Consider the following 102,455-nt stretch of genomic DNA (forward strand, 5'->3'; position numbering starts at 1 on the left):
TGATCTGCTGACACTATTGCTTTTACTGAAGTCTAAATAGTCACTCTGTTTTGTTAGCATTGTACAGAGCATTAGGGAAAATACTACTTGCCTTTTTTTACCACTGGTCAATTTTCTTTTTCTTTGCAGGCTATTATGATAACTTTGTTACACCACCCCATTACCAATCAGTGTTAAAAAATTACATAGCAGCATGTTAGAGTACATAAAATATAAGCAATATTAATGGAATAGCTAGAAAGAAAACACTGAAATTCTCCTTCTACATTGGTTAATTATTCACATTGGGGCTTATAATAGACTTTCAATGTATAAAAATGATATTAGGTACATTATCCAGGTTGTTGCTCGTATTACTTTCTAGAGAAACTGATTTGAAGAGCAAACTTCTATCAACTCAAACTGCAAAAGCATGCAGCCCAAACACTAGGGGTACTCTTCTCAAAGTTAGTTCTATATTATTCACTCACTGGTATAACTCCACTGATGAAAATTCCAAGTATAGAGAAAAAAACATAAGATTATTGCTCCTCATTAGAATTTATAAGAAGAGAAAACACTTCCACACACTTTCCATGTGCAGCTACAGTGATTAACTGCATATATTAGATATTTGCAAGCATAATTAGTTAGCTGTCTGCACAACTCAAATTACCCAGGAAACACTTTATTCTCCATGCTAATTGCAACCTGATGTGCCACAACTGCCCACAACATTTTCAGTAAAACAAGACACATAAATAAATAGAAAAAAATAGTTTAGAAATTTTAGTATCTTAAAAATTGATTCCATCTTTATTAATAGTAAAATTTCTAACAAACTTGTATTCAAATAACAAAATTAAAATCCAAACAAAAAAAAAAAAAAAAATGAAGAAAGCTGTACATTCAGGAGTGATCCAGAACTTAGCTCTGCCCATGCAGAAAATGATGCCACACAGTAAGGTCTCCAGATCCCCAAAGACATGAAAGACTGGCACAGTGTCATGATTTTTTTTAATACACCAGTTTTTGTAAGCTGCTCAATTTTAATAAGGGAATTCACTTTGACCTGTTGGGCTTTGAATGCTCATGCACATATTCTCCCATATGTGACAAGAATATGTGGGGCAGTGTGCTCCTCCCAGTATCTTTGGTATTTGGAAAGTTATAGAAACTTTACTCTGTATACTTTACTCTGCAAAGTTTTCTTCACAGGAGAGAACCCTGAATATATAGTTCCCACCAGCTGAGGCATGGAGACCTTTCCCTCATGCAGTCACATTCTCCATTGTCCTTTCTGGAAGCATTAAGGTAAGATCTCACCAGGCACTGTTCGGGAGTTGAATATATTCATGTAGAAATCTATCAGTAGTTCAGTGAAGAGATTCAGAGGTACCAGAGCACTCAGAGAGGCTGTTCCTTTCGATGGCCAGATCAAATTCAAACCAAAGACACAGGCCAGGCTGGATGCTGTCATTCTGTTATATATGCTCTCCTGTGAAACCTGGGAAAATATAAACATAAACAGGTGTATGCAGACACATGCCCAAGAGAGTGAGAGATAAGACACCATCCTGAACTGAGAATAAACCAATGATGGGAGTAGACCCTGGCCACAGTATATCGCTGGCTTATTAACAGCCTCAGGGCTGACTATGTAGCCTTGAGCTATGGGGCTACTGGAGTCTGTGTTCCTCAAGTACAACATAAGATGTCAGTAAGCCAGGCAAAAAAGCTGAACTGTTTCCTTATGCTATGAAAACTGTTTCCAATCCTTCTATATGGAATCTATTGTTTTCTGCTGAGGGGAGGGGAAGGACAGCATAAACAGCTACCCCATCTGCTTCAGTACTAAGTCCCCTAAAGAATAAGCCTTGAGGAATTCTGGAGCTGTTTGCAAGGGTTTAGAAGGATTTTTTTTTCTCCCACGGATGCATGACTTCACTTCCTAAGTACCTCAACATCCATCCAATTCCTCTGAAGCAATGGAGGCGATAATGAGCTATAGGTAAAATACACAGCACTGAAACCTGTTCTGCACCTGGATGATGTTTTCTACTTCTATCTGTGAATGTGAGCTCACAATTGGGTAGCAGTATATATGATTTTTTTCTCTGTGTGAACTTGGCAGAGAATCTGCCTGTGTTTTGCTCTCCTGCACAGCATGACGGGTATCCTAAACCCCATATGGCCTGGGCGTCCTGTCTGAGAAGTTCTCTGCTACTGTAAGGAGCCAGCAAACCAAAGGTGCTCTTGATTCTTCCTGACGGAGGTAATTCAGTTCTCAGGCTGATGCCTGCAGTTGTTGATTAGTAATCTTTCATGGAAGACTATGCAGTCACAAACTGTTACTCTGAAGCTGTCGTCTTAGAACAGGGAATTATTGAACAAAATCTCTCATGTATTCTTTCAGCTACAATGTCAAGTGGAATAGGAAAGCAAAAATTCTCCTTCTGAGTGCCTCCTGAAAAAGCAGTTCTGTAGTACTATGAAAAGCCTGAGGACACTAGAGGAAAATCTCTAAAAACTTTGTGATTATGTGAACACTTCTTAGCATATGCACAAACTCCAGTTGCCCTCTGCTTGGTAACTCAGGTTTCATTCCCCATCATCTGAAGCAGAGCTACACTAAATCTTATCTGTGAGTCATGACTGCAGTTGACGCTTAGGAATTCAAGAGAGACACAGGCACCTTGTTCCACTCCAAAATGCACAGCAATGCCTTCCGCAGCAGATGCAAGAAAAAGTGTGTAACTGATTCCAGCTCTCTCCACAATAATCTTTGCTGACTTGCCAAGAGCTGCAAGCAGGAAAACCTTGTCACAACAGTGGTAATGGCTTTATCCCTCCCTGAGGGGATTGGGCTACACATCATTTCACCCCCCTCACTACTCCAATGCCAGATTTCTTTCTTGAATGACACAAACGCATCTACTTCATCTACTTCATCTACAACACCATGATGAGCAGCTGATTTTTTCTTCCAAAACTAGACCATGTAAAGGCAGCATGCAGTCAGCCAACCTCTTCATGGGCTATTCTTCTAAATAACTGCACCCCAAAGCTACTTTCTATCCAAGAGATACAAATCACATTTAGCATTTGGACTAATCCCCTTGACTCCTTTGATTCCCTCACAAAGTTAGTAACCCTTGTCTCAGTTTCAGTTGAAAATATACTTGATCTGTCACTTTGACAAGCTAATAAAAGAAAATTCTCCAAGGACCTAAATCATATCTTTGAAGGGATCATCTGAACATGACCGAAAAATATTACAACAAAGAACTACACAGCTCCACTCTGTTGGCTTTCCCCCTTCATTGGAACATGTATAGAAAAAACAGTTAACTAATGACAGCCTATATTGAAAGACAGTCCTCTAGAAAAATAATACATGTACATTGTAAAACTCATCACTGGGAAGAAATGCATGTTGCCACATCAACAAATGCAAAATATACATCCTCACTATGCCAAAATAAATACCAAGTTCATCCCAGAAAAATTGTGATGATTTTGGATTCCACAAATTTGCATCCCTGCACTCTCACGGATACTGCAGGAGACAGCCACTATAATATCAGACAGACACTATACTACCTAATGAACTTAGTGAAATGCAGAGGGTAGAAACAGCCAATTACTATCACACTTTAAAAATGGTAAGGACATCACCATCTCTTGCCTTTCTCAGTCTCAATGCTGAAAGGAACTCCACAAATCGTTTTCAAAAGAAAATTACTAGATATTAAAACACCCCCACAAACTGACTGGAAATATAAGTTTCTATCCCCCACTCTCAGCTACCTTGCAGACATGCCAACTGCTTGTGTCTGCTCCATGAGGCTTAGTCATCTAATCCTTCCCAACATGCCCTGTCATCTCCAGCCACCCCCAAGCTTTGCTGGTGCTTAATTACACTTTTCAATTGGACAAGCAATTGAGACAAAACAGTAATTCAGAGCATTTTTTTTGTTTCCCAGTGTGCATTTGCCTTTAACTTTGCTGCTTCAGTTACAGATCTGAAGCATAGCTTGTGGGCCTCAAAACCCTGTCTATTTCTTCTAGATGGTCCAAGACTAACATTTTGAATTTGGCAGGTTTTTGCAGTGGTTCTTTCAGCCAACTCAGCCTCCCTTCCCCTGCATCAGGCGTGACTGCAGGGACAGAAATAAGCAGCAAAGAGGGAAAGTGTGCAAGTGTAGAGAGGGGGCTGTATCAGCTGGTACCAAAACCAAAGACACGGCTATAAAACCACAATCTAAATTATATTATTGTCTCTACAAACATTCCTGATTATTTAGTCTTAGAGTGTTGTGGAAAGTACAATTACAGTTTTCTATTAAATGGTTTCTGGATTCAGAACTGGATAACTGTAGCTCTCTGACTGCTTTGCCAAACGATTTGCAAGAAGGCTTCTTGCCTTTGAGCCCTTAAAGTTTGCATGTGCATTCATAAATCCACTTCACTGCATGTGCAACACAGGGCTTGTGGAACACAAACACTTGTTATCACACCCACCTTTTGAGAAATTGGCTTAGCAAGCACTGATGTTTTGTACAGATATAATTCAGGGACTAACTTGTGAAAATGGCCTTTGTTTTCCCTCTTGCTCCTGGTTGCCCAATTCTGCCTAAAGACCCCAGTCAACTGCAGCTCCAAGAGTCCACTGCAAATCCCTCTCTAGCGATCAGGTGCACTGCAAAGTGGAGATGGGCAGCTTATTACAGAGCACTTTCACAGTGCTCTGGGCTAATAGCTGGCAAAATCACTGCTAATCTAAGGTTAAAGGATTTGGACCTATTTCTGAAATTCAAGTCTGTTACTTCTGTAGGAGTAGCACTGTCCCTAGCACTACTTCAGCTCCAAGTTCCTTGGACTAGAAGGAGCTGTTTCATTAAGGGGGTTGAGACTCCAGAGAAAATAGGGATTTAATTTCCCCTGTCTCCCACAAGCCTGTATCAAACTTCGAGTGTTCAAAACCTGCATCTAGTGATTACAATTCATCCCACTTCATGAAATTATCACAAGTACCTCTTGCACTACTCAAGGATGAGCTCATGGAAGAATTAAATTGCCTCTTATACGTGAAAAGGTTGAAGCTTGCAGGTAAAAACTAGGATTATTGGTAGAGTGGTCTGTTAAAGTTTGAATTGTGGCAGCTTGTGCAGCACACCAATCTGCAATGAATAGAAGTCTCTAGCTCCTAGATTGTTTCATGTTCCCTTGACCTTTCCAAATGCAAATATTCCCTGAGATATTAAGGATGAAAAACCATGGATCAGCAAAAAATTGCAGATCTGAGCACTAGTATCAACTTGATGCTGTGCTTTACCTAACAAGGCATACTCAAAAATAATGCTATGTTCTGTTGCCCAATTACAGAAAACACTATGTAGTGCTTTTGCACACCTCATTAACACCTCAAGTGCTCAGCTGTTAAAAAGTGCATTGAGATGGTGCATCTATTATTGGAATAAAGTCACTTACACAATTCATAACACTGAGGACAGATATAGTTGCTAAAATAATAGCAAATGACATGAGTGTTTCCTTCATAGCATTAGAGTTCAGCTAAGCAACAGTAACTGAACATGCGGGTATTACAGGAACCTTGCAAGTGCTGTCTGAGTGAGGGTGTATCAATGCGTTTCCTTTAATCTTGCTTTTCGCTAGCATTTCGATAGAAAAAGGGATTAAATGTACTTGTTTCTGAAATATGCTATTGACTAGAATATGGAAAACATGACTGTAACTTAAAACAGTTACTGACGGCTAATTTCTTCACTGGTGAAAATCAGTGTCATTCCACATACACTGCTTTGGTGGGTGATTAAGACTTCTGAAGGCCAGATCACTTTATTTAGGTGTCAGCTGTACCATGATCCTCAGTTTTAGGCATCTGAATTTGGAAAACGCAATCTAGAGGAGGCAATGCATTGGATAAGGCAGAAGGAAGGGAAATGACTATCTTTTCCTGCACATAAACTGGCAACAAAAGGATGTCACTAAGCTAACCCTAGAACTCTCTGTAATGGGTTTTCCCCAAACCCTTACACTTGCAGGGATTCCAAAAACTGGGATAAAAAAGAAAATTAACAAATCAAAATGTAGGACAAAAGATATATAATTTTATTAATCTGAATCATACCAAAAATCCTTGCAAAATGGCATGTTTCAAGTTTTTCATTTAACACTCTATTAAATTACAGAATGAAAGGCTATTTTAAATAGCAAAATGTTATTTTTAAGGTTTAATACAAAATATTTTGCTGACTGTTTCTCTAAAGCTTATCAATATTTTTGTCATTTTCTAAAATGACACTAATTTATTTGTTGTTTTAATTGCCCAAGATTTATACTTTGGAGAAAAAGGTGATTTCACCTAATTTTTCTCTGGCATCAAAAATTATACAACCATTTTTCCAGACTTTTTTTTTTTTTCACTCCAAAATAGGAAAAAAACCCAAACCTAAATCAATAAAAACATACATTCACAGAGTGGAGAGGACAGAACTTTACATATTCCAGTGCAGGCAGAGTTCTACTAAAATTTACCCATTTTCATTATTCATGATTTTCATTACATGTAAAGAATTTCATGGGGAAGGGATGGCCAGATCATTGTTTAGCACTAACTTTGACTAGAACTGGAGGGCTCTGCATCTGGAGTTCATTCCATAGGCAAGTACTGCACAACAATCTCACCGTCCTTTCTAAACTACTCAGTGGAGATGTCACATGTTACATTAACAAGAACAGGTTTGGAAATGAAAGACCAGTGCTATTTTGGAAATGTTGCTTACACTCACCAGATGAAGGAAGCATATCAGATACTTCAGAACAACGTAATTGTGCTCAGGAAGTCCTTGAATGATTTGTTTACATCTGGTGACTCGTAAACTGCTCTCCACACCTGCAATGTCAAAGTCAGTTCGGTCTTAACTCCAAAACATCAAAATATTACCAGAAATAATACCTTATGTGTATCTGTTGGAATTACTTTAGATAGCTGTCTGTAAAACTGACCAAAAATTCAGCTCTACTGACATCCACAATCACAGTAGCAGTTAGAGTTATCCCTTTGAATGTCCCTATCTTATTTTGTATTATCACGTATCTGGCTAAGACTAACTTCCAGAGTACTGATTCAGTGAAATAGCCAAAATAATGTATTTGCTAGAGAGAACTTTCAAAGGTCTTGATTTGAATCCTATTATCTCTCTACACATTGAATCCAGACATCTACTCTTTATGCTTTGATTTTATTCTTGCTGAGACATAGCCCTGCCCAAAACACATTTCTGGCACTTTACTAACTTTACAAACACTTTTGTGATTCTGAAGGAAAAATATTTGTCTTGGCAAATATTTATTAGAAAGTCACTTGAGTGGGTAAGAATTTTCTAGAGATTAACCTAAACAAGTTCATTAACCCATTTCTACAAGTGGACAAAACCAGATCTGGACCCCAAACTCTTTGCACCATGTAGACAGTATGGGTGAGCATTATACTAACTCTGGACTTTATTTCAAATGCTGTACCAAGTGTCTTTTTCTTTTTTTTTTTTTTTTCTGAACAATATTGTAATTATTTTAGTACTGAAAGTTTAACACCAATTTGGAAAAAGGTCTGATCATCCCTGACCTAACCAGCCCATCTGTTCTGATGGTTTTTCTACATTTGTTGCATTTCTTTCTCCCTGACACAGCTAGAGGCATGCATAAGAAAGTGTGCATGCACAAACTTCCAGCATGTTAAATGTTCCCTTATGCTCTGAATTAAATACATGAAACTATACTATGGTGAGCGGTGTTGACATTTTTCCTACTGCAAAGCTACCAGTTCCCATAAACCACAATAATCTGAGCCAAATACTTTTGTCAGCCTTCCACAGAGTAAATAATGCAGGAAGTTTAGCATACTGGCTGAAGGAATTCTTGTTAGCAGTTTTCATGACCAAAGAAGTTATTTGACAATTAGAAGCTTCAGGATTTTATTAATTTTTCAATCACTCAGCTAATTTATTTCACAGGTCCCATCAATAACTCTTTAAAAACATGTTTCATAGAAGACACTAAAGAAAAAAGCGCACCATGATTTCAAAGTACTGGAAAGCAGAGATACTCTATTCCTGGGTTTGCAGGTTAAGAGTTGTAATAGATACATCATAACACTGCTCTCGTGTCTTCCGCAAGACAGAATGAGAATTTTCAAATCACCATGACAGCTGTCTGCAATCACACATCTTCAAAGCTCCCTTCTGCACTGTATTCAAACTTAGGATATTTTACAGGATATCACTACAGCATCAAGAAAAGATAGTGGACATCACACTTCATAGCAAGTCCAATCACAGAACAGTTCAGGTTGGAAGGGACCTTAAAAATCATTCAGTTCCAGCCCCCTGCCATGGGCAGGGACACCTTCCGCTAGACCAGGTTGCTCAAAACCTTGTTCAACCTGGCCTTTAACACTGCCGGGGATGGGGCAGCCACAGCTTCTCTGGGCAACCTGTGCCAGTGTCTCACCACCCTCATAGTGAAGAATTTCTTCCTTCTATCTTTGTATTTATTTTGGCACAGGATAAGAAATTTTCCTAGAATACAGTATACCTAGCTACAGCATACTTGCTGTACTTCCACACTTTACAAACATGTAGCAATTGAGATATATCCCCAGTCTGAATTATTTTAGTGCCCTGCCCCAACAGCAGCAGTCATTATAAGTGATGATTACCTACACTTCGAACAGCACCAGTCCGTGGTTACCAGAGGTATGCTAACAGACTCAGTTGGAAGCCATACTCCATTTAGACACAGTTTCCTCAAAAAGCAGGTTTGGGGAAAATGCATGCTTGTGAGTTGTGACTGGGAGCCCTATGGGTTCCCTGCTAGCTTGTCTATTGCCTGGATGGCAAAAAACAGTCTCTACAAGTGCTAGGTACTAACTCCCAGATACTCTGGGATCTCAGATATTCAAGCCCCCTGTGTTAGGGGGTTACCCTGCCAGCATTATAAACTCTAGTCCCTTACAAAGGCCACATAACTGAAGCTTTATAATTCATAGTTTCATGTGGTGTCAGATCTCTAGTTAATCAATGTCTTCTCCCGGCTTTAGATTCTTTCTTCCCCAATATGTTATCTCATGGGAATAGTTGCAATGAAAACAATCTCCTCCGAAAAATTTTGTTTCCACAATTCTGCCAATCCTGCTACTAAAACTAAAGCTGCTTTGACATAATCTGAATCACTGAGACTGACTCAGTGCTGTGCCATGACATAAAAATGGAGCCCTCACAGTGAGAAGTCTGATCCGATTCTTAATAATACAGCATGATATGCAGATAAACCACTAAACCTTGTAAAAGGCAGAAAGTGTCTTTGTAAACCTGACCGCTTTGCTCTGGCACAGATTATGAGGTTGTCCATCCATGGCAGCAATGAAGCACTGATAACATTATATACCCACAACTATGTCATGCTTACCAAACAGCAGTGATTGTGCGTTAGCCTGGTCCACTTGAACTTGCTACGTAAATTTTTCTGAAACTTATTTATACTTACTTGTTATTCCAATGATATGATCATAACACTCAAATGTTAGCAATGGCTGAGGAAGTTCCCTAAGGAAAGTCTTTAGGATAACAGCAGGAATATGGATATCTTGATAATCATCGAAATTCACCGACTTGCCTTAAAGGAGAAAAAGAAGAAAAAATGGTGCTCAATCATACGTTTTACTTTTTCTTTAAACTACTGCTTTAAAACTGTTTCACTGTTAAAAACTGTACATTTTGAACAGAAAACCTCTTGGCTGTCTGCTAAACTCCTGGGATTTTATTTTGTATTTTTCATAGAGTTTTATTAATCTTTTTATAAGAGATTTTCCCCATAAAGGCATTTCATAAAATGACTTCATAGGGAAGTCAGTGACTTTCAAAATTACTTCACTGTATTTCATAAATTAGGTAAAAATATATTTCCTTGCCATAACCATGGAAAAAAACACAAGAGGCAAAATGACAGAGATATTGTACTTCGTAATGACAGTATAGTGAAAAAAAGGCAATATTAATGTTCTGGAGAAAAAAAAGACCATTTCTGACTTTTACCTTATCATTCATTAGCTGCTACAAATGTTGTAAGCTCTGGCCTGACATCAACTGATGTCATCAAACTTGCTATTCAGTAAGCATTAGGTGTCTGTTGCTGCCTTTCAGGTTTCTGTACTAGTGCTCTTATTCTATGTTACAAAGGTTTTTGTGATTAATTGTAAGAAAAGTAGCATTTATGCTTCACCAACAAAACTAAGATCAACAAAGTCCTCATGCTATTACTAGTGATGGTATGATGATAGCTTACCCTGATTGTAGAGTTTCTGAACATCTTTAATAGTCTGGATGCTGGCTGACCTTCTGAAGAGGCCCTCTACTTGTAGTCCTGAAAAACAATTAATGCAGGCCTTGTCTGTAGAAGCTGTTACTCTCTTGTTTATCTCTAGAGGCTCATTTGAAAGCAGAACAGAGTGATACACTCATTTTTTAGAAATAAGGTCCTTGAGAATAGAAGGTTGGATCAAATCATGTTTCAGCACTGCCTACGGCACTTTATAATGTGTCACATAGAAATAATATGAACATTCCTTAAATGTTTTAGAGTGTCTTGCCAAATACAATTTTTCATCAAAAGTAGCTTTCAATTGCACCTAATGACATGGAAGCAAGAGATTTAGATTTATACGTTTTTTTTCTTTTACACATACACACCCACTCCAACTCAGTGTTATCTGAAAAACTGAGCACCAAACCACACCTGTGAATCATGTATTATTCTTGCTTTAAACTTTTAGCAAGCTAAAAAGGGAATTTGCAAAGATTCTCTAGGCTCCCTCTTCTGCCAGTGGGCAAAACAAGATCCTTTAGGCTAGGGAATATTTCATAGGATCTTTGGATACTATGAAGAGCATACTTCTTACCATGGGAGGTGTACTGGCTTCCCCATTGTAAAGGTAGTTTGGGGCAGACCATTGCTCCTTCCACCTCTCTCTGGAAGCCAGTGGGAGTCAGCACTCTGCCTGCCGATGGTATTTTGAAATACCTGATTCTAGTCTTGAAGCACTTATGAAATATTTATCATACATCTCCTGTTGTGGACTAACTGAAATCTGACTTCAGCAACAGAGGAAAAATGTTAATAAATTGCACCCAATCAAGGATCTAATTTGGACAACAACTTTCAAGGCAAGTTATTTATCTGAATGATTATGCAGAACAGAACTGGGACAAGAAGTGTTACCTTTTCTTGAGACCTGGGGTACACTTCTTGCCTTTTAGTTTGGTAAAATCCCCATTTCCCTCTCTCTCTCCTTCTCACCAGTTTGTGCTGTTCCTGCCACCCAGCAGGTAATGCAGTTTGGCTCACATGTAGGCTGAATTGGAGATTCTTACTGGAAGCAGAGTAATGTAAAATACTAGCCTATGTGTGTCTGACAAAACATAAAATTGTTGACATTTTAAGAAGCGTGGCAGACAACCCACTGACTTAGAAGGACTGCTATATGTTTCTTTATATGAATGTAGAAGATCAGATTGTCTTTTTTAGTTTTTCATGCTTATCTTTCAGCAGGTAAGTAGCCAGACTGACATCAGCATTTACGTATTTCAACTAAAGTACACATACATCTATTTGCATGATGAAGAATACTCATGGTGCTCTAGAAAAATTTTGAGTCATACATTAATGAAAGATATTCAGTCATTCTTGTAAATTCAACCAAGTTGCATTTGTTTTTTATATATGAAAAAAGTAAATAAATACAAAATTCCTTAATGAAACCATTCCTTACAGAATAGCACTTAGTACTGTTGATATGAATTTAGATAAATATACTAAAAGAATTGATAATGTACTACTGATGTAAATTTTCATATACTTCTTTGGAAGACTTTTGCAAAGGACCCCAAGCTCTACTTGAAAGTGCTCTGCTGACCAGATTTAGTGGCTTAGCTGGAGTTTAGCTCCTAGTTACTTTCTAAGCATTCACACCCTTGCCTGTTAAATTCCAGGTTGAATACTAAAACTTCAGCCCATGCATTCAGTACTACAAGGAGTACAACTTCTCAAACTACAACATCTAAGAAGGACATGTGTGGTGACCAACTGGAAAATAATTTTGATCTATTTCACCACTTGCTTTATTCCAGATCAGATCATGTTTCAGGTGAATAAAGTTACGGCAAAACAACATCACCATAGTAAAATTGTTCCATTAGATTTATAGTGCCACCAGTCTAAAGACATGGCTTTGGAAGAGGCAGTGTGAACAGCTAGCTCATCAAGGCATTGCCCTCAGCAAACAAGAACCACAACAATTTCCTGAGAATTTGCAGAATTTTATGCTGGCTGTCAGTGGACTAGGACTAAAGGTTTCTGTAGAAACAAGTTTTTCAGAAAAAAGACATCATAAATGCTTGCAATTTGGTTTGGAGGAATTAGGTTAATAGCTAATGTTGTAATCTGAAGTGACTCTCACTGTATAAACTACAATGTAATAAATATCAATTTTTAACATGTTTATGCCTTTATTGGCTAAGCTTTCAAGAGTCTAATTAAAGACATTAATCTGTAGCACATACAGCAGCTGTACTTGTCTGGCCCTGCATCCCATCAATGTTATTGTAATGGCACATAACACTAAGCTCTTCATGGGTATGTTTTTGAGAGAAGGGAAAAGCAACTTTTACCCTCATCTGCAGAAATCTGGGATACAGGCAATATCTGTGCTTCTTCCAGAATTCATTTACCATGTCAGCTGAAATGAATCAATACAGAGCAATTTATTTGATCACAGGTGGCAACAAGCCAACTACCAAAGCAGATATCTCCAATCCTTCTTAGATTTGTGGGCAACCTACCCAAATGATATGCCACTAATTAAAGAAAAGTTACTGCAATTCTTTGGGAAAAAGAAAAAGCTATATTCTTCTTCTAAAGTAAAAGAACCACGAAATAGCCATATCTTTTTTTTTTTGCATAAAAGATACTCAGGCCAGAAAATAATATAGCAATTTTTAAATAACATATGGGTCATAACTTCAGCCTACTCATAGAGAAAAATATGAGTCAACAGCAGTTATGCTATTGAAGGGAGAAAACAATGAGCCTGGGTCCAGAGACAGTCCTTTAGCAATATATTTTCCTGGATTCTGTGATGTGCACAAACTGAGAAGGATACTTTTTTTTCTTGGAAGTCTGTAAGCACATTAACTGCTTTCAGTGCTTTCTGTGTTTTTATGTAGGGCAGGGAAAAGCTACTTGAAAACACGATGGCATTTCCCATGTCACATAACCTTAACAGCATTAGCATATGCCCCCAACATAATAAGGGATGGGAAGGAGGAAAGAGACCTGAAGACTCTCATAGGTTATTCCATTGTGATGGATAAATACACAGCTTTATACACAGTCAGGAAATATTTTCTTCAATCTTGTCTCTTCTTTCTCAGACACGAGAGGAAAAAAAGCTACTTCTTGGAACTACCATAATTAAGCTAACACAAGGTGCCCACACTAAAACAAAATTAATCCCTTTGTCTTCTTTTTTCAGACAAAATTCATGCTAGAACTACCAGAGTTATGGGATGAGAAAACAGAAAAGGCTAAGGATAATCTTGGTCATTACAGCTCAAAGCATTCAGTTTTGTCCTCCTAAAAACATCATTTTGAAGTAGCCTATTTAATTTTTGTTAGGAGTGTTTTTCAATCAAATCCCGTTTACAGCATGACTCATGTCAGCTGTCTCTTTCAAGTGAATTTGTGTGCGTATGAGTTGAACTATTTTGCCATTTATAGCATGGGTAACACTGTCCATACAGAATACCAACCCTGGAGCAGCAGTGCTTGCCAGAACACTGCTAGAGGATGACTGACATGGGCTTTCCAATTCTGATAAACATGCAGCTGTGTGTCACTCACATACTCTACCAATGCTGCAGAGCCTCACACAAATCAGCACAAACTGCTCCCCGCCCTCACCAAAAAAAGATTTATAGCTAGCTAGCTAGCTAGACAGACAGACAGATAGATAGATAGCATGGACTTCTGCTACCCTTCACTAAACTCACCAGACCAAAAAGAGTGAAATTTTATTTTAAATATTAAGTGTGGGGAAAACACAGTGTGTGACTAGAGAAGGAGCCATCTGTATTCAATGAAAAACGATTCTGCAATTGAGAACTTAACTGAGTAATTATTTCAGTGTCAGTAATCATAAATGAAAACAGGCAGGCACTTCATTCCACATTGAAATAAGATGGTTTTTACCACAGCAGACAAAATTTCACAGTACAATGACACAACTTTGTCACATTCTGAGTTAATAAACTGTTGCTAAAAATACTTAACCCCCTTATGCCCCCCCAATCAGTTGTCCCCAAGGAAAGACACAGAAAATCAAAACTGATAAAGATAAATTAAAGCAACACATGCTGTCACATTGCTGCAAACTTGTCAGAGAAAGGGAGACGAGAAAATTACATTCTTTTTCTTTCAATCATCCCTGATTTGAGGGTTGCTGGCACCAAAACCCTTTGATAATTTGTCTGCTTTCAGAAGAGAAAAAGCAGAACGAGCATCTAAATTCCTTCTGTCCTAAACTGAGTTTGGAAATGTTTCATTTCACTAGGGTCCTGCCAAGTCTCAGGAAGCGTCCATCCTGACTTTAAAGAGATTATCATTCTCATTAATACAACTGATTTAGACATCTTCTTGCAGATTACCTAATTCTAGTAAGATTCCTTTTTAATAATTAGAAATGATTTATTTCTGATATGAGAGCTCATGAGTTTATATCATATTTTAACTGTGAATTTTTATGTTTAGGTCAAATTTGAGGTTTTTTTTTTGTTGTTTTTTTTTTTAGGGGGGCGTGTGGTTGTTTTGTTTTGGGTTTTTTTTTTGTTTGTTTTTTTTTAAGCTAGAATACAGTACAAGTTTGAGATGGCATAGCCTTTCTTTCCCTTTGTGCAATGAATACAGAACGAGTGTGATGTCTGTACTCTGTAAAGATGATTTGCAGTGCAAAAAGGAACACGGAAGATCGAGGGCAGAGAGAAAGAGAAGGGACAGTTCCAGCTCTACTGAAAAGCTGAGCGGCAGCAAGAATGTAGAACTCTGCATCCTCCAAAGAATCCAAAATGTATTTGTGTCCTTGCAGTTTTGAATGGCATAGATTCCAGCCTTTGGATTTATGAATGAATATTCCCACTTTACACTTGGCACCTCTGAACATAAATTTATTTACAATGCCTGAGCACCAAAAACACAAACTGTGCTTATTACAAGGTTCATTTTTATTTGATGGCACAAGAACCAGTCTTTGGATTTATCTCATTTCCATGAACCCTAGGTAAAACATTCATATGAAAACAAAGGAGCCAAGAACTCAGACTTGTTTATATGGCCCATGTCAGGTTTTCCCAGTGTTGCATTTTTAAAAGGTATTTGATTGATCACAAGATGTGGAGACCAGGAGGAAAACTCGCTAAGCTGCAGCAATCCAAACCTATTCAGAATGCATAACCATCCATCTCTACCTGTTCTGACTATCACCACCAGAATGTATTCATTCACATTAAAAAATGGAACCAAAACTTTCTACATCAGCAAGATTTGTTGTGCTTCATGGAGGGGATGAGGAGGAAAAATTAATCATGTTTACCACTGTTTCTGCTATTGAACAGATAAAGGACAACTTTAGTTGTTACTATAATCATACCATAGGATATTTTTTATTGATCATTAAACTTCTATAGCACGGTTATTACCATTCCATTTTGAAGTCTTAGCCATTGCTGAGGACTTTCCTGTGGTACCACGAGACAATGTTGAACAAAAATTGTTCTGCAAAGCATTCCCAGTCAACAAAAGATATGAAGTAAGAGAGAAAGACTTGGCAATGGGGGGTACTGCAAGATAATTTCCCTATAGGGGATAGTTATCTTCCCTGTTTTATAATTCTGCAGTGTGATTCCTTCACCATGAGTTTATTGTTCCGTTACCTCTGAGCTGCTGCTGATCTCACACAGTCTCTTTAGTAATCAGTTCTCTATGCAAATTTTTTGTAGCTGTTTCCTTATACAGCCATTCCGTAGAATGCAAATGTTATCAGGTTTTGGAAATTTTAGTAATTTAGAAATTTAACTTTTGTTTTAAATTGTTTAAACCACAGACAAGCATTTCATTTATACCTTTGGCCATACTCTCGAAAACATATATTAACAATAATAACCCTACTTCTATATTTCAAATTGGCATTTTGCATGACCAATACAAATTACAGTGTATTACTATTTAAGATAGACTTGAGCACATGTAAGTAAAAGACACAAATGGGAACTTCTGCTCTGACATCTTACTTGAGTTTAGAAGTGCATTTCTGAATCCTAAATGCTATGACAGATACAACTGCCTCAGAGGCCCTTCTCTGCCCTGATGGGTTGGTGTAGGCAGTGCCAGCAGCTTCAGCCACTCACACAAACCTGTCCCCTAAGCATTACGGAAGCCATACAAAGAAAGATACATCCTCCAGAGCACGGCCTTACAGAAAAGTCGGTTTGAAGCGAGAGCCCACATTAAGAGTCTCATTTCCACACAAAGGAAGGACTGAGGACATGTGAGAACATATTAACCAGAGGAAGAAAATTACTACCCTGTGGCGTAAGTTTGGCCTCCTGGAGAAAAGGGCCTCCTGGAGAAAAGCATCAAGATCATTACTGCCAAAGGAATGACACCAGATTAGAAACACTTATGAATTGTTCTGACAAGAGAGTGAATATTTAATTAAGCAAGGTAATTTCTTGTGGCATGGCAGACATAAGGTAGTACACAAAAAATACCTTATTTAGTGTAAGTCAAGCCTTGCATTTATAAACTAGACAGAGGAACTGGTTGTGGTTTTGAGGCTCAGTGTAGAAAAAAACGTCCTCTGGTTTGCCAGTTACTATGATGAACTAGCCACAAATGTGCTATGTTAAATCTGACCTTCCTCTTTGAACTGACTAAATAATCAATTGGGTTCAGGATGATACCAACACCTTACTTCTGAATTAAGGTGACTTCTCTGGTTTGGTCCAGAAGATGGACTCTGAGGTTTAGTCCTAATGAGCTGATGATTTTCTCAGATACTCAGAACCCATTTTAGGAAACCAAATCCTCTCTGTGAAGGTTAGCATGAACTGAAATTAAGCATTTTTAAAATTTTGTATCAAAAACTTTAAAAATACTTTTTCACTCTAAAGTGGAGTTAGAGTGACAGTGGTGAAATGGCTACTTTCTCTTCCTTTCTTGAAAAAATAACCTGAAAGTTATTATAGAAATTAAGAAACTTAATTTGTTGTGTTTATTGTAATAGTGTCTGAAGCATCAGCCATAATAGAGCTCATCTGCATAATACAAACAGATGTAATATCTGCTTACAGTGGATTCTTTAGTCTCTGTTAAGGTACCGAGTGACTTACTGGATACAGTGAGAGTTACCTTGCTCAGATAAATATATGAGGAAGAAACCCACACTTACTGTCATAACGTTGATTTGGCTGTTGGGAATGAGGACATGTTTGCTACTGTCAGAACCCACTCAATAACTCAGTACAAAAAGGGGAGTTTTGGCTCATTTGTGCAGATAAGGATGCCTCCACACAGGGGAGAACACTTCTGTAAACAGTGTTGTCTGAAACTAAGGCAGAAAATTTAAACCTCAAGAAGGAAAATTATCATATGAAGCAATCTGTCAAAGGGATTGGAGTCATTAAGATGGAGACGGCTGGGTGAACTTTAGAGACTGAGTTTCCTTAGCCTGATAGCATACTTATTGCAGGCTGGTGCCTAGTTTGAATGTCACCACAGATCCTTCATCAGATCTGTTCAAGAAATAAGAGCTTGAGCTGTAGAGAATGGACTTAACAGATGTCAGAGGGTCTCTGATGTTTCAAGGAATATTAACCCTGCTGATGAAGCATGACTTTGCAGAAGCTTTTGTGATCCAAGTCAGTTTCAGAAACTGATTTCAGGTACATAGATGTGAAAATGTAGCAACGGGAAGAAGTGGAAATACTGCACCTAGGGTGAAAAAAAACCAAATTCTGTGAGGCTGCAAAGTATGCCAAAATCAAATGGAATAGGGTAATGACAGTGAATTTTTGTCACTTCCGGAAGATGATCCGAAGCTTTCACTGTGCTCATGGCTGCGTCTGGAGTGCAAAGAATGCTGCCAGTCAGACTCCCGGGGCTGTCAGCACAGGAACCGACACTCGCTGCAGCTGATGGCAGAATTGAGATATTCCAGATTTAGAGAAAGAGTTAAAATCATAGCAGACAGCAGGTACAACAGATACCTGCACACTTATAATCAAGTGCAAAAAAATGCATGTCTATCACCTACTGCTTAACAGCCTTGGCGTGGCAGGTACTTGGCTTTCAAGCATCAGCTGGCTGAGAATGTCAGAAAACACTCTACCTGACAAGCCATCTCCTTAGAAATCTGGTTTGTGAAGATCTCTTTATGATAGGGAATATGACAGCTCTGAGCAAACCTGGGCTTGGCTGGAAAATGCCCTTACTTCCTGGGGACACAGGACAGACAGCTAGGGGAAAAAAAAAAGAGACAATCCAGCTAGCAAGTGCATGGACTGGACTAGGTATCACTGGCCATACCAACTGAATTGCATAGACACATAAAGTAGGACAAGGGCTTTGTTCAGAAGTATTATCAGGTTTCCTCAGAGACTACCCTTTACAAACTGTGCTGATACTGCACTGAACAGATGAAATTTTACCCAAAAAAAGAGATGAAGTTTGGAGAAAACCCAAGTATGATTACTGCTTTCAGAATAACAAACATTTCATCTAGAAGAAATTTTGCAATGACAAAGTCAAGCCAACCCTTTTTTACCAGAACCGTGAGAGCTAAAACTTGCTATTTTCCCCCTGTACTGTGCAATTGGTGTTGCTGCTTCAGAAAACTGTGGGTACCTGAGCTGGACTCAGCAATTGTTAACAGAGAAAAGTATGGGATTGGTTCAATACTGATGAAACAAAACACCAAGATAAGAACAAAAGCAAGACATGGAGGTTTTGTGTCAGATCAGTGCAAGAACTATCAGTTACTGGTCACTAACACAATATAATGATGGCCATAAACCTTCTGTTTCCTTAAAATCTTTAAATAGGTCCAAGAAAGTGCTAGATATGCATAGCCCTCCTCCCAAGTACAGCCAAAAATTTAAATCAATTAACATTTTAGTGACTGTATTTTTGTTCAATTTCTAAACAATAACAGCTGTGAGAAATAATGATGTTAGTATAAGATCCATCCTCATTTTAGCTCTCTTGACTCCTGTGATTAGTGAGGAAGAGGTATTTACCTATTAAGATAAGTTAAATATGTGTAAGGATGATTGTTTCATAACAATTTAAAACACAAAAAAGTCTGGCTTTCATCTGCAGATGGGGCCTGCACTGATACACTACACAAGCTCTAATTATCCACTTACAATTATAATTACAAGGATTGTCTCAAGCTGCCTGTCACTTGCCTTCAACATTCTTAGTAGTGAACTATTTACATTCCCTGTATCCAGCCATAGTATTTGACACAAGCTACACCTGCAAAGTTTTCAGCATTAGCAACAGTCTGGAAATAGCACATCCAACAGCTTTATGGGCTTGAGTGGAAATCATGTATTAGGACCAAGAGGCCTTCAAAAAAGTCTATTAGAAACCCTTCATCTACTGCAGATCAGTATATACCTTTAAAAGCAGAACTAGCCCCACTCCAGTACTTGGCCTTGGCTGCTGCACGTATTTTGAAGATATTTCAAGAGGTGAGGAGCTAGCTGTTCTGTATACAAGTATCCCTATAGATGCTATGCTCCACTGCCTGCAAGCTGTAAGCAGGTGTCCACTGCAGTGGATGTCTCTCTTGTTCTGCTATCCATGTAATTAATGAACTTCACTCAGCGTATGAAATCAAACAAAAATAAAAAGGGCAGTTATTTAATGTCCTTATTTACCATGGTTTAAAGCTAAAATACAAAAGGGCATAGCCCAGTGATGACGGCAAGACACCATCTAGTCTGTCCTCATTTAAATCAGTATGATCTTGCACTGATTTAAATGAAGCCAGGATATCCCTTGAAAATCAGCAATAAAGCTGAGAAGCAGCATTTTGCTTGCCCTCCCCTTTGTGTTCACAAATGTGAAGCATATGCAATGCATGCTTTTAAAAAGTTTGAAATTTCTCACTTCAGGTTCAAATAAACTCAAACCCAGACCAAACCCTAGTGGCAATAGCTAAAGTGAATAGAAGTCATTGATGCATACTATTTGAATACTGAAAGCAAAATTTATGCTGTTGAGAATGATAGATGAGGGATGTAAATTAAGAATTGGGAATGTTGTGAGATAAAGATTTTGGCTGTCTATAGAAGAATATAATTTACTCAAAATTTACTTTAAAATAGCTCTCTAAATGAGGAAAATCTCAGATGAAACTCATTTAACAGAAATACAGAGATCTACATCTGGATTTTGTCTTCACAAAAATCATGCTGATGCTCAAAATTTGTTCAAATATTAAGCAAACTTAATGGCATATTAAATGCCGGTGAAGTTTCTTTTTCTATTTTTTTTCCCTCCAAATAACTGAACTAAACACATTTTTATTTTCTTTGCTTGACATACCTATTAAAAATTCACACCCTTCTTTCAGAGATCTTACTAATCAGTTCTACCACTGTGTAACGTTGTGCCAGACACATAACTGTGTTATGTTCTGTTTCTGTTCTATCACCTGTAAGATAAATGTACCCAGGCTAGAGGTATATATACTGTAAGATGTAGCAACAAATTGTGAAACTCTGGAGCCTTGGAGCACAAAGAGCTATGGAAATGTTGCTGTGACTGCCTTAAAAATCAGGAATCAAAACACACAATCACATTACCCTGGGAAAAGCAATTTCAAGACTGTATCCTTACCTCTGAGTTTCTCCCTGCATGTGCCTTTGCCCCTATGTAGGGAACACAGTGCACTTACCCTACAGATAGCACCTGATATTTGGTCCTTTTAGGTTGGTCTGGTATGCACTGGGGAGCTCACTGGTATAGCCAGTGGCTGAGTCTACTCTCTTTGCCCTGTGCACAAAGGTGGTAAAGGGAACTCAGATTTGGACACTCCCATTTTAAATATGGGTCTTTGTAATCTGCATTTTTATACTATAGTTATGAACTGCAGACAAAGGGTCTGTAAATGCCAGTAAAAATACTTTGGGAAGGGAGGACTTTGGGCTTATTCCTGCAAAACATGTTTTTTTCAGTGAATTTTTATGGCCTATAAAACCCAGAAACTTTTCATTGATTTTTACTAGGTGCTCTACTTATAACTAACAATATGACATGGGTTGATGATAGGTATTCAAGATATCTCTCATTTTCTATTCCCTAATTAATCCAAAGGGCAAGAAGTTTTTGGCTTTTTTTTCATAATGGGACAATAATCTGATGATAAGTATTCCCAACCCATGAATGCTCTCAAGGCTATGCCCAATTGCCACTCAAGTTTTCAAGATATAAACATATCCTGTGTAGATGTAAACTTTCTGAATCAGGCACTGTTATGTAGTTTCATACTACTGTCCTTGTTCCAAAAGATACGTCCTCTTTTGACAAAACTCACCTTTTCTTTTTAGGTAGGACACAGTTTCCTTCATTACTGGGGGGATTAGTTCACCTTTATTTTTGTCCTTGATACTGTTAGGAAAAAAAAAGAAAAAAAAAAGGTAACAGCCTTTAAATAGCATTTATAGATAAAGAATCAAACCAAGACAGAGCAGTCTCAATGAAAACATGAGAGATACCTGAGAGCACACATGGCAGAGGGATTGGACTAGATGATCTCCAGAGGTGCCTTCCAACCATAATGATTCTGTGATTAAATTTCACAAGTTAAGGAGCCTGCACCAAATATGAGTCCTCCACAACTCTAACAGGCCCTGAACAAGCCATTGAAACAAGAGGCTTGGACTTATATTCAAAGAGCTGTTCCTAAACATTTTCTTCTTGCTAGAAAAGCTGTATAACTGCAACAGCGCTGAATCATAGCATGGTTTGGGTTGGAAAGGACCTCAAGATCATCTAGTTCCAACCCCCCTGCCATAGCCAAGGGCAATTCATACTAGACCAGGTTGCTCAAGGTCCTGTCCAACCTGACCTTGAACAGTGCCAGTGATAGAACATCCATATTTCCTTGGGCAACCTGTTCCAGTGCCTCACCACCCTCACAGTAAAGAACTTCTTCCTTGTACCTAGCCTAAATCTCCCCTGTTTAAGTTTGAAGCCATTACCCTTTCTTCTATCACTACAGTCTCTGATGAAGAGTTCCTCTTCAGCATCCTTGTAAGCCCCCTTCAGATATTGGGGGCCTACAATATCTATTTATCTGTAAAATAAACAAGTGCTGTTTACTGGCCTGAAGGGGAATCAAGGAAAGAGCATACGAATGATGTTCCAGGCTAACTTTGCATCTACTTGAGATTGGTTTTGCTCTAGTTCTGTTCCCCTCATTCGGCATGCCCCAGTAGGGCTGCTTTTAACCATGATGCAGTGACAGAACTGGTGGTGGCTCTGACTAGATATAGTTGGACACTGTTCATGGAACAGGGTTTCAAGACAGCTTAGAGGCAGGCAAGGAAGGAGTGTGCAGTAAATGCTTCATAATAAGTCTTGATCAGGGGATGCTGCAAATTTAGGGACCTTTTATCATGCAGATTTTTCTTTGTCACTTGTCTCTTTTTAAGCCACAGTGTATGTATAATTAAAAGGATATTGTGCTATTTATTTTGAAGTGATGCGGCAAGATTATTAATGCTTTGAATAACTTCCATGAAATGGGATTTCTTTCTTGTATGAGTGAACAGTTGAGGAAAAAATTGAACATAGAATTTTCTTGATCTAGACAGTGTAAAAAAAATCTGCAATCATATTTCTTATTTAAAAAAGAAAAAATCTTTAACAGTTTAAGAAGTATAACAAAAGAGATGGTCAGATTTGCTGAGTATTCTGCCACATTTTAAGAGTAATCAACAGCAAAATAAAGGACCAATCTCAGATTTTAAAGCAGACTTAATATGTATTTATGTGTACAATTTCATATTTGATACTTAAAAGGTGACCAACTTTACAAAGAAACTGTAAAGCAACAGCACGAAACAGCACAGAGATCTGTGACTGTATCATGAGCAGCTACAAATCCTGCAGCTCATCCACAGAAAATGCAGTATGCTTATACAACATGTAAACATAGCCTTAACCTAGTCCTACTAGTTGAGGTTGCACCTCCAGAGGACTTTGGGTCTTGTTCTTTTCCATGTATTGTGATTTTCACTATTTCTGCCTAGGCTTGCTTATTGCTTTATTAACATGAACCAACTAATAATAACTGGAGTATATTTAATAAAATTCTGTAACACTGTTGCATGGAAGTAGCAATCCACTATTATATTTTGTTTACACTACACATAAAACCTACTTTAAGATAAATGTTACAGCAACATAAGTCAGCATGGATGGGTAGGGAAACTGTCAAATTGTCCCACCTCCTCCCATTTGCTTTTCCTATGCCTATAGTAGGGAGTTACGAGAAGATATGTGGACTGCTTAAGTTTGGATCTCCAAGCTTTGGAGGTTGGTCACCACCAGCTTCACATATAGGGTTAGTGGGGGTATTTCTCCAATGGAAAGACACGGAGCAGGATCATGACTTAGGTACTGAATCACTCTGTGGTTTTGCCCCTCTTACTCATAAACTGACAGGAGAATATACTTCATGCTATTCAGTTATTCAGCCATCAAATATTTTGACTTCATTCATCACTCCAGGGAAACAATGCTGAGCCACCAGTGACATTTCTTCCAGTTACATTTTCATTGCCTTCCCAGTCCTACTCCTCCTCTTCTCTATTTTCACCATCCAATTTCATCCCTAGCACTAATATCTGTGCATCTGTATGTTACCCAGATTCTCCTAGACCATATGTTTTTCTTCCTCTACTCTGTGTCACTTCCCCAGTGCTACATAAAACAATGCAACTTGTTATGTAATTATAATAAACTTGTTAATCCAGCTCCCAGAGCTTGTTGTTCTACTATTTCAAATACTTAGTCCAACCTACTGTTTGAAAGGAAATAAATTGTTCTCTCAGCTATAGAACTAATGAAGTTGATCTGCTATGGATTTGTATCTTATGTTCTACCTCTTTCCTCATCATAGCAATCTGAGTTAATTTCCTTATGTCTCTATAACCTCACTTCCTTTACAGAGTATTTTAATTTCCTACCCTCACCTCTTCATCTCATATTTCCTCATAAGGTAAGGAGTAGCTCATAAATAATGACCATTTAAACACTAACTAATGCACCAGCACACCAGACAACTGAAACTGGAGTTCCTGCTATAGCTTCTCTCCTTCCAGCCAATGATTTTTAAGAGCTTGTAGTATTTGTGAAAACTCTACTCCTTTGTCAAATTTGGTTGATGCGAGCCCGTAGCTCTCCTGTGAGCCTTACTAAAAATCAATTAATTGAACAATATTTTCCTGCTCTTCACAACAAAGTACCCATACCAGAATCCAAAGTGTATAAAATTCAATACTGTTCTATATGTGGGCTAATACTACTTTGCGGACACTGCTGTATCTCCTCTAACAGGAACTGTTTGGCAAAGGGGAATTTTCCTTGATGTGAACAGACAAATTTTGATGAAAAAAATTTAGCCAAGTTTCACAAAACTATGTTCATAGCATGATAATTTTAGACATTTGACCACATAAATTCTACAATTTATGCTAAGCGCTTGCAGGAAGAAACAGATTAACAGCAAGGAATGAGTTTAATTCAGATAATCCTAAAGTATGATTTTTAAAACATTAGTAATTCTCATTATTTTCTACTGCTTGCATGAAATGATCTTTACATGAAACTGTACAATTTCTTGTCCTTACACATTAGGAAGGCACCATTAATTTTAGTATGAAACAGTACTGGACTTGCTGGAGTAATCATTCTCTGTAGTATCATAACAAAATGATAATGGCCAGAAGAAAGATTTATAACCTGACTTGTGAGACCAAGTCCAACCTCAGACTTCCCCCTTATCACAGACATCTTATTAGAGCTAAACCAGAGCCCATAAGTGCTTCATGAGAAAAAAATCACTCATTAGGAAAGGCCATGGACTGAAATGCTACCAGGACCAAGTTTATGACCCAGTCCTCAGAGCAGCGTCCTCTTCTTGTCCACAGTGACAATCAGGTGCCTATGCAAAATATCTCTCCTAGCAGCAAAATCCTCTCAGCCCCTTTCAGGATATGTACCCCATCACTCCTAGTCTCTCCTGCTCCTTCCAGCTTCAACAATCTTACAGCATTTTCACACACGCTGGTGATACTGTAGAGTGGAAGGTCAGCGTTAGTGTTACAACCAAGCAGGAATTGAGCAGCGCTCTCAGACCCAGGTTGTTCTCCCCTTCCTCCTGCTTTCCACCAAGACCCTGAGGAGGAAAAATTAACAAGCAACTTTGCTTCAGTACCATGAGTTCTCTTACCATCCCCTGCAGAAGTTGGTCACAGCAAAGGAGACAGAGCCACACAAATGCAGAACAAATGAACACCCTACCCCACTCTGAAAGACAGTTTCTGTATGTGAATTACTTTCTCTCACAGCAGATCAGTTGTATAACAACCCTGCTGCAACAACATAGAACAAAACAGGCAGTGACTGTGCAGCTCCATTAATAAATTAGCCTTGCTAATAAACCATACAAGTAAGGAAGTTTTAGTGCTTGTTTGCACATCATGCAAAGTTGAAATTCCCAATAAAATTGTAACTCTGGGTGCTGGACTAAACAAGAAAAGAAGCTGGGAGATGAGGTCCATACCGAGGTCAATGTTTAGGATACCAGCGAGGAAAAGCCTGCAGCAAATCAAGTTAAGGGAAAAAAACAAAAAATCCCACCACATTTATTTTAGCCTTTCTAACAGGGGAGTTATAACACAGTCTTTATGTGTCAAATAATTTTGTTCCATGTATTCAAATCAGTACTCTAAACATTTAGGGCAACTTTTATTAAAATTAGTCGAAAGCCTAATTCACTTAAATGGGAACATCATCAAGACTTTAATTTGCTTGGAAGCTGTTACATCTTTATTATTGACAATTTAAGCTCATGGAACCCATTCTCAGCCTCTCTGAAGTTGCTCTGATTGTTTTTGCTTTCTTACAGCTGCTCACTCCAGAGGCACCAAATAACAACCCAGCAGCTTTTTATAAATGTTTTCTAATTATTATTGTTAGCCATAAATGTGTTTCCCATTTCAGTGTATAAATAGCAAACTGATTATTTACAGCACTCGCTCCTGCTGAGCACTAGTTTATCTGTCAGAGAGGCGAGACAAATAACTGGGCTGTAATTTGTAATAATAAAACCTACACATCATTTTTCTTTTTTCTAGGAAAAAAAGATACCTTTTCTGCACTTCTACCATTTTCTATAGAATTCCTGTTTCCTTTGCAGGAAAGGTTCCATTCCCGGCACAATGAAAGAGGTCCTCAGGATAAATGGCATTTTAAAATAAGAGTAGGATATTCACTGAAAGTCACATGCAAAGGATTGTTCTGCTTTTGCAACACTGAGAAAAGCTGGGATGTAAGTTTTCATAGCATTTCACAATGTGGGACACAGCATTTGGTTTACTGGACCTAAGGTGACAGAAAATAATAAGGATGTTACTTCAGCTAATGTAAATCAGACCAGCTCAGAGGTCAATGAAATTACACCTCTATCCTCTCTTTGTGGATCCTGTCAAGTAATCTGCATTTTTCTTGCCTTGTTCAGGATGGTGTGATGAGCAGCTGTGCTTTATGATGGACAATGTGAACTGACATTGGAGATCAGGCACTACAACGGGCAATTTGAAACGAGCGATCTCTTTCTGCTTAAGAAGCAAGCATAACAGAGCATTTCAGTGCACAGTATAGTTTTCTGTAACTGATTCACAGATCTGAATTGTATTGCAGCAACATGTCAGATTCAAGAAGGATCTATTCTAGTAAACACAGTAGCCAGAGAAAATGAGTACTTCTCACTAAAGGATATATGATTAGTTACTGCAACACGTTATATATGCAATGACTCGTTTCTAGACTCGTTTCTATCACGAAAGGCCTTTATATGTTGTTCTGAAGTGTCATTAAGTATTCTTGGCTGTTAATCTTTGTCTCTCTTTGCTTTTCCTCTCCTTTTCATTTTTTCCCTGCTGAGACATGCTGAGATTTGGTTTAGAATGCATTCTTCCTTGCTGGTCACGCATGTACAGCATGCACAAGCGGAAAGATTATGACCAAAAGGAAAGCACCCTGAAATGTTTATGATAACAATTCAACAAACAAAAGCTGTATAGTTGTAGCAATTCTGTGCATTTTCTCTGCCTCCCTCTCCCCATCTATATCAATAGATAGAAAACCAAAACATTTCCTGTCTTCCCAAAAAAGATATTTAATTTTAGATTTCAAAACCAATTGGAGAAAACAGAACAATGTCAATAACTGGTGAAGGTCAAATCTGTGTTCTGTGGTAGAGCTCAGCTGTAACCCCCCTTGATTACAGAGGCAATTGGGTGCAGCAACAGAGGTTTATAGGAGCACGCTGAACATACAGCAGAGGACAATGATGCTGCTTAGCTCATATAGTCAATTATTAATTCCTTTAAAGTGTTGCAAATTTAGAAAGCTTCATTCACAAATTTTAACTGTGTTTATCTATCAGTATAGGCGGAGGGTTCTCCAGTTTTTTCCTTACCTTTTTAAACATAAAATCTTTTTAAATTTACTTTTAGAATCAAAATCCTGTTTTCACCATGACATGCAGTGCAAACTAGTGAGGATATATTCTCAATAGCTAACTCCTGATAGTCTACATTTTGTGTGTGACAGTAGCACTGCTGAAAGAACAGAAAAATAGTCTTGCTATATCAACAAAATCCATGAATATTCTTTGAAATGTCTGAATTAATAAAAGTGATAGCTACTGGTGAGTAACAGAAAGTAATTTTCATAGTACTGTTGTACTCTCCTCTGTAAGTCTCTGACAGCTACAGGCTGGGACATTATGCCTGAGGAAGTATTATTATACACTTGCCCTGTTCTAACACTGTTCCCTGCTGCCATCTGCTACTGCCCCTTATTAGAGACATGACATGAGGCCTGATAAACCTTTCAACTAGCTGTCGTGGTTTAAACCCTGTTGGCAAGTCAGCCACGCAGTCCACTCCCTCACTCCCCCCACCTTCTCCTCCTCCTGCCCCCGCTCCCAGAGGGACCAGGAGGAGAATCGAAAGAATGTAACTCCCATGGGTTGAGATAAGACCAGTCCAGTAACTAAGGTATAACACAAACCACTGCTGCTACCACCAATAATAATAATGATAAGGGAAATAACAAGGGGAGAGAATACAATACCACCCGTTGATACCAAGCCCGACCAAGCAGTGAGCCAGCCCTTCCGAGTAACTCTCAGTTACATCCTGGGCATGATGTGCTGTGGTATGGAATACCTCTTTGGCTAATTTGGGTCAGGTGTCCTGTCTCTGCTTCCTCATGGCTTCCCCTCCTCCCTGACAGAGCATGAGACTCATAAAGTCCTTGGTCAGACTAAACGTTTGAGCAGTAACTAAAGACATTGGTGTTATCTGAGCTGTTCCCAGGCTGAAAGTCAAAAACACAGTGCAGCACCAGCTACTAAGAAGGAGAAAAAAGACTGCTACTGCTAAACCCAGGACACTAGCTCATTATGGTTGTTATTCTCCTCACTCTAACTGCATGTAAGAAGCTCAAATTAGCAAGTTAGAGAGGGACATCATAAACCCTAAACATGCAAGCTGTCCTACCCAATCTGTACTACACATTCTTAAGTACCTGTCAAATCTGAATATGGATTCCCATTACATTAAAAAAGAAAAAATTAGTCACTTTGCTCTTCTAGTTTTTAATTATATATCTGAAAAGCAAATGTATTAACCCATATAAACTGAGAAAAGGGTTACATGAGGATGTGTTACCAGAGAGAGCATTGCCTGCTGCTTTTATGGAGGCAAATTCAAAGGGCTATAGCTTTACCACTTTCCACAGCCAGAAGACTCGGGTGCCATTACCAACCATCTTAGCAAACTCAGGCCACCTATAATGGCCTTAGATACATCTTATTCACCAGTGTTTTACTGACTGAATAGAAATCATTATCCCATAGATACTGAATCTGATGAAACCTCAGGCCTATGGACCTTACTATTTCTTTTCTTAAACTGAAGAAAAAGACTCCAGAGAAACAATTCTTTAACAACAGCAGCTTTATCTCAGCAGTACCTCTGACAGTACCATTTTTACTAACTGTAATGAAATATACAGTACACATATTCCCATAAGCCTATACAAAATAAAATAATTCTCCCTGTAGCTCTCTTCAGGAAAGGAAACAGCCTCACCCAGAACATGACTTCAAGCCTGCCTCTTTGCTAGACAGGTGGGAGGTCACTGCCATTTTGTCATTATAGTCTATAGAGATCATAACGGGAGAGGGAATTAGAAAATGCAATTCATTTATCAGATGAAAGTTGATACATTTTTTGTTCAGATTTTAGAAGCTCCCAACACATACCATTCCCTCTCCACTAGCTTTACCTTTCTTTGCAAACACAGTCAAAATTAACACCTTTAGTTCTCATTTATGAGTTCTAGGGGACTTCTTTATTTGTAATTTTTTACTGGTGATGGGTCACTCTCTCTTCTGCAAGAGGAAATTCAGACAAGGGTGGACAAAGACAAGGAACAAATATTCTTATGTACATCCACTTTGGACACGTGAGTGCTGTGAACTGCACCCACATATGGAGGGCAGCTGTCTGTCAGCGCCTCCATCACTAGCACTGGAACTCTCTGGGTCAAAAATGACAGTAATACCTCTCTCGGTGTTTCTCCACCCACAGATATTCCACAGAAAAACTCTTTAGGAAATATCCACCTTTTTTATACTCAGGGAAAGTTAAGGCATGCAGCAAGGATGTGATTTGCTGATGGTAATTCACCTGGAAAGTGATAGAGCTAGGAAGGGTGGTCACCACAGCCTCAACATGTGCAGCCCAATGAAAGACACTGTTCACTCTTCAGGCATAGTCAGAGAAGTAAAATATGGCTAGCCTGTAGTACGAGTGGCATATAACACACTGTCTGACTGCATAAGCCTGCGAGAAGTTTGACAGAGCTGCTTGACAGCCAGGCTAAGCTGGAGGCAAGTGACAATATGCCCTGACGCCGGCAAACAGTCCTGGGTTTACTATTGCAGCAGCAGCATAAAACATTGCCCGTCTTAATGACCTGGTGGAACCCACCTAAAAGATATTCTCTGAATTAGGGAAGTGAGTTAGCCATGTTCCAAGTGTTAGGTTGAACTCTAAAGAGGTATCATAAAAGTTAATGTCATAGTAGCTCTTACACAATAGATATTGATTGTGCTAATTTCAGGCTTTCCAGAAAGGATTAATGCTTAACATTTAACCAGGGGAAAATTGTATTTTATGTCTCATTTACAACTGAATCATTAGAACCAGAAAAGTAGATGGGGCGTGGGAGGTGGGAGGATATTCGACAAATGCCCAAGTGTCAGACTAAACTGCCTTTGCTGAATGTGAACAATATTCTTCAGCTGGTTTTGAGAAGGATGCAATAGAAAGAGGACAGAAATGACTGTGGGTAGGAAGCTAGAAGGTTTTGTGTGTTTGTCATTTTTTACCAAAATTGAAACTTGCAAGTACTATTGTAATCCCATTCCTTGTGTAAAGTAAAACATTTTTTATACCACATACAGTGCTGTAATCTATGTAAACAGCTGTGAGGGCATTTATGGAAGAGAGTGATCGTATTCATTTCATAAAATTCTGATCAGAACAATATGTGAGCAACAAAACAATATATAAAGGCTAAAGGATCCATTTTAGCTTTATGAAGCCATTTTTTTGGAGCCTGAGAATTTGTTCTGGTTTTCCTATCCAAAAAATATCTCCAAAACACTTTCATACTGCCAGCATCCAACAACAACAGATTAGCTCAGGACTCTGTCATGTACAGGTAAATTTCTGTCCACTGAGAGAAAAGTTGTGCAGTCATGCTAGCAGTAAGTACCAAAAAGATATTGTAAATGTGAAGATCACACAGGTCACTGGGACTATGAGACCTATCCTGAATGCATAAAACCTATTGTCTAGCAGCATAGTTTTGTGGCTTTCAAAGAAAATGAGAAACTAAGCATATAATAAATAGAATATTTGCAGGCTTTCTGTCTGGTAAATCTGCACATCACAGAAGGCTGCACTGTATAGAAATATGATATTTTAGAAATCTCATGGCTTACTATTGCAAGCTGACTCCAAATTGCTGGGTAGGTAGAGGTGGCCGCGGAGGAGGCACCTTAACCACAGGTGACAGTTTACCCTTCTGTTTCCTCCGAAGATTTTCATCATGTCTGCAAAAATCAAGAAATCATTGATTTTCTGTGCACCACAGCTGACAGACTATATGTATGAACAACTACCAGTATTGTTCTTGACGCTGATCTCCTGACAATAGTGTATATTACTCTTACAAAACTTGCATTTAATTTAAGCATTAGGAACATTTTTAAGTAGTACTTGTGGTAGAATACTGAAATAAGACAGAGAAAAGCTCTTTTGCTTCAGCAAATGGAGCATAGTAATAAATGCGTCCAAAAAAATAGAATGTATTATAATTCAACAGCAAAATCCAAACCTATCTGCTACTCGAAATACAACTCCCCTTTCTTTGGCAAGCATGCAATCCAATCTATAGCCTTAGAGCTGTAACATATTTTCTGTTATTCCATATTTACACAAAAGGTGTGTAAAAACCCACCAGGCATCAATAACAGTCATAATCAAAGCTTCCAGTTACTTTCATTCAGCAGTGACATAAAATCACTTCCTGTCAGTACATCAAAGCATTTCCATGTAAAGCACTGTGTCGAAAAGACTGCTATTGATACTAACACTGGCACTCAACAATTCCAGCCCTATGCATTTCTTTTTCTCTCCTGCTCCCTCTTTAATACTTCTCCGTAATGCACATACATGCACAAAATAAAAGTAATGGATCCACTGACAGTAGATGTATCCATGTAGTTTGAAGTCAATTAACACTTTGCTGACTGGGAATGCTTTTAGCAAAAGGAAGTCACTTAATCTGTTACAATATGCAAGCAAAAGGGTCAGGATTACACTTTTGCCCGTGAACATCACATGATACTCTTAAGCAGTACTGACACATGGATTGGTTTCACGAACACTCACACAGCTGCAATTATACTAAGAAAATGCTCCACAGCTGAGATGGAGATATCCCAAATCTGTAGAAAACTATATAACATTTCTTCTCTAAACACCTGACACACTTCAGCAGATCTCTGATGGCAATGCAGCTTTTAGAATTAAATCCAACCAAGCACAAACAGGTAAATTAGGCTTTTAATCACTGAAGAACTAGGATTAGATTCTTATTGAAATACAGTGAACAAGATGAGACTGTACTTGAGAGAAGGTGAAACAATGTATTTTAAACTTGTCACGTACCGGATGACTTCTGGAGGGATATTTAGCTGGTCATATTTGAGATGCTCCCTGAGGTCACTTAGATAGTTCAAGTAGGTGATTTTCTTCCCAAACTTATGGCTAAAAACCCCCCCCAAAATCACAAAGAAGTATAAAAATCAGCATGGAAGGAACATTTATGAAGGGTTTAGTTTCTATTACAAAAATGTAAGTGCTGATGCAACTCAAAAATTAGACTGTAATTGAAGCAGCAGGAGATGTAAGATGTATTTCATTTCATATGATCAAACATATACAGTGCACGGCTGAGGGTCTGATTTGAAGAAAAATAACTGACTTCCATCTGAATGTTTTTTGTTTTGCATAGATATGAAAAACAGTACTCTAAAAGCCACTAAAACCCAGGTTTCACACAGCATTAGAAAGCTCACTAAAAACCCATTAACTTTAGAGAAAATGTTACACGGCCAACAGAGCAAAATGTGTTATTTAGGCATACCTCCCACCAAAAGACAAAGTAATTGGGCTGTAGACACAAACTATAAAGTAGGAAGTGACAGAAAAGATTTCCACAGCCTGGATAATGTATATCCTTGAGCAGCTTTATCCATTTTGAGAAGGACTAGATAGCTTCTAGGAAACATCCTGAATAATAAGGTTTTTCTATGACTTGTTCAAAACAGACTTCCAAACTTGAAGCACCAAGTATCACTAGTTAGGTCTTGACTTTCGACAGAATATACTACTTTACTGGATGAGGTGTTCAAACAAGGCTTAGTGACACATTTATACAGATGGCCTGAAAGAATTTCGTATTTTTCCACAACACAAAATATCTGCCCTGTAATGAACTGTCAAGCAAAATAACAGGTATTTATGATAAAAAGTATACTTTGCTCAACGTATTTTGACAGTAAAATTGGAACAAATTTCTCTCGCATTAATGGATTTATCCCAGGCTTGTCAAATACGCATACACACACTCCCTCTAGTGGGAGATAGTACAAGTGTTATGTCACTTTTAGCATTTTAGCTTTTATTTCAAATGAGCTAAATTTTGCTGCCAGGCAAGTGATTTTGGGACTGATGGGCATCAGTCTGTGGGTGTACAACTTCAGAGCTCTTCTGTATTTCTTTTATTCAAAAATAGAGGGCAATTTCAATATCCTACCTAAGCCACAGGCTAACACTCTCAGCTAGCTCTCAGCTGGTAGGGCATGCTACAGATACACATAATTTGTAACCAAATTGTGGGCATTTAGGAATTACTGCTGTGTCTTGAAAAGGCCACATCACCACCACATTGACCTAAATGTATATTATATTCCTTTTATAACAGGTGGGTGTGTTCTTTTAGCTCACACATAGGAAAAAAAACAACCAAACAAAAAAAAAAAAACAACTTGAAAAAAAAAAAACCTTGGAAAAACAATATCCAATAGATTTTTTTTTCCCCTTTTTTTTGTGAACTTTAATATTGACACTTAAATAAAAGCATGATCTACTAGAATAAGATTATTCTAGGCTGGAAAGAAAAGGTACTGTGAGCAAATTTTAAATTGAAGCATTCTAGTAAATTAACACTGTTCATAAGTTTTAGTTTTCAATGAGTATAATTTAGGCAAATTGTACATGGACAGTTTCACACTTCAGTTTTAAAATGATAACCTTCCATTTTCCCTTATTTGACAAACCCACACTTAAATCAACCCAAAGCACTTCTTTATAAGTGAGCATTTGACAATTAAACTATTTTAAGGAGTAAAGAGGAGGTTTTTTTCCTAGCTTCAGCTAATTCCTGCCTTCTGGCTTATGGACCTTTTCAGAATTTGTTCAGACTTTCAATTATTTTGTCAGCTCCAGTGGTCACATATTTTAACAACAGTGTTACTAAATTAGACTCAGAGCAAGTGTCCAGGTAGACACTGGTAAAACAGGAAAAACAGGAGCAGCCATCCCAATGAAAGCAGGGTGTTCAGAAGGTCAAGATGCTGCCCTTTTTGGTGATGCCCTAAGATGATAAGCCTAATTTTCTATACTAGATATAAATGCTTAAGCTTATCACGTTCATCCATTTTCACATTCCATGTAAACAAGGATTTAATGGCCAGTGTATCATGCTGTTCTGAGAAAAAAAGTATTCATCTTATTTACAGAGACATAGTAAGAGCCAAGGAAAATAAGTATTTGGAACAGGAACCTCTAAAGTTTTCTTTTGTAAGAGTTAGCAGCCAATTACTACTCCAAGTCAAATAGCACAGCTGTTGTCCAACTATGACTCCACCTAGTGCAGTAATAGGGTCAGATTGAAAACTGTTAAGTGTCCTAGAACTTCTTGCCTGGAGCTCTCAGCTGCCTCTTGAGAATAAGTTGGTTTCACCTGAGTGTTTTAAACTCTGTCAAAAGATTTTCTGGTCTTTGTTTTTTGTATTTTTTTTCCTAGAAAGCTCCCCATACCCATCACAAATCAGTAACAAAAAAATATCTATCCCCATTCCTGAGGCACCATCACCTAGTGGACATCCTGCCTCTGTCACACTTTTCTAACTACTGCTTTATGTCCTGGATCTCTGGCATTTATTTTAGTGCCAGTTAAAATAAACATCTATCGTTAGTCTTCCCATTTCAAGAGCAGCATGTTCTGCATGATTTTTAGCTGTAATTACTTTTTTCTTTTCACACACTTTTTACATGCTCTGATCAGTCTAGAAATTAAACTTTCCCTTTCTAATTAACTAGCTTTCTACCAGTCAGAAACTGAATTATTTGCAAGCTACTGTAATGGGCATTATTAGTTGGTTCATTATGGCTTCTCAGAAAAAGTTGGTTTTGTCCTCCAGCCCTGAGGACGTTCATCTGCAAAATAGAACTACTTTTGAAATTACAGAAGTTCAGGAGCAGAAACTAGGAAAGCCCAACCACCTTAGCTCTTAGAAATATCTGCCCATTGTTGCCAGTTCCTTGTAGGTATCATCAACTTTTAGAATGCAAAGGAACAAATGCACCAGTAAAATACATTCACCTTCACTATTATACCTTCCATTTCAAATCCCTATGGGCACTTCAGGACTTATCCATTAACTTTGAACACAAAAGTAGTAACATTCCTATTCGTCTCAGCAGTTGAGATCAGCCTGAGTCTGATTTATTATCTGCTTTACCATACTACCTTGTAATCTGTCACGGACCTGGTTCTATTGTGCTAAGTGCTGTCAAACAGGACAAAAAAAGTCATTCATGGTCCACAGAATAACTACATTTTAAAGTAATATTTACTTTAACACACCAGTAATACTACTGTGAATTGAGCCTCCCTTTTCTTAGAATTAAAGAACTCTACCCTATTATTCACACCCAAACTTAAGCTCACCTTACTCATTAATTTTAGACAGTTTAAATGGGTATTGTGCTGTTATGTGACATATTTTACTTCAAGGCTTTTTAAAAGCAACTTAGAGAACAAACCACCTTAAACTAAACTGAAAAATGTGTTGAATAAACTGCCAAGTACCTTATAAGAGGTTTAAAGATATTCCACAGAATTTTTATGAAGTTGGTTGGATGTACAACATAGAGTGCTTTAAGGTTTTTCTTATACCTAGGAAAAGAAAATGAAATTGTTAGAAGACTGTTGAGCATCATAGATGGTAGAAATGAATAGCTGCAACTGAATGGGAGGTATTATCACATTATACAGCATTCTTTTCAAACACATTAAAAAGACCTAATTTAGAAGAAATTGAACGTAAAATGAAGCCCCCCTCCCTAAGTTAAAAAAAAATGGTCAGTATTGGTGACACAATAGTAGGCCAAGGTAACACTACTACATTCCTAATCAATGTCTGCTGTCTCACAGATTTAATACCAAGGGTGCAGAAGTGGGGAAAAAGAAAGTATTAAGAAGAGAATGAAAAATCTACAAACAATTACTTCATCTCCTTTTATTTCCTACTTACAGGAGTTTCAGGTTGGAGAAGATTTCTAAACTTTCAGATGTAAAATTTACACCTAATCTTCTATTTTTACCACTACCTTTGTCTTGTTTTGTTTATAATTACTAGAGGTGAAGCCAACTCCATGCTGTATTGTACTGAACAGTCCCCTTTGTATGAAACAAAACCCTTTCCTCACTGTATCTTTGCTTGATTCTACACTGTCATATCATGACACATAAACAACAGATTCTAGTAGGCTGAAATTGAAATGGAAACCAGGCTGCACAAAAAGACTTTGCTCTTATTCAACATTATTGCAAAATGAAATTAAGAAAGACACATAATGAAATATCCTGCTTTTATATATAAATTGTTGGTTCTTACTTTGCTAAGTTTGCTCCCCAAAGTATTCACCACTTGCTGTTACGAAACAATGATCGTGAGCTCCAGAGAAAAACCCTCTTCTAACAGGTTATGATGAGAGAAGGAAAAGGAACTAAGACAGCAATTGTAACAGTTCTTTGCTTTGGGTTTTAATTGGGCCCATACATCTTTGAATGACAAAAGCAACTTTTTCACAAAGCCACTATCATACACAAGCAAATAATTATCCCTGTGCATTTGGCACCACTGTGGACAAGAACCCAGAATCAACAATAAAAACTAACAGGGAAAACTCCTGAATAGTTTTACTGACGTTTCCGTTTTGTTTTGTATGTTGAAGCAACGGGCATAAGTCATTGCTATTTCCTGGATTACAACTGAACGTCCAAAAGACTTTACTAAGCCTCTGCTATAAACCTTCAAAACAAGATCTATTCTTTTGAAACTGTTCCCACTGAACATCTGCTTTCACGATGCTAGCGAATCACTATCATCCTCTGTACTCTTCTCTGTCATCTTTTTCCTTTGACTCCAAAACATACACAGGGAAGAAGTCTGAAAGGTGCTACTTTTGGGCTTTTTTTTCCTCTGGCTAGTATAGTTAACACACATGCTGGATTGTGAATGTTGCTTTGAGCTTCTCAATGACAGTATACTAAGACACTCCAACTGTGAACAAAATGATGGGTGCATGGTTTTGCCTGGCTACCTGAGCTTCTCTGTTCCTCTTTGGTCCTCCTGCTACCTGGGCCGTGGTGGGGGAATGAAGAGAACAGATGTCTGGCATAAATGACAGTCATACTGTCCACCTGTAGGCATTGCCAAAGGCAACAAAGAAGATACTGCCCATGTACTACCTCTCCCCATACAGCAACTGTAAATTTGACCTGGGATTCTCTCAGAAGGCAAATGGTACAATGTTTTATTTTCAGAAATTGTCAATGCATGGTAAAAAAAAAAAAGTATTGTAGTCCAAATCTCTTGTCAAAGACAAAATGTAAGGAAACTTTTGCCTTTCTTCTCCCTTACCCAGTCCCAAAAAGAACAGATAGATGGTACTAACAATATTCAGAAACCTGCTAGCAAAAATAAGCTTTTTTGGTCTGTTGCTGAGTGGAGAGCAGTATCTCTTGAAAGCAGTTAGAGGCTTCAGATGACAGCTTTCCACTGCTGTTCTGGGAGCTGCTAAGCACAACCTCATCTTCTTGCTTACTGAGTTTGAGAGTATTAGGAGGTTATTGGGTGACATTCACGAAAGTCTGAGCTCTGTCACTAAACTAACCTGAGGTGGTGTGTACATCTCAACTTCAATTTCCAAAGTAAGGTTTGGTATTTCACTGGCCCTATTCCCAGTCTAGTCTAGAAATACCCAATAATCTTTTTCACAGTTTTTTTTGAGATCTGCTTCTTGTTTCAGCTCCCAGATTGGAAAAATCAGACACGATCCATCTCACCCAACATACACATGCACACACACATACACTCTTACTATCAGGAAAGAACTATATTTTTACTTTCAGTCATGTTGCCTTCTTGAGGCCAGCTTGCAAACAAGTAACAACTTTCAAACACGTAAAAAACTAACTGATCTCAATTGGAACTTTCTGCTTTGTTCATACGCATGTGCTTTCAGAGAATAAACATCAGAACTTTAGATTCTATCTACCTAGAAGCTTTGGCCTCAACTCACCCTAACCAACTAACCCATGAAGTTATGAGCCATAGTCAATGCTGTTCCAAAGGTCAGGCATATACAAGCACAGCTATCCCTCTGGGGCTTTACAGGTAACAACCAACAAATGCTGCAAGGCCTGTGAGAAATGGACTGTTAGAAACTTATCTTTCCTGGTTTTGTACACATGTAGCCTTGGGATGATCAAAGGTTCAAACACAGCTGTGAGATAATCAAGAATGATGACCAACAAAGTGCCACAGGTATCTTGTCAAATAGTGCACTGAAAAGGCAACAGCTCTTGGTTTTGTTCCGAAAGCTTTTTATCCCTTTGCATAACCACCAAAGCACTCCGGCCATTCCTTAGTGCTGCACAGAAGACACAAGAGAACCAACTGCACATATATCATTGTAAGAATTTGCAATGGCAAAATGAACTCTGTTAGATGTGGACAGATGAGGAAAGATCTGCTTCCTTCATGGAAGTTAGTTACAGACATTACACAACCCAAAGAGTAAGCCAAATATTTTGGGGACATACTTCCTGTCAAATTCTTTGTAGGCTGTTTGTAACCATTTCAGAGATGGTTTATTCACACTTTTCAGGCCATAGTGAAAGTAGACAACTGTATAATCATTTTCTACATACTGGTCCAGAGTATACTTTAAGTACCTGAGGAGAAAGATAACATTTTAGTTTTAAGACAGTTTACTAGATGAGATTTTTAAAGCAGTAACTGAGAAAGAAAATGTGCTATTTTTGCACAGAACACTAGTGACTGCAAATTTGTATATGCTTCAACGTATTTATCTGACAAGTTCCTCTTGCTCTAGTGGCAACGTTGCCAATAATTCCACATCACTGCAAAGCCTGAAATATGAAAGAATGTGTATTGTTACAAAAACTATGGTGCTCATGAATCACTAAAAGATGAAGACAATGTGGGACTGAATTTTTCAAGAAATTTTTAAAAATATGCATTTTAACTGGCAGCAACTTTATTTTCCTTTCTTGTTGTCTTTGTAAATTCCTTCCTTTTAGCCAAGCAAACAATGTCATTTTTCACTTTTCAAAACGATAAATAAAAAAAAAAAAATCTATCTCCTGTGAAAACAGGTTAAGATCTTGAGTTGGGGGTGTTCAGCCTGAAGAACAGAAGGCTCTGGGGAGACCTTATAGCAGCCTTCCATGGTCTGCAAAAAATCTGGAGAGGGACTTTTTACAAGGACATGTAGTGACAGGACAAAGGGGAATGGCTTTAAACTGACAGAGGGGAGATTTAGATTAGGAAGAAATTCTTTACGTTGAGGACGGTGAGACACTGGCACAGGTTGCCCAGAGAAGTTGTGTCTGTCCCATCCCTGACAGTGTTCTAGGCCATGTCAGAAGGCGAACCTGCCCATGGCAGGGGGGTTGGAACTAGGTGATCTTTAAGGCCCCTTTCAACCAAAATGATTCTATGAAATCTTGGGGTTTCCTTTCAACTTAAAATTTTCTAAATTCTTGAAAAATCCATTAGACCTAATTATTGATTACAACTTGTTACTCTAGACTGTTTTATTGAATATATTTGCCTTTCTCTTGTTTGTGTGATGGGGACTGTATTCATACATCATTTCCCTTAAAACTAATTTAAAGAACGACAATACTTATTCCCATCTTGAAATAATACTGCATGCTTTATAAGCAGATTTCTGTGTGTTCATTCTTTTATGGTATAGTTTAAGATGCTTTTCTCTTCCCTTTCTCTTACAATTGAGAATACTGTATGGCCTATCACTCAGCTCAATGATTCAAATAAAGCAATGATGGAGAAGTACAATCTGGCTTCACTTCTTGCTCTATTAGATTTCAACTTTCTCTAGCTTATTATTCTGTGATTGAGCCCCAGCTATTGCTCTTAACTGTATGTAAGTGATTTTAATTCAATAAAATACTTAGTACCATGTGCCATTTATTAGGCTGTGGCTATCTGCAAGTATCAAGGCCGCTGTGGCTACCCAGCTTTGCACGGAAAAGATCGTAACTTCAACTCTTACACTGCACTCCCACGATCACATATACCTGCTTATTCACTCAGCATACTGTAAATCTTAGCCTGCAAATAGCCTGGGACAAAGACTGCCACTGCAATTAATATAATGCTGGTTTGACCCCCAACTTGAGTATTAATGGTATTTTAATAGAAGAAGTAGTAGTAACAGTCATTCAAGACTTTTTAAGAAGAGTTTGAAATTAAGAATATATCTAAATATATATTCTTACACGTGAAGTGCCTGATCTTTTATTTTACAGCATGTAAATTCCTTGGCACATTGCATCCAGAAAGCCTGTACTTGAGAGAGTTCTGTGGGTATAAAATAACCAGTATTTTTGTACAATTACTTGTTCCAAGGCTGTAACAGAATTGCAGGGACATTACAAAAACTTTACCAAATCAATTCTTTTAGTGATTTTATCACAAAATACCTACCAATCTGGGCCTACTCTGCAGCTTTTTTCTCAGAATTCAACATCTGGGTTTAACTACTTAAAAACAGATCATTTCATAGTTGTATTGCTAGCTTCACATTCAGACATCTGCCTTCAGTTCTCTCTTAGCACAGACTTTCCAAGTGAATTTGATGTCAGCTCAGATATAAGAAAACATGTAAGTGTTTAAGTCCAGAAGAGCATAAGAGCCAGAAACACTAGTTTCATTGAGGTGTTTCCTCACAGAACTGAGGAACACTTGGTAGAAATGTGGTTCCCCACACTCATCTCTTTGGCATTTCCTACTGATCACTGCAGGTAGCTCCTCCAGGTGAGAAGCTGACTGGAAAGGTTCTTTCTCCTGGGGGCTAACACTCCCTCTATGCTACACGTGAAACTCTGGCTTCACACTGTGGAAATACCCTAGCTGTGAAGAGCATAAAAGTGAAGAACAAGGTCTCAAACACATTTCTTAAGTAACCTGTTTTCTAATCCTTTTCTATTTCTGAAAATATAACAGTGTTTCTGTCTTTTCCAATGACAGAGGGTACTGACAGCTGAAAGGTGCTCAAATATTTTGGCAATGGAGGCTGCACAAGAAGTCCAAATAATTTTAAAATGCTTAAAGAGGACAGGACTCTAATGGCAGAACAGATCTCCATGTAGTGACAAACTACAAGGCAAAAACATGTCCTGGTACCTTGCTTCAGCAAGTGTATAAAGAAGAGTGTTGCAATTCTACATATTTACAACCTCTTCTAACACAAAAAAACCCCAAACATTACAAAGTGAGACACATATAAAACTGTACATAATGCAGATCTTTATAAAAAAGGAAAATGACTCAGATGTAAATAAGTAAACAATGCTCTTGCTGAGTGAGTTAGGACATAAAGTATAACAAATTTAGGCAAATGCTGCCATTTATGAGAATATATGTATGAAACACTAAAATACTAAAATTGCTTTTTCTTTGGTCTTCATCATAAATTCAGTTTTTAAAATATAATCAGAATCCATTAAAAAAAAAAGACTACAAGTTAATTTCAGTACACAGTGAATTGCTTCTACTAGTCAAGATTCTAGGTGAAGTAACTCTGGCAGTTTCATCTACCTTTCATACACTTATTAAAACTAGTAGGTCTTACATCCTATTTTCATTTCACTCCTTGCCTCCTGCTTCTCCTGCCTGAAACCTCATTCACCTGGAAACAAGTTAATAGGAGTTCACATATAAAATGCAAAGTAGTCCACATAGGAAATTGAGAGAAACTTACTCCAGTAATCTGGTGTGATTGAGCTGATGGGAAGGGGGCATACGGCAGCAACTGAAGGTAATCACCTTCCTCCCAGAATTGTCATCACCTAGTGAACAAAACAATTAGTAAAGACAACACTCATTTACTTATGCAGTAGAACCTCACTGATATGAAGAATGCCTTATATCTTCTGATACAAGCTACTTCTATCGCCCATCATTACTCAAAACATATGGCAACTTCACTGTCAAATCACATTGCCTAGAGAAAGCAATTTGGCCACCACTGCAATGAAATGAAGCAGTTGCTGGGAAAATGATGAAGCTAAGCAGAGAAAGTCATGTTCAAAGGTGGCTGGTCATGTTCAAAGGTGGCTGGTGGTGCTTAACTCCTGACAGGAGAACCTTAAGCCTTCCTGCAGCATTCATTTGTGGAACATAAAAGGTTTTCTTTCTCTAGCAGTCTTGTAAGTGGCCAGTTTTCACTTTTATGTCTAAAATCTATCAGAATGCCACTTTGCCTACAAGCACTTGGGGCATCTGCTTTGTCACATTTCTGAGTTAGACTTTTTTTTTTTTTAACCCAACTCAATCTTTCTTAGATACTGTCCTCCAGAAGCACTGCTACATTCAGACCACATTTAAAACACAAGCAAGGCACACAAGTATGCTTTTCAAAATCTGAATATCCTAAGTGACCTATAGCTCCTCTGACAAAGCATATATTGCTGCACTCCAGTTCATTTACTCTTGACTCATGACAGCTTCACCCACATTTTCTGTATAGACAAGGCTGGTATTTGTACCATGCCCACTCCACACCCAAGTTTGACTCTCTGGAAAGCCAAGTGCTCATACTGAAGGTAAATTGGCACTGAAGACTGGGAGGTTAAGATTTTAACATATGTCTACATGAAAGATATTAGTTCCTTAAAAGCAATATAGAAACACCCCAGAAAGTGTTTAATCTGAGTTAATATTTGACATTCTTGGTATAATTTCATTCTGCATTATTAACTCCAAGCATGTGTTATCACCAGGATCTGCACCGCATAATCCTTCCATTGATTTGTTGAGCTCTATTTAAAAAACTAGTTAGTTCTTTCTGCTCCTTGCTCATTTTGCTCACTGCTTTTACCACGAGCAACCTGGTTTCACAATTCCAGTCTAAAAGTTACTGCAAAATTGTACAAATTTGATCATGTGACAATGACATCAGCTGAAGTAGCACTTCTCTTTCATTACTATTTACCATCCCAAAGGGCACTCTGGACAATGATCATATCCCCTCCCAGCCTTAATTTTACTGCTCAGAAACAAGGTAGACTGCCTATCTCTTCCCTGACGTTGTTATTCTCTATCCTGCTCCAATGTAAATGCATCTTTTCTAAACACAGTTGGCAAGAGTTAGATAATAAATTGCAGATGAACATCACATACAGGACTTAAAAAGATTTCCTAATAATACCAAAATCATTGTCTTTACTGAAAACCAAGATGAAGTATTTAGTTTGACAGATATAGCTGGTTTATGTCTGATGGCCGTCCCATTCTCATTTCACAGAAAATCACCTCTCCTTTTTTTATTTATACAACCAAAGAACCTTTTGATATTTGCTTTAACATCCTTTAAAGATTTAACTCAGGTTAAATTTTGATAATTATCACAATAGTCGTATATTTTGGACTTCCGAAACACAGCTTTCTCTGCTGGCTGGTTTTTTTCTTCCTGTTCTTTTTTTTTTGACTGACTGCTTATTTTCATTCTCTCAAATGTGTTTTTTCATCCCACAAGGCCTGTTTCGCATTAAAAATAAATTCTGGCTCCACGGTTAAATAAGATGCTTGAGCACCACTAAAGGAAGAATATGCACGACATTACAATTGTATGTACTCAAGTTATGTCTGCATATCATTCTTAAACAGACCATAATTTATTTCCTGAAGTTACTTTAAAGTGTCTCATTTGATATTCTCAGAATAGTTATAATGTGCCATGCATTAATACGAATGATGTACTAAAATTAAATTAAAACACTAATAAAAGTTTGTTCTCTAAATCATGACTTATGTGTGAAAAAATTGCTGTTACAATGCACTGTAGAATATTGTTAGAGACAATAATTTTCACCAGCAAATAAATCTAAGAAAGATCTCCAGTTAAAGTACTAAATGAGCCATTAATTGCTACTGGTGGTCACATTTGACTGACTCAAAAGCCAGAAAAAATAACCACCTTTATAAAAGACTGCAAACAGATACACACTTAGAACATGAATAAACATAATTGCATAGTTTCAATAACAGGAAAAATGAGAGGCAGAGAAACTTTCTCAAATTAACAACAGAACAGAGCACCCTGTTCTCCCACCACCAAGTGATGCGCAAGCTATAAAGCAAACCAGAAAAGGTGACCAAGAACATCAATTTCATTAAAAACTATTTAACAGTGACAGCTTCCAATTAGTGACGGCAGCTAATGAAAACAAAGAAGCTGTTCTTTCTTCACAGGTATCAGTAACGTTTTGAAAAACATCAAAATTTTACATGACATGCGAAGTGCTGATCAAAAAAGAAGGAGGCTTCCCATGCCCTCCATCATAAGGGCTGTGGCTGAGCACCCTGGGAAATGCCATCGCATTTGATGGAGCATTTGCTTCCCAGCCTGACATAGTCTGAATCCCATGACTTTGAGAATAGAATTTTTACCCAAATATGCAGAAGTGCAGTTTGAAGGGTAAAGAGGAGAGTGGTAGTTATCTGCACATTCAAAGGAGAATGTAACTGGAAGCATGACAATTTCAAATCAACACAGATTTGTGTTTTTATCCCACAAAAACATCATTTCCCTACTACTTGGACTTACTCAGAACTTAAAAGATGCCTCACATCTGCAGGAGACCAAGCAAACAAAGAAGTGCAATTTCAGCTTTGCTCCTTGACATTTTGCTTTCAGATCAAAAATGTAGTTTTGTATTAACTTAGTTTATTCCACAGTCTAAAGTCACCAAACATTTTTAAAGAGAAGCGGATAACATCCAGCCTCTCTGGTAAATGTACTCCTTCCATTATCTTTCTCCACTGGTTTTTAGCTCCAAACATTCAGAAGAAAGCAAACTACAGAAAATAAGGAAGCATGATGCACCACATATACTTGTATGTCCCTTCCTTTTTGCCACAAAGAAAAACAATCTTAAGTTTCTTTTAAAGTTAACAGATTGAAATTCCTCCTTCAAAATAGAAATAAAAAGAACCAGCACTGTAGCACTGTTCCATTTACATATGCTTCACCAGTTGCACACTGGTTTGTGACATAAATCAGTCTGTAATTAATAAACAGTTATTAAAGCTTACATCGTTTAAAAATGTCCTCTATTCTTATTTAATTGTATTTTCACACTGGTTGAATACAACTCAAAAAATCTTCTTTGCATACAGTCAAAGCTATTGTTATGGAAAGCACCTATAAATCACTCTAATTTGTGAGAAGTGAGGATAAATTTTAGATTTTTTTTGTAACTCAACAGTGGAAAATAGATACTGTAAGAGGTGGATAAATTACTGAAAACATTTTCACCTAAATTAATTCTTTTTCTTCAATTAATTAAAAAAAAAAATCTCATTGTCTTTCAATCACAGCATTAAAAGTAAAGGAACAGCTTTCAGAATTGCTTTAAAATAACCATTCCTGAAATTATATTTTGTCTTATTCAAAGAGATTAAAACCACTATAAAGTAGGGACAAATAATATAAAATTATCTATTTCAAATGGGACTGGCTTCTTCCAAGGTGTAAAGGAGATCTGAAGAGTTCATCCTTCCCTCACTTGAATCTAAATCCAGACAACATTCAAACTTGACTCCATGCCAGTTCACACTGGGGATAGGGAGGTCTCATTTCGTGGGGGTGAAGCATATTCAGATCATATTTCACCTTCCCCAGGATCTGCATTCTTATGTGCTCTCCTTTTACATCCCATCATCAGAACTGCTTTAGAGAGGGCAGACTGCTGTCTGGAGCATGCTTCTGGTCTATGGCATTTAAACTGTCCAGTAGATTTGCAAAACCCCATCATATATTTCTGACTGAAATGGCAGTTAAAGTCACTCTTTTTTGAGAATAAACAGTGGCTAGGGGACTTACTTCCCTGCAAGAGAATGCAGTATTGAGGACAAAACCATCAGAGATAATCCAACATTTCAGCCTCTTGGTATTCATCTTGTGAATACCTCCATTTGTTCTGGCAAATTTAAGCAGGGAGCATACCTTGTATTTGGACTTTATTTCAAGCAGGACACACTGATACAGAGCAAGTTCCAAGATGAAACTACTGAAGGTACAGGTAGGTCTTTTTAAAAAACACTGTGGCTTTCACTCCACCACACTGAAGCACATTCATGTTTCCTAACACAGGCATAAGGTATATACATGAGATGAAGCCAGGTGGGACTACTCTGGAAAGGGCAGGCTGGTTATAATTCTGTCTCTATCACATGTTCTCTGTTTTACCAGCAGTAAAAGCATGAATATTTAAGGAGAACTGCTCCAGTGTATTTCATTCTTCTCATTCCAAAATATCTCCCTTTTTCTAGTTCCCCCACAATTTTAACTCTTCCAAGTCAAATGATGGAGTCCTGAGACTACAAAAGTTACATGTTTTGTTTGACTTGGTAATATATAAACTTTTACTCCTTTATTTTTAAATAAAGGGAATGCCTTATTAATCAGTCAAGGAGAACTTACTAAGATTGCCAACTTTTCCCTTTTTCCTCAGTCTAAAGGAATGGAGAAGAGGAGCTTTCTCTAAGCACAGACTCTGGGGTTTCAGCTCATTACCTGCTAGCTCTGCCCATAGCAGCACAAATCATGATGGCTCCTCCAAGGAAAATAAACACTAAAAGACCCTTTAGGATTAACACCACCAAATAACAAATGCTTATGACTTCCACAGCAGATTTAAGTGAGTGAAGAATGAGGAGCAACAACAAACATTTAGAAAATAGTTGTGCATGGCTAAAACTGAACGAGTAAATACATGGCGCATCACAATTTGATATTGAACATACTAGCTGGAGAAAAAAAAGGCTTGAATCTCTTTTAAAGATCATGTTGCACTGTGCAATACAGCAGATGGAAGAGATTCTTAGGTGGACAGTTAGAGTGACTTTGGTGTATCCAGTCTGTCAGTTAACACATGTATTTCACACTTTGTCAGTGTGATTTCAAGGGTTTCATTATAACTTCTATATCTTGGTATTTCCCCCATCCCAAAACTGATACTTGAGTGAGAAACATCATAGTGGGTTAGCAGGTAGCAGCTTTTGTATCACAAGACCATGAATCTGTTACTCACTTGTTTATGCATTTGAGTCTTATGTTGGATGGTTAGTTTTGAAGAAGGGAAAGGTAATTATTATCTGTGTATAAGAAGCTTCCAAAACAGAAGTTACTATGGGTAAAATTCTCCTTCCACTGTAAGTCGGAAGCCAAATTACCAGAGGTTTCGCTCCCACAGTCACCCATACCTCACTAGAGGTTTTGCTAAACTTGGTATTTGCCTGGACAACATCCTGTTTACAGCTTGAATTCAAGAAGCTACCTATGTATAACCCGAGCTCATAATTTTCCTGAAAAATCATAATCTAGGCTCACTGAAGTATGAGGTGCAAAAAGCAAACACAGCACAATCCTAGACTTCATTAGGATGAACAGTGTTAAATACTGCTATTTGTTTCCCATTGTATCGATTTCTTTAGCTCAGGATTGTGATTATTAACGCTACTAATTTAGCAAGCACATTGGTGCCAAAAATAAGCCCAAAGGAAAAAAAATAGGCTATGCATACTGTAAAGAAGTGCTTTGATATCATAAATATGTCTTATACGCTGCCAAACTGTTTTAAAAATAAATAACTGTAAACATTGAACGATCCAATAGCCAAACATGCTATGTACCCATAGCTTCTCTCCATGTCACAACAGAAAGTCAGATGATAAATGCAGTTAACACTTAATGTCAACAGTTTTCTTTCTGCCTTTTGTTAGTTTTTATACAGTAACCCATTTCTTTGGTTGCATGCCCTTTCCAGGGCAGACTAGAAAATGATTAAATGTGACTACACAACATTTCAAGTTATTCAGAAAACAAAACAGCTTATCAAAAATAAAGCACAGATCTGTTACAGCCACAGCTAGGCCTTAGATTATAATATATTGTTATAGTTATATTTTAAGCAAGATTAAGCCCAAATATTTAGCTCATAATTCATCCACAGAAAAGCACCGAGTTCATATATTACTGTTCAGCTGCTTTTCAGGATGAAGGCTGAAGACAGCAACATGATTCCTATGCATCACCTTGAGGAATACAGTAAGAAAAATGCAGTAAGAGGTGCAGTAAGGTAAACTCATAGTATTTTCCAAACATACCTGCTAACTGGATGATGCCATGTCTTGCAACATCATAGTAGGGGTGATTGATATTTAGCTCAGGATCCGCAAGTGCTGGAGGCATAAATGTTTCTTCCTGTTCTGACTGTATATCTTCCGCTTCATCTTTTTGCAGTTCTAAAGGAGCAAGCAAGACTGTTTTAAGTGCTAATGAACAGAGAAAAACTTTTGCCTCCAATACATTATTTAAGGGTTGAACTGTAGCTCAGTCTGTCAAAACCAGTCATTTATCACTCTTTGTTGCAGCTTCAAATCAGTTTCTTGTCCTTTACCCTTTCTCATGGGTGAGAAATGCAACCCTTCAATACTTCAAAGCTATCATGTCCTCCTTAAGTTTAGTATCTACTGTTTTGCTCATGAAAATCTCAACAATGACTGGACAGCTGGCATACTGTGACCTTGATATTCACAACTAGTGGAGTTTTCTCATCATTTTCTACACTCCCACAGTCTGCTTTTGTATCCATCTATAGCTTCTTGACTTTTATTTCAAGGTTGCCCAAGTGGAGAAGTCAAAGCTTCAGTATGCTACCATGTGCTTTGACAGCTACTCCACATTAACACCCCACGTGAACGCTCTCAGAAGGCAGACTCATTACTTTGCATAAAGGTAGCAAATTGCAAACAAATCTCCATCTCACCTCCCCCACAAATCCACAGTTTCCTTGAAATCCTTTAACTTTCTGAACTTGCAATAGGGCAAACGCAGCCAAATGTCCACCAAACACATACTCCAGTCAGAGGCCAAGCAAAGGTGTAAAAGCCTGCTCAAAAGCACAGTAAAAACGAATGACCATCCTTCACCGAACTTCAGTAGATTCTGGACTATATCCTAGAATTAAAATCTACTCTGTACTGAAATACGCAACACAAGGTTAACTGACACTGTTCCAGGTTTTTTTGGTTATGTTTATTTTTTTCCCCTAGTTCTTTTCAAACTGTTATTCAAACAGAACTGGTCCTAAGTACGTATCCAAATAAACACAGATTTTGGGATAATTACTGTCAATAATGCTCTACACTATTCGTGTGAATGTTTTCTGGAACCTGCAGGAATAACATTAAATTGACACACTAATGGACAAGTGTCATGGTGGCTTAAAAGAAGAAAAGGCACATGTCAAAAGAAAATTCTGATAAGGTGCATCATTCCATGTACATCATCCATCTCTTTTTATCATGTAAATTTTAATAAGGTAGAATTAATGGTTTTATCTACAACACTATTAGTGACCCTTTAAAAAATGCTTTAAGAATATTGTGCCTTCTGATCATCTGCGTATTTCATATGCCTTGACCACCACGCAAGACACTAGGGCAGAAAGAACATATTAAGTATTGATTTCAGCCAGATTTACGTGCCAGTACCTAATAAGTGTTACAGGAAAAACTCTTAGTAAATATTTCAGAATGTTTTCCACTCACCGTATCTCAGTATCTTTCTAGCCTATAAACAGCCACATGAAAGCTTTATTGTCTCATTTTTATTTTTAACATTATTTGTACTAAAAATGAATTTCACAAGGATGAAAAATGCCACTAGCGGCTGGGATTCTCAAAGATAAATAGGAGTCAGGAACACATGTACTACTGTTACATTTCTTTATGTCTGAATTCATATTACAGCCTCAGGAGATAAATCAGCAGTCTTACAGGAAAACAAATCTGCCTTTAGAAATACACAATTAGAGTCCTCCTTATACATACAAAAAAGTTTAAATTTTTATTATTATCTCCAAAATGTGTATTTTTCTACCCTTTAAAAGTGTACCACATGTAGAAAGCTAGACTAACCTTAATTGGAAAAGTATTCTTTTACTCTAAAGAATGTTTCTGACCCAAGACCTGGGAAGAATAATACAATGTAGTATATGAATGTTATGATTTTTTTCCTTTTTAAAATATTTCAGTCCTGTTAGAACAAGGAAAACATTGTTTTGTGTATTTGATTTTTGTTTTGGTGGTAGGGTTGTTTTTTTCATGTCTGAGCACTGTAACCACCCAAAGTAACAAAAACTTGCAAAAGGGAAAGAGGAAAAGAAATAGAAAATGGTAGTCTTGTGGAGACACAAAGCAGCAGCTGTGAACCATTTACCTACCATAATCCACTGAAACTTAACATGATTTATTAAAAGCAAAATGTGTATTCCAGATAAATACAACAGAAACAACCAATATGTTAACTACAGCCTTTGGTACAGAGAGGCAGAGGTAAATCCTTCTGTAAAAAATTACTTTGTACTAAGCATAAAAAAAGACATGTTTCCAAAAAGCAGGGGTAAGGATTTGTAACAAAGTATAGATATCAAGCTTTTTGAGAGGTGTCACAGAACTAGAGAAGCAAAGTAAATATGCATGCCCATTTGTACTGCACTTACTTTACTCACAGAGGCTAAAGAAGTCTCAACAGCTATCATATCTACCAAAAAGCTAGTTAACTCTAATCTAGTAAGATAATTCTTTGTATATTCTTTTTCTCATACCTCCTTCCTCCACCCCCTGCCCTTCTTTTTTCTTAATGTGTGTACAAGAGGACTGGACCTCAAGAGACGTTTTGTAACAAACACAAAATAAAAAAAAGAAGATTCATTGTTCCAAACTGATGGAGACCTCTGCTCTGTTTTTCTCCTGCACATGACAGAGGAGTTTATTGCCCTGCTCCATGAGCTGCAGCAGAGTATCATCATTGCTACTTACACTGTTATTGCTGCTGAACCCAGGCTGGGAGACAACATGAGGGGCCTGATCCTGAGCTTGCAGAGACAGAGGGGAAAATTGCTTTCAACGGATTTTGAATCAGGCCCTAGGAGCTAAAAGCCCAGCCAGCTGCTCCTGAAAGTCATGACATAGAGAAATCAGAGATAAGGCAAGAAAGAAAAGGGAGGCGTGGGAGGAGTAAGAAGAGGGAGGTAAGGTCTGGAACATTCTTGCTCTGGGGTTCAGCCTGGCATCCTCAAAAATTCAGAGAAAAAAAAAGGTACGCTGATCTTTCAAAATTACGAGGCTGCTAATGCCATATTGCTCAGCTCAACTAACATCTTTGAAATAACATGCAATACAGCAATCTCTATGCTCATTCAACACTTGTCTGTTTGGAGTAATGACTTCCATTTGTGCCACAATATGTGATGATGGTGATATCCAATAGCCTAGAATTGCAGTAGGAACATCTACCAATAATTCATAAAAGCTGAATGTATTAAACTAACCTTCAACCCTAATGACTTCAGTAGGATACATATTAATACAGTGGCTGTAACTCATTTTGGATTGCTCCAAGAAGTATTACAAAATATAGATGAAGCCTCTCACTTACTGAATATCCTCTATTAAATCACCTGCAACTCTACACAGATGCCATTTGAAGTATAATAAAAAAATATTTACCTATTTCAGCTAACTTCTCATAGTCAATCTCAGACATGTTTCCCCTTAGGAACAAGACTATGCAGAACTTGCTAACTGATTCTTGCAGGATGAAAAGGTCCTTGGGTCAGCCCTACAAAAATAAATAAAAGCAGTTGTCATCACAACGTCGCATATTTTACCCACTTTACAGTTATAAAAAGAAAACAAAAAAAACATCCCAGAAATCTTACTGTCCAATTATTGTCGAGGAAACATCATCAGCATCTGGCCACCATTTTCTTACAACATAGAATATTATAAAAGTATTTTAAAATGGTGGTCCAAAGAAAGAAAAGCTATGCATGACAACAACTCAAAAAATTGACCTATTTTAATTTTAGACTTACATATTACACATTTTTAATCATAAACATCAAAATTGCAGATTAATTCCAGAAACAAATAAATCAGAATTATTTCTTAGTTTTATTTCTCTGATCAAGAAGATGCATATACTCCATACCATCACACCAAAGTCACTTATTCTGCAGCAGTTATAAATTTTATTACAGGAAATGTTCCATACCCCACATCTCGCATGAAAGTGCTTCATGAAAATTGCAAGTGAGCATTAACACATAAAAAATCCTGAAAAAAACAGCAGTTCCTGTGCGTAATCACTGCTTTTTGTCAAACGCTCTGTGGAGTGCTTTGTAAACAGAATACTAAGTACCACACTCAAAAGTGAGCATCAGAAGTGAAGAATACAATTCAGGAGATCTGTTTCCCTAAGCAGCTGCTCCAAAAAGCAAAATGAGTGCTTTCCTTAAATTAAAACCCCAGACCCAGATGTGGAGGTAAGAAAGAAATCGAGCTTTTATAACTTTCATGTTAATTTAACACCCCTACCTTATACCGGTTTGTTTTCATCTAAATACATTAAATAAAAAGAAAATAGCAAATTCATGGCTTAGTTGTCAAAAAGGCATACACAAGCATGTTCTTCTCTTCTGCCAAGAGGTTAGATTTTTTATTTCTCCTTCAAACCCCTGAAACTGGGATATTATTTTGTACCAAAAAAAAGACCAGTTTGCCTGCTTGCTGATGCCCATGCTGCACATCCCAAAGCTTAACTAGGTTTATTCTAGACCCACAAGCCTGAAGGTTAGACACCATCTTTTTTTTTAGCCAGAAAAAGGATCTATAAGTAGTGTTTTAGAAATAAAATGTACATTGACAAAGCAAGTAAATATCTGTCTAATTATAAGCATATGTTTACCTATTTTCCTGAGGAGGAATTAGTCATTAGAGCAATCACAGGTACTGTGTGTGTGAAGTAGAGTCAGGCTCAAACAAGCTAATGCAGTCTATCCTTTGGGTATTTACGCAGGCAAAACAAATTTGCATCCTAGTATATGACTAAACACCCAAGTACTACAGTAAAATAAGCACCCACTAACCATTATAATATTTAAAAGAGTTTGTGATGGCTAATGAAAGTTTTCCACAAATTTGCACAGATCTGATACTCATAGTAATTATCACCAAAGGCAACCATGCATTTCCATAACTTGCTGTATTGCAGATAAAATATGGACATGGCTCTACCACTTCAAAAATCTTTAAACACCAACTGTTTTATAACAATCTTACTTGTTTCCTGTTGAAAATACTATATCCTTTTACAGGAAACTCTCAAGTTAAAAGCACACACAGAAGGAAAAGTCCTCTTAAGTTCAAAAGAGAAAATTATGTAATTTCTCATTAAGCAACAATTTGCTTAAAAAAGCAAAAGTAATTCAGGGACAGATATCGAATTAAGAATTGACTAGGCTGGAAAAGACTTTTATGATCATCAAGTCCAACTGTTAAAAATTATTAGTGTATACTAAATATGCATCTCAGTTCATATTAATTTCACCACAAGGTATTCAAACTGGAAATTCCATTGTTGTTTTTAAATTACGATGCAAAAAGCTCCAACTTAGTGATTGTTATTCCATAATTATTATTACAAGTGGTATTTAGATATTTCCAAAATTAACAATTGGGAACTAACATGATAGTGCATGTGTTTTTTTTTGCCACTAAGTTGTGACAGGTATTGTAGACAAATTAGTAATTGCCAGATTGACACTTCTTCAAATAAATAAAAGTATCTACTTCAAATAAATAAAATTTTAAAATGTTTTTGAAGCAAGGTACAGCTGCAAAAAAAAAAAAAATTAAAAAAAATGCAAAGAAAAGCTATTTCTATCTTATCTGAACAATTTCCTCCTGCTTTTTCCTAAACAAAATGTTTATATTTTGTAGAAATCAAAGAATGGTTCTAGGTTGGAAGGGACCTTAAAGATCAGCCAGTTCCAATCCCCCTGCCATGGGGAACATATGTCCAAATTCAGCCTACATCTCCCACTTGAACTCGTACCACCTAGCCTCCAACCCCACTGAGTATTTCAAGCTGCTCTATGCTCAAGCTGGAACCTGACCACAATAAACTCTTTGTGACTTATTTTTCGGTTACATTTTTCAGTTTATTTTTCATAGGCTACTACCTGCATTCAGCCAAACTCAGAACAAAGAAAGCCAATGTTCAATATATCTGATCTTCACAGTCTTCACCCCAACCAAATATTTCCCAAAGCTCTTATAAGGAAATGGGGCTCTACCTTCTTTCTAAAATACCTATTTACACCAGGACTTTCCATGCCATTGAATTTCAACCGCAAATCATAAATAAAATCAGAAGTCATAAAAATTAGGCTATATCTTTGACACTGGCATGCTTTTCAGATTATGTGAGTAGTGAAAGTCTCGATGAATTGATGGAACAGGGAAAAAAGCCATCTCCTTGATTCCCCAGCTAAAGAAAAATGAAAAAAAAAAGATAAAAGTCCTACTGCATAGCATGGAATGAAAACCAATTTCTCCTTCACACTAATTGCTACCACTATAGTTAGAAGTAGTGGCTCAATCTAAAGAGGACAGATTTAAATCTCTCTGAAAATCTGCTGAAAAACATCTGGCTTCTGTACAGCAAAGTTACCATACAAGTGAGAGCAACTATGTTAGCGTTAAAACATTTGCAAACATTTAACACACAAAGTTACTAGGAAGACAGAAATAATTTAGGTGGAATCAAAGAATAAGGGAAACAGGGAAGAAACCATCTGCCTGGTTTTCAGCTTACTGTTCCCTTGGGGCTGCAATTAGAAAGTTTCCAGTTACAAAACAAATTTATTGTAGCACCCTTGGAAATTGATTTCCCGTTGACCTCAGCATTCTCTGTTCCTAGGAGATAACATAATCTCCTTAATAGTGTTCCATACCACGTATCACTGTTTCTAGTAAACTGTCAGATTTACTACCTTCCCCCACCTTACACCACCAAAAGGACAGTAAAAAAAAAAGCCTCAAAGAGCCAAACGACAAGCGTTTTATTAATAATAGAAATTTGGAAGTATTTTACAAAATACCATAGTCTATATCCCTCCACAGGCAAGGTTATTATTTACTGACATCCCTAAAAGAGCATTACTTTATTGAAAATGAGGGCAGTCACGCACACAGAACTATTTGATAATGAACTCACATCTATGGATAGTCCAAACAAAGGTGAGGGATTCCTTCCAACATTTGTCAAGGCACAGAGATCTTTGATGCCTATTCTTTTTGTTCACTCAGCTGTCAGATACGTTCTTCAAATTTAAATGGTGTGGCTTCTCTTCCCCTCCATCCCCCACAGTGTTCTTGCGCTCCACTGATATTCTTTGTTACTTTTAAAATATGTGACATAGATCACCATGTAACACCAGTCTGCAATTCACATTTTGATAGCATGAGAATTCTGTGTAAACGCAGTATTTGCTAAGGGGTAATGTCTACAAAACCAGGTAAAGTGGTTTCAGAAGATTATTTTATTATTTATAATACTGCAGAAACTTTGCTATGGCATCTATAACCACAGCAACACATGAGCTGAGTGCATAATGTACTCATGAAAAGTACATTCAAAACAAGCTCCTTTTCTTCCCATAGGTTGTCTGCACTAAATAGTATTTTTCCTCAGTGTATTTCCTATACCTGCTTTCAGGTATTTGACACAATTCGTTTTTATACTCTTTCTTGACCTACCATTCCTTGTTGGCAATATGTTGAGGAAAATCAGCTGGACCATGCATAGCAAGTAGACACCAAGACTGCCAGAACTGAAATATCCTTTCCAAAATAAAGTACTGTGAAGCCTGGAAAAGCAAATATTCTAGTGTTACCTCCACACATCAATATAGATAAGTGTTATTGAACAATGAAATTCAGGAAAATTTAAACAGCTTTGATTTTATTAATTTTTCCATTTGGGCTGTAATCCCAAATTGATTTTACTACTGTAATACAGTCCATCGATTTTAGTGCAGTAAAGATAAATGTACACAAATTCCTAGAGCTGGCCACTTTTCTCTGCAATGTCAAAACATTTTTAACCAAACTTTCCCTAAAAAAAAATCATTTGCAAATGAAAAAATTATTCAACAATTTATTATGTTTTTGAAAGAAGGATTTTGACAGACATACTGGTAAATTTACAATTAGAAAACTACTATTTTGAAAAGTTCAATACAAGTTTATAAAAGGTTATCCAACTATGTAAGGATATTTCAATCACTTTAAAAGCATAATCACTACTCTTAACTGCATCTGCATAAATTTATTTTAAGATCACTTAATACACAAAAAGCCATGGTAGAATTTAAAGCAAAATATTAGAAATATTCCTGCAACTGTTCAGCATTTACCTGATTTTAACATGGCTTGGGTTCTTAAATGTGAAGTTGACAACACTGTTCTTTCACAATTAACAAAACCATTAAAGACTTTATAATGGTTAACACACATCTCCACACAACATAACCCTAGTAGCATTACTACTCTGTCCCAAAAATAACATAGGAACTTTGTTATAGGCAGTATATAGGCAGTTTTAAGCCTATAATGAAAAATATTATGTTAAAACTGAAGAGTAAAAATAACAATTAAATGCATATGGCCTTAAAAAGAATCCAAACAAAAACTTCATTCTTTCTGTACCACACTAGTTTGGGGAATTTTGAGCTTCTTTTCCTATAATGATCAGAGAAGCAGCACACACAAAGGTTAATTCCTGCAACAGATTGAGACACAGCTTTGAATATTAGAAAGAAAGGAAGACACTCTCCCCGTCATGAGTCTCGGTGCAATATAATACCCAGTTACACACCGATCAAACAGCACTGATTTCTCTGAAAGCAATTTTCTACTACTCATCCAATTGGTGCTTGGAAAATAGGCAACAGCATTTACTTGGTGATGGCATATACTGAACCTAACTTGGAAAGAAGCCCAAGTTTGGTTGGTTGGTTGGTTTGCTTGTTTGTTTGTTCCCTCCCCCAGTATTTACTCTTGAACAAATACTAAAGGAGTATTCTTTAATTACACAAACACAACCCCTAACATTATTTTCCTGTTTACCTCTCTACCAAGTTCTTCTTTTCTCATTTTTTCTGTTGTCTTGCTGCTAATGAAACATGACTGAATAAGTAAATGTGTGTGTTTGTATTCCCTCAGTATTTAAAATTATACTGGCAACTAGAACTGTGATTTTCTAAACAACAGTTTTCATTTGTCATAATGTTTGGTGAAGCTTGATGGCTCAACAACCTCAATAAACAAATTTCATCACTGAGTTACCAGCGTGAATTCAGCGTGAATACAAAGCAAACTATGTTCACCATGTGGATGTATAGCAGCAAAGATAGGAGAGACCAGTAACTTAACAGAAAGAATAAGTGCTGTTATCAAAGACAATAAATATAATTTTGAAGCATTTTCTTAACCCCTTCCTCAGAATAAAAATATTATTAATGTTGAAGGGAAGGGAGGAAGTGCCCACATGCTATGCTGTACTTGGTTTGATAATAAATCAGACTTTTAAATAAAGACTTCAGTTTCTGATGCCATAAACTGAGTAACATTTAACCAGCACCGCATTCATTTAAGGCCAATATTTGTTGTATATAAAATAAACAAAACAATGTTTGCTACATTGTGTAGGAAAGTGAATTCTCAGCAGGGAGGATGGTAAACACTGTGTAGCACACTTCTGAAACGAGAAATTTGTGACTGGACAGTTATTTTTCCCCTCAGAGACAGCCTGGGGAGAAAACGATATTCACTGTGGTTGGTTTTACACATTCATGTATAATAAAATTTAGAACATGATTATTTAAAATAATATGGATGCTGGAGTGATAAAAAGATATAAAAGTACAGTGTTACTGCCTAGTATAGTGCAACACCACCCTTCCTGTGGCAGAGCCTGTGTTGTGGTCTAGGATGTCATTTACAGGTTGTCCTGGGCAATGAACAACTACTGTTGGAGGTATAAATCCAACTCCATCCATTCCTGTCTTTCCTCTGAGTGCTATCTCTTGACTGCAGGCTGCCTAATAAAACATTTTCCCACAGTTATATACTATGCCCAATCTCAAAGTCTACTGCAATGTGCCTGCCTCTATCATGCTTGTGATCAACTCAGTCGCAGGACAGGAGCAGGTAGGTAAACAGAACAGGTTATACTTTGAACCCACAAGTTCTACCAGACTGCCCGTCTCTAGTTTTCCTCCTCTGCTGGGAAATTGGTGACCCTATCATTTCATTAACCACAAAATACGTAAACACAGTCTTTTCCCTGCACCCTGCCATACCTTCTCTGCTGAAAGGAGTCAAAAATCTATTTATGGGAAGAATTAAGCATGTCAGAGTGAAATAAAGATTGTTTCCCTACTGCATATAAATATCTCCATGTACCAGCCATTTACAGTTCTGAAAGCACTGAAGTAAAGGGATTATTTCTACCCATTCTAGCAAAGAGGTTTTGGAATGCTCTTTTGTTGACTGAAACAGTGGAAATTACTTTCTTATCACATCCACTGGTTCATCTGGCACAGTGAATGCACATGGAAAAATAAAGTGTCTAATGTATAACCAATTAACAGAAAGCCATGTATGTTTGATGCATCATTAGGACAAAATTATCCAAACATGGATAAGTGGCTGCAGTATGACACACTACACCATTTTTTGGTTCAGTGTAAATGTTTATTGACTAAGCAAAGATTGCTATAATGTAATCATAATAAACATTAATGATCAGTCATGTATGGAACTTGCTCTCTAAATTAATATACTGTAATACACACTAATGTGGCAGAATTATGTTGGGCTGAACTCATCTTTAACTAGCACTTCCATCCCAAGGGATTACACACTTTCAATTGCAGACAAGTATATTTTTAAGACTGCGGTTTTTAATTAAATTAATCTGACAAGTTACTGGACAAAGGGTTGGTGTATTATGATAAAAAGAGGGTTTTTTAATTGCATAATTATTCACTGGAGATTCCTCTGGGTGGAATAAATTAGGGCTTTTAAAATAAATTAATATTCTTCTTACATTTATGCAACACAGGACAATGTTTTCAGGTCTTGTCAAGATGTAGCAATACTGAGGCTTAAGATCACCTCTCCCACCTCTGAACTGCACAAAATTAAGTAGTACTGTAAAGCACAGGGGACAAGTTCCAAAAGCCATTTTATATGGTGAACATACAGACCATGTTAAGCTATAAATCTCAATTCAAAATCAAGTTAAATGATGATAACAGCACCTATTGTTCCACTATTTCTCCATTTGCACTGGACTGTTTCTTAATCAGTGCACTGAAGAAACAGTTAGGCTTTGGGCTGTCCAAAACAATTATTTTTCCATTAATTCACCAGTATTAGGATTAAATATTTTCTACATGACTATTTTGCAAGTTACCATAACTTACCATGCAAGGCAGGAAATTTAGTACTATAAAGCCTGGTAGTGTTTTACTACAAGCAGACTAGTAAGTGTTTCAGATGAGAACCTGGTCATTGATCTGCTTGTGCCAAAAGGCTTAGGAGGGCCCAGAACAGTTCATATGTTTGATACCAGCAAAACAACCAAACAGCAACTATAACCGTTTCAAATTTAACCTTAAAACCAGCTTCCTTCCATATTCAGTCCACCTCAAATTTCTCCTCTATTCACATCACCACATCCCATCCTCAGAACCTCAGTTTTTAAAATCATGCCCCACAACAGATTTCTATAGATGCTTTGGAATTACAACTGAAGAAAAATTGCAAAACAATTTTACATTTCAAAAGCTTCAACTGTTTTCTTGCTGTTAGAATTGCAAAGACAATGTTCAAATCTTTCTCACTCATCTTGCAACCAAAACTAAAACTCACTAGCAACTCATACACACTTCATTTTGCTGGGGTTTGTGGGCAAAATTCGGTGATAGGTGATGTTTGTGGAAGAAGACAAAGAATTCTTGTATGTACAAAACTACAGAATAAAATAATGAATTTTTCAGCCAAGCCTATGAAGAAATGGGAACTAGAGGAAACAACAGAAAAGGAAAAGGAAGGAAGAAGCAGATCTTTCCATACTAACTTGTAAAGGTTGGGGAAAAAGAAAAAAAATTACCTAAGCCTGATGGTAAACTTAAAAGCTTGAAACATGGCTAAAAGGCTTCCTGTCCTGTGTTCGCTATGCATGTGTCTTTTAAAGGTGTAATTCTCTTACCTGGTATGGCATACAGAAGATTAGCGCCTAAACAACTAGCTAAAATCTGTATGAGAAGTGTCTTGTGTCATGGTTCAATGATATATTAAGTGTGACTTTCAAGTCCCCTGCACTGGATCAGAAACAATGAGGTCACATGAAAAAGAAATGACACAGCATAAACTCTGAATTCAAATTTGTTCAAACAATTTTGGCAGGTTAACTTTTTTGTCAGAAAGATTTATGTGACATCAAGTATCTCCTGTCCTCCAGAAGCTGACATAAACAAGGATTTATGCTTTTTTGCTGCCTTGAGATATTTTGAGATAAATTGACAGATATGGGATTGTGCATTACTGCGTGATCTGGATCAAACTTTTGCTGCTGGCTGATCTGCTTGTACGTATGTTTGGCAATAATGAATGTGGAACCATTGTCCCAGCATAAAGACTTCTACCCTGATGACTTCATCACCTTATTCAAAGGTATTTGTCTATATTCATGCACATTACAGAGTAGCTCTCAGGTAAAACATTGTAAAAAAAGAAATAAAGCAATAGCAGTAGCATGGTAGCCAAAATACTAACTTATCATTAACTGGATTCTGCTGTCAGACCTTTTCCATAGTTTAACAAAAGTCAGCTTCAAAAGAAATCTTGCCAAATCCTTACTGTTGTGTAAAATTACTTGCTGTCATTTCACCTGATTTATTACCTTTCTCTCTTTAACTGCACCTCCAAACAGGCATAAATTATCTCAGGAAAGAATCAAAGTTTCTAACATCTGGAAAACAATAAATCCTATTTCCCTTGTAAGAAATCTAACACTGGTAACATATTGCAGGAATGACACATATTAGCCCATTAATCTCCATGAAACACGACAAGAAGGCTCTACAGAGGTACAGCACTGGTATGCAGATCTTTTGGAACTTTCAAACATACCTATGCTAATGACTACACAAATCTAAAGATATGAGTGGATCAGTTGTATATGCACTTACTTAAATCTATGCTAACATCTGACAAGCCCACACTGTTTTTCATTATTCTTCTCTGTCAGCACATCACAAAAATGGAAAACATACAGAAATTTTATATTATTTACATGTTGAAGTTGTCTTTGGTGTTGCTACAGTCTACAGTGTTGTTAAAGTATTACCAGAATGAAGGTCTGAATTCAAGTAAGGCGTTGAGAGAAAGAACATTTTTTATTAAATCAAAGAATGCAGCAGGGTTAAAAAAAACCCACAACTAGTAGGTTTTCCAGCACTCAAGCCCTTTAGGAGGCCTGAAAGAGCAGCCTGTGCACCCAGCCACTTATCATTATTCACCTTCCAAAAACATTTCCTTTGATATGTTTAATAAATATTTAATAAGTAGTATATAAACACGAGAAAGTAGAGTTTGAGAAACACACAAGAGGACAAAGATACCATAAGTTGACTGTGGAAAACAGCAAAGCCATATAGGAGAGAAGAACATACAAATTACTCATTAATGCAATAATCATAAGTAAAAAAGATTGTCAGGTAAGACCTCTTCTAACTGCCACAATCTGAAATCTAGCATTTTAAATAAATGCCTGTTTTTATTTGAACAACATTTATACCCTTTCCAAGGATGTCGACACAGCTTACCACTGCATAAAAGCTAGTAAAGACACTTTCTTTACCCACATGGTTGGCAAGAAAAACATTGTTTCTTTAGGCTGATTAATATACGTGCTGTCTTTGTCTTAGCTGCTTGGCATAATCAATAAATGCCACATGAAATAGTCAAAATGAGTATTACTAAGCTAGAAGCAGCTTCAATGCTTCTAAGGGAGTGGGAGGAAGTGAGTGAGTGAGTGGCTGTGTGGGTCTGAGTTACTAGCTGGGCTTAAACCACAACACCCTGGAAAGAATCCAGAGCCCGGCTGAAGAATTGACCCACTCTTTCAGAGGGTCAATTAAGACTATATAGCACACATACACAAAACCCCAAACAACAAAACTGAAAACAAACCAAGAAAATCCAACCTTGCACACTTTGAGAATCCCATCAATGCAACAAAGCACTTGACAGCATATTTTGCCTCCTTCCAAACACATTTTTTTATCCTTTTCTTCACATTTATTTGTATATTAAGAACACACTCCTTTAAGCCATTCGCCATGCCTCAACATAAAATGGATATACAGCTCTGTTAGGCCTAGACTGAGGAAAACATCTGGGACTGCCATAAAGCACCAGCTCACATACATGCTCAACAGAAGTCCAGCTGAAATTAATTAAGTGTTCAAGGTTTTTATGAATCAATGCCTCAAAGAAGCCTTATCTGCTTGATTAATCAGCAAGCAACTCTGCCACTCTTGACCTAATCAGATCTTGCCACTCTTACCTCACGTTGAGATGTATTTTGCTTCACAGTACCTTCATGGGTAGGAAGATTACAATGAAATCTGGTTCCACTTTCACCCACTAGAGCTGCTGGAACCAAAACCTTCAACTTGTAACCCATCCTGCACCCACCTGATAGATACATGGCAAAAATAAGTGGGACTCCTCAAGGAGGAGTGTATCATAGCAGAGCTCTTTATGAGCTTCAGTGGAAAAGTGCCATCCAGGAGTGTAGTATACAGCTTTTGTGTCCAGTCTTTGGTATATGACTTCTAATTATCCCCCTCTTTCCTTTCTCATAGATATAGTCAGGTTTCTGTAGGCTTTCATGAGGTTTCTTAAACATTAGTGTAAATTTTTCTCACCATCTGACTTTAAAATCCTCATTAAGCTATCTCAAGGGCAAATAAGGATCATTTGGCTCTAGAGCCAATTCACTGACACTTCCTGGCTGCTGGGAAAGAAACAAGAGAGAAGAAATAAAAAGAAACTGAAAGGTGAATTTATATTAATCTGATTTCTAATAACTGTGCCCTACTAGGTTCATGGCTGGAAAAATAAGCTCTTTTAACCATTCAAAGACATCTTATAATTAAAATGAAGTTTCTATGTCATTTTAAAACAAAACAAGTTGAATCTACTGTTTGTACAATTAAGAGCAGAAATAACTATAACAAATTAAGGATTTCTTTTTCCCCAGCTTACAATTTATTTCTTTTAGTAGGTACTTTTAATGGATCCTAGTTGGTACCACTCTATATTTGGATATCTCCACAGACTTTTCAGTAAATAACCAGTTTCTTTGCTTGGATCTTTTCAGAATGGAGAAAAGCCTTTTTTAAGCAATAAAAACCCCAAGGGATGAGAAAAGTTATCAGCTCTCAGAGGAACCAAGAAATGCAATATGCGAAACTAATTACAACTAATTATTTAAAAATTACTAGTTTTCAGGTTCATAACAGTGTCATCCTTCCTTCTATTTTAACTGCAGCAAATCATTATATATCTATTCATGGGCTGTCACCAGGTTAGAGTAAACAATGAGGCCACCATACCCAGAACTAAACTGAAGATTTATAAGAGAGCACTATAATATCACTTGCTTTTGTATGACACCAGTCTACAGTAGTACAAGCTCTACCTGTAAAGACAACTGATGAATCAAGCACAAAATAAGGTCTTTTTTTAACTCTTCATTTTTCCTGCAGTATTTTCCTTTGCAAGTCTTAATAACGTATCTTTTAACCTGACTTGTAGGCTTCTGACTGCACAGGTAAGGTTACAACTGTGAGTTTGCCAAGTCTGCTTAATGTTTCTGTCAAGCAAAACAGTATGGATAAGTCCAGGTGCAGAGACAAAGCTGCCAACATAACCACAACTTATTCTGTTGTCTGAATACTGTCTCAAAAGAATTTTCCTACCATTAGGCAAGATCAGAAAACCATTGCCAAATAAACAAGACCTGCTTCACAGAGCAGTGAAGATGATACTACACCTTCAGGAACTGGTTATTTCTGGCTTCAGAGTTTCACACAAAAGCTTTAATGGCATTCATGCGCAAACAAAGTGAGATTCTGTGTCCAAGGAAATCACCACCATAATTCATATTGAACTTGTAACACACACTGACCTTGACTGAGTTGGATCTCACTCCTACATTTTTAGGTATTTTCCACCCAAGCATAGAATCACCTCTTCTACTAAAAACTCCCTTCTGAGGAATTCAAGAATTATCCACTATCTGTGGCAAGTCTCTCCCACAGCACCCAGCTTCAGCAGGAAACCACAGTTTCTACGTACCACATATTGAAGCTAGATATAAATGTGCTGCTAGGAGCATCAGTATTTTCTGTAGCTGCAGAGATCAGCCCTTAGTGCCTAGGGTTTGTTCAAGGCCAGCTTCATAGAGAACATAACGAACTTCTGAATTTCAGCCTCAAGCTTCAAGCAAGTGGCTTCTCAAGCTTAGAACAGCTTCCAAAAGTGGAAGTTCCCATGACACTACAGACTTTCATTAGTAACACCAATCAGAAGAGAAAGGAGAGTGAGATTTAGAGAAAGTACATAACACTATTGAATTTTAATTGTTTGAATTAATTTATATATTTAGTATGTGTAAACACATGAAAGATTATGTATATACCAAGCAAAATAATTTATGTGTTTTTTTCTGCCTCACATGCTAGATTAAAATACTGAATTATAACAGTAAAGATAAATGTGGAAAGTCTGTGAATGGAATCACCTTAGTTTTCCAATTTCTTGTTTGTAGGTTATTCAGGCTCCTGTAATAATTCAATGCCTTCTTCAAAATAAGAATGAATTCACTAGCTTTAGATTCACAATCTTCTCTAGCTCTTAGATATGTGATAAAAGATACCACGAAGTATTTCAGGATGTAGTATCCAATACACTGGTTTTTGAGTGTGCACATTAGAGACCTGATTTTAAGTGGTCTAACGAATTACACAGAACAGGTTTTCTTTAATGTTCATACTGAGGCAGTTCTATAGCCTTTTTGCTGCTAGGCATTCTCTGTGGAAAATTTTTAGTAGACATGCATGTGTGCATAAAGCAACAGAGGTTTGAGAGAGCAATATCAGACAAAACTGGAATAGTGTCAGTTATATGATATCAGGAAAATATTATTATAGAATGGTTTGGATTGGAAAGGACCTTAAGATCATCTAGTTCCAACCCCCCGGCTATGGGCAGGGACACTTCACACTAGATTCTTCATTGGAGACTAGGTAAAAAAAAAACAAACAACAAAACAAACAAAACACAAAGCTATTTCCCTGTAAACGACCTTGCAACTTTTCCCTGGGCATGCCTTTTTGCACCTAGCCCAAGTTCCCCATGCTCATTGGTGCAAACCTGGGGTGGCCATCAAAATCTCCACCGAAGGCTACCATGAGGGCACACAAATGCGTAAGCATTCTGCAGGGAGTTTAAGGTTTCGTTTAAATTGTTTTAGATTGTTCTAAAGCGTCTATGTACAGAAACTTGGTACATGTTATAGCTTGTTACATGTTATCTTCATTGTGCTATGCTGTCGCCGTATGTTACAGAACACCTAACGTCTGGTAAATCTTCTTGAAGCTCGTGTTCAGCTTTATCACCACAATCCTGCAGCATCATGGCAGTGTATTCCTTGATGGTTTTGTAAGCCACACAGAAAAGGAATCCCAAAGTCCTTTCAAAAGGCTTAATTTCGAAGTTAGAAAAACAGCGCATTGCACAGCACACAATGTCAGCTGTAGTCTTTGCTAAGAATTTACAGCCAAAAGATACATTCCCAGAATATATTCATGTAAAAAAGTATAAAAGATACTTTCAGAATTAACAAATCAAAGAAAAAGCCCTGAAGGCAGACATTACTGAAGGGCAATTAAGTTACACTGCTAGGGATCTTCTTTACTCTGGGCTGGATTGTTATCATAGCCTAGTTGGTATTACCTGAAACTTCCAAGTCTGAGAGCCTATTCTCAGATCTTCACAACTTCATTTGTGGGCTGGACACTTCCCAACCTCAAAAGCAGCATGTGAGTAAGATTCAGTGTGAATCACGTGAGTAAGTTCAGGAAGGGTTACTGAGAAGGCTGAGTGAAAGAAATGGGATTTGAACAAGATAAGAGAGATGAGATAAAAAGAAGTTGAATGAGTCCCAACTGAGCATAATAAGCAGAAAATCTGTGCCAACTAATGTAGCCTGAAATGAAACCCAAGATTGTTCTGCCTCAACATTTTTTTTTTCCTATTAGCACATCAGCTGTTACATCCTCTTACATTGTTTGGCCTCAGAAATAGCAACCTACAATTGCTATCAGTTATCACATCAAAGCATAGAAGTCAGTATGGCTAATTTTGAGATTCAGCCTCGATGACGGCTGGTGCCAATATGATATCTTACAATACTACCATGTCAGGTTTGTGGGGTTTTTTAATTAAAAGTTTATTTATGGATCTGAACCCACAGAGCTTGTTAAAAGCATACCAATGTGCTTCCTAATCCTAGCACACAAACCTTTAGGAATGCCAGAGATGAGTTTGCCTCAACCCTCAATTTAGGTCACATTATATGTGTGCAAAGATATATTTTTTATTTACAGGCTAAAACAGTATTTTTTATTTCCACGTAATTCCTACAGCAGCTTCTGCACAGGATAGCATGATCTGAAAAAACACCATTAATTTCTACCATGATGATTGTCTTTCCCTCTTGTTAAGTAACATAGTAGATGTAGTCATAGCTGCAAAGCTTGCACGCAGCGAAGAGGAGAAAGAGTGGTCTTGGAGCTAACACGGATGATCTTCAAAACATTTCTATTTCTGTCAACAATTTCCAACAAGATACTTTGTAAGTCATTAAACAAAACTTTTATCTTGGGTGATTTGAAAGCTACCTATGAGTTTGCCAAGAGACAACATATAATCTGAACAGAGCAATACTCCCAGGGAGAAGCTTGCTCCCCTAGACTGACAGACCTGCCATATTCCCTGAATGGTGAAAACAGAAATATAACACTTACTTTTGGAATATTTTTTCAAGCTTTTAGCTTGAAAAAAATAGCTTAGAGGAGTACATATATATATTTGGTATTGCCCTAAACCAGAGAGAGACAGAGGGAGAGAGAGATGTTTTGCCCTTAAAAGAACTAAGAATATGGATCTAGCTTGACATAAAGAATGGGTTAGAGAACAGAAGAAAACTAAATATAGTCACCAGTCTACAGAAAAACACAAATAATACCTGGAATTCAATGCTGAGTACCTGGCATTGGACATTGAGTCCTTGGTTCTCAGCAGCACCTGCAGCCTCAGCTGTAGCTAATGGCAGCACTCACAGGATTCAAAATTTCTTACAAATGCATGATTTGATCCATCGCACCCAGTACTTGCGTGGGTAGAGGACTGTTATTTCTTCATGTTCATCAGCTCATGCTACTTATTCCCCATTTGCAGTCACTGTCTGTACATGCCATGAAAATGATTGTCATCATAGATCAAAGATTATGCTTCCAAAAGACAGAGTGAGCAAGAACAGTTAAAAAGCTCTCAAAGAATATGGACTGCATCACTATCATATAAAGTGAACTCCATAATAGAGATTGAAAGATTCAGTAAGTATGAACAAAGACTTCCACTACAAGCAAGGAAGAAATACTTACTTCTTTAGTTTTTCCTGCCTCAAATGTTCTTGTTTCTTATACCAGATATTATAAATAAATTATATTTTGTTCTCTTTTAAAAATACCTTATATTTTATAACAATAGAGCTTATTCTAGTTAAGGTCAGGGAAAATTTGATGGTTTAGCCAAGACACTCTTTAGTATACTGGTAATAGTAACTACCAGTCTCTAATTTGATGCAAGGAAAGCTTTTTGATAATTTTCTCCTTGAAAAGGCACCAAGTTGTCAGTTTTTAAGATGTCAGGCTTAAACAGTGTATACATACAACAGAATTTGTGCCTTATTATAGTAATATCCAGCAGTGTTGCTAAAATAAAGGTCTTTTGGCAATACTTTCATAATTACTCTGTGCTTTCATTCCTTTGCAATCTTAAGCATCACTGATTTTGATACTGTTCACATAGCCCATTTTTTCATGAACAACTATGTGTGGGTTGTTTTGTTGGTGGCTTTGTTTTGGGGCTGTTTATTTTTGTTTTGTTTTTTTCTTTCTATAATAAAAATCCTAACCAGATCTCTTCATTCCTGGATATGAAAGAGCTGTTTCTTTTCCACAGCTCAGCTGAGTTGAAGTGGTGGATGTTCAGGAAAGCTGCCAGATACAAACATAACTTATGTTTTCTTCAAATGCAAAGGGGGTCCACATGTGTGACTCCAGCCTCTGTAACTCAAAAGCAGGTCATACATGGCTCCCACAGTCAGTTGCCTGGCAGTGGGTTGTGTTGGTGTGGAGGCTGGCAAGAAATCTGAAAACCCAGCTGTGGGTGTGGTGAGAAGCAAGAGCTACTAAAATTCTCTTGGAGAGTCATGCCCAGATGGCTTTGGCTGCTCAATCCATTCCGGAGCAGCATCCTGCCTGGATTCCCTAATTTCCACCTCTCAGAGATGCATCCTATATCCCTAGGCACAGCAAGATCAAGGACTGTGCTTTTTATCATCTGCAATACTGAACAGAATATTATGACACTAGGGTAAGTCCCATTAAAAAAAAAACAAAAACAAAACAAACTGTGATTTTTAATTTTAAAAGATCAATTTTAAATAAAATGGGAGTTATTGTTTCAATAACAAAATGCCTATTAAACAATAACTGTTCCATTGTATCTGAATTCCAAAATTAAACCAATCCAGTCAGCACAGAATAAACACTGCTATGTTATGCACAAACCCTTCACATCAAGGACTGTTTTGACTCTGAACAATTTATCTGAAAAATATCTGTTAAATTTAAAACCGATAAAAAACAACACCCACATATGCATGTAGAACACTTGCTCAACTCAGTCACACAGTGACTTTATGGCTATATTCTTGAAAAAGAAAAGGAATAAAAGCTTAAGAGTTCATAGAGGGTTACAAAAAAATACTATTTACACATTTACCCAGCAGTACTATCATAAAACATTTATTCAACCCAAAAGAATTTCAAAAATAAAGCTTACATCTCCCCATGTTTATTTACTTTCTGAATTCCTGCTCTAACAATGAAGAAAACCACACAGAAAGTTCAGTTTCACTTATTAAAGTTAGCTCCACCTAGAACACTGCCTATTTTTTCCTGAAGGCACCAGAATAAGCAACTTGCATAAAAGCAACTTTAAAACCTAATTTCAGAAACATCACTGACTTTTATCTATTGAGAGACCTCTCAGCAAACTGTCAGATTTCAAGCTAAAATGGCATGCTCTTTTAGGCAGCATACTAAAGGTCCATAACACATCAATGGCAAAAATCACACTGAGGTGCCAAAACACCTCCCCAAAGCATGTGGCACTCCTCCTTGGAAGATGCTTTGGTGACAGAAGCAAGACTCCTACCTTCAATGGCCCCGAGTACTGCTCCATGAGGAGCTTTACTCCTCCATCCAGCCACCTAGGTTGGACTTGCAGAAGTAAAAGACTGGATGAAAAGAAGTTGAGCAATTATTCAGCTCAAAGACTGAATAACAGGCTGACAGGTTATCTGTGCTAAAAAGGAAAAAATGCCAAAACCCCAGCAAAGGCCATCAGTACAACATACAGCATCAAGACAGGAAAGTCCTGGCTGTGTACTCAGTTACCCTTGTGGGACAGGAAAAGGCATCTAACTGGGAATGGGCCATTCCCTTAGATTTCAGGGGAGCTGCTTACCTGCCCTGCAAGTGCAGGAAGAGAGGCTTAGCTGATATGTCTGCCCTGAAGGGTTTCAGCCTTTTGGTGGTCTTGGAAGGGGGGCTGGATGGAAGGAATTGCAGGAATGCTAATGGCAGCAGACCAGAGGAACCGGTTCCAGTTTAAACTCTCAGCCTACCACAGCCTCCCCAGGAGTTAAGTCAGCCTTAACTAAACTTTGTGCCACCTTCTGCCTGGAAAACTACAGAATACCAAGGTCATCACTCAGACATCTGAAAAGGTCAGAACAGAAGTTTCATATACAACATGAATCCAGCCATTTCTGTATGTGAATCCTGATACAGATTTTAACTATATGCCAAATATATAACTGAACACGTAGAGAAAGAACGCTGAAAAATGAACTACATCCACCTACTACAACGGGAAGGGGGGTAGTGGGGAGGAATTCATTTTCAAATGACTGGTAAGAAAGAGGAGAAAAGAAAACCCTAAGAGCATACCAATATACAGATAGAGATATTCTTCAAAAGATATTTTATGGGTTGTAGTTATAGCGTTGAATCTCAACATGCACAACTTGTACCACATCCAGACAACATATTGCTTACTGTAATCTTCAACCCCATTTTCTGTCTTGTGAAGTTTGGCATTCATGCAAGCTCCAATTCTTCGGTATGGATATGCAGAAACTTTTTGTAATATGAAGTTCTCCCATTAATTCCATGGGAATGGCCACAAGAGTGCACATTCACTTACTATCAGACCCATCAAACTATTTCACATGTTCTTAATACACAGAATCCTATTCAGATGAGTCATATCCTTGTGCAAACAGCCACAAAACTCAGTTCTCAGACTGAGGTGTAAGCACCAGTGTGAAATAGCAGCCTCATATAATACCTGCAGTATATACCTACAGTATAAACCTGTCTCTTATTAAGGCCTTTGAGTCATGTTATTGTGGGAAACAGTAAAAATACAGGTGTCCAGCAGAAAGGATGTACTAAAAGGCTGCAGGCACCCTCTGTGGATTGAGCTTGGTACACCACTACCAGATGGAGCAAAATTTGAGGGAGGCAGGCATAATTAATTCCAGCCCACCCAACTGGTTGCTTTGCCTTTCATCCAAAGGGCAGCACAACAGGTTGCTATAACGGGAAGCACAAAGGCAGCTTGGTTTGTCACACACCTATGTATTTCTATATACACCTCCGAAGCGTTCCCTGCAAGACCACCACGTTCCTTCCCACAGGGAACCCGAGCCCAGCCCCGGGCCGCGCTGCCCGCCTCCCTCAAGCTCTTTCCCGACAGCAAGTTGCTCACGCACCTCTCCCCTGGAAGCCCAGCCTCACCTAGAGGAGACCGCCGCGGGCCCCGAAGATAAGGAGCCGGGGCGGAGCGGGACCCCAGGGAAAGGAAGAGCCTGCCCTCGGAGGGCAGCCGGGGCAGACCGCACCAGCCTCACGTACCTTGCCGTGGCGGGAAGTCGCAGACACCACAGGTGCTTCTCCAGGCCGAGGCGAGGGGGCCGGGCAGCGGCAGCACCGCCCCGAGGCAGGCCTCACCTGCGGACGGGCGGGCGGACGGACGGAGGAGGGAGGCGGCAGCGGGGTTGGCTGCTGAGCCGCCCTGTACCGGCTCCCCGCTGTACCCGGCCCCCCCTGTACCCGGCTCCCCCTGTAGCCGACCCCGCTGACCGAGTGGAAATGGCGTAGGGACCTGAAGGGGCTCCGCGGGGCAGACGCAGAGGGGCTCTCTCCACCCGGCCCGAGCGCAGCTCTTAGAGCAAATGCCGCCGGCCGTGGGAGACGGAGCACGCCCCCGACCTTTCGGTTTCGTTTCCCGCGGATTGTTTTAGGCAGGAGGAGGCGAGAGCCGTCCGGGGGATCTGGGTCTGGGGCGGCGGGGTCCGTCCCAGGGCCCCCTGGCCGCCCCGCAGCTCTGCGGGGTGACTGAAGTGGGGAAACAAAAATGATGCGAAGGCAAAATGTGGAGGTTCATTTCTTTTTACTGCCCTTTTGTTGTTTAGGGGGGAAGTGAATCAGTTACCAAGTTTTCTAGCACTGCCATCTGACTACAGCGGGGCGGAATGGACATGTTGACATGTCTCTTGAGGGGGACCCCACCCTTTGTAATTCATTTCGGTGATGTAGCGAAGAGGCACATGCGTGCTGGTGGGCTCCTGTCTGCAAGTATTTGGTGGTATTGCTCCATTTTCCCAGTGTAATTTTCCAGTCTGTGTAAAAAGGACTGATATTTACCCTTTTAATGTACCTTTTTTACATGTGTGTGACACCAGTAGCTCTTCTAGGTCTACCCATGTCTCCATGCAGTTAGGAGAGATCCAAAGTACGTCGTCATAGCAAAAGTCTCCAGGTTGATCTTTTGTCCCACAGTTTCACTGGGATTGTGCCATTTTCTTTATGCTCCCTCGAACTCCCACTACAAAATTGTCATTGCCAGTAAAAGAGTGGGAAATAAGCGGAGATAAATCACTCGTAGGGGAAAAAACAATTAGAGGCACAAGCACACTGCTTCACTGAGTCACACATTGCCGGATGCTTCCACTGCTCTGGGAAAATCCTGCCAGACTCACCTTCCCTAGCTTTGACTGGTGACCACTGTCAGAAAGGGGAACTATAGGATGTGGGGTCTGACCCGGTATGACCATGCTTTGGCTGCATGGAGTGTGCCTGCTACTGCCTTTTCCAAACACAAAATGGCTTACTGTGGACACACTCCTGCTACTGAGGGATTAGTTCATGCAATATGTTCTCTTTTTTTCTGTCCACCTGGAGAAGCCTCCTCTTCACCCCACTGTATTAAAATTAATAGGAATTTCTGCTAAGTGCACAACTTCGTTTTCTGCTATTAAATTGCATGTCATTTCTCTTTCTGCTGTCCGCAGACTCATCCAGTTCTTTCCACAGGGTATTCCAATCTTTTTCTGTTGTAACAGCAGGTCTTAGGTTTATGTCATCAGCAAATTTCATTAGCACACTCATGTTTTTTGTGCCAAGGTCACTAATAAAATTTTAACTAAGATTAGTTCTGAGATCAGTCCCTATGAAATTGCATTAGTAACCTCCTTCCATCTAGAATTTCCCTTTCAGCTCACGCTATTGTCCTTAGTTTTCATTTCTTACATTCATCTGCATCTCTCCATCTTAATTAATATTTTCTCGCATGGCATCCTCTCAAATGTTTTATTGAAGTCCAGATAGATTTGATCTACTGTATTTTCATTGTTTGAGAAAATGATTTATCAGACAAAGATACTGGCTTAGTCTGGTATGTTCTGTCTTTGGTGAAGTCCTGCTGCGTTTCAACTAGTTTCACACACCTCCTCATCTTTAATTAGTTTTTCCTTCAGCATTTGTTCTAAAGCTTTGTGTACTAATGAGGTCAGATAAAAGAACCTGTAACTGCTTGGATCAGTCCATTTTCTCACCAAGTACAAGTCCCAGATGAAAGTCTCTAGACTTTCCAGTGTCTTTCCTGGGCTGCTGTGGCCACTAGGTCTGACCTGAAATTAAGGCACAGAATGCCTGTGATTGATTTTAGACTAACCGCTGAGGCCAAAAAAGCCAAATGTTGTATCTTTTTTTTTTTACCTCAAAGCCTGCCTCACAGGTTTCTTCTGCAAAACCGCATGTTCAGACTGCCTAGTTCCCAGGTTACATGCCTTTGAGATTTTATGTAAGCAACCTGAATGCCCTGGCATTGCTTTGCATATACTTTTTGTCTGTTTCAAATGCATTTATTTATATTTTTATTGTATTAATATTTTGCCTGCAACCCAAAAAGAACACTGCTTCTACTTTCCTCTTTATGGACATGTCCAGTCAATGGATTTAGAATAAATCTTATTATTTTAAAGCATAATAATTTTGTTCATCTCCAATTGCAGCCAACTGCCACCCCAAAATGAGATTTTGTAGAAGTGAAGCTCATGGGTGAATAAAGTGCTAAGTTTATCTCACAGAACCCATTGTAGTGGTTTAACCCCCAGCTGACAAATAAGCATTGAACAGCTGCTTGCTGACTCCCCCCTTTGGGACTGAGTAGAAAATCAGAAGGTTTAAGAGTGAGAAAACTCATGGTTTGAGATAAACACAGTTTAACAGGTAAAGCAAAAGCCAAAGGCACAAGAAAAGCAAAACATGGAATTCATTCATCACATCCCATAGGCAGGCAGCTATGTCCAGGAAGGCAGAGCTCCATCACACGTGAGGGTTACTAGGGAAGACAAACACCATCACCATAAATGCCCCCTACTTCTTTCTTCTTTACCCCAGTTTGTATACTGGGCATGATGTGTTGTGGTATGGAATACACCTTTGGCTGGTTTGGGTCAGTTGTCCTGTCTCTGCTTCCTCCTGGCTTCTTGTGCCCCTCCTCACTGGCAGAGCATGAGACTGAAAAAGTCCTTTATCAGGGGAAGTGCTACTGAGCAACAACTAAAACGTCAGTGTGTTATCAGCACTGTTCTCAGACTAAAGCCAAAACACAGCACTGTACCAGCTACTAGGAAGCAAATTAACTCTATCTCAGCTGAAACCAGGATGCTCAGAGACCTTTTTCTCTAGCATTACTTTGGTCTTAGAAAAGATCTCTTTCCATTTGCTTTCCTACTTCTTTAATTAGCTCCCAATTGATACAGGACTTCAGGCTGCTTTTTTTCCAGATTGAGGCAACCATGATGATGTCCTTGCTGAGAGTGACATTTAATTCCTTAGATCAGTACACAAATGGGAGTGGAGGAAAGCAAGTCCAGGTTTTTGGCTAGACCACCATACTTCCATATCTTTCAGATAGCATGAAACTCTCCCCTATTGTACCTTAGCCTCTCTGTCTCCCTTTGCCTGTCTGAAAAAACAGGTTGTTTAGAGATGGCTTTACAGGGACCCTGGCCTGTGACACTAAACTCAGTTTGTAAAAGGGATAAGACAATTGGAAGAAGGGAGCTTCTAGTCACTGAGGTCTTACAAGCAGCAAAATTCAAATCAGAGCAGTGATGACTGTAAGAACTGAAGGATAATCACTGGAAGACTTTGGTTCTAACTCAAATGTTCATCATCTCCTGTCAGTAGAATGCCTGTGCAAGGTGTATACTGCTTGTTTCATTTTAACAGCTCTGGTAGATGGTCAGTATTCTGTAGGTAGGATGTAAAGCTAAGTATAGACTAGACTTTGGTCACAGAAAGCAAGTTTTACTGATAAATTAGTGAAACAACATCAGGCTGCAGCTTTTTATTTGGTAAAAGATCACTTCTGTTTTCTTTCAAGGTGCAGTAGGTTTGCATGGTGGGTCTCTACGGTAAGACTCAGCACTGAGATCAACTGACCTTGTGCAAACTGGAGGAAAGATCAACACAGACAGCAAGGTTATGGTTTTGAGTAAGGCTGTGACATCTCACCCTACTAAGCTTAGTAAGTCATGCAACCATTTTGTTGTTATTGTTCAAAATAAGAGAGTACTATATAGGAGAGTGTACCCATTTTGATTCTGCCATGTGTATATGTTCTAGCCTTTCATTTCATATAAACCAGAACCAAGTGTATGCTATTTGTCATCTCTAAATCTGTAATTTATATACAGGTATACTTAAGGAACATAACTCACTATTGTTACAATTTGCTTTAGAGAAAGTTGCAAATGAGAGCCCCCATTGCAAAATGACTTAATATGGGGCATTGTGTCTATTTATGATGCATGCAACGTATTCATTATAATGAATGCAATATAAATACATAAATTTAGTGGAACCTCCAGTATTCTTTCAATGCATTTCCAATTCTAAAGTGTCAGTGCGGTACTACCCTTGGATAATAAAGCAAAAAGATTAATTTAAAAGGCAAGGAAAATTCCTGTTACACCACTGAGAGTAAAAAAAAAAATCATATACATCAATAAAAAAGAACTGCTTGTTTCTGGTTTAGTTTCTATAGTACTTTCTCCATTCAGACAATGTGTCAGAGCTTTTCATTGCTACAAAACAGAATGGAACACTGAAGAAAAGCTGCAAATTGAAAGAAAGATTTAAGGGACTGAAGAGTTGGTCAGATTTTGTTTTTCCTCTCCATTGCTTTCACACATGTTTATGGACTCATAGTTGGATTTCCTCAAACAGGAAATTCCACAGTAATTATCATTAGTGAGCTATAGTAACAACAGTCCCGTAAATCCACAGGCTCTTTTCAAAGTCCTTCCCTTTTGAAGAAAATAAAAGCTAATATGGGCCAAATTCTCATTTGCTGGGTTAGCATCACTGAATTTAGCATCAAACCAATTTTACTCTGGCAAATCGTCCATACTCTTGTTTCAAACAAGCTTATTATGAGGCACAGAATAACAGCAAGAGTAGTGTGGTATGACCTACAAGTACTACTGAAGTACTACTGCTGTACAAATACATTTGTTGCCTTAGTAGATAATGTAAACAAAAAGCAAAGTCAGCCTGCCTGGTAATTCTTGGAGGACAGAGATAAGTAAGAATCAATGGAGAAAGATTACAGACATGGATTTTTCTGAGAAATACCTTCTGCAACCACAGGCTTCAGAAAGAAGCACATTGCCCCAAGCAGTGATCCACCCAGCGAAGAAGTGGCCCCTGAATGTGTACCAGATCTTTCTAGAAAATGTATGACTTTTTTTGACACAAGATACGAGAAACCCTGTCTCTCATGAAGATTTTAACAAAATACATAAAAAGATCTGGTTTTCAACCAAAGTGTGCAGTTTATACCCCTATCTAAATTCTGTAACAACTTCTAAAAAAATTTCAAAATCAAGGGTTTTTTTTCATAATTTTCATCAGCCCTTGTCCAGAAACCTGTTCATGAGTTTCTTCCTACCACATCTTTAGCACCTATCTGAATTACGTGTAAGGTGATGGTTTAAACTTTGCTTTCTGATATGAGTTCATTAACCAAAATTTGTTCCCAAGTTATGGACCAAGAAGATTGGTTAAGGTGATGAACTGCTTTGATGTGAACTTCTACCAAAGTTTTGCATCAGTTCACAACATGAGCTCCTCTCAATAAGCACAACTTACAAGTACAACTGTGAGTGCAGTTTCTGTATAATAGGACTTTATTGTCATTAGAACAGAACTGAGAACAGAGATCTTCCCAAATCAGTTTCCAATGCAAATAAAATGGCAAACTGTAGAATCAGCACATATGGCAGTAGATTTTTATTAATTGGTTAACAGCTCCAATAACATAGATGCTTACACATCAAAGTCATGTAAACAGAGCTCAATCACCATATGGAACTAAGACCAAGATGATAATGGGCAACAAAGCAAGACAATCATATTCATGTTCCATATGGCTTCTGTTGACTTCTGTCTATTATGCTGAAACTTCACTGTATACTATCATGGAGTGTAGTGTTTTGCTTTTCAAAATGGATGTGTAAAATTAGAAATGGCCAAAAATTACAGAGAATATATAAAGACAAACTGTATTTTTTAATATTATTTCTTTTATGTATCAGTGTCATGCTTGCTTTAACCCTATTTGCTTTTTCCTCTTTGATGAAGATGGTTCAGCTAAGTCTTACTCTACTACCAGGAAAGCCCCTTCTACAGTAATGAAACTGGTCCTTCTGTTATAGCACAACTATTGCAATATTGAACCTTGGGAGAGAAACACAAAGTCTGCTGGCAGCAAATACCAGCTAAGGTATCTACATACCTTTCTTTATACACATTCCTTTGTCTGCAGCATTCCAAGTGTATAGCACAATGTCGATTATTTCCCTTTCTAGCAAGACAAATGGACTTAGATTTTTATTCCAATGAAAGGGATAGAAAGACATAGATACTCTGAGGAACTGACTTGGGAGAAACAAATCATTATTTTGAAAAGCCTAATGCTTTTCCTGCTTTCAACTTGAATGGAAATATCATTTGGAGCTAATAATTAACAGTTTGGATTTTTCAGACAGATGTGCTAAGTACACGTTTTGAAAATCAGACATAGAAGATGGCTGTTGCAGAGTTAATTGCCATTGAAATATAAGTGCTTTTCCAAGTGACATGGAAAAGTACAATCAAAGCACAGTAGCCTTCAGCTCCAAGACTCTGAGCAGGAGGAAGAAATGAGGAGAAAGCAGAAAGAATAGCCTTCCATCTAGTGGAAGCTTTGTTTTTTTACTAGCTAATTCAGAAATGTATGCATTTCTAACAGCAGTACAGTCCAGTAACAACCACTTGCAGAGCCCTTTGCTTCCATATATTGTAGCATATAACTACAGATTGGGATGCTTCAGTGATACACAGTACAGCCTCAAACCACTACCTGGCCTTTCCTCGCACACTCAAAACTCTACTAAAGAGTCAGTGTTCAGATCTAAATTATTTCAGAAGTGAGATGTGGTAAGAAAGGTATTGCCTTTATATTTCTTCCTAAATTGGAAAGTGATTTGAACTGCAATACCTGTTTGAACTTGGAGCTTTCCTTCAGAAATTGACAAGGGCCTAGATGCTGTCTGTTAAACCACATCTTTATACACTACCAGACATAAGTCTCATGAGTTTAAGTGCTATTAACCACAGTTTCTGAATTGTGACTGCAGTCATTAGTGATTTTTTAGCTGGACTAAAGCCATTTTGATGTCTGGTGTCCAGCGTGTGAGAAAAAGCAAATGAAAATGGGGCAGCTGCTGTTTGGGAATCCACTATCTTGCAAAATGAAGTGAGATGACAAAACTTGCAGCATCAGGAATGGCTGGTGGTGCAGAGTGAAAAAGGCACTACAACAGCTAGTCCTGTTTCTCCATAAATAACTAACTGCTTGAACAATCAACATTAGTGCCCTGCATGTAATTACTTTTGACTAAAATCTGATGCCACTTCTATGGTCAAGTCAGAAGAAAGTAGTGCTACTTGTTTCCTCAGCGATCTTGTAAACCTGAAGTGTCTGCCTGAAAAGGATGACCTCTGTCTGGCAAAGCACAAAAAAGAAACGTGGTCTACACCATAAAACACACACTAGTGGGATTTTTCCTCTCTCCCATCAATGCTAGTCTTATGAATAAAAGACAGCTGAGAACTTGCATGCTTCATTTTTCTAAACAGATTTATAAACCACAGCAGCACCCTAGCAGGTGCTGAGGTTTGAAGTCTCCCATTTGCTTTTTTTTTTTTTCCCCTGAGCAAAGGCAGCTGGTGAACTATAGGGAAATTGCAAACTTTCTTTAAAAGGGCTTAATCCACCATCTGAAATTCATAGAAGCATTAAGTCATTATTCAAATGAAAAGCTGCTTTTAGCCATTAACATATTTTCGTCAATAACAAAAAAAGGAAGATGCTGATATGAGAGGAGATATGCACATTCTTATTTATATGGTAATTGAATGGTCAGGGAGTTTGCCTGTTATTTTCCTAAGACATGGTATGCATCAATTAAAACTATGTTGCACTACGCTTCTAATAGAACCTGGCACCATTAAGAAATCTTTTCTTCTTCCTGAGATGTGATGGGGAAAGAGGCATTGAAAAATCAACCAATTTATGCAACCTACTTTGTAACTTGATTGCTGGCTTTTGCCTTTCCACAGACAAAGCAAAATTAATAATTCTTCTCTGTAACAAGTGACAAGAGAATTATTTCTATCAAACCCATCCTAAATAGGAGTAAGAATATTGCTTCCCCTCCCATAAATTTGCATATTTAGAGTGTTCTTAGTAAAATCTGGCAAGTTGTAATTCAATGGCTCATATTCTTCATCAATCAGGCTTCTTTCAAGAGTGAAAATATTTTTAAAAGCCAGTGTACAACTGCAGTTCTCTTCAGTCCAAGCAGCCCATGTTGCAAATGACGGTGCAAAAAACTCTGGCTTCATTTAGATGGGCAGAGTTCCACTGATGCTGGTAGTGCTGCAGTTTGCCTAAGCTAGGTCCAAGAAGTTCAGCAAGCTCATCTGCAAATGCATCATTAAGAAATAATTGTCAGTGCTGAAGAAACACCATGAAAAGACAACTCTTAGTGTCATATAAGTACGATTTTACTGCCCTCGTTTCATTACTCGAGCTAACTTAAACACCAAGCAGCAGCTCCAGAGGAGCCATTCTTTACATTGTACACTACCCTGTCCCTCAATGTATGCAAATTTCTCAGGGCCTCACCAAAAAGACAAGTTACTGTCCAGTGGTGTGGAATTATTAGCATGTTTTGCTGAACATGCTTACACACATCCCATTAGTTTTCCTACCTATGAAGCCTCAACCTGAAAAGGGACAAGTTAAGGTAAATACTTCAGTGCTATCAGGAACTACAGGGATCAAACCCATCATTTAGAAGAGGGTTGGAAAGGGTTGCTGTTGAGAAAATATGAACTGCTCGCTAGAAATATCTAAAAGGTGAATTGCCTAAATCTCAAAGTAGCATGTCTAGATAAAAAAGATAACACAAAAGGACAAAGCTCAGACATGCAGGCTCACCAGCTCCCCTCTGCTCTAAATGAGTTTCTGGTGTCCCATGTGGAGGACACGTCAAAGCATGAGCATGGAAGACAAATTGTATAAACACTGTGCATGCTAAGCACAAGACCAGTCCGTAAACACAGACTGTAATTCTGAAGGGAAGAATAAAATATCTTCCCAAAGATATATGTGCTAAATCTGTATGATGCCTTTATCCTATCATACATTTTGGCCCTGGATTATCTTTCTGCAAGTGTAATGTGGAGAAAGTTTTAGATTAAGGAATAATTGGGGTAGGGTGGCAGTACAGGTTTTCTAGTACATATGACAAATAATGCAGTATTTACAAATCCCAGTGATGCTGTCATACAGGTTCTCAGATTTGGATCCCACCTGCAGAGCCCTAAAGTATATTCATTTTTCATTAAAAAAGGGGGAAGGTGGAATTTAGAAGACAAGAAGCATTAATAAGCCAATGAAATATATGTACTTAAAGCTAAATAACATAAGTTGCCAAAGCAATGCTAGACAGTCTAATGATCTTGGAAGGGCAGCTGAGAAAATGGGGAACTTAAGTGTTCAGTAAGCAGTTAGACTAGCATGGACAGTAACTATAATTCATAAGAGAAAAAAAAAAAGAACCAAGAAAAAGCTATACTGGACCCTGTGGTTTTGTAGGACGAGGTGCAGCAGAGGAAGTCAAGATATTTGCAAGTTGATTTAGAATGTCCAGAGTGGTTAAAGAACTCTGACCTTAGCTGAACATGTGACAAGTGGAGTAAGGACTTCCCATAGGGATGAGGTAAGCAGCCCATTAACAAGTGCCTATAGAAGATGATGGTTCTACTCGGGCTCTTTGCCTTAAGAATAGGAAGCACATAGTACATGCCCCAGCTTCAAAGGCTTATGGTGTTTAACCTTTTTAAATACCCAATTGGCAGAAATGAATCCTAAGAAAATGACATGTAACAACTTGCTAACACTAAAAAAACTTGCACTGCTTTAGCTGTATTGATATTGCAGAACAACTACCTATAGAAATGAGTGCTGATCCAAATAGGAATAATGTATTCTGCCATTTTCAGCAAGAATCAGGATTTCCACAAAAGTATTTAGGGTTATTAAAACAAATAACAACAACAACAAAAGAAAGTCAAACAAAGGCTTAGACCAGATTCACATATTGTAGTTGTACATACTCAAGAGCACTACTAGTAACCACATGTACCAAAAGGCAAAAGTACAGATTAAAGATAGGCAAGTTATTAGGAAAAAAGAGAGATATTAAAAATAGATGTTGCACAGACTTGCACTGGGATTGGAATTCTCCCAAGTTACAGGACTGTAAAAGTTCGTAACTTTTAAATTTTTAAATCATAATTCATTGAAAAGCAAATGGGTATTGTGCATTATTCTTGAAAACATTGATTCAGAGTTGCACGCTATTACAGAAATATCCCACTTTCCAATACCAGAGCTTTTAATAAAAAAATTGATTTGAAAAGCATTTAATTTCATCCATTTAGTCATGATCTGAAGATAACACTTGGGGGAAAAAAAAAAACACAAAACACAAGAACAAGACAAAAAAAAAAAAAAGGACATTTTCTTACTGAAATTATAATTTTTTTATCAGAAAATAGAAAATACTAGCTGCAATTCTGCCTCCCCTTCATTTTCTGAGGGAAATCTCTTTGTTATATACCCCCTCAGAAGATAGGGTCTATATGCAAAGACAATGTTGGAGCTTAGAACAGAGTTGGATGTTAAAGCTGGATGTTAGAACTGATGTACTGGAAATAAGCCTGCTGACAGCTAGTGCTCATCATGTGTGCAAGGGGGGGGTGAGGAGGTGACAGGAATATAACAGCAGAGATTGTGGGCATCCACTGAAGCTTTGCATGGCTGAAAATAATTCTTTGTAACCAAAGAGCTGATGAGGAAGAAGGAGTTTCTGGACCAGAAAAATTATAGCAGTTACAGAGCCTGGCAGAGCAGTGCAGGGGCTACACTTTATTCCTAGGAAGGCTTGAGAAATCAGTGAAAAATAACAGAGTCAGAGAAGACAAAATAATGCTATAGAAGAACTGAGTTCTGGAAACAAGGAATTAGTGCTTTTTCATGGAGTTTTCCATTTTCATGCATATTTTTACTCTGAGCTCTTGCATGTCCTCCTAGAAATCTGCCAAGACACAAGAAAATGGAACAGACCCCATTTTCCCACTTCACCCCTCTGCGAGAGATTTTTTCTGTCCCTTCTATTTTAACCCCAGGCTTTCCTAATGATTTATTTTTCTCATTCATCATGTATACCGTTCTGCCTGCCTCTGGTACGTTTATACATCTCATTGTGCGGCACGCCTTACGGGATACAGAGGTTGCCAGAGTGACGATGCATATTTCAAGGATGACAATAGAAGTCATTCATTTAAATAACACACCAAAACTTGTGCTGAATATTCCCAAACACATCAGTATTTGGCAGATAATAATTCTCCTTGACAGCCTCTTCCTAAGGATGTACCAAGTGAAAAATACTCAGAATAGGCTGTAAATGCAAAACTGAGTTGTGTTTGAAAACCACCAAAGTTGAGGCAGCTTGACAATGTATAGTTTGGAGCGCCTGTAGTTATAAAACCCCATAGATCAATTTTTTGAATCCCTGGTCCCATTATAAATTCCACAAACAATATTCTGCTCCTGGATGCTAACATGCTGAGTGTAGCAAGGAATCAGTTTACAGAAGTCCCTGTAGAGAGGGCAATGATATTACACGCATCTGTTGTATTTTCAGAAGCATTATGCTGCCTTTTCTCTTAGGGGTTATTACTATGAACAACTACTGCACATGAAAAAGCCAAAAGCTGTTGTAAATAAAGCAGGAAAAAAATCAAGAAAAGTGTATAGAGCTTAGAAATTCCTTGAAAATCTCTGTATACAGAAACTTTCTCCAGAAAGTCCCAAAACTACAACGGGAAATTCTACATATTCTATAGATGGTATTACTCAGCCTCTGGGCTATAACCTTTTATTTGTTTATATGTATTGGAGAAACTCAAGCCTAGGGCTTCTCTGTGCTAGGATCTTCACAAGTGCAGAACAGAAGGGAACCAGGCCCCCAGGAATTTACAATCTAAGTAACACACAGGAATCAAGCAGAAAGGCAGGGCCAGCAGTGATACAGGCTATCTTAATAGTACTTGGCCTGCACTCTCTGGAACACCTTCTATCTTCTAGTTTATCCTACCAAGAATCTCAAAACCAATAAAATTATGAGGAAGTAACTTAAAATAATTTTTTTGGCGCTTAAAGCAAGATTAATCTGTGTGTCATATTAATATTCCTTATCTTATATGCGTGCCTGCATTTTAGTGTATGATAGCAGTTTATTTTTTTTATTAAGGTTGATTCTAGCAATAAAGATAGCTGGAGTTTCCAGTGATAGCAGATAACAACAAATAGCTTTCCCAGTAGTTGAATAGTATGTCTGATGAAGATCTTTGCATCAGAAGAGAAAGGATTTTGCAAATCCGCTTACTGCCATTAGAGGTAGTTTTAGAACCCCTTATACAGTGTCTTTAGAAGCTGTAAGCTAAATAAATTCCTTGGCACCCAGGAAAAAAGGCCAAACAAAAAGCAAGACTCCAAACTTGAGCAAATAAGCCTTTCACTTTGCACTAAAATCTCTAAGCCTATGCAGATAATCAAGCACTGTATAGTGAACTTCAATTAGATTTTAATTTAAGATTTGGCTGGTAGGCTTTGATATTTTTCCTCATGTAACTTTACATTTGATCCATCCTTGCCAAAAAGAGAGGGAAATTTTGGGGCACAGTGTATACTTCATACATTTCTATTACATCTGTGTAAACCCATCCATAAGTATCTATTGTATCTATGACCAATTAGGTATTACTGCTAAACAATATATGCACATTAAGTCCTCCATTTGGGATGATCAAAAGTCTCCAGATCTGGAAGCAGCGCTGCAGCAGCTACTGCCCAGGAACTTTTATCAATAGAAGAGAATTGATACTTCAGGTATTTTGCCATCTCAAACAGCCAAAGAGCCAGTGCCATGTGTGCTTCCACAGAGAGCAGCTGAAATCTTAATGGAAGTAATTGGTAGCTCACCAGTTGAAAGCTTAGGTCAAAATCAATGGTACTGCCTGCTGGCTTTCTACGAATTGCTGCTATCCATTGCTGTAAATTATTATCGGTCACCTTGAGAAAAGCACTGGAAGAACAGACCAAAAGCCTACTTAAGTAACTCATCATCAGTTATATTTAGACAAAACCTCCTGCTCTGAGTTCACCCATCTTTCAAGTAATTTAAGTAACTATGAACAGAAAGGGGGCTGTAATTATTTAAACCTGAAGTGCATCCATCCTTCATATGTTACATAGATTCTAGTGAAATATTGGGCTTGTCCTATTCATTTATGTTAATGCTTTGTCTCTCATTAAGGTGAAGATCCCCAAGTCTCTGAATCTTTTCCATGTTTAAGATGAAATGTGATTTGCTGAGCACTCCATAGTTTGTAGGAGAGAGCACACAGGGCTCGAAATGAGCATTTGGCAAGAGACGAGTGTGCTATCATTTCCATACTATCAATTTCATTTAGCTTTGTTATTTTTTTGGCAAGACACAGGCATAGTTGAAGTGACTTGTCCCAGTATGTAAAACATTAATCTCTGTTCATATATTGCTGTTCTAGGGATATTTGTTGTGCAAAGTAATCTTTAAAAATCGAGAAGTGAGTACAATGAAAGCCAACATTATTCTGAAACCTATTTAAGAAGAGCAAATTTCTTTGCTGGAACTCATAATGCATCATTACCGTGATCAAAAGTTAGAGGAGGTTTTCTGATGATGTTGCAAATGCCTTTGGCAGATGTGAGAGGTTGTACAAAGATGTTGCATGAAGTGTCGTTACAAACAGAGTGATTCTTAAACATTGGAGACTGTCAGTTGCCCTCACGTAAAGTGAACGAAGCCAAGTTACACCAATTAGTGCTACTAGTAACATCCTCAGCTGGCATAGAGTTTTCAAATGAACATTAGGATAGCAGTGCCTAACAAGCACTCAGGGACAGATCCTTACCAAACTCCTCGGCAGGGCACATTTATAACTCACTGGGCTAAACAGAGAAGATGATGGCAAGTATCAACTCTGTGATTATTACTTTTTCCTCTTGTGGGTTTACTCTGGAGGTGAAGAGCTATATGGAAATCAAAGCAACAAAGAAAGGGAACTCTGGAGAAATAAGTATTAGGAGAATAGGAGATAGGGTTTGAGCAACAGTCAGGTAGCATGAGATGAGAGAAACCTGAGCAAGAGCCGTTAGGTGTTTGTGGGCTCCTGCTTTCCCTATTTCTGTTCACTGAAAGTGCTGCCTGGCTCTCACCTCTAGTGTTTCACCACCACCACATGGTTGAAGGGAGGGACTGTTGATTCAAATTACTACCAAGTGCTCCGATGGATGGTAGCCAGATGGAATTTTGCTCGATGGAGAGACGTGGCACCCCTCATGCTGTGCTTACCCCACACCTTTTAGAGCAGTTCCGGAAGACAGTAATAGAGGGATTGCTGTAATGCTGCTGAAGTCTCACCCTAACATTGGAGTAACAACCTCTGGGAAAAGACTACTCTCATGCCATCCAGACTGTCTGCATTTTACTCTATCATGTGGCAGGTGGCCTCAGTACTGCAAGGTAGAAACCATCACTCAAAATTAAATAGCTTTCACTGGCATCTTACTGGACTGAGCTCAATTTTGCTTTATAGGAAACAAAGCCAGATGAAATTAGAAGTCAAGCAGATCTTGGCCTCCAGCATAATCAAATAAAATAGACTACATGTAGCCCATCCTACAGTGGGGCCAGTAAAAACAAAAATGTCAATCAGATGTTAAAGTAATACATGAAGAAGCAATCTCCAAAACTGAATTAAGAAGTTAATGCATGTGGTTCCAGGCATGGGAGTAAAGGGTTTCACTGAGTAGTCCTGAACTTCCAGGTAAGCCCTGGAATTCAACCAGATCTCAATTTTCTAACCACATTCCCCATAAAACCACATAGCATTAATAAAAAAGTAAAGCAATAATAATATTTGTACTGTGCCTAACATCTCAAGATCTAAAATCCACCATCTAAAATCTTAAAATGCTAATAGCTTTTTTATGCCTTAAAAATGTATTTTGTTTTGTGTCATTATTATGTATTTCAGAAAACTTGAACATTAATTGAAGATTCTTTCTGTTAATTCATATGACATTATCAAATTATGCCTAGTCTGAGATTATTTCAATAGACAAAATTTTGCTTTAGCTTTTTAAGTAAATATGCCTCTGTGCAAGATCCACTAGGTGAATGTAGAGTTAATATATTGAGCTGCTAACAACCAACAGCATGCAGAGAGCGTCACTGTGGCAGTGAATGTTGCTCAAAGCCCAACATACGAATTTTAAACCACCACACAATTCTGTCCATGTCGGCTGTCAATGCAACAAACTGGAAATCCAGAGTCTGACATGCATTAACAGCCTGTACTCTTTCTTTTGGGATGTGTGGATGAACTGCTATCACGGCTATTTGGAGAAAAGGAAGAAGAATCTGCTGCTCTCAGCACCGCAGCTCATTGAATTTCCTCTCACATGCATACATTCACATACCCCAACCTGACAAAGCAGAGTTGACACTCTACTTATTAAACAAAAAGATAAGGACAATTGAACTGATCTCAGTGTTTAAATACACCATAATGTTTCCATGTCTATAAATCTTGTAAAACAAAGCTGAAAAAAATTAACAGTGCTGAATTCAGCTATTTACACTGAGGCTAAAAAACCCTCAGCTGGTATTTCCTGAATGCAAGGTCAAAGGCTATGTGGCTTTGGAGGAGGAGAAAATTTGCAGGAGTGGGAAGGAAGCATCATTTAGTTGCAAGACAAGAATATACAGAAAACACTTTCTAGTAGGGAAAAGAAAACCCAAAACTATTTATAACAACCTATGTTATAAATATATAAACTGGATCCTTCTGTTCTAATTTTCTTCTCAGCTTTTTGCTGCTGTGCTTTTAGCTTTCCTGTCTGTAGCCAGGCCTCTATACTGCAGTGAAATCCAGACTCCAACTTCGGCTCAGGCTTCAGTGTCTCAGTTAAATAAGGTCTACCAAGATGTATGATTTTAAAAAGATTCAGTCAAACCTGTGCAAAAGGCTGCCTGGGTGCTTATTTTGTCTTATTTTAGTTTGGCTGATATGAGCTAACAACAGTTTTGTTCAATTTGTCCTGGTCTGGCATAAACTAAACTAATGAAGTACAGCCAAAATCAGAATTCTAAGTGTTAGGAAAAATTACACACTTTGAGCAGTAAAATTTTCCTTCTGGTCTACAAGACTTTGATTAAGGGAAGAGTTGGGTCTGTGTTATAAACAACAGCAAACAGAAAAAAAATCTATAGAAAAGCTGTCTAGAGGTAAAAAACAGTCGCAAATACAGTGTCTCTCGAAGGTGAAGAAATCTGCATGAGTAATAACAGGCTATTCCTTTTGCTAGTCTTTTCAGTGCTGTAGCATCTTTGAGATGCCCTTAATGCTCTGCAGTGATTAGGAGAACATGCACTCCCATCACCTACCACCAACCAGGTGTTATGTATCCTGGAAGACAAGCTCCACAGTAATGCAAATACAGAAAAAGAGCATCCATGGCCTCACTGAAATACATCATTTAGACCAAAGAAGTTGAACATCTGCACATGCCTTGACATTTTAAAAAATATTCTTTCAATGTGGAAAAAGGAAATTGGTGCCATCCCCTTTGTTACAGTTGTAATTCCACAGCAGTATTGTGTGGTTGGTCTCTTTCTTCCTTTCTTTCTCTCCTGGGGGTAAAACAAAATAATTATCAAAGTTAGGAGAATTTCTGTTACTTTCGTGTCTTGAGAGATTCCCTGCTTTGCCATTTACATTCTTTTTTCTGCAGGTAATACATGGTGAAGGCCAATACTGAAGAGTATATATGTATCCTTGTGCTTCCTGCAAGCTGAGAACAAATATCTTATTCCATCCATTTCAAATCAGAAGATTTATCCATTTCCTTTCAGGAGACAGAGAGACACCAAAGGCAAAGAATTGCCTAACAGAGTTCTGAACGCAGTTGTACTCAATGATCTTAAAGGTCTTTTCCAACCTAAATGGATCCATGACTCTAAAATAGAAACATTTTTTTTGCTTCTTAAAGGTGAAGTGAGAGAAGTATATCTAGAAATAGAAGGTGATTGCATCTTTCCTGCTTTGGTGTTGAAAGAAAGATACAGCTTAAGAAGTTTTCTGGAGAGGAAGAAGCATATTAAGAGAGATAAATATTTCTTTACAAAAAGCCACAACACAAAGATCAAAAACAGGCCTGCCACTTAGAAAACAGAGTCCATACAGGCAGGGAGCACTGGAGCCTTGTCCTTTGAATAGATTCTTGGAAGCTTATGTTAGTGCTGGCATGTTACTAGTGCTACTTAGGTGGAATGAATTAATGGAGTAAAGGACAAAGTTTCCCAAGTTTCACCTCTGGCCTGGGCTTCTTGCACAGTTCTTTGCACAAACATCACAAAATGGGATTTTCTTCCTCTGCACAGTGGCCATTTAAATCCTGCTGGTTTCAAGAGAACCAGCACAGGACAAAGCCCATATCTTTTTGAAACTTCCATTGTTATATGCTCTGGGTCATGACTGAAGAAAAGCATAAAATAAATTTTTTTTCTTCTAGATGTTATACTGTCCATTCAGACTCAAGGCAGGGGTTTCATTTGGTGGTTTTTGTGAAAATACCTCCCACCCTAACATGTTGATTTACTTTCTCCTCTTAACAGAGCAACATAACCAAACACTATGTGAAAATTGTGGTTTGAACCCATTTCTATTTCTGCTTGTGCTTTCTCAAAGGCTAACCTCAGCCCACAGCTGCCACGTTTTCTGTACTTCTGATGATTCATCTGACCATTTGGAGGAGCCTAACAGCTCTGAATAGAAGGTAAACGGCTGGTAAATCAATTTCATGTTTCCATGCACAATAAATAGTCACTTGCCTCAACTACAAAAGTCAAGTTGGCCATAGCATCTGAAAGCTTTGGCTCAGGGACTAAGTAATCAGTATGATAGCAACTGGATAATTAATACATGTTGAACATAATCTCTTATGGCATCAATCCAGTTATAGAAGGCTACAGTCTATACCAGGAGAGCCACGACCAACAGTTACTAAAACCACCTCAGCAGGGTGGTCAAAGGGAAAAAAAGGCCTCGCACGCTATATTAGGCTGATAGAATTTGGGCAGTGGAAGTGAGCTTGCCACTCTGCTTGTCCTCCTTGGATAGAAATTTAAGTTAGCTTCTTCCTCCCAAAGGAAAGAAAAAAACACCCAAGCCAAAAACCACAACAAACCCCCCATATCCTTGAAATGATTGTCAGCAAGTTCTCTGTGGTTCTTTGCTTGGCATTTAATGTAATGCTGATGGAAAATAATTTCCCCTTCCCAGTCATTGTCAAAAATCACTAAGCCTTTTTTACGGTGTTTTCTACTGGTACAAAAAAGTCTGTGTGCAAGAGTTGTCCTTACACAAGGATAATCTCAACATATGGTACTTTGCTGCCAAATATTTAAAGGGATGGAGGAAGGGCTGTGTAGCACATAGCAAGAGACAATCCGAAAGGGAATCAGGATTTGATATTATCTCTCCCTCCTTGCAGTCTGTCTCCCACACTGTCACTTCTTGACAGTGTTATTTTATCTTTATAGAGAGCTTTTCATTTTGTGCAGATGAATGCCCAGAGACAAGCACCAGTGAACTCAGGGCACAAGGCACCAGGCATCATCATTTAACAGCTAGAAATACCGTGACATTGATCTGTAGCTGGAAGTAAATGAGTCAGCACGTGACAGTGTGCATCTCAAAGCCACACCTGTGCAGCTAAAGCCTGGAAACTAGGGGAAGGTCTCTAGAAAGCATGGCATGTGTGGGTGCTTGATAATACTCACCAAAGGATAGTATGAGACATAACACTCAAAAGGGCAATGCTTTTTTGCTTAACATGGTAGCTATTGAATGCCATATCCTCTCCATTCTGAAGCATCAGGCGATGCTTCTAGCACCTTGGCTTCTGGTGAAACCTTAATAATTTCAGTGCTAAGCCAAAATAAATCCCACAAACCAACCAACCAAAAAGAACCCCCCAAAATCTGCCACCAAATACAACACCCTCCCCTTCATCGCCAAAAAAAGGAAAAGAAAAAAAAAGAGGAGTTAAGGGCAATCCAACTTGTTGGAAAGCTTGGAAAAGGGGAAAAGAGAATGGAATTGCAAGAGAATGGAAGAAGAGAATGGTATGGAAGAGAATCTAAGGCTCTAAGCAGAAAAGTGCTCCATGCAGCAGCCCTCATACATGGGCATACTCTACCCTAAAACTTCTCGTATTGTGAACAAAAGACTAAAAGAAAGTAATGACAAAAAAGAACAACAACAGAAGGAAATAAAATCAAATGGTTGTACCTGCTGTGGAAGTCTCTTGTCCAAAGGTGATTTTGGTTTTAGTCTTCACATGGCTTTTTAGGAAACATTTGCTGTCAGTAATTAGAGCTTATTTTAGCATGCTGATTTTTTAGAGATATTTTTGTGGTAAAATGGGCTATGTAGAAAGATTTGGAGGAGAGGTGTGTGGCTTTATGGATCCTGCATCTCATTTTGAATTGCACTGCGATCCCACAGAGCCCACCACAATCTCATGGGGTGTCTCTTGCCCTCCTTCCCCTTCTTGCTCCACTGCAGAAAGCTTATCCTTCAAGAATGACCTAGAAAGACCTTCGACTGTTTCTGGTGACACCCCTGTCTTGTGAAAGTACAGCTATTAGCAGAGTAGGGTGCTGATTGAGAGGAAGGGGATGCTTTGGAGAAATGTGCTTGGAGAAACTCCTTCCAGAATCCACATCTGTCTGCAGCTGGTGTTCCTGCCTCAAACAAAATGTGGACAGACATACATTTTTCTCCTAATTAACAGCCAGTTTGTTTTTACAAAGCCTTTCATGGTACTACCCAGCCCCTGCCAGATATGATAAACACTGAGCGTATGATAAAAAAAGTCTTTTCTTTTCTGACTTAAAAACCAGATAATGAGATTGAAGAGCTTTGAGCCAGTGCTGCTGAGGAACACAAATGATTTGTTAGTCAAATTCTTAGAGGGGGAAAACACAGCCAAGCCCTTCATCAAGCACATGACATTTTAGAAGGCTCTGAAGGCCAAAGGAATGAGAAGTTACACATCGTGTTCCTCCCCCATATTCAGCCATCAGACACTGACCAGTTTCTGCTTCAAAACAGCCTTCACATCCGTAAAGAGAAAATAAGCATTCTGCTGGCTTTACCCACACGTCTCCTCTCTATTAATGCTCAAGTGAAGTGGAGAAATGAGATCAAACCCCTGCAGATTAGAAACCCTGGAAAAATCCTGAACTGAGACTGTTAAACACTGCCACTCCAGCCTGGTGAAAGCCATTTGTGAAAGGCTTCATCCTGTACTCTTCCTAGTCGTCCTCATGTGGCACAGGGCAGAAAAGGCCCTGAAAAGGCTGTCTGCAAAGTGAAGGGGCCACTACAGGTTTGGACCATTTTGCTTGACCCTGAGTGCAGAAACAGTGCAGGCAATAGCCGAGGTGCCCAGACCCTGCAAACATGTGGAGCTGGGAGAAGTATATGGCACCACCTGATGCAGTTATTACCTTGATGTGAGCCTTCAGCACAGCCAGAAAAAATAAGGACTCGCGAAAGGGTAGAGGACCAAGATCTGGTTTTCTAGGAATGAGACTCTCTCCACTGATGGGAGTTCTGTGTAATTCCCTTACGAGTGTCCTCAGGCTTTAACTTCTCAGTCTCATTTGTGTTTCCCAGCTCTCTGCTTCATACCTGAGGCTGGAGGACTGTGTGCTCACTGAACTATGAAATGATCTGCTCAATCATTAATTTAGATAAGTTCTTTTTATAGCGTTGGACAAGCCCTTGAACTTCTGGATCATTTGTGCTGGTTACCTAAGAAGAATAATAGAAACTCCCAAAGGATATGAGTAATAATACAGTCTGCCTAGGCCACAAGAATGCTGTCCCAGGTTATCTGTAAATACTGTAAAATGACAGCAGATATCTACACCTACCCTTTCCTTCACCTATACTTTCTTTCCCCTCATGCCTAAAGATTTAAAAAACCTGAGCACAATATTCACCTTCACAGTATATAAAATGTGTTGATCCAGCAACGCCAGCAAGTTAAATGTAGTTTTGTCTTTTAAACTAGGTGTGCAATCCAAACCAGCTACTATGCAATTTAATATATTACCACATTAATGGCATATAAATAAAAGCACAAAACCTATTATCTCAAGCTCTAAGATATATATTAAATTCAGGCTTTTGTCAGACAAATATCATAGGCCTTTCTTTGTAACATAGGAGGAATAACAGCATAGAGCTTTTATCAACAACAAACTGTTAAACCTTCTTGCAAGCATAACTGAATCATCCTAAGCATCCCTGAAAATGACTGAAAAGTTACATCAAAGAATCTCAGACAATCACAGCTATTTGTCAACTTGTAAAGCTGGGTTACTTCCTACCTATATTGAGGATATATTTTTAAGATACGGATTCTTTCTGAACCCAGCATTTCCTTAGGGCATCTTAAATTACAGCTCAACAATGACTACAAAGCTTAACTTCCATGTTCCCACAATATATCTGGTTTTCAGTGAAATAAATACGTACTCTGCCTTGTTTCTTAAAATACCAGCGCTGGACTGTATTGTACAAATAATCATTCCCGCATTCTCTATACATACAAGTATTCCACTGACTTTTACTGAAGTTCTTTTTAATTTAGTCAAGGTCTTGGGGCACAGTGATAAGGCAATGAATATGTCTTGCTAGACATGAGTTAAGCACCTCAGTCTGAATTTGTTTTTAAGTCTGCCTTGCCTTAAGACCAGCTACACATGAGCTAAGCAACTAGATGCAATGATAATCACTCCTCCTTTTGAATGCTCTGTGAATGGGTGTCCCTTAGCTCCGTTGGCCCACTGCACCACCTGAAGCAAAGCAAAGCAATTTTCATGATTTCAGTACCACCTCTTCTCCCATGCCCACAGCTGTACTAATTCTGTGCAAGTAGCCTTACGTCTTCCTCATACCTCAGAAAAGCCACCAAGGTGTCTCATCAATCGTAGACTTGTTTAGGTTGGAAAAGACCTTTCAGGTCATTGAGTCCAGCCGTTAACCCAGCACTGCCAAGTCCACCATTAAACCATATCCCTAAGTGCCACATCTGCAGATCTTTTGAATACCTCCAGGGATGGGGACTCAACCACTTCCCTGGGCAGCCTGTTCCAATGCTTGACAACCCTTCCAGTAAAGACATTTTTCCTACAATGGTAAGGTTTTCCTCATCATTAAGGTTTTGCTCAGCACTTCAGGGTCTTTGATAGTGACTGCATTCTCTGAAAGGTTCTCAGTTAACATCACAGATTTCAGACACAAGCAATCAAGTTAATACTCATGAGAGGAGCAGCGTCACTGGAGGAAAATGGGTCGTATTTCATGCTGATCTGTGCAGTATAAGCAGGGCACAGATGAGCTGGGAAAGCCCAGCCTAGACGTCCAGAAGCAGAGAGAGCACAGCTCTGGCACAGGCACACAGAAAGAAAGAAGACTGAGCACTTGGCTGAAATGCTGTGCCAGTCAGAAAGCTCAATACAGATCACTGAGCCTCACATACACCATTAGTAGGTACAGAACAATGCGTTTCAAGTAAAAATGTTGTGAAATGGACAAGTCAGCTGCCTTGTGGCTACATTTTATCTCCACTGCTTACAGGAAATACATGTCATTTGAACCTAGGGAAAGCAGGGCAGGCTGCCTCTCAGAGGCAAGGCGCTTCTGAGTTTATTGACAGTATTGTGCATCCTGAAAACCTCACGCACAGAAAGGAACAAGAGACTGCTTTGCTCAGGACACCTTGGCCCTCAGTTCTTGACTCCATGCCAGCCTCTATGTAACCTGCCCATTCACTCTGCCTGGGACCTGTGAAGGAGGCTGGAGGGCCTTCCCTAGACACCTTGATGTGCCAGAGAAATGCCTAAACTGTGGCTTTCAGGTGAACAGCAGGATAAGAACTACGGCTGCAAGGCAGCCAATTGAAAGTCATCACAGAAAGTCATGGTCTACTGGAAACTTGCAACAACTGAATAGCACCAAGGCAAGACAAAGAAGGATCTAACTGACTGGATGACCAGAGATCTCCAGTATAAGCACAAGCTGTGGCAGGTCAGGTCTGGGGAAGCTCCCCCTAAGACTTCAGAGGAAACCTACTGGTGGACCTAGACAGTGATGGTAGAGGTTCCTGCCTTGCAGAGTACCTGAGGCAGAGTTGCTGTGTGGGAACGCAGGTCCAAATCTGTAGAAGGGTCATCTGATCTCTCTGCAGAAATGGATCTTGTAGTTATCGAGCTTCGGCAGCCCTGTGGCAGTGCCCCAGTCTCAGGCTGCTGGCTCCTGAGCTGGGGCATCATGAAGACATCAGCAACTCCAGGCACACCTAGGGTTAGAAAGCTGATGTATGGTATGAAAGCAAGACAGCTATTGCAAGAGCCATTTGCTCCAGCTCATTAAAAAGACCTTCTACATCCCAGCTCTCCACATGTCAGGAAATGGCCCTGCTGTGCTGGCTGTGATGGGCAGCCTGAACTCTGCCTTTCTGCTGCTATCCTGCTATCCATCTTCTCACCAATGTCTTTCAAACGATCAATTAGTTCTTCAAGTTGCTCAAGCTTCTCACCTTCACCATGAGATGAGAGACCATGGAAGGGGTGTTCTGAAATGCCACACAGCACCTTTTGCCCAGCTCATCCCCATACTGTGTGTGGCTGAGTATGCCACAGGAACCAGGTCCCAAGGAAATAAAAGGGTGCTAAGGTTGTCAGGTTTCTCAGTTCCCATCAGCTCTCAAATCATAGAATCATAAAATGGTTTACGTTGGAAGGGACCTTAAATCTCATCTTGTTCCAACCTCCCTGACATGGGCAGGGACACCTTCCACTCGACCAGGCTGCCCAAAGCCCCGTCCAATCTGTGGATGGGGCAGACACAGCTTCTCTGGCCAGCCTGTTCCATCCAGTACCTCACCACCCTCAAAATGAAGACATGAGTTTGATCAAAGACTGATCATTTTATAGCAAGCTCAGCATGTTTCTGCTGTTCTCTTAGAGGGACTTTGGAAAGTGAGAACACAGGGCATTTATATAAAGAGCTGTCTCCTCTGCTCTCAGATGCTACATTGGTTTCAGATGCATTTATTTGGAGCAATGGTGCAATCCAGTGGCCAGTTGGGATAGTAGCACAATAATATTGTACAAGCTCTTAACCACTGCAAAACCAGGAAGCACCTAAAGTGAGCTGTGATACCACTAAGCCTGCAGAGAAGCAATGATGCATATCGATCAGCAATCTTAAGATGTACAGGAGATCCATGTCTCTTGGTAAGGCTCAGGAACAAGCTATTGGAATCAATAAATGGAGCTGTTGTTCTTTAGAGGCAGTAAGGCCCATCCTCAGAAAACTGTACAACCCTCACTTACACTTTTTCCTGAATACTATTTCCCTGTGGTGCCAAGCACAGGTGCTGTGCATGCTGACACCAGGACATAGAAACCCTGCAGGAATAGGCTGTAGAAAACCTTAGTCTGAAGGCTGACTGTTACACAGCCAGTTGTGAGAAAGGATCTCCCCTCTGAGAATTGCCTTTAGACTCCTGAACTGGGAAACATTGGCTTGTGGCAGTGATCTGAAAAAACCTTGCACTGTGCACCCCTCCTGAAAAACCTCTTCTGGAAGGGGGAGCATTTATGCTGCGTAGACTACTTACTCTGTGTAGTTTTTACACATGCTTTGGTCTGGAGAAGAGAGGGGAGGAGGTGCTGCTGGAGGAAGCTGTTCACCACTTCTGACCATGTAAGGGAGAAATCGTCTTCTGCAAGTCAGGCTACAATACAAGTACCTCCAAGGAGCTGCTCAGCTTGGTGCATCTCCTTGCCATCTTCACCTCCCTCATCAACAGGCTTCTTGGTCATACCAAAAGGAGCCTAAGAATTAGATCTTGAAGCCCAGGAAGTGTGTTCTGGTGTTTTCCTTTGTAGCTTGTAGAGTCAACAAGATTGGCCTGAGAGGCAACAGCAATTAGGTTAATGAGGGGAAAGTGAAATTCCAAGGTAAAGAGTAAACAGCATCGTCATTTTAAGTCAGTGCTGTTTACAGTTATGTTTCCCTTCTTAAACACACAGCCTAGCCACTGGCACATCTCCTTACATGAACCCAGTGGACAGCTTTCGTCAGAGTATCACAATGAGCTGGCTGGCAGGGCTACTGCACAAAAGAAGAAATAAAAGAGTATAGCCATCTGTATTGGAAAGACAGAGGAATAATCCTGGCATGTGCCAAGAGCAGAAAAGCAGGAATTCGTGTTTGATTTAAAACATCCTCTGGGAAAAACAAACCAGTAAAAAACCCACCCACCACACACATAAATCGCTAAGATCTACTCTAACCAGTAAGAGGGAAAAAATATGACAGTTTCAAGAGTAAGGGGAGGAAAAACCCAAACTTATATCTTTTTATGTATGAGACTGTTTAACAGTGACTAGGTGCTATATTTGAATACTCCTACAACCTGAACCAAGACTGACACGTTCACTGTGTTTAAAATGAAGCATTTGAACTGCAGCCTTATCAGCCAAGAACCCCCCCATACAGAGCATTTAAGGAACAGCTCTTGGAAGATGCAAAAGGTAGGACATCAAACTAGTTCTTCAACATGAGCAAATCAAGTGAGTCTTGCTGACAAAAAGTTGGATTCACTTGGCTCTGCACAGTAACCACGTGCTTGGTCCTTTGGGACTGCACATGCAAACATGATGTGCAGCTTCTTCCCTGCTAAGCATGGCATCAGATTTTCTGTTTCTTCATTTACCAATTCCAGACTGACAGGGCAAGCTCCTCAGCTGCTCTGAATGCTTGCAGTTTCTGGTTGCAGAATGGTGCTCCATGGATGAGCTTAAAGTATCCGGATGGATCTATACAGTACAGATGCATCTATAGTATCTTTCAGGGCTTGACACATGCAAGACCAGTTCCAAAATATTGGAGCAGTTTGTAGATAACCAACAATTACTTGCCTTTAGAAGTCAAAGAAAAAGAGGAGGCAGGTGGACTAGCGCTGCCACAGATATGTTTGTCTGTGTCTAGATCTGACAGAGTAAAACTCCAGATGCCACCTTGGGTCTTGGCAACCAAATGCCATTTTCTGCATAAATAGAGTCCTTGGTGTTTGACCCAAGGAGGGGAGAAGTCAATCTGGAAAAGAACTAATGTCCCAAGCTTGTTTTTCCTTGGCGATGTTCATCATGTCCCAGGGAGTGCAGCTGATCACCTTCCCCCCAGCAGCCGCTGGAGAGTTGCAGGAAGGTTTGTCCAATAAAGCCTTTTCTTCCTCCTCTCAGTCAGCCTGCCCTGGTAATCTGGATCTTTCTTCACTTGAGTACTGCCTGGTTTGCCAGCAGTACGATGTACTCGACTGCCACCGCTCCTCACTCTGGGAGCGGGTGACACAAAAGGCAGTTAAAAATAATTTTAAAAGCAGTTTTACCAAAGATTGGGAACATTTGTGTGGCAAATCAGAACTGAAACTGAACGAGTGAAACTGAAAACACTTTCCACTCTTACCCTGACAAACGCCTCCCCTCACAAGCCTTACAAAATTCTCTGCTCAGAGCTGTGCACAGCCTTTTTCTTCAGAATAATTTCTGTTCTCTCCTCCCCCAGAGAGGCTTGAACAAGGCTTAAGAATAGTGAAATCACAAAGCTGCTGGCACACAGGTGAGGAGAGATCTTTGCTGAATTTGAAGTCAGCTCAGTTTTGCCTTTAAATAGGTTACATCTTTTGCCTGCACTCACATGACATTCTGCTCCCAATTTTTAGGTGCAGCATTTCCATTTCTACTATTACTACTCTATCTTACTGTGCAAAGAAGTTGCCTGTGGATACCCCAAGAGGTTACCAACTTCTTCAGCTTTCTGCAGTGTGTTACCATCCAAGATGACTGCATACCTATGAGGTTTAAGAATGAAGTAGCTTAATAATTCACAGCAAATAATAGAGTATTTATGAAGGACAGACATTGTCACAGAGAACTAGGGAATGCAAGTACCATACCTGTATTTTAGTATAACCCTGAGGGTATCATCCAAACGCTTACAAACTAGCAACCTTTACATCTGTATCTAGGAAAAAAACAGTTCAAGTGATCATGAACTGCTTTTCCACAAAACTATCGCAAGTGGGAAGATAAATTTTCCTCTTTGGAAATCAAGCCTAATGCCTTCCAGTTTTTTGATTGAAAGAGATGGATGAAGTGTGAAGGAGAGGTATTTGCTCCTGAGGATTACTAAGTATATTCAGGACAGAACATGAAGCATTTCACAGGGATCTAAAATATTTAGAGTAATGGGCAGTAAGAAGCTTGATGCTGATAAGAACAAAGTAACAAAGGCTGAGGGGAAAAACCCCACAAGGTGCTCAAAGCTCAGAGTATTAGAGGTAACATCAGCTGAAGAAACAGCCTAGTGTAATTGTAAACATGTCAGCAAAGATTGCTGCTGAGGAGAAAAGCCAAACAAGGCATGTAGGCAGATAGGGAATGGATCATAAATAAGAATTAATTATCATGTATAGACCTAAATCAGTGGTACAGCTATATTAAAAAATATGATTGCAACAAAGTTAAATACACAAGAATTAGGGTTGTATTGCTAATATTTGTTCAAACATTCTGTAATACACTGCCTCCTCTCCTCTTGTCATGCATGCTTTATCACAAAACCTTCAAGCAACAGACAATCCACTCAGCAATTTAAAATGTAGGAAAGACGGATAAGAACATTATCCCCATGTTCTGAAGAGATATAGAGCTATTATGTGACTTAAATCTATGCAAAAAGCCTGTGGAGGACATGGAATTAAGCCATCTCAGTTTCTGAGTTACAGCGCACCAACCTGATCCCAAGACTGATCTTCACTGTAAAGACACCAGTGCCTTAAGAACTCCCTTCAAATCCTGACTTCCAAACCCACAGTTCAGAGGGCTAGGACTTATTTTAGAAGTCACAGAATAATTAGGAACTAAATATATTCTGAAACAGTTAGCAACCTGAGGGTGAAAATGCTGATGCAGACCCTCAGCAACAGAAATACAACTTTAGCCTCCAATACCTAATTTTATGAAGGTAACTAGCAAAAACCTCTGGGAGGTTATTACCCCAGCAGTCCCATGGCTGTTCACACACCCAGTTTTCCCTTCCCTCTCTCCTCTGGCTTTGGCAGGGCATCCTGGCAGTTCCTCACTCAGGTAGGCAATGCTGCTATAAGGAGGCAAGCAGCCAACTTGCTAATCCAATTATGCAACACAAGACCTGAGGGGTGCACCCTTTGTGAATGAATAAGCTATTTTCATTATTTAATTACCAGTCAAGTTACTTGCCTGAAGAATATTAAAATGCCAGTGTAATTATGACATTAAGATACTCAGTCAAAGCAAGCTCCTTTCTGCTGATCACCCCAAAAAGTGGCTTCTGAGAGTGATACACAGGAGTAAGCAGCAGCTTTAAACCACATATGTGATTCAGGGAGATGATGCATTAGCTTGACTCTGATGAAACCAGTGAGTTTAAACATCAGTTTTGATGGAGCAACTAGGCCAACATACAGCATGTGGAAGAGTTCACGTCCACTTGTTTGCAGTATCCTGGGGCCATAAAAAATATTTGAACCACTGTCTGGGCCTTCTCTCAATAGCTTGAGGAGTTCAATCAGTTGGTATAATCTCCATCCCTCAGAGATAACTATTCTGTCTGATTTTGCCAGAAAACAGACAAGAGCCTGACGTCCTTCAGGCCATACATAGGGACCAGGAGCCACACTGGATGACTACAGCAGCTGTTCCCTGGCAGCTCTTCTCTGCATCATGCTCCTGGGAAGGGTAGGCTGGCAAGTGAGCCACAGCAGCCCAAAAAACCCCAGGTGGTCTGTGGTTTCCTGAGGCCTGCTGCCAGTTAAGGCGAACTGTCTTGAGCAGCTCTAATCCAAGTTTGATTTTAGGGAACACAATGGCACCGCTGCTTTCTTGGCACTTTCCACCCTGTGCCCAGCTCAAGATGCTGGTCTGCTCTTCCAGCCTCAAGCACCTTCTCCTCCCTTTGTACAGGAAGAGTAGTCTAGGAACTTCCAAACCACTCAGCACAGCAATCTGCTGCTGTTGCTACCACAGCATGTGAAGACAAAGGGATGTTAGAAAGCTCTTCAAGGCGAAATATACTTATTCCCCCTCTTAGAAGCAGATTTTCCTTTGTGCAAAAAAGACTCCAATTGTAAAGCTAGCATTTTATTCTCCTGGAGAGCATGGTAGCAAGGATTTCTGTATTATTAAGATAGCTGCATATGTTATTTGCAGCAGTGCCAGCTCAACCGATATCTGGCTTTTCCCTCCCCACCTCCAAATTTTGATACTTTGAGAAAAGTTCTAGCATGACAGTCACACCTCTGCAGACCAGAGCTCAAAAAAAAAACCACTAAGAGCTTTCCGACATCTTTATTTCCAAGGTGTTCTCACAGCATATTATCCTAATAAAGAGGTAATCCATGCATCTCTAACCAGAACTTGAGAGGTATCCAGTATTTTCGTATTGTCATATGTCGACATGGTGGCCCTAGGAGAACACAGCCCATAGTCTCTGTCACCACAGCTTAGTGCTTCAGATGGTATGGGCTTGTGCATTTATTTTAGTCAAAAAGCACTACCAAAACCAGCCTGCCAGGAGCTAATTGAATAATGTAAAGTCATTTTCCCCCTTTCTTAGGAAAAAAAGCCCTGTATTTGGGCAGCACTATTTGCAGCCAATTATTCCGTTATCTGCAGTTGTGCTCCAGGGAGCTGTATTACACAGAGCTCAGAAGCTGTTCATTAGGTTAGTCTCCCAGTTCCTTTTGCTTGCATAATGCTCACCCTGCAGTGCCATATGACAGGAGCTTTAAGTGCTATCTGTTGCTCTGTATTATCTCTCGTAGGATTTTGGAAGCCATCCCAACCAGGAAAATTGCAGAGAGCTTTTGATTTTTTTTGGATTAGAATACAAAATGCCACAGTTTATCATAACAAAGAAAGGGTGGAGAGGAATAACTGGCATACAGAGAATGGAATAACTAGCATACAGAGAATGCCCCTTAGCAACAAAGCTTGAGTACCACTGGTGAATTGGAACACTTCATGTAGCAGTATTTGAAAGCTGAAAGCCATCACTTCATAAATATATTTTGGCAAGAACCT

At 38.6% G+C, this 102,455-nt stretch overlaps 1 protein-coding gene across 2 annotated transcripts; it reads right to left on the reverse strand.

Moving 5' to 3' along the window:
* Positions 1–766: 766 nt before the first annotated feature.
* ARHGAP8 (Rho GTPase activating protein 8) lies at positions 767–71,979 on the reverse strand. Of its 2 annotated transcripts, none has more exons than XM_061472052.1 (13): positions 71,902–71,979; positions 52,265–52,376; positions 48,857–48,994; positions 42,447–42,534; positions 39,238–39,369; positions 36,217–36,303; positions 32,727–32,825; positions 31,496–31,606; positions 21,716–21,789; positions 10,348–10,425; positions 9,550–9,678; positions 6,795–6,898; positions 767–1,486 (listed from the first exon to the last, which is right to left on the reverse strand). In XM_061472052.1, exons 2-13 carry the CDS (start codon positions 52,299–52,301, stop codon positions 1,289–1,291), a joined length of 1,275 nt encoding a protein of 424 aa, XP_061328036.1. In that variant the 5' UTR covers positions 52,302–52,376; positions 71,902–71,979; the 3' UTR covers positions 767–1,288. The 2 variants fall into 2 exon arrangements, with proteins under 2 accessions (XP_061328036.1, XP_061328035.1); XM_061472051.1 differs by lacking the exon at positions 71,902–71,979 and adding an exon at positions 53,505–53,906.
* Positions 71,980–102,455: the final 30,476 nt, after the last annotated feature.

This window comes from Pezoporus flaviventris, unplaced genomic scaffold (genome assembly GCF_033815535.1).
Source record: "Pezoporus flaviventris isolate CSIRO_AGI_PZ_B2104156 unplaced genomic scaffold, CSIRO_AGI_Pfla_v1 ptg000070l, whole genome shotgun sequence".
Classification (NCBI taxonomy): Eukaryota; Metazoa; Chordata; class Aves; order Psittaciformes; family Psittacidae; genus Pezoporus; species Pezoporus flaviventris.

Bases quoted from the DNA above. Each gene is read 5' to 3' on its own strand.
- ARHGAP8 (XM_061472052.1), bottom strand. From the start codon at position 52,301: ATGTCTGAGATTGACTATGAGAAGTTAGCTGAAATAG. The intron at 39,370-42,446 runs GTAAGTTTCTCT...CTTTCTCCTCAG, and splicing joins AATCACACCAGATTACTGGA to GTACTTAAAGTATACTCTGG. The intron at 1,487-6,794 runs GTGAGTGTAAGC...ATATTTTCCCAG, and splicing joins TGATATGCTTCCTTCATCTG to GTTTCACAGGAGAGCATATA.